Below are 144,179 nucleotides of genomic sequence, written 5' to 3' on the forward strand. Positions count from 1 at the left end.
ATTTCTATTTTAATGTTCTATTATATATTCTAACTTTCTATTTTCTTTTTTCTTTTTTTTATACTTTGTAGCACTTTGAGATTTTAACAAATGTAAAGTGCGTTACAATTGTAATTCATTATTATTATTATTATTATTATTATTATCTAGGGACATACATACAGTATACAGTACAGTATGTACATATCAGAATCAGAAATACTTTAACAATTCCATTCAAGAGCAGACAAACATCACAGGGAGACAGAACAGGATCGCTGAAGGGTCTGCCAACTTCCGGCGACCCTTAAAAAAAAGGTGAGAAACAGGTAAACGCTGGGCGGGGTTGGACTTGGTTGTGAAGAAAAAAAATAAAAAAATCAGTCTAAGCCTGGGCCCCTGGAGAGGGGGTCCAGCCCTGGAGAGGGGGTCCAGACTGAGGCCAAGTGGAAAAAAAACCCTCATAGCCATAGCACACATAGACATGTGTGTAAGAGGGAAACATCAAAGAACACAAAGGACATTAAAGACATTTAAAGAGCAGAGCTGATGCAACCAGCCACTTCTACACACAGCCACAAAAGTAAAACAACAACAAAAAAAAAAACATTTACACTGTGGTGGCCTCTGCTGTTTTCCACGCCATCGTGGGGAGTAATATCTGTACTGTCCAATATTTCCATTCTCGATGAGACCCTTACCAAACATGACGACATCAAGCAACAACTAAGGAGTAATATACAGTGGTACCTCAATTTAAAAGTGCCCCAAATCAAGAGTGTTCTGAGATTAGAACGATCTGCTAATTGTTATGTTTTAAGTTGCAAGCAAAACATTGAGTTTCAAGCATCCCCGCCACTAGTTGGCCAAGCAAATATCTCATGCAAGAAAACATCTGGTCTTACTCGTTAGCATTAGCTTAGCTTATGATTGAAATAACTTTATTTGAAAGAAGTGAGAAAAAGAAGTGGATGATATTCATTGAATTAAAGAAAGAAAGCATCACAAACATGACATAATGTGTCGGAGACTTGACGAAGCAATTGGAGCGTATCACTGCTAGCCTGTACCATACTGAAGCAGAATGAGTCAACGCCAACCAAGGCTGATAAAATGATATCTGAATGGCAGATATTTATCCATGAAAATATGGAAAAGCTGCTGAGGGTGTTTTTTGATGGAAAAGCAGCAGAAAAAAGATACCAAAGAAGTACATTTTCCAAGGGAAATACTGTACATTATTACTACATAACTTCATAAACCTACCGTTGTTTGTAGTAGTTTTTATACAATATTTCTGATTTAAAAGTGATTTTTTCTTTTTAAGACGAATGCTAACGTGTTAAAATTATGCTGCTTTGAGGCGGCCTAGAACCATTGATTTCAATTAATTTCACTGGGAGGTGTTCATTTGAGATACATGTGTTTTGAGTTAAGAGCTCCGTCACAGAATCAATTAAGCTCGTAAATTGAGGTACTACTATATATTAAAATATGTGAACACTTTGATGAATTCATTCAAATGTTTTATAGTCTGGACAAATCTTGCTTTATTGTTTTTCAAAAAATATATAATGGATTTCATCAATTAAACCTCTAACGCACATTGTATTGTGCCCCCCAGAAAAAGCGCACGGGGGAAACTGGAGGCTTACTTGTTACAAAGAGAGAAAAACAAACGCAAGCTGTGGCATGAAGAAAACAAGAGATTTGCGCCTACTAACAGGAGAGGCTGGTATAAATAAGGAGCATGATTAACTTAGAAACATTTGGGAACCCTAATCACTAACTGGAGACAGGTGTGGGGAACAGCGCTCAGGAAGCGATTATGTCACAACAGGATGACACATATACGAGGGAAGGAGAAACCAAAGTAGGAGTGCAAATGGCTGCTGATGGCAAGGGGGGCGTCCATGGACTGGCCACATTTATGACCAACAAGGAGGCAGGCCGTGAGCACCTGACAGACGCTTTCACGCCAGGCGAGCAGGCTGCTGGGCTGGAGGTCGAGCTGCAGCAGGCTGCTGGGCTGGTGGCGTCGTCGGAAGACCCACTGGAGACGGAACTGGAGGCGTCTGCGGAGCTAATGGTGTAGCTAGAAATGGGGCAGGATGAGGCGTCGTCGGACAGCCCGCTCGAGCAGAGGCAGGATGCAGCGTCTCTGGAGGACTCGCTGGAAGTGAGGCGCGAAGTGACGTCGTAGGGGGACCCGCTGGAGGCGGGGCAGGAAGCAGCGTCGTGAAAAGACCTGCTGGAGGTGATGATGGTGGCGTTGGACCCACTTGAGACAAGGATAGTGGCGTCGGACCAACTCGAGAGGCTGGTGGCGTCGGACCCACTTGAGTGGCTGGGCAGAGCTTGGCTTGCACAAGCTTGGCTTGAGCGGTCGTCAAAGCTGGAGCGGGCTTGGCTTGAGCAGGCTTTAAAGCTGTAACGGGCTTGGCTCCCGGCGGTGTCGTCACAAGAAGCTAATACTCAATTTTCCGCTCAGTTAACACCTTCCGGTACCACCTTCCGGTACCACCTTGTCATCCACGCTGCACTGTACTTTTCTGGAAGGTCCCCAGTAGATTGCAACGCTAGTGCAGAAAGTGGACCTGAAGCTTGAACCGATAGCGCCCCCCGTTGGTGAAGAGGCAGCCAGCGACCTCAGTAGAAGGCGCTGTGTTTCCCCAGATGCACCTCTACCAGCACTAGCCCACCCACAAGAAGTGGATTCCGGGTGCTGTCAGTAGATGGTGGGAGGAGCATTTGACCCACGACCTCAGCGTAAGCTGAGGACAAGGGTAGGTGGGCTTTGGGACGCCGGGCTGCTGAAAACAGGATGTGCCGGCGCCTGAGTCTCAACAAACAGGGTGGGTGAGGTGGGCGGAGCTTGAGCTGTAGGGGGCAGAGCTTAAACCTTAGGGGGCAGGGCTTGAGCTTTGGAGTGTGGAGTTGTTCTTTAACATTATAAATGTCCAAATTGTCTGCAACTAGAGATGTCCGATAATATCGGGATGCTGATATTATCGTCCGATAAATGCTTTAAAATGTAATATCGGAAATTATCGTCATCGTTTGTTTTTTTTATCGGTATCGTTTTTTTAATTTATTTTTTTGTTTAGTTTTTTTTATTAAATCAACATAAAAAACACAAGATACACTTACAATTAGTGCACCAACCCAAAATACACCCCACCCCCATTTACACTCATTCACACTCATTCACACAAAAGGGTTGTTTCTTTCTGTTATTAATATTCTGGTTCCTACATTATATATCAATATATATCAATACAGTCTGCAAGGGATACAGTCCGTAAGCACACATGATTGTGTGTGCTGCTGGTCCACTAATAGTACTAACCTTTAACAGTTAATTTGACTAATTTTCATTAATCACTAGTTTCTATGTAACTGTTTTTATATTGTTTAACTTTCTTTTTTATACAAGAAAATGTTTTTTAATTTATTTATCTTATTTAATTTTATTATTAAAAAAAAAAAGGACCTTATCTTCACCATACCCGGTTGTCCAAATTAGGCATAATAATGTGTTAATTCCACGACTGTATATTTTTTTTTTTTTTTTTTTTTTTTTTTTTTTTTTTTTTTTTTTTTTTAATGTCCTGCCCAGCTTCTCGGGCAAATCATATAGCAGATGTAGATGCCCATATCGGCTGTTCAGATTTACTTTACAAAAGAGAAGTGTAGGATACTTCTCTTGTTGCCTTACTTGTATTTTGACTTTATTAAATGTATTTATATTATCATTTGGTGCAGCCGGGCCGGAGCAGGAGGGGATAGAAAGAGAGAAAAAGGAAGACAGAGGGGGGAATTGTGGGGACAAGAGGGGGATTAGACAGAGAGACAAAAACAACAACAGCAAACACAACAACAACAACAACAGAGCAACATCAGCAAATACGACATGTACAAATATGATGGTAAAAGTAATAGCAAATAAGCAGTTAGCGAAAATTTAAAAAAAAAATAATAATACAGAAATGACAATGAGCATTATTACACTAAAAATGGAGCAATATGAATACCAATAGAAATAGTGCTATTGATAATAAACAATACCAGTACTTTACCTTTATTATCAACAATACAATTGTTCAAATGCAACAATACATATACGTAATGATAACTTGAGATACGAAAGAATGCAGAAAAATGGAGGTGAAGAAAGAGAAGCAACCTTAACCTTGTAGATTGTTATAGTAACAATAGGTTAAGCTTTGTCAGTGTGCCATGTGTTATACCCAGTTTACCCTAGGGCAACAACGTTAATATATGTTTGATGAAACGTGATTATGTGCATGAGTGTATGTGTGCATATGTACTTGTATATGTACAGTATGTGTATGTGTGTTTGTACAGTGAATGTATATGTTCAGTATGTGTATATGTGTGTACAGCGAATGTATATGTACAGTATGTGTATACAGTATGTGTGTTTGAATAGTGAATGTATATGTACAGTATGTGTAAATGTGTGTTTGTACAGTGAATGTATATGTACAGTATATGTATGTGTGTGTTTGTACAGTGAATGTATGTGTAGTATGTGTATGTGTGTTTGTACAGTGAATGTATATGTACAGTATGTGTATATGTATGTTTTTACAGTGAATGTATATGTACAGTATGTGTATACAGTATGTTTGTATAATGAATGTGCGTGTGGATGTACGAACTTTGAGTGTGTAAATATGTACTGTATTTATTTGTATATGTATGTGGGAGCGTAGGTACCTATGTATGTCTGTATGTATGTGTGTGAGTATATGTGAATTTGCATGTACAATACATTTGACTCCCAGTGTGTGCGGGAGCCAGAGTACGGCCCCAGCCTCCCCGAGAACCCACCTCACAAACAGTAGGTGTGGTGCCCAGGGAACCAGGGGCCACCGCCCCCACGCAGCCAAGACGGACAGCGACAGGAACCCCAGAGCCTGGCCCACCGTGCCGCCCACAAGGGCCAGCAGCAGGCCGCAGACAGACGCACCCGGCAGAGGACAAGGCACGAGAAAAACAGGGGGAAGCCAGACCCCAAGCCAGCGAGAGACCACACCCCACACGGACAGAAAGGCGGGACGCCCCGCCCGAGGGGCCCGGAGACCCCCCCGCAACCGGACGGGAAGACCGCCCCCGCCCCACCGGCAACAGGGCCCCCACGAGCCCCCCCCCACCCCCGGAGAGCGCGGCGAGGCCAGCCCACGGCCACCCCACCCAAGCCGGCCGCCACAGGACCACCCAGCACGGGGCCACAGGAACCACCCACCCCACCCGCAGGGACCCCAACGATGGAGATGGAACAACCAGCAACCGCCCCGCCGAGTCCCCCCCCCCGAGGTAGGGGAATAAATAAATAAAATAAATAAATACATAATACTGTATATATCGGTATCGGTTGATATCGGTATCGGTAATTAAAGAGTTGGACATTATCGGAATATCGGATATCGGCAAAAAGCCATTATCGGACATCCCTATCCGCAACCTTTGATTAAGGCCAAATCCCAATAGACCCCCACACACTACTTTTTTAGCCCTATCCCTACATTTTGCGTGTTCCCGTGAAAGAAGTGGTGTCCCAAAGACTCTTTGCATGTGGCGGTAGTGGGCATAACGAGGAGTAGGGGGTATGAATCTAGCCCTTCAAATTGAGGCATTTCAGATGCTGACTCGTTCAGGTACGGCCAGAGAAAAAAAGCACGATTCCTGCATAAGTTATTTAATACATTACATGTTAGTTTGGAACGTTAGTTTGTAATTTTAGCCAGCTAGCCACGTTAGCTAACGTTAGGATAAAATACTAAATAATAATGCTAAAATACTACAATTTTAAAGCTTGCGAATGTAAAAACATTAATGTTACATACTAGAGATGTCCGATAATGACTTTTTTGCCGATATCCGATATTCCGATATTGTCCAACTCTTAATTACAGATACCGATATCAACCGATACGATATATACAGTTGTGGAATTAACACATTATTATGCCTAATTTTGTTGTGATGCCCCGCTGGATGCATTAAACAATGTAACAAGGTTTTTCAAAATAAAAGAACAACTTCCACTCAAGTTATGGAAAAAAATGCCAACAAGGTGCTGCCATATTTATTATTTAATTCACAAAGTGCATTATTTTTTTAACATGCCTCAAAACAGCAGCTTGGAATTTGGGACATGCTCTCCCTGAGAGAGCTTCAGGAGTTTGAGGTGGGGCGGGGTTGAGGTGGGGAGTAGCGGGGGTGTATATTGTAGCATCCCGGAAGAGTTAGTGCTGCCAGGGGTTCTGGGTATTTGTTCTGTTGTGTTTATGTTGTGTTACGGTGCGGATGTTCTCCCAAAATGTGTTTGTCATTCTTGTTTGGTGTGGGTTCACAGTGTGGCGCATATTTGTAACAGTGTTCAAGTTGTTTATACGGTCACTCTCAGTGTGACCTGTATGGCTGTTGATCAAGTATGCCTTGCATTCACTTGTAAGTGTGTCAAAAGCCGTAGATATTGTGTGACTGGGCCGACACACAAAAGCAGTACCTTCAAGATTAATTGGCGCTCTGTACTTCTTCCTACGTCCGTGTACACAGCAGCGTTTTAAAAAGACATACATTTTACTTTTTGAAACCGATACCGATAATTTTGAAACCGATACCGATAAATTCCGATATTACATTTTAAAGCATTTATCGGCCGATAATATCGGCAGTCCGATGATATCGGACATCCCTATTACATACCTTAAAAAAAGTCACAAGAGACAACAGTCGTAGATGGCAACTTCTTCTCTGTGTAGTTCCTTTGTTTCATCAACCAAAGCATGATGAATGTTAAAGTTAAAGTTAAAGTACACTAGGTGTGGTGAAATTAACCTCTGCATTTGACCCATCCCCTTGTTCACCCCCTAGGAGGTGAGGGGAGCAGTGAGCAGCAGCGGTGGCCGTGCCCGGGAATCCTTTTGGTGATAAAAAAAAAAAAACGATCTCAGCTGTTAACTCCATGTATGTTGTGTAATGGTTCGACTATAGGGTTTTACAATGCACCGCTACTAATAAAGTACCGTGGTACTAATGAATTAAGAAAGGTACTACTGCCTTTGGAAAACACACAGCCACATGTGCTGCCGTGCGGCGGTGACATTGCTGAGCCGAGGCGCGGCACATTCCTGTGTCAAAACGCAAAACCTGAGCGCATACAATCATAACAATCGTCCAAAGGAATAATGACAAAATAACAGCAATTCTACCGGTTAAGAAAAAGGGTGTGTGAAAGGCAATATGAAGGTATTTGAGCCTCAGAACTATCAATAAAGATGACGCTTTAAACACGGAGGTGCCGCTCTGCAAGCTCTGCTTTCAAACACGCCTCGCCGAATGTGTCAATACAGCTTTACCACCGTTGCTTCAAATTTAGGTAAACTTTTAAATAACAAACAGTTCTGTTAAAATGAAGCCAATAATGACATTTTTTGTGGTCCCCTTTATTTTGAATGGTATCAAAAAGTATTGAAATACATAACGATATACATTTTGGTACCAAAATGTATACCCCGAAAGCGACAAGCGGTAGAAAATGGATGGATGGATGGATATTGGTGTCGGTACAACTCTACGTGGGACATATGTAACTATGTAGTCGCTTACGTGCCCGAACGTAAACTATGCAGTGACATAGCAAGTGGTGTCCCAATTCCTAGGGAAGATTACAAAGCTCTACCCCTTTTTACTTAATTCAGAGGGTGTAGTGGTAATGAGTGGTGGGGTGTATTGGGATTGGGCCTTAATGTCTTTAAGTGAGGGGCGATTGGCAGAAAGTGCTGGGAACAAATACCTCAGCCCACGCCTTAGCATGTGCGCCCCTGCACCACATTCTCATGCCGTCGGTGGTAATAATAATAATAGTAATACATTTTATTTATAAGGCGCCTTTCTGGGCACTCAAGGACACCGTACAAAATCAAAACAATACAATCAAATTGGATAAAAAACAACAACAACAAAGATAGAGAAGAAAAGATGATTACAATAAATAAGCAGTCAGGAATAGGTATGTTTTGAGTCTTGATTTGAAGAGGGATATTGAATCTAAGTTACAAAGGTCTGGTGGTAAAGAGTTCCAAAGATGTGGGGCAGAGCGGCTGAAAGCTCAGGCACCCATGGTGGACAGTTTAAATAAAGGGACAGTGAGATGGATGGATGAAGAGGATCTTAGGGAACGTGAGGGCGTGGCGACATGGAGCAGGTCAGAGAGATATGACGGAGAGAGGTTATGGATGGCTTTGAAAGTTAGGAGAATTATTTTAAAGTGGATACAATGTTTGATGGGTAGCCAGTGGAGTTGCTGCAGAACAGGGGTGATGTGCTGGATTGAAGGGGTTCTGGTGATTATCCGGGCTGCAGAGTTCTGGAGAAGCTGAAGTTTGTGAAGTGACTTGTGAGGGAGACCAAACAGGAGAGAGTTGCAGTAGTCCAGGCGAGAGGCGACCAGGCTATGGACTAGTATGGCAGCAGTATGTGGGGTAAGGGATGGGCGAAGACGATTAATGTTCCGAAGATGAAAGTAAGCAGACCGGGTAATGCTGTTTATGTGGGCTTGAAAGGAGAGTGTGCTGTCGAGGATGACACCCAGACTCTTGATTTGGGAGGAGGGTGAGACAGAGGAATTGCAGAGAGTAATGGACAAGCTGTTGGTTTTCGTGAGAATGTTTTTTGTACCGACAAGTAAGATTTCGGTTTTATTATTATTGAGTTGAAGGAAATTGGATGAGAACCATTGCTTGAGTTCATTGAGGTAGTCTGTAAGGGAGGAAGAGAGGCAGTTGGTTTGGTTGAGATGTAAAGCTGGGTGTCATCCGCATAACAGTGAAAATTGATTTTAAATTTACGGAAAATATTGCCCAGGGGAATGTAAATGATAAAAAACAGGGGACCAAGAACAGAGCCCTGGGGGACACCATAGGAAACGGGAGACGGAGGGGATTTGAATGAAGGGAGTTGAACAAACTGAGTGCGGTTAGAGAGATATGATCTAAACCAGTGAAGGGGTGTGCTTGTGATGCCAATACTGTGCAGTCTATGGAGGAGAACAGTGTGTGAAATGGTGTCAAAGGCTGCAGTGAGATCTAAGAGGATTACAATAGTGAGAAGACCAGAATCAGCTGCCAGGAGGAGATCGTTTGTGATTTTTACTAGTGCTGTTTCAGTGCTGTGCAGGGGGCGGAAACCAGACTGGAATTGTTCATATAGGTTATTTAACTGTAGGTGGGAGTGAAGTTGGGAGGAGACAGTTTTTTCAAGGATTTTTGAGATGAATGGCAGATTTGAAAGTGGACGAAGATTATTACAATTATTTGGATCTGAGCTTGGTTTTTTTCAAAATTGGAGTTATGGCTGCTGTTTTGAAAGCAGAGGGAACAATTCCAGTAGTGAGAGACCCCTTTACACCCATAAGAGAGTTTTATATATGATATTGAAGAACATACTGTACTGTTTACCTGTTGAAGTACCCTTTATTTATACCCATAAGAGAGTTACATACACTATATTGCCAAAAGTATTTGGCCACCTGCCTTAACTCACATAAGAACTTGAAGTGGCATCCCATTCCTAACCCATAGGGTTAAATATGATGTCAGTCCACCTTTTACAGCTATTACAGCTTCAACTCTTCTAAAAAGGCTGTCCACAAGGTTGCGGAGTGTGTTTATTTGAATTTTCGACCATTCTTCCAAAAGCGCATTAGTGAGGTCACACACGGATGTTGGTCGAGAAGGCCTGGCTCTCAGTCTCCGTTGTAATTCATCCCAAAGGTGTTCTACCAGGTTCAGGTCAGGACTCTGTGCAGGCCAGTCAAGTTCATCCACACCAGACTCTGTCTTACATGTCTTGATGGACCTTGCTTTGTGCACTGGTGCACAGTCATGTTGGAAGAGGAAGGGACCCGCTCCAAACTGTTCCCACAAGGTTGGGAGCATGGACTTGTCCTATATTTGTAGAAACAGTCTCCATGCCTAAGTGCTTGATTTTATACACCTGTAGCCGGGCTAAGTGATTAGGACACCTGATTCTGATCATTTGGATGGGTGGCCAAATACTTTTGGCAATATAGTGTATATGATAATAAAATACATACTGTACTGATTATGTGTTAAAGTACCCTTTAAAAAGCTGCAATCAACCCCAAACCACATCTTAATGAGTCAAAATAATATTTTGATATTGACATATGTCATCTGTATATCTTCTAAAAGTATTCTTGTAATGTATGCACAGATGAGATGTGTCTATATCAAAATATTACTTCGAATCCCTTTTAGGCAGCCAAAAATACATTGATTTATAGAATACATCCAAACACTGTAATATATATTATGTGCTTGAACAAATAACAGTTAATATTGAATGTAGCTTCTAAAAGAGAAACAAGTTTTAGCACACCAACATTGGGTCTACAACAGAAATGGCCAACTCCTTCATTTTTTTCGGCTGCGATAAAAACTTAAAGAATTTCAAACACATACACTATATTGCCAAAAGTATTTGGCCACCGATCCAAATGATCAGAATCAGGTGTCCTAATCGAAGGTGTATAAAGTCAAGCAGTTAGGCATGGAGACTGTTTCTACAAACATTTGTGAAAGAATGGGCCGCTCTCAGGAGCTCAGTGATTTCCAGCGTGGAACTGTCATAGGATGCCACCTGTGCAACAAATCCAGTCGTGAAATTTCCTCGCTCCTATCCATCCATCCATTTTCTACTCCAAAATCAACTGTCGACTTTTTATAAGAAAATGGAAGAGTTTGGGAACAACAGCAACTCAGCCACCAAGTGGTAGGCCACGTAAACTGACAGAGAGGGGTCAGTGGATGCTGAAGCGCATAGTGCAAAGAGGTCGCAGTCTTTCTGCACAGTCAGTTGCTACAGAGCTCCAAACTTCATGTGACCTTCCAACTAGCCCACGTACAGTACGCAGAGAGCTTCATGGAATGGGTTTCCATGGCCGAGCAGCTGCATCTAAGCCATACATCACCAAGTCCAATGCAAAGCATCGGATGCAGTGGTGTAAAGCATGTCGCCACTGGACTCTAGAGCAGTGGAGACGCGTTCTCTGGACTGATGAATCTCGCTTTTTCATCTGGAAATCTGATGGAGGAGTCTGGCTTTGGAGGTTGCCAGGAGAACGCTACATTTCGGACTGTATTGTGCCGAGTGTGAAATTTGGTGGAGGAGGAATTACGGTGTGAGGTTGTTTTTCAGGACTTGGGCTTGGTTCCTTAGTTCCAGTGAAATGAACTTTGAATGCTCCAGGATACCAAAACATTATCGACAATTCCATGCTCTCAACCTTGTGGAAACAGTTTGCATCAGTTTCTTCCAACATGACTGTGCACCAGTGCACAAAGCAAAGTCCATAAAGACATGGATGACAGAGTCTGTTGTGGATGAATTTGACTGGCCTGCACAGAGTCCTGACCTGAACCCGATAGAGCACCTTTGGAATGAATTAGAACGGAGACTGAGAGCCAGGCCTTCTCGACCAACATCAGTGTGTGACCTCACCAATGCGCTTTTGGAAGAATGGTGGAAAATTCCTATAAACTCACTCCGCAACCTTGTGGACAGCCTTCCCAGAAGAGTTGAAGCTGTAATAGCTGCAAAAGGTGGACCGACATCATATTTAACCCTATGGGTTAGGAATGGGATGGCACTTCAAGTTCATATGTGAGTCAAGGCAGGTGGCCAAATACTTTTGGCAATATAGTGTATCTTATACCAGATGGTGGGCATTGTTTTTGATTGTTGATGACGGATGATTCACTGAAAGTAATTTTCCATCCATCCATCCATTTTCTACAGCTTATCCCTTTTTGGGGTAGCGGGGGGTGCTGAGCCTATCTCAGCTGCATTCGAGTTACAATATATTTTTTTACACAAGCATGTTTAAAGTGTTTGCCTGCTAAGAACCAGGCACATTGATCTGTTTTGAACGTTATTTCAGTCCCACCATGTTTTGTTATTCCACTGTGATTCTAGTTCCAATCAGTCCAGGTAATTTATTTGTTGTGCGAATACTCTTAAAGGCACACTGTGTAACATTTAAAATGGTTCTGTTGCCATTGTGTGAACATGGGACACATTTAATCGGATTAAAAGCTTAACCAGAATAAAAATGCTTTATATAAACACAACATTCGGAATACTCTGGCCCGATCACACACGTTCGGATCAAAATGTAATTCCAAAAAACAGGTGGGAACACTAATCACTAATTGGGGACGGGTGTGGGGAACAGTGCTCGGAAGTGATTATGTCACGGCAGGATGACACATACACAAGGGAATGAGAAACCAATGTCGCAGTGCAAGAATCTAACCTAACAACATGGAGAGACATGATGCAACAGGCTATGACACAATGTTCTAAAAAACTCAACCATATTGTTGTTTCTGTGCAATTAAGGTGTGTTCACTTGACTTGAAGGTTTTCTTTCAAGGGGTCCTTATCTTTGTAACATTTCAAATGTATGTACATGTTTCAAATGTTGTACTCTTGTTCTACACGATACGTAGGGTTGGGTACCTTTCACATTCGAACCAATACGGTACCAGTTGTCAATGGTATTTGACATTCAATAGTACCAATTGTCAGACCTTTTGTGTGTGTGTGTGTGTGTGTGTGTGTGTGTGTGTGTGTGTGTGTGTGTGTGTGTGTGTGTGTGTGTGTGTGTGTGTGTGTGTGTGTGTGTTCATGTGGTGATAAAGGTTCATTTGTTTATTTATACATTTTAATTTTCTTTTTTACATATAACACTGAGCTGATAATAATAGCTATGTTGCCATAGTGTCAGGAAGTAGTCTCTGGCATTAAGTTGAATGTGACAGTCTTGTCCTTTGTTTATCTCTACAAATTTTTGTTTTCATTGAGGGCCACATCGCAGTTATGGCTGCCATCAGAGGGCCGCTTGTTACAGCGAATAATGTATGAGTTTGCCTCTGGATTTCATTATTAATTATAGAAATTGTTTTAAGTAGACTGTCGATTTTACAGTAAAAACTTTACATTTACAACATTTTACAGTAAAATATAGCGTTTTTTACGGTAAATGGAAAAACAGTACCAATGTTTTTTGGAGGAGGTTTTACGGAAAAAGCTGGCAGCTTAGTTGCCAGAATTGTTGTGTTAAATTTATATTGGTTTTTACTAAGGATGTCCGATAATGGCTTTTTGCCGATTTCCGATATTCCGATATTGTCCAACTCTTTAATTACCGATACCAATATCAACCGATACCGATATATACAGTCGTGGAATTAACACATTATTACGCCTAATTTGGACAACCAGGTATGGTGAAGATAAGGTCCTTTTTTTTTTTAAAATTAATAAAATAAAATAAGATAGATAAATTAAAAACATTTTCTTGGATAAAAAAGAAAGTAAAACAATATAAAAACAGTTACATAGAAACTAGTAATTCATGAAAATTAGTAAAATTAACTGTTAAAGGTTAGTACTATTAATGGACCAGCAGCACGCACAATCATGTGTGCTTACGGACTGTATCCCTTGCAGACTGTATTGATATATATTGATATATAATGTAGGAACCAGAATATTAATAACAGAAAGAAACAACCCTTTTGTGTGAATGAGTGTGAATGAGTGTAAATGGGGGAGGGTTTTTTTTTTGGGTTGGTGCACTAATTGTAAATGTATCTTGTGTTTTTTTATGTTGATTTAATAAAAACATTAAAAAAAAAAAAAAAAAACGATACAGATAATTTCCAATATTACATTTTTTTTTTAAAGCATTTATCGGCCGATAATATTGGCAGGCCGATATTATCGGACATCTCTAGTTTTTACAACATTATATTGTTAATGGAAAAACAGTACAAGTTATTTTTTTATATTCTGGCAACTGAGTTAAATACATTAGCTAATGTTGTATCTGCGTGTTTGTTTGTGGGGGCAGATATTAAAATTGGTTCCTTTTTTCTGCTCCATTTCTTCCATGATTTATTTTAATTATCAAATATTTTATTATTTTATTTAATGTTGAGTAAATAAAAAAATTAAAATGGAAAATGGAAATGGAATGCAATGGAATTTTTTAATTTTTTTTAAAACAAATTACAGAAGGAAAAAATGTTTCCTTATATTAAAGGATTAGATAATAATGATGATCATTTAAATTAAATGCACATGCACATGTAATTGTTCACTTTCACAAACAACAACACACTGTACGACTCATCTAACAACATCTTGTTTTGTGTGGCTAAAGATGTATTTATTGTGAAGGCTACACATTGTATTTATGACATTTTGTAGAAAATGGATGGATGATTTGTCATGATTATTTAATATGTTAATTATTGTTCATGTTCCATATTTTAAAAAAGTAGCAACAAAAAAAAAGCATGGTAAAACACGAATGTCCACAGGATGGCAGTAGAGACTTAAATGGCTGACCTGCCTTCACAATCACAAAATGTGTGGTATTATACTGGAACATTTTGAGGGCATTGGAATGCTTAAAAAAATAAAAACCCTTACAGGTCAAAAAGACCACATCATGGTTCCTATAAACTAACACTGACACTCAAACTCCTTCAAGTGAATTCAGTGGATAATATATATATATATATATATATATATATATATATATATATATATATATATATATATATATATATATATATATATATATATATATATATATATATATATATATATATATATATATATATATATATATATATATATATACATATACATATATATATATATATATATATATATATATATATATATATATATATATATGTATATATATATATATATATGTATATGTATATATATATATATATATATATATATATATATATATATATATATATATGCCCCTCCTCTGGCACAGTTTACACTCCGGAGTGTCTGCTAGGCCCCAGATGTGCAGGTTGGCGGGGCATGGGAGGACATCGTACACAGACTGTATGAGGAATTTTGTGCGCAGAGGTTCAGCTCTCCAGAGCTCTGCCCAGGTGAGTTTTCGAGGTTCTGCATGCTCCCACCTTGTCCACGCCCCTTGTTTGGACATGCTGACCATACCAATGTGTGGTATTATACTGGAACATTTTGAGGGCATTGGAATGCTTAAAAAAATAAAAACCCTTACAGGTCAAAAAGACCACATCATGGTTCCTATAAACTAACACTGACACTCAAACTCCTTCAAGTGAATTCAGTGGATAATATATATATATATATATATATATATATATATATATATATATATATATATATATATATATATATATATATATATATATATATATATATATATATATATATATATATATATATACATATACATATATATATATATATATATATATATATGTATATATATATATATATATATGTATATGTATATATATATATATATATATATATATATATATATATATATATATATATATATATATATATATATATATATATATATATATATATATATATATATATATATATATACACATATATATATATATATATATATATATATATATATATATATATATATATATATATATATATATATATATATATATATATATATATATATATATATATATATATATATATATATATATATATATATATATTATCCACTGAATTCACTTGAAGGAGTTTGAGTGTCAGTGTTAGTTTATAGGAACCATGATGTGGTCTTTTTGACCTGTAAGGGTTTTTATTTTTTTAAGCATTCCAATGCCCTCAAAATGTTCCAGTATAATACCACACATTGGTATGGTCAGCATGTCCAAACAAGGGGCGTGGACAAGGTGGGAGCATGCAGAACCTCGAAAACTCACCTGGGCAGAGCTCTGGAGAGCTGAACCTCTGCGCACAAAATTCCTCATACAGTCTGTGTACGATGTCCTCCCATGCCCCGCCAACCTGCACATCTGGGGCCTAGCAGACACTCCGGAGTGTAAACTGTGCCAGAGGAGGGGCACCTTGGAGCACATCCTGAGCTGTTGCCCAAAGGCACTAGGGGAGGGGCGGTATCGCTGGCGCCACGACCAAGTTTTAAAAGCCCTGGCGGATTCTATCTGCGCAGCGATACAAAACAGCAAGTCCCAGGCCGCCCCGAAGCAGTCAATCACCTTCATCAGGGCAGGACAGAAGGCAAGCCGCCAGCCCAACTTCTCAGGAGGGCTCCTGGCCACCGCTCGTGACTGGCAGCTCCATGTTGACCTGTGAAGGCAACTCAAGTTCCCGGCCAATATCGCTTCCACGTCACTCCGCCCAGACATGGTGTTAACATCGGAGTCATCCAAGCAAGTGGTGCTACTGGAGCTGACTGTTCCCTGGGAGGAGCGAATTGACGAAGCAAATGAGCGAAAGAGGGCCAAATACGCTGAGCTCACTGTAGAGTGTCGGAGTAACGGCTGGAGAGCCAGCTGTGAACCAGTCGAGATTGGGTGCAGAGGTTTTGCTGGTCACTCACTACAGCGTGTGTTCAGAATCCTTGGCATTAGAGGACTGCAGTCGAGAAAAGCCACCAAGAACATCCTAGAGGCTGCAGAAAAGGCCTCCCGGTGGCTGTGGATCCGTAGGGGGGATCCGTGGTGCGCTACTTGGACACAGGCCGGGGTCTGATCACCCCCGGCTGGGTCGCCCGGGCGAGGGTGTCTGATGATTAAAGACCCGAAACACCCTATGACCCCGGGTTTATCACTGATGACGTGTCCAAGCATCACCGTGAGGTGTATTCAAGTTCTATATATATATATATATATATATATATATATATATATATATATATACATATACATATATATATATATATATATATATATATATATATATATATATATATATATATATATATATATATATATATATATATATATATATATACACATATATATATATATATATATATATATATATATATATATATATATATATATATATATATATATATATATATATATATATATATATATATATATATATATATATATATATATACATACAGTCGCAATCAAAAGTTTACATACAGGAGAAAAGGGGAGGCCTTTATTCCCAGGAAGACCATCCCTACCATCAAACATGGTGGTGGTAGTATTATGCTCTGGGCCTGTTTTGCTGCCAATGGAACTGGTGCTTTAAATGGGACAATGAAAAATGAGGATTACCTCCAAATTCTTCAGGACAACCTAAAATCCTCAGCCCGGAGGCTGGGTCTTGGGCGCAGTTGGGTGTTCCAACAGGACAATGACCCCAAACACATGTCAAAAGCGGTAAAGGAATGGCTAAATCAGGCTAGAATTAAGATTTTAGAATGTCCTTCCCAAAGTCCTGACTCAAACGTGTAGACAATGCTGAAGAAACAAGTCCATGTCAGAAAACCCAACAAATTTAGCTGAAGTGCACCGATTTTGTCAAGAGGAGTGGTCAAAAATTCAAGCAGAAACTTGCTAGAAGCTTGTGGATGGCTACCAAAAGTGCCTTATTGCAGTGAAACTTGCCAAGGGACATGTAACCAAATATTAACATTGCTGTATGTATACTTTTGACCAAGCAGATTTGGTCACATTTTCAGTAGACCCATAATAAATTCATAATAGAACCAAACTTCATGAAATGTTTTTTGTGACCAACAAGTATGTGCTCCAATCACTCTATCACAAAAAAACAAGAGTTGTGGAAATGATTGGAAACTCAAGACAGCGATGTCATTATGTTCTTTACAAACTTTTGACCACAACTGTATACTGTATATATTCCTACCAATCACTTGCTCTCAATGATTGAGTTACTTTACACCAGGGGTCACCAACGCGGTGCCCGCGGGCACCAGGTAGCCCGTAAGGACCAGATGAGTAGCCCGCCGGCCTGTTCTAAAAATAGCTCAAATAGCAGCACTTACCAGTGAGCTGCCTCTATTTTTTAAATTGTATTTATTTACTAGCAAGCTGGTCTCGCTTTGCCCAACATTTTTAATTCTAACAGAGACAAAACTCAAATAGAATTTGAAAATCCAAGAAAATATTTTAAAGACTTGGTCTTCACTTGTTTAAATAAATTCATTATTTTTTTTACTTTGCTTCTTATAACTTTCAGAAAGACAGTTTTAGAGAAAAAATACAACCTTAAAAATTATTTTAGGATTTTTAAACACATATACATGTTTACCTTTTGAATTCCTTCCTCTTCTTTCCTGACAATTTAAATCAATGTTCAAGTAAATTTTTTTTTTTTTATTGTAAAGAATAATAAATACATTTTAATTTAATTCTTCATTTTAGCTTCTGTTTTTTCGACGAAGAATATTTGTGAAATATTTCTTCAAACTTATTATGATTAAAATTCAAAAAAATTATTCTGGCAAATCTAGAAAATCTGTAGAATCAAATTTAAATAATATTTCAAGGTCTTTTGAATTTCTTTTAAAAATGTTGTTCTGGAAAATCTAGAAGAAATAATGATTTGTCTTCGTTAGAAATATAGCTTGGTCCAATTTCTTATATATTCTAACAAAGTGTAGATTGGATTTTAACCTATTTAAAACATGTCATCAAAATTCTAAAATTAATCTTAATCAGGAAAAATTACTAATGATGTTCCATAAATTCTTTTTTTAAGTTTTTCTCTTCTTTTTTTCGGTTGAATTTTGAATTTTAAAGAGTTGAAATTGAAGATACACTTTGTTTCAAAATTTAATTGTCATTGTTTTCGTGTTTTCTCCTCTTTTAAACCGTTCAATTAAGTGTAAATATCATTAATTATTAATAATAACATAGAGTTAAATGTAAATTGAGCAAATTGGCTATTTCTGGCAATTGATTTAAGTGTGTGTCAAACTGGTAGCCCTTCGCATTAATCAGTACCCAAGAAGTAGCTCTTGGTTTCAAAAAGGTTGGTGACCCCTGCTTTACACTGTGTTCCTGTTAATGACATACATTGTCTCAAATAACTAAAGTATCAAAAGTATCAATTATTTGATTTGAGAATCGATATTAGAGCATGGCGATTTGATATCAGCGGTATCGATGGTTCAGTATCGATCCGCTTATGACAAGTAAAAATGCAAAATTCTATTATTTAAGGATTTCAATCATTTCAGTCGTACATGTTCCATCAGTGGAGACACCGGACGGGAACGCGGTGAAAGTCACAGTTACACTGAGCAGCTACCTGGCTTCAAAGGGCCTGAGCAGGAGGCGGCTGGACCGAGATGAAACAGCGAAGCGCACGTAAACAAGCAGAAAGCAGAGCGAGATGGGAGATATAGGCCTGGTCCGACAGCTGAGATTTAGCACAAGGGCCTTGGGGAGTTTCAGGGGAATTCCACTGAGGGAACTGGACATGTCTGATTTACACTAACACTTTGGCTAAACTTGCGATAAAAGTTCACAAAAGAAACATGGCCGAATGTGTCTTTATCCATCTCATACTCCATCGCTCTCTGTCGCCTTCTCTCTCTCTCTCGCTCTTTCTCTTCTTCAGTCTTTATGCGCCATAAAGCGAAGGCGCGCGAGTTAAAGAGAATATCTCCTTACGTCGCTATTGTGAAGCAGGGGGTCGTAAATCTAGCGCTAGGAAATGAAAATAAAAACATGGAGTGGGAGCTGTGCGGACGAGCAAGGACAAAGAGGGGAGAAGAGAGGAAGGAACACGAGGGGAGTGGAAAGAGTTGAGAGGCGCTGAAAGAAAACATGTTCATTTTTTATCAGCCTTTTTCACCCAATGGGGAGCCAAGGAATGCCGTGAAGAATCTGGCCACAGATAAAAAGAGAAAAGTGGTTGGTACTGTAATGTACCGTGTGTGTGTGTGTGTGTGTGTGTGTGTGTGTGTGTGTGTGTGTGTTTGCGTTCTTGTATTTCTACCCTTCTTGAGACATCAACAAGGAAAAGTACCCTCCATATGAGGACCGGTGAACAAGTTAGGACATAAATCATGGTCCCAATACGGAAAACCATTGCATCTAATAGAGAATGTCTCATTTGCACCCCTGGTGGTGAAATCTATTAAAATCAGGGTGGTCCCAAAAAGGAGGGATTTTGTCAAATTGACTGTGTGTCGCTTTTAAAAGCGCTCCCCCTCTGGTCAATATATGTAATAACAAGTGTGTGTAAGAAATTGAAAGTGCTCCCCCTCTGGCCAACATATGAAATAACAAGTGTGTGTAAGAAATTTAAAGTGCTCCACCTCTGGCCAACATATGAAATAACAAGTGTGTGTAACAAATTTAAAGTGCTCCCCCTCTGGCCAACATATGAAATAACAAGTGTGTGTAAGAAATTTAAAGTGCTCCCCCTCTGGCCAACATATGAAATAACAGGTGTGTGTAAAAAATTTAAAGTGCTCCCCCTCTGGCCAACATATGAAATAACAAGTGTGTGTAACAAATTTAAAGCGCTCCCCCTCTGGCCAACATATATAATAACAAGTGTGTGTAAGAAATTGAAATGCGCCCCCTTTGGCCAAAATTAATAAAACAAATAAAATAAATATGTATATCGAGACATACTGTAATAACTTGAAGTAAATAATGTAGGTTAAAAAACAATTATCAACAAAAAATTTAAAAAAATAAAAATAAAATAAAACCAGTATTTTCCTCACAATGTGTCAACTTTTTCTTATACAATTGGGAACAATTTCTCATATTATTTCTGCTTCTGTAATATTGCAATATTTTCTCATAAAATTATTACTTTTTTATGTCAAATTATTACTTTTTAATGCAAAATGGTGACATTTGTCCAAAATTGTTCTGACTTTTATCACAATATTGCCAATTTTTTTTGGTGTTCTTGTAAAATAGTGACATTTTTGGAGTAAAATTATGACTTTTGTCATCATTTTGCCAAGTAAAATTCAGGTGGTTGTTATTATAATATTGCCAAAATTTGTAAGTTTTCTTATAAAATTGTGACTTTTGTGGAGTAAGATTACGACTCTTTTCATAAAATTGCCAAATGTTTAAGCTTTTCTTGTAAAATTGCGACTGTTATTGAGTAAAATTCCAACTTCTATCATAACATTGCACACATGTTCAGTTTTTCCTGTCACATTCTGACTTGCGTTGAGTAAAATTACAACTGTTATTTTAATGCTGCCAATATTCAAAGTTTTTCTTGTGAAATTCCAACTATTTTTTTCACAACAAACTTTATTATGCTGGCATAATATGTATATATTATTAATGTTGTAAATACAAACCTTTATATATCTAGAAAGGTAACGAATACAAGAATGTGTGTGTGTGTGTGTGTGTGTGTGTGTGTGTGTGTGTGTGTGTGTGTGTGTGTGTGTGTGTGTGTGTGTGTGTGTGTGTGTGTGTGTGTGTGTGTGTGTGTGTGTGTGTGTGTGTGTGTGTGTGTGTGTGTGTGTGTGCGTGTGTGTGTGTGTGTGTGTGAGATAATGACAGTGTTTTAAACAGATTTTAAGATAGGCAAGCCACAGACATTAACATACTTCATGAGATACATCAGCACAATTTAATGAGAAAAAAGTTATCTGAACTCATTTTTGTAAGAATTACATATACGATGCGCGGGGTTTAATGTATTACATTTATTCAACCATATTTATTTTTATTGTGATTGTAGCTCTGCATCTTACTGAGAGCCCTTCTGTAAACGCAGGTCACGGGCTGTGCGTTGGGCCCCGAAATCCATGGGGCCCCCTGTTTTACGTTAAGAAGCGCATGTAAAATATAAATTAATGAATGACAGGGCAGTTCTCATGAAATGTTTACCAAACGTACTCCTAGAACAGGCCTGGGCAATTATTTTGACTTGGGGGGGCCAAATTTAGAGGAAAAAATGTGTCTGGGGGCCGGTATGTCTACTTTTAAAACCTCACAATAATGTCTGATTGAATGCTAAAAACGTTATGACAGACTGCCTTAAAAACGGAATGGAATTTAAATTTTTTTACTCTATGAGACACCCAGAATGTACATGAAAATAAAGAATGTGGAACGATAAAACACTGAATATTGACAACATATGAACGTCAAACTCCCTCTTCATCGACATATTTTACAATCAAGCAAAACGTAACAAAAATGCAACAAACAGCGAAATATGAACGCGAAGGGTAAAAAAACCCATCCACAATCTGATATATCTGATATATCACTAAGCTTGGGACGGCGTGGCGAAGTTGGTAGAGTGGCCGTGCCAGCAATCGGAGGGTTGCAGGTTACTGGGGTTCAATCCCCACCTTCTACCATCCTAGTCACGTCCGTTGTGTCCTTGGGCAAGACACTTCACCCTTGCTCCTGATGGCTGCTGGTTAGCGCCTTGCATGGCAGCTCCCGCCATCAGTGTGTGAATGTGTGTGTGAATGGGTGAATGTGGAAATAGTGTCAAAGCGCTTTGAGTACCTTGAAGGTAGAAAAGCACTATATAAGTATAACCCATTTATCATAACTTTGTTGTAAAAATTTCAGGCTGGCCGCTCTGGAAACATTCTGTGGAAACGCTCTCCACCCACACTGCTTGGTGCCTCGTCTGACCTGCTGTGACTTAGATTACCATAGTAACTAATTAGATTACCATAGTAACTAGTATATCATGCAAAAGTGCAGCTACAGTTTTCATCTTAAAGATCTGAAACATTTTTTTGGGAATTTCCGGCGGGCCAGATTGAAAAGATTAATTTGCCCAGGTCTGTATTAGACCCTTCCTGCTCCATCACTGATAAAAATATGATTGAAAATGTCCCCATATAGCATGAACCACTGCTCCACCGTGCTGCCTGATGTCTTAATGATGCTAAAATTGCTGTTTTACACTGAAAAATGATGAATCTCCCATTAATTTGTTTTAGTACAAAATATGAAAAATACATGGGGATGACGTGGCGCGGTTGGGGGAGTGCAAACTGAGGGTTCCTGGTTCAATCCCCACCTTCTACCGACCTCATCACGTCCATTGTGTCCTTGAGCAAGACACTTCACCCTTGCTCCTGATGGGTCGTGGTTAGCGCCTTGCATGGCAGCTCCCGCCATCAGTGTGTGAATGTGTGTGTGAATGGGTGAATGTGGAAATAGTGTCAAAGCGCGTTGAGTACTTTGAAGGTAGAAAAGCGCTATACAAGTATGACCCATTTACATTCAAGTTTGATTAAAAAAGTATAAAAATTGTTTTAAAAATTTTGAAAAAATTTGAAAAATATTCAAAACTCTGCTTGGGATCCCAATTTACAGTAGTCTAGGGCGACCCTTATTGGAGTACACTGGAAGCAAAAATAAAATATTGTTTAAAATTACAGCTCTTAAGAGTTTTGCATGTAATGAATCACAAAAAATATTGCATTATTCATGCAGATTAATCATGTGATGTGTTTTTAGTGCACATGCTGCTTTACTTTAACGGCGGATGGCTACCTGAAAGGGGTGGAGGGTTGTTATACGGTCAATGATCAGGTCAATGGATACGCAAAGATGAGTGAGGAGATGCCGACTGCTGTGCTGTCTGGCAAATTTCACTTCAAAATAAACCCTGACTGGACTTTAGATAAAACTGCTACCAAGTTTTGAACAAATAAATCAAGTAGCGTATTTTCCGGCCCATAGGGCGCACTCCCGATTAATGGTCTATTTTTGACATTTTGTCATATATTAGGCGCACCGGATTGTAGGGCACATTAAAAGGAGTCATATAAATATGTTTTTTCTCTTAAGTGAAAACACTTCCTTGTGGTCTACATAACATGTAATGGTGGTTCTTTGATCAAAATGTTGCATAGATGATGTTTTACAGATCATCTTCAAGCCGCTTTCTGACAGTCGCTGCAGGATGCGCCGTTTTGTGGGCCGTCTTATTTACGTGGCTCACCTTCGGCAGCGTCTTCTCCCTCAATGACATTCAGTTGGGAGAGTGGCCGTGCCAGCAACCTGAGGGTTCCTGGTTCAATCCCCACCTTCTACCAACTTCGTCACGTCCGTTGTGTCCTTGAGCAAGACACTTCACCCTTGCTCCTGATGGGTCGTGGTTAAGGCCTTGCATGGCAGCTCCCGCCATCAGTGTGTGAATGTGTGTGTGAATGAGTGAATGTGGAAATAGTGTCAAAGCGCTTTGAGTACCTTAAAGGTAGAAACGCGCTATACAAGTATAACCCATTTATTTACCATTTACTTAAATCAATAACAGAGCAGCATCTCCTCATCCAGAAACAACCACACCGGAAATGTGTCCCGTGAAAAACCGTACAACCGGAATTCCAATAACTAAAGTTCCCAGGGTGAATAATGTAAACTCACTACGCCGGTATGTTTTAGCGCTTTCATGGCGAGTTTACTGACAGATATAAGTAAGAACTTTACACTGCTTTATGTTAGAAATGGCAACAGCGGAGGATGAATGTCACATAACAAGAAGATAAAGAAAAAGAAGAAGCTTATCGACCACGGCACAGACAACAAAGGCGGATGCGCGCAATTTTTCCGGATTTATGCATATCCCAAAATATAGATTAGCAGGTACCAGAAGGTAAGAAAAGTTGCGTTTGCATAATATAATAATATGTCTTACCTTATACACACACCATAATAATACTCACATGTGTAATGTGCTGACAATCCATCAAGCGGTGCGGCTTCATAGCTTACCAAAGTCGTACTAAAACATTTTGATAGATTTTTGAGCGCCGTGTGAAATGTTCTATATTTTCAATGGAACATTTAAAATGTTGGTGTTGTTTACTTGAGACATATTGCTATCATAGTGGCAATACACACTTATCTCTTATGTTTGACTGCCATCTACTGGTCACAATTATCATTACACCATGTACCAAATAAAAGAGCTTTGAGGTGGGTAAGCTCAACCAAATGTATGCCTTACATTAGGCGCACCAGGTTTTTAGGCGCACTGTCGAGTTTTGAGAGAGAAAAAAGGATTTTAAGTGTGCCTTATAGTCCGGAAAAAACGGTAAATCATAAGAATTTTTTCCCCAAAGTGCCATTCGGACAATTTAATTGCATTTTGTGTCTAAATATCGGGGTCTTTTTTAAGTTAATTGAAATGCATGCAAGTCATTTACTGCGATTCATGGAGATTAATCAAATGTGATTCAACAATACATTCCAAATATATCAAAATACAACCACATGAATACAAATATCGGGATTTTTAAAATGAATGGGTTAAACCGAATTATTCTATCATCATTATTAATCTGGTTAAGAAATGTAATTCAATAATTAACCCATCTGAAGTGCAGAATGACTCCAAATTACTAAACTCATCTCTTGCAACGCATTTTAGGCAGTTTGTCCAAGAAGTACTGTTACCGTTTTCATAGTGCAGTTGATCTGGCTGCAGAAGTAAACAAGTCAATACAGAAGACGCTAAACACCACGCTGGCCCTCTCTATAGGACATATGAGTACAAAGAAACATGATAGAACAGTCCAACGACATAAAGTATTCTGCATTTACTTTTCTTGTCACCGAAGCTTTTATCTGAAAATAGCACATTAATACCAGTAGCAGCTCCACATTAATGTTGTTGGTTAGAAAACAAATGTTTTTTTGGTACAACATAAAAATGTTAAAAGTAGAGATGTCCGATAATAATATAATAATAATAAATGTAATATCGGAAATTATCGGTATCGTTTTTTTATTATCTGTATCGTTTTTTTATTATTAAATTAACATAAAAAACACAAGATACACTTACAATTAGTGTACCAACCCAAAAAAACCTCCCTCCCCCATTTACACTCATTCACACAAAAGGGTTGTTTCTTTCTGTTATTAATATTCTGGTTCCTACATTATATATCAATATATATCAATACAGTCTGCAAGGGATACAGTCCGTAAGCACACATGATTGTGTGTGCTGCTGGTCCACTAATAGTACTAACCTTTAACAGTTAATTTTACTCATTTTCATTAAATACTAGTTTCTATGTAACTGTTTTTATATTGTTTTACTTTCTTTTTTATTCAAGAAAATGTTTTTAATTTATTTATCTTATTTTATTTTATTAATTTTTTAAAAAAAGGACTTTATCTTCACCATACCTGGTTGTCCTAATTAGGCATGATAATGTGTTAATTCCACGACTGTATATATCGGTATCGGTTGATATCGGTATCGGTAATTAAATAGTTGAACAATATCGGAATATCGGATATAGGCAAAAAGCCATTATTGGACATCCCTAGTTAAAAGGTGTTAAGTGAATATACATTACCTTCTTTTTAACTTTGTCATGCAAAATGACACTTGATTACTTTAAAAACAAATGATATGTAATTGTGATGAATTGAAATAAATCCACAGCAACTCTATAATTAATCTGATTAGCAAACATGAGTCTGCGTAAATATTACTACCGTGTCAATGAAAACTAAAAGTTATTGAGCCATCTTTTAGGAGGCATACTTTTTGTCGTGTGGGTCTTCCTAATGTTGTGGTACGGTATTGTGTATTCCACTGGAAAGGACACTCTTCATAGGGCACTTTTTACACCAAAAAACAAAACAAATGAAAGATCTTTGACACATTTTGTACATTAACCAGGAAAGCCAATGTCCTCTGCATTGGACATTTGAGTTGTTTTTTTCCCCCCCGAAATCTGCAATAAATTGTCCACTGCAGATGCTAAAAGAAAAACATTACTTTTTGCATAATAGACAACAAAGCAACATTAATGTGTGAAAGATCTAATAACATCCTATTAATAATAAATTCATTGCATTTTCAACATTTTCAGGGGGTCAATACAAAGCTGAAAGTGGGTAAATGTAGAAGCAGGAGTCTGTAAGTGCACGTGACTTTATGACCATGATTTTATTAACTGCTTAGAAGGAATGACTTATAAAAAAATACCAATAATAACAATAATAAATAAGAGACCCCAGAGACGAGTGTATAAGAAAACAAACAAATGAGAAAAATATTTCCATCGTTTCGTACAAAATAATGTTTCACTGGCGTTTACTATTTACAGCTAAATTGTTATTACATGTCATGAAGTAAAAACAGCAGAGGGTCCATTCAAAGATAGTCAGAAACATCAGAGTCAAGTCACATGTTTTCCCCTCACGGACAACGCTGTGTTCCCATGGCGAAGCAGGAATATTTACATCTCCGCAATGTCGTGGTCACAGAGCCGGTGTGACCTCGCAGACATTTTTGAGAACATGCAGTGGGCGTAAAACAGAGCCAAGATGTCAATGAGCATTTACAGCACGTGCACAACACACACACAAGAGTGCTGAATAACGACTGATATTACAGGGAACGTCAAAAAAAACAGACAGCTAAAGGCATTTTTTCTTCTTTCTACAGCAAATTATAGATCTCAGTTTATTCTCTAAAAGTCAACTTTTACAGTATTGTAAAACATGTTTTAAAAAAACACACAGAAAAAAGGAAAGTGTGTATCATTGTTTCTCTCTATAGAACTCATTCCAGTGAGGCAATATCTTTCTGCGTAAAATGAAAATAAATAAGTCGTTTAACAGGAGATATTTACAACAATTTTGATGGAACTGAATATCTGATCAAGGCCTACGACCTCCCTCTAAATCGGGGGTCAGCAACCCACGGCTCTTGAGCCGCATGTGGCTATTTAGTGATGCCCTAGTGGCTCTCTGGAGCATTTTCTAAAAAGGATTGAAAATGGAAAAAGACGGGGGGGGAAATACAAACTAACGCAACAGTTTGTTTACATGTAAAATTTTCCACTCCTTCTTTGTCTAATTTTGTCCGCCAAACATTTTATGCTGTGCATGAATGCACAAAGGTGCGCTTTGTTGATGTTATTGTTATTGGACGATTTCCCTTGTGGATCAATAAAGTTTGTCTAAGTTATTGATTTGTGTGGAGTGCTAATCAGGCATGTTTGGTCAGAGCATGACTGCAAGCTAATCGATGCTAACATGCTATTTAGGCTAGCTGTATGTACATATTGCATCATTATGCCTCATTTGTAGGTATATTTGAGCTCATTTAATATCCTTTACTTGTATCCTCTTTGTATATAATTTAGATTTGCATGTCTCATGACACATTATCTGTATGTAATATTGGCTGCATTTCAGTTGTTTGTGCGCCATGTTGTTCCAGACCACAGCAAACTTTACCTAGCTTGCCAAAGATTTGTATAAATTCATTAGAAGAAGACAGCCTGCCTTTTCCTTTAACTTGGACACACCTTTGGCCCATACCTTTGGCCATTAAAAGCCAGTAATTTCCAGGAGTTATCTCACCTTCTGAGTAGCCTCAGATTTACTAATGGTTTCTAATGTTGTAAAAATGTGTAGAATAAATACTAACTTTCAACATTTCTGGCAACCAAGATTTGCGTCAGCCTGCGACACATAGTCATTTTGACAGTAGGCTATTATAGCTAATATAGACACTTACATCATGTGTTGCCTTCATTATAAGACTTATATACGGCTTTTCATTTTTTTGCGGCTCCAGACAGATTTGTTTTTTGTATTTTTGGTCCAATATGGCTCTTTCAACGTTTTGGGTTGTCGACCCCTGCTATAAACATAACAGTTGTGCTTGATGGCCTGAGAAAAGACTCACATTTATCTTCTCTTCTGGTAACCATGGTATCAAATATATTTGACCCTATTGACGCCCAAAGATACATATTATACACTTTCTTAAAGGAGTCATATTATGATTTAAATCACTTCCTTGTGGTCTACATAACATGTCATGGTAGTGCTTTGGTCTAGGGCTGCAACTAACAACTAATTTGATAATCGATTAATCTGTCGATTATTACTTTGATTAATCGATTAATAATCGGATAAAAGAGACAAACTACATTTCTATCCTTTCCAGTATTTTATTGAAAAAAAACAGCATACTGGCACCATACTTATTTTGATTATTGTTTCTCAGCTGTTTGTAAATGTTGCAGTTTATAAATAAAGGTTTATATAAAAAAAAAGATACAAAAGAAAAAAAAAAAGTTGCCTCCACGCATGCGCATAGCATAGATCCAACGAATCCATGACTAAATTAATCGCCAACTATTTTTATAATCGATTTTAATCGATTTAATCGATTAGTTGTTGCAGCCCTACTTTGGTCCACATTTTGCTCTACAGACCATCTTAAAGGGGAACTGCACTTTTTGGGGGGAATTTTGCCATTATCAAAGACAAGAACACACATTTTTTTTCAGGATTCTAAGATGCAGCTAAAATTGCATCAATAGTCACCTATGTTGCCTTCAAAGCTTTCTAAAAAAAAACCTTCAAAACCCTCCATCAACGTTTTATATACACACTTTAAGTATACATATATGTACTAACACACACATTCATAACAATATGTGATATGTACAATATTTACGGTATTTTGGTCATTTTAAGCAATACCAGGACTTCTTTCATGGGCGCATTGATTTCAGTGCTCTTAGCAACTTCCAACTTTCGTCAACAAATGTGTGTTCCTTACGTGTGTGTGTTCTAATCATGGCAAATTTGGTGATAGACAACAAAAATTACTATTTTTGGACAAATGAGGATTCACAAGCTTATCTTTTTGAACCTGAATATACAGAGGATGAACTGATTCTTATGAAAGGGGGGCCGAGAGAGTCACGATTGGCATGATTTGGTGTTCGCCAAGCTATGCCGACAGAAATAGAGTGTTTCTGCTGCATGGAGTATTATCGATGCAAAAGGCTTTTTGTATCTGGACACTGCTCAAAGTAACTGCATCACAAGGAAATTAACTGTTTGTGCTAACAAACCCTGCAGTGATAGAAACTTTATCCCGCCTACCCAAAATCAACTGGAAACCACAGACAAGTCCATCGTGGAAGTTACTATAATACTGATCATAATACACGCAACGACAAGCACTGTAAAGCTTGCTTTGTACAAACAAAACATGAAATGTGGGCTAATACTTCACAGATGCTGTCATACGATTGTTCATGTTGTTCAGTCAGTACAGATTGTTGTCTTATCGCAGTGTTGTGCATTACAAACTCAAAAGCCATTCAGCTGCTGACTCAGACGCTAACTTAAGGCTGGGGTGTTCTAGTCGGTTTACAGTTCTGCAACCCCTGAACGAGTCAAGACACACTTCGATTAAATGTTTTAGGTGGATCCTTCTGTAAGTACATTTCCCATGTGACCGAGGGAAGTTTCCGAGCCAGGCTACGTGTTTCCATGTCCGGCTGCAATTCTCGCTGGGCCCCTGCGTCTAATACTCAGAGCAGGTCCATTATCACGAAACCCAAAAGTTAAGGAGGCACTTCTTACGTCTTCATATTAAACTGGAGGTTGGTGTAGTCACCTTTGCCGGTAAATAGAGTCAATAACGGAGCAATTTAGCTTATGGTTCTCACCGTAAACATATTTTGTTTGCAGTATAAACACGCTGAAAAAATAAGAATGGTGGATTCCCACAAGCGTTAATCGGAAAATATTTACCATGTATGGAAATATTTGCAGGCAAAATTGTTTATGAATATCTGCTGAGTGCCTCCATGGTTCTTATCAACATTTTTGGCACCTATTGGGACTCCAAATACACAAAAACAGGTACCAACAGGCAAAAAAGTGGGTTTTGCATAATATGACTCCTTTAAAACAAATGTTATTTAAATGGGAACCTTTATGATAGACACTTGTTGATACTATTGTGAGTACAACTTTGGAGCATGGGAGGGAACATTGGGACTACAGCTAAATGATCTCTTGGAGGACAACTTTTTTTTGCAGTCCACATTAAATCATGTTTATAAGTCTTGGGGAGTGTGTGTGTGTGTGTGTGTGTGTGTGTGTGTGTGTGTGTGTGTGTGTGTGTGTGTGTGTGTGTGTGTGTGTGTGTGTGTGTGTGTGTGTGTGTGTGTGTGTGTGTGTGTGTGTGTGTGTGGGTGTGTGTGGGTGTGTGCGTGTGTGTGTGTGTGTGTGTGTGTGTGTGTGTGTGTGTGTGTGTGTGTGTGTGTGTGTGCGTGTGTGTGTGTGTGAAATCTGATGAATTGCTTAGGGCAGGGGTGTCCAAAGTTTTTCCACTGTATGTAAAAGTGGAAGAATGCGGGGGTCAACTATAATACATTCTGTGCATTAGAGAGGCTAAAACCAATCCAATGTGCAGTGTAGGTCAATTTATGCTAAGCTATCAGAGCAAACATATATAGCTTAACTTTGTGTTATGGGTGACAAAGCAAATTGGTGTAATGTCTAATAATATATCTCATTAATAATAGTATATATATTTTTTTAGAATAATGTATGCCGAGATTACGTTTGTGATCCCATTTCAGTTTTTAATATTACTCGTTAGGGGTTATAGGGCTGACTGGAGCCTAATGAGTATTGTAATACAGTCGTCCCTCACCACATTGCGCTCGAAGTTTGCAGCTACGTCCTACGTATGCTAGTCAACATATATGGATTGTCAAAATTAAAAAAAATATTACACATATCGTCAATTCAGCAATATCATTTTATAATTTTATAGGTGCTGGATGACTTAAGAGGCTTATCAAAACAAATTAAATGGATGTGTTTTAGCGTCTGCCAGTGTTTTTCTTTAATGGCATTTGTTTTTTCATTTAGGAAATATAATATTTCCTTTTTTGAAAAAACGTCTTGTAATATGCATTTTCTCGCATTTGGATCATTCCGGACGCATTCATTTGCTGTGGTGTTGTGATGGTCCACCGCCTCGTTGAATAGCACACTGTCAGCGTGCTCATAATAGTTTTAGAATGGCCTGACTTAAACGTGTGGACAATGCTGAAGAAACAAGTCCATGTCAGAAAACCAACAAATTTAGCTGAACTGCACTAATTTTGTCAAGAGGAGTGGTGAAAAATTCAAGCAGAAGCTTGCCAGAAGCTAGTGGATGGCTACCAAAAGTGCCTTATTGCAGTGAAACTTGCCAAGGGACATGTAACCCAATATTAACATTGCTGTATGTATACTTATGACCCAGCAGATTTGGTCACATTTTCAGTAGACCCATAATAAATTCATAAAAGAACCAAACTTCATTAATGTTTTTTGTGACCAACAAGTATGTGCTCCAATTACTCTATCACAAAAAAATAAGAGTTGTAGAAATTATTGGAAACTCAAGACAGCCACGACATTATGTTCTTTACAACTTTTGATCGCGACTGTACATGCAAAAACCTTATTTTAATAGGGCGGTCTGCACCACTTTTGCACAAAACACGGCCAGTGATAGTCCACACAATTTTATAGTTTGCACACGCTGTTTAACGTGTGGTATTTTAATCTTAGCAAATCAGGCCCTATATCTTTATGGAAATGATTTGGCTACAATATAAACTTGAATAGTACGGTGGTTTTAGAAACACAATGTCAGAATGACGGCATTTGAAGCAATGCTAAATTATCAAATATCTTTCTGGGCTTTTGAATGGACGCAGACGTGATGCTGCTAAACCAAACTAAAACTATTATGAAAGAGTTTAGCAGACACAAAGTATAATCGTATCCATGAGGTAAATCAGTCCATCAAAGGAGAACAAGCAAACACCTGCAGAGCATGTCGACAACGTTGATGATCAGCTACTGAAGAGACTGGTCGCCATAGTCGTTGTGGCCCTCAACAACTGCATATAGCATGGATACCCAAAGTGGGGCCCCCGGGCTAAATTTGGCCCGTCGTGTCATTTCATATGGCCTGCTAGAGGTTGGCTACCAAATGTAAGACATATTCATACTGACGTCCTTCAAGCTGCACAATCATTGACGGGAATGTGCGTAAGGCTACACTCTAAAAAAAAAAAAAGTCAGTAGATTTTTCTGTAAAAACCTGGCAGTTCAGTTGCCAAATATGTATAATAAAATCATCAGTGATACTATTTTTACATTTACAATGATGCACTGTTAAAACAGGGAATGTAAATTTTACGGTAAAAAAATTAGCAGCTCAGTTGCCAGATTTCTGCAGTAAACATTTTGACAGTTTTTCAATTTATAGTGATGCACTGTAAAAAAAATGGCCATAAATTTTGCGGTAAAAACTGTCAGCTGAGTCACCAGAATTTAATGTAAAAACAACAGTTTTTTTTTGTTTTTTTTTAAACAAAGATTATTTATGTATTTAATATTTGTTTACTTACTATGGTATATTATGTATTTATTATTTATTCACTGTTCTGTTACAGAGGACAAGGAAATGGGATAAAATTGCTATGATATGAAAAGTGGTAGGATTAAATAAGCTCAGCTTCTTCCTGCTCCTTTTAAGACGTGCTGTAATGAAACAACTGGAAATATGTGATGCATTACATTGTATCGTATGCATGTTCGAAATAAACTATAACTGAACTGAACAGTGGTACAGTTTTTCAATTTGCAGTAAATTGGTGTAAAAAACACCTTAAAAAAGTATGGGAAAATTCTGGTGACTGAGCTAAAAGTTTTTTGTATCGTAAAATCTATAGATCTTTTTTTTTTCTTTTTTTTTTTACAGGCTACCTATTTTTTTTATTATTTAAGAACCTCTGCTCTACGGTAAAGTTGTGACTTTTTGACACTCTATGGCAGGGGTGTCCAAACTTTTCCCGCTGAGGGCCGCACACTGAAATATCAAAGCAAGCGGGGGCCATTTTGATTTTTTTGATTTTAAAAACCAATACAATATATGTATAAAAAATATACATTTAGGCCTTCACTCAGGCTTGATCCTGGGGACCCCAAAGGGTTTAGGTACAAAAAATATTTAAAATGTGTCATTATTTAGTATTATTATTATTATCCAAGGTTTAAATCTCCAGATCAACATTAGTTGTCAAAGAAAACCCTGTTTTTTATGGAAAAAACACAAAATATGCAATATTTTCCCCCAATAATATTTTAAAGTGGAATATTTGAGATTATATAATAATTGGAGCTCATAGCATAACTCATAACAACATTGATTCATTATTATTTTTTGAGCAATGACACTTAAAAAAAAAAAAAAAAGAAAAAAAAAGGTCCCACTAATATTATTGGGGATCCAAAAGGGTCCTGCTCAGTAAAGTATTAAAAAATAAATCATTAATTTTTTTTTACTTTGAACACAATAGTCTCAAGATCAACCTCAGATCCATCCGTCAATTATAACTTTTATTGTTGTTTATGTTTTTTGTTTGTTCGTTTTAGGCCCTTGTTTTAAAAAAACAGCTTAGTTTTTTATATGGCAAACACAAAATATCTGCGATGAGGTGGCGACTTGTCCAGGGTGTACCCCGCCTTCCGCCCGATTGTAGCTGAGATAGGCTCCAGCGCCCCCCGCGACCCCGAAGGGAATAAGCGGTAGAAAATGGATGGATGGATGGAAACAGAAAATATGCAACATTTTCCCCAAAAAATGTCTTAAAGTGGAATATTTAATGTGACGTAATTGGAGCCTTGAATAGGTCAATAGTTCATAATGACATTGATTTTGATTCATTATTATTTTTTAAAGAAAGAAACAGCCTGCATGGCAGCTTTGTGTTATTAGAGTAAACATTGAAACATTTTATTGTTACATTTCACCTGTTTGCTCTTTTATACCACTTCTTATGTTTTTCATTTTTTTTAATCGTATTTTTAGAATGTGCCACGGGGCCGTTAAAATATTACCCGCGGGCCGCAAATGGCCCCCGGGCCGCAGTTTGGACACCACTGCTTTAAGGAAAACGATAATATTGGTCGTAATGCTTCGCCCACGTCATTTAATGAAAAACTTAACCCTTCAAAATTTAGCATCGTCCATATGTCTAATGTGTCTGGGCAAAAATTTAAATTGATCAGATGAAAAAATATAGGAGGAGCTGGTTACAGAACAACACCTGGAAATGGCGAAGATCTGCAGAAAATGACCTTTTGGAATGTTTTGAGGTTAAAATTGTACATAAAATATGTAGAGTTGCATGTTAACTGAATTTGGTACACAGCTGTGTGACAATCTTTACTACCTTATATTTATGTATGGCGGTATGAGGCTAAATTACTCACTCGTGGTGCTGTTGCATGGTAAAAAAAAATTATGTTTGACCCGCAAACCATTGGCACATTTACACTTTGGCCCTTGGAGGGAAAACGTTTGGGCACCCCTGGCAAAGAACGTTTATGCCAGGGAGCCAATACAAAACTTTGGACACCCCTTGCCTTAGAGTAGGACGTGTTTCAAAGTAACTAACAATTTAATCAAATAAACCTACAAAAATGCAGTACTCCTAAGGCCGAAACAATGCAATTACATGACATCTGTGTAATGGTCGAACAATATCATGGCAAATGTTGGAATCCGCTGCCCAGACTGAATAAATAAACATAACTGTAATACGTTCCCTGGGTTTGTCAAAGTGAGCGACTCAGACGGCCAGTTGCAGCTTGGTGAGGTTCCTCTGGTGCATGTTGTGGTGTCGCACCAACTCATCACTCCGGGCAAACTTCTTCTGACAATTTGGCCAGCGACAGTTAAAAGGTTTCTCACCTGAGAGGTGAATGCAAAGAAGGGGGAGGGTCGAAAAATGTGTTTTAATACTTCGCTGTTCATTCATGTTCTAGGTATGAAGTGTATTTATCAATTATATAAAATGTATATTATGTGTATTTTTTTTTAAGTAATCATGCAGATGATGTAGAAAAGAAAAATTAAAAGTTTACGCACTTGTTTTACCTGTATGAGTCCGGGTGTGTGTCTTAAGGTGGTCAGACCGAGAGAACTTTCTCTGACACGTCTCACATTCGAAGGGTTTAACACCTAAACACATGTACAGTTTGCATGCATACAGACAGAAGGTTCAAACACACACATAAGAACAATCGTTCCCATCACACGCACACACACACACACACACATTCACAGAGAGGGAGATAGAAACATAAAGTAGAGCAGAGTCTTGCAGGACAGCCAATCCAAAGCTTTTCCAACTTTGTGACGTACAAAACAACGGCAGTCATGCAACAAGCAGCTCAGAGCCACTGAAGAGAGCAAAGACAAATCAGGAAAATGTCAGGAATCAAACCTGTGTGTCTCCTCTGGTGTCTTTTGAGCTGGTCAGAGCGAGAGAAGCTCTGACCGCAGTCTGCGACCTCACAGTGGTGAGGTTTTTCACCTGGACAGACACAAAGAGAGGGCTGCATAAGATGAAGATCTCACAGACCTTTAATCAATTTGACTCTTTTCCTTTGTTTTAAAGGTTGGTTGTTGTGCCACGCATCACACAAAACATCAGTTATAGTTGTGGGAGTTGGTGTGTTTTGATCACCCTCTACCCTTTTGTGTGTTTTTTTATGAGGCCACCACTTAAGGGTAGAGTAGTGAAGGCAGATGGTAAAAGTGTAATGATAACCCCAGAACTGGAAACAGAACTACAGTGGTACCTCCGTTTTTGTTAGGAAGCCTTTCCAAAAGGTCAGACAAAAACAAGTTAGTTTATAGAAATCATGTAAGTCCAATGAATCCGTTTGAGGCACGCAAAAAATTAGGACAAAACACATTTCATAGAGAAAAAAAAATATTTTAACATGCAGAAAACAAACTGAAATACATTAAAAGAGAAGCCCCGATATACGATCTTAATTGGCTCTTAAACATGGTTAAAAAATAAAACATTTTTATATTGAAGCAAATTTCTCCATAAGAAACAATGTACATATGAAAAATGCGTTCCAGCTTCTAAAGCAGCGGTTCTTAACCTGGGTTCGATTGAACCCTAGGGGTTCGGTGAGTCGGGCTCAGGGGTTCGGCGGAGGTCAAGACAAACCCGACTCATCGTGTAAATAAAAACTTCTCCCTATCGGCGTAATACGGATACGGCAACAACAGAAGTCACACTGATTTGCAGGTGTGTAATTTGTTGTGAGTTTATGCACTGTGTTGGTTTTGTTCTTTGAACAAGGTGATGTTCACGCAAGGTTCATTTTGTGCACCAGTAAAAAAAACATGGTAACACTTTAGTATGGGGAACATATTCACCATTAATTAGTTGCTTATTAACATGCAAATTAGTAACATATTGGCTCTTAACTAGTCATTATTAAGTACTTATTAATGCCTTATTCGGCACCCTAACCCTCTAACCCTGGCCCTAACCCTCTAACCCTCTAGTTCCTTAAGGCTCTGGATGTTGTGGGGCTGTCTTGGTTGACAAGACTTTGCAGCATTGCGTGGACATCGGGGGCGGTACCTCTGGATTGGCAGACCGGGGTGGTGGTTCCTCTATTTAAAAAGGGGAACCGGAGGGTGCGTTCTAACTATCGGGGGATCACACTCCTCAGCCTTCCCGGTAAGGTCTATTCAGATGTACTGGAGAGGAGGCTACGCCGGATAGTCGAACCTCGGATTCAGGAGGAACAGTGTGGTTTTCGTCCTGGTCGTGGAACTGTGGACCAGCTCTGTACTCTCGGCATGGTCCTTGAGGGTGCATGGGAGTTTGCCCAACCAGTCTACATGTGCTTTGTAGACTTGGAGAAGGCATTCGACCGTGTCCCTCGGGAAGTCCTGTGGGGAGTGCTCAGAGAGTATGGGGTATCGGACTGTCTGATTGTGGCGGTCCGCTCCCTGTATGATCAGTGTCAGAGCTTGGTCCGCATTGCCGGCAGTAAGTCGGACATGTTTCCAGTGAGGGTTGGACTCCGCCAAGGCTGCCCTTTGTCACCGATTCTGTTCATGACTTTTATGGACAGAATTTCTAGGCGCAGTCAAGGCGTTGAGGGGATCTGGTTTGGTGGCTGCAGGATTAGGTCTCTGCTTTTTGCAGATGATGTGGTCCTGATGGCTTCATCTGGCCAGGATCTTCAGCTCTCACTGGATCGGTTCGCAGCTGAGTGTGAAGCGACTGGGATGAGAATCAGCACCTCCAAGTCCGAGTCCACGGTTCTCGCCCGGAAAAGGGTGGAGTGCCATCTCCGGGTTGGGGAGGAGATCTTGCCCCAAGTGGAGGAGTTCAAGTACCTCGGAGTCTTGTTCCCGAGTGAGGGAAGAGTGGATCGTGAGATCGACAGGCGGATCGGTGCGGCGTCTTCAGTAATGCGGACGCTGTATCGATCCGTTGTGGTGAAGAAGGAGCTGAGCCGGAAGGCAAAGCTCTCAATTTACCGGTTGATCTACGTTCCCATCCTCACCTATGGTCATGAGCTTTGGGTTATGACCGAAAGGACAAGATCACGGGTACAAGCGGCCGAAATGAGTTTCCTCCGCCGGGTGGCGGGGCTCTCCCTTAGAGATAGGGTGAGAAGCTCTGCCATCCGGTTGGGAGCTCAAAGTAAAGCCGTTGCTCCTCCACATCGAGAGGAGCCAGATGAGGTGGTTCGGGCATCTGGTTAGGATGCCACCCGAACGTCTCCCTAGGGAGGTGTTTAGGGCACGTCCGACCGGTAGGAGGCCACGGGGAAGACCCAAAACACGTTGGGAAGACTATGTCTCCCGGATGGCCTGGGAACGCCTCGGGATCCCCCGGGAGGAGCTGGACGAAGTGGCTGGGGAGAGGGAAGTCTGGGTTTCCCTGCTTAGGCTGCTGCCCCCGCGACCCGACCTCGGATAAGCGGAAGAAGATGGATGGATGGATGGATGGATGGATGGATTATTAAGGACAAGTGGTAGAAAATTAATTAATAATGTTCTTGATCATTTATTGTTAATATCTGCTTACTTTCTCTTTAACATGTTCTATCTACACTTCTGTTAAAATGTAATAATCACTTATTCTTCTGTTGTTTGGATGCTTTACATTAGTTTTGGATCATACCACAAATTTGGGTATCAATCCGATACCAAGTATTTACAGAATCATACATTGGTCATATTCAAAGTCCTCATGAGTCCAGGGACATATTTCCTGAGTTTATAAACATAGTATAAAAAAAAATTAAATAAATAAGATTTTGTGATGCCAAAACATATCGACGTAATAATAGGCGGTATAGTACTGAATATGATTCATTAGTATCGCGGTACTATACTAATACCGGTATACCGTACAACCCTACTAAGCTGTCAGTAGCAAGCCTGACATATGCATCGTTTTTGCTTGGTAAAGTTGCATTTCATGATTAAACTTTGCGTCTAAGATGTTTGTTGCTGTTGCACGCGCCGTTTAAGACAGGCGTGTTTTCCCCTTGTTTATCAAAATATAACTATAGATGTCAACATTGTGTATGCACTGCAAAAAGTCAGTGTTCAAAAACAAGGGAAAAAAATACAAAAATTAGGGGTATTTTACTTGAACTAAGCAAAATTATCTGCCAATAGAACAAGAAAATTTAGCTTGTCAAGACTTTCCAAAACAAGTAAAATTAGCTAACCTCAATGAACCCCAAAATACCTTAAAATAAGTATATTCTCACTAAAAACAAGTGCACTTTTCTTGATAGAAAAAAAGAGACCATTTTGCTCAATATGTTGAAAAATATTCTTAAATTAAGTAAACGCTAGTGCCATTATCTTGACATAATGATATGCGCTCGGCATTACATTTCTTGAAACCAGCAAACTTATACAAAAAACGAGTTTATTTTTCTTAATGGAAAGGCAACAAGGCAACCGCTTGTTACTCTCGGGGTCTCCTAGCCGCTCAGGCAAATCATATTGTCTAAAAAGGCATTTTCCCATCCATAACATGACATCATCGCGCCAAGTGTGTACTCTTTCAGTCAATTACTGCGCAAGGAATTTATATACAGTATATATATATATATATATATATATATATATATATATATATATATATATATATATATATATATATATATATATATATTTACAGCCCGGCCCCAGGCCAATTTTTTTTTAATTGTAATTTTGAAGAATTTATCTGAATGTGCATGAATTATTTCTGTTCAAAATTGTTTGAAATGTCAAATGTTTAAATATTAACTGTCAGTTTGCTGTACTGTGCCAACTGTACTACTATATGAGTACATCTTTTCTATTGTTTCATTGAAAATAAAACAGCAAAGTCCATTTGGCTGTCATCTGTTTTAATTATGAGACACAATTGTGTCAAAGTCATGATTTTTTATTTCATGCTTGAAATAAGAAATTATTACTTTGAAAAAGCAGTTTTCTACTTGTTAGTGTTGATGACACAACTTTGCAACAGCTGATATTCTAGTTTCAAGCATGTTTTACTCAATATAGGTCATACAATCTCAGCAACAAGCTGTAATATCTTACTGAGATAATTTAGGACCAAAACAATTAAAACAAGTAAAACACTCTAACATAAAATCTGCTAAGTGAGAAGAATTAACTTATCACACAGAAAATAAGCAAATATCACCCTTATTTGAGGTATTTAATTTTACTTAGATTTCAGTTTTTGCAGTGTGTGCTGAAAGATTCATTCACGTTTGTTGCCTTTGGTAAAAGTTTAACTATTTTGGCTTTTGCTCACATTTGCTTTATTTTATTTAGACACGTCGAGTTGGTGCTTTTCAAAACACTTGTAGCAAACATGTGTTTAAGAAATACAAATAATATTAACATAATACTTAAGAGGGAAAAAATAACTGTTAATACACTACAAAAACTGAAATCTAAGTAAGATTAAATATCTCAAATAAGGGTGATATTTGCTTATTTTCTGTCTGATAAGATAATTCTTCTCACTTAGCAGATTTGATGTTAGAGTGTTTTACTTGTTTTAAGGGTTTTGGTCCTAAATGATCACAGTAAGATATTACAGCTTGTTGCTGAGATTTATGACCTATATTGAGTAAAACATGCTTGAAACTAGAATATCAACTGATGCAAAGCTGTGTCATCAAAACTCACAAGTATAAAACTACTTTTTTAAAGTAATAATTTCTTATTTCAAGCATGAAAAAAAAAATCATGACTTTGACACAATTGTGTCTCATAATTAAAACGGATGACAGCCAAATGGACTTTGTTGTTCTATTTTCAATGAAACAATATAAAAGATGTACTCATACAGTAGTACAGTTGGCACAGTACAGTAAACTGACAGTTAATATTTAAACATTTAACATGTGACATTTCTAACAATTTTGAACAGAAATAGTTCATGCACATTCAGATAAATTCTTCAAAATTACAATTAAAATTTTTTTTGCCAGAGGCCGGGCTGTATATATGCGCACTAATTGACTGAAAGAGCACGCACTTGGCGCTATGATGTCATGTTATCGATGGAAAAATGCATTTTTAGACAATTTGATTTGCCTGAGCGGCTAGTAGACCCTGAGAGTAACAAGCGGTTGCCTTGTTGCCTTTCCATTAAGAACAAATACATTAGTTTTTAGTATAAGTTTGCTGGTTTCAAGAAATGTAATGCCGAGCGCATATCCGTCAGTCTACCCCAGGGCAGCTGTGGCTACGAAAGTAGCTTACCACCACCAGGTGTGAATGAATGATGGGTTTTTAACATGTAAAGCGACTTTGGGTACTTAGAAAAGCGCTATATAAATCCCAGGTATTATTATTATTATTATATCATTATGTCAAGATAATGGCACTAGCATTTACTTAATTTAAGAATATTTTTCAACATATTGAGAAAAAAGGTCTCATTTTTTTTCTACCAAGAAAAGTGCACTTGTTATTAGTGAGAATATACTTATTTTAAGGTATTTTTGGGTTCTAAGGTTAGCTAATTTTACTTGTTTTGGAAAGTCTTGACAAGCCAAATTTTCTTGTTCCTTTGGCAGATAATTTTGCTTAGTTCAAGTAAAATACCCCTAATTTTTGTATTTTTTTTCTTGTTTTTGAACACCGACTTTTTGCAGTGTAGTATATCAAACACACCTTTAACGAAGTAAACTCATGCAATTCTCAACTGGACTGGAGTGTGTGCTGATTTTCTCGTCGTCGTTTCATAAAATCTTGCACTCTTCCGCCTTTTTGATAACTTCTCGGGGAACTCTGATGAAACGTTTATCCTTTTCACGATTTCAACGGTTCGTACAGCCTAAAACAACACAAGCGTATGGCATTTTTGGCTTCTCAGGCACACACAATAAGACTTTCTTCACAGCAAAAGTTAATTTGAACTTATATATCTCAATATAATGTTCACTGAACAGTGATAGTTTGTATTTACATGCTAAAAAATTTAAAAATTCAAACTATGAACAAATTAGAGGTTGGTTCCATGGTAAGTTCTCAATGGTTCTAAATGAGGAAATGTGTTTTTTTCCCATGCATTTCACTGGATGATCTAGTTTGTTTTATCATGTATGTGTGGGAGGCAACACTGATAGCAAAAGGGGGAGAGGAAACGTTCATCTTGAGTGTTTTCACCTGAATGTTTACGGCCGTGCAATTGCAATTGCGACAGCTTGAAGTAGCGCTTGTTGCATCCTGGGTGAGGACACATGAACGGACGCTTCTCGCTGCTCTCCGACCGCACTATGGTTGGATTGATGCTAGGCACCCGCCTTACGTCCTGCACACACATGAACAGAAGAAAACGAAATGACCCATACCTGCAAAATGTAATATAGTCAATTATGGTTTCATATGATTTTGGTTTATAGATGAGCTCATGTAATTGAATCAGTGTAGTTCTCATAGGCTGATTATAATAAAACACTCATATTCTTTATTTTCATTCTATGATAATTAGTAGTAAAGTGACCCCAGTTTGACTGCATCCCAAAGGGAGCAGTTAGTCACGCCCTTTAGACAGGCATCCCCCCACCCAAAGTGCCCCGTAATAACCCCACTGCTCACTGCAGACGCCCTGTGGGGGAAAGTCACAGGAAATAACACACATAACAAAATAATAGTTATTTTTCCTCATCTGCAGCATTTCGAAGAAAAACATATCTTAGTCACTATAAACCTAAATCACATCACATGACACTGTTCATTTTTGAAAATATAAACTTGTACCCTATAAAGTCATCATATGGAGAGTGACTTTCAAACATGCACAAGGATATCTTTAACCAAAAAAAATTATTTATTAGTTTATTTAACACAGGGGTGTCCAACGTACGGCCAACGGGTCAGATCAGGCCTGCAAACAGGTTTTATCCGGCTCGCGGGATGATTTTGCTAAGTTTAATAATGAGCCGAAAATTATTAAATGAAAGAAACTGCTGTTTTAAATGTGTCCACTAGATGTCACAATAGCAATTGTTTTTATCTTTGTAGATGATGCTACATATGTAAAAAAAATAAATAAACCACATGATGTTAGTGCACCAGTCGAGGAAAATGAGCAAACTGCATAAATAACATCCTGTGATATGATTTTGATATTATTTTTTTATCTTGATAGATTGAAAATGAACACAGATGAGTTGACTGATGAACATTATCACATAATTTATTCAGAAAGTATAAATAACGACAAATAAAGATAGAATACTATTAACCGCAACATGTGAGTGTAAAAAAACCCTAACAACATTATGATTTGTACATTTTCAGAATGTGCTTGTTCTATTTTTACACAAAGAAAACAATCTGAAGTTGTCTTTATTTTTAAGTTATCGTGCCGGGAGTTTACCAGTCCGGCCCACTTGGGAGTACATTTTTCTCCATGTGGCCCCGGATCTAAAATGAGTTTGACACCCCTGAATTAACAGAAATAACTGTTACCTGTGTTTTTATACTGTACAAAATATATATTGGGTCAGATAAAGAAAGACGGACAATTGTCCCCTGCACTTTTTCAAAAGGCATTATATGAAAATAATTTTACGCTATATTAAATGTGGAAGGATCAAAGTGGGAAACTAACGCTGAAGCTTGGTTCCCCTTAGGCCGCCCCCAAGCTCATCCATTGTCTCGTTTCTTGCTTACGTGTGATTGGTCGTTCTGCCTGGGTAACACCAGCTAGAAACATTTGAATATCAAAGGTTTTATTTAGATTAATATTTGAATCTGTGTGTGTGTGTGTGCGGTAAATAGGTGTGGTAATTAATTGTGTGTGTCCCCCACCGACATTACAACTACCGTAATTTCCGGACTATAAGCCGCACCTGACTATAAGCCGCACCAGCCAAATTTAGGGGAAAATACAGATTGCTCCATATATAAGCCGCACCCGACTATAAGCCGCAGGGTTTTGATGTGTAATTACCGTAGTATATAGGGGTTCCTGCTACCACGGAGGAGATTGTCGGGACAGAGATGACTGTTTGGGAACGCAAAACGTCCCATTTATTAACAATAAATCTTTCAATCATTCAATCAAACTTTCACATCTTTGACATGGCGAACAGCATTCGTGCAGAGTACAAATAATACAACGGTGCAAAGTAATACAAAGTGCTCGCCTGTACGTTAGCAAAATAACCAGCCTACCGGTATATGAAAAGTCAGTCTTTAATCATTGTGTCATCGTCTTCCTCCTGCGTACTAAAACCACCGAAATCCTCTTCGTCTGTGTCGGAGAAGAACAGGCCGTAAATAAGCCGCACCCTTGTATAAGCCGCAAGGACCAGAACGAGGAGAAAAAGTAGCGGCTTATAGTCCGGAAATTACGGTATGTTAATTTAATAAGATCTCATACAAAAAAATCCTTCCTTTTTATACAGCTTGTCCCTCTCAGGGTCGCGGGGGTGGCTGGAGCCTATCTCAGCTGCATTCGGGCGAGGGTGGGGTACACCCTGGACAAGTCGCCACCTCATCGCAGGGCCAACACAGATAGACAGACAACATTCACACTCACATTCACACACTAGGGCCAATTTAGTGTTGCCAATCAACCTATCCCCAGGTGCATGTCTTTGGAGGTGGGAGGAAGCCAGAGTACCCGGAGGGAACCCACGCAGTCACCGTGAGAACATGCAAACTCCACACAGAAAGACCCTGAGCCCGTGGGGATCGAACCTAGGACCTTTTTAATTGTGAGGCACCAGCACTAACCCCCGTGTTCACCGTGCTGCCCAATACAAAAAATATTGCACAATAATTAATGTATGGCATATTTCATTGTAAATATTGACATATATTGAGGGTTACTTGAAAAAAAGCTTCATTTTTGGAATATGTCACATTACTACCATGTCAAATTCCTTGTGTGTTAAACATACTTGGCCAGTAAAAGTGATTCGGATTCTGTTTAGGGATGTGAATCTAACAATAAGTCATGATTAGGGGGGAATTCAGAATCAATTCTTGAGTCAAACCGATACTCGGTTTATATATTATTATTATATATCACTTTGTCTGAAAATCATAATACAACTAGGGCTGTCAAATGTAATGCATTAACTCATGCGATTAATTATAATTAATCATGCATTAATCATATATCCGCAGACATAGGCGCCGATCCCTGAGCACCCACGTGGGATTGATGGCAAATTATTTCTCACCACCAAGCAAAAATCGCACATGCTCAGAAAAGTAGCGTCAGATTTATCGCCCGTCCGAGCACCCACTGGCAGAAATGTACGCAGATTAATCACACTATTTATTTTGAGCGGAAATGATCCTTTAACTTAACCGTGGTCATGGTCAGTGATCAGGTCAATGCATACGTTAGTGCAAAGATGAGTGAGGAGCAGAGCCGTTGCTAGGAATTCTGGTTCCCCTATTAGAATATCGGTGAGGGCCCCTCAACCCTATTCATTGCCACCTGCAATTTTGTTGTTTTTTTTAGTGTTCTTGACAGTGCCTGGTGTAATACACCCTATATGTTTCTTTTTTTGCGATTGAAGACTTAACAAGTCAGAGTATTATGTAAAATGTATTATTAGTTGTCTTATTCTCATTTCATTGTTTTAAAACATGTTATTGCACCTCTGATTGCAAATACATTTTCAATTAACCACTCAACAAATAGGTATAGTGGATACATTATTGTATTTAACAATCAAGCACTAATATGCAAAAAAACAAAGTGTCCTGGATCAAGATAGTCCACAGGTAAAAATATGTAGCATTTAACTTACATGTGCTAGTAAAGAGCACATGCATACGTTGTTGACAAATATCAAAAACAAGCACTCGCCTCATCTAATCTGGATTAAAGTTGACATTAGCTTGTTTGTTCACTGTAAGTCTCATCAGAAAGCCGAATGCCGGCTTTTTTGTTAGCAAATTTGCGGATAAGGTCTTAGAAGTCCAATTGTCGGCTTATCTGACTTTCAGTTGCAAGTCTAGCAAGGCTATTTAGCCTCACTTGGCTTGTTGTGGATCTGAGATAGTTTTTAACTACTTTCAGTTTGCTAGACAACTTTTCTCTACCAGCAAAAGTCACAGGTAATGTTATGATTTGAAAGTCAGTCACTACGTTTCCGTGCACTAAATTAGTCTGATTTCTCATGCACACTCTCTAATGCAGGGATATCAAACATGCGGCCCGTGAGACAAGTTTGCTAAGTGTAAAATTTAGCTGCATTTTTACATTAAAGAAACTGCTGTTCTAAATGTGTCCACTGGATGTCGCAACAGTAATTCTGTTAGGCAAGCAAAAGTTTATTCCGGGTCGAGCAAGTTTACCAACAAGAGGTACACAGTAAAGCGGGGCTGAGACTCCTCCCCCTTCGACACAACGTAAAACAAACAGGAGTAAAATAAACAATACCCACTTAAAATGTTGTATGAGACACTGCACATTAATATAGTTCTGTGAAAATGATTGTCTTATGTGCAAATTTAAATAAACTGATTAGTGTGTGATTATTGCAATGCTGTTAGTCTTTTAAGTTTTATTTTGGGTTTGTTGAAATTGTTCACACATTGCACAGCTTTTATTTTTCTGTCAATACACAGTGATGCCTAGAAAGGCAAGAAGTAACTCAACCCTCTTGAATAGTTTCTACCTCAGTCTGTATGGTTTGTTGAGTTACCACAGGATTAATATGTGGACGTGACAAATGAGGTACTTGATACATAGGAGTTATTATTTATGCTTTATTAAAATTTTTTGTTCGAGCCTAGATGGGCTGGGACTGCCAGTTTAATTGATTTGTAGATACTGAGATTAAATCTAAGTTCATTGTATTCTTGGTGTTTTTGAAACTACACAATTTTTTCCCTCAGAATTTTCAACTAACCTCAAGTGTTTTGGCAAAATAATTATTTGTGATATGTACATTTTCATAATGTGCTTGTTCTTTTTTGGGCCAAAGTAAAACAAAGAAAACAACCTAGTTGTCGTAGTTGTATTTTTAAGTTATTATGCCATGATGACTTCGGGCGGAAGGCGGGGTACACCCTAGAGAAGTCGCCACCTCATTAGTTTCTTCAAAATAGCCACCCTTTGTTCTGAATACTGCTTTGCACATTCTTGGCATTCTCTCTCAATGAGCTTCAAGCACACCTGTTGAGTGACAACCATTTCAGGTGAATACCTCTTGAAGCTCATCCAGAGAATGCCAAGAGTGTGTGAAAAAGTAATTAGAGCATATGGTGGCTATTTTGAAGAAACTAGAAAATAAAACATGTTTTCAGTTATTTCACCTTTTTTTTGTTAAGTACATAACTCCACATGTGTTCATTCATAGTTTTGATGCCTTCAGTGACAATCTACAATGTAAATAGTCATGAAAATAAAGAAAACGCATTGAATGAGGTGTGTCCAAACTTTTGGCCTGTACTGTGTGTGTGTGTGTGTGTAGATATATATATAAATATAATTTGTTATTTTGTCATGGAGACTACTGGGGGGCTATGTGTGGGCCCTAGCTGTCTGTGGGCACTTAAAATTGTCATCACCTTTCCCCCCATACGACAGCCCTGGTGAGGAGAAACCGGACTGGTGTGCTCACTTGTAAATTTCACTTAAAAAAAAAAATGCTGACGTGACTTAAAATAAAATCGTTAAGATAGATGAATAACGTACAAACAAGTAAAACGTTTAAAAAATGACCCTGTATGACATTCTCACGATGAAATTACATTTGCGTTTTTAAGGTAATTTAAATTATGCAAGCAAGTACTAACCTCTGATTAATTAGGATTAGCCTAAATTCAGAAGAGTGAATTAATGTGATTTAAAAGATTAATCGTTAGACAAAACTGAATGCAAACATTTCAAAACCGGTTACAGGTTACAAAAGCTCCTCTTGGCTGCTGACGTATGACATATAGTGCGGAAAGTGCCGAAAAAGGGCTCTTTTAAAAATAGATTTTTAAAATTGAAAAAATATATTCTTGAAAATTATTAATCGATTTTGAATCTGACAAAATGAGATTCGCGACTCACTCCTATGTGATTTTTAAAAATCTTTTAAAAATCAAGTCGATTTTTATTTTTTTTATCCAGTGTTCCAAAGTAAAATATGTTTATAACAGCATAGATACTATGATATTTCCTCAATAATTTGGGAAAGTTGTGGAGGTAAGGAAAGTGGTCTGCAGTTTGTCTTTACTCATCCTTTGTCACTAAATTAGCTCTTTTCATTTTGTCTGTAAAAGTAACAGAAGAAATTAAAAATTAACGATGAAGGTTTATTTTTCTGAGATATTTTTTTACAACTTTTTATCATTTTCATATCAATTCCATTAGTCAGTTGATGTTTGGATTTGACTATATTTACAAACTGTTTGTAATGATTTATTCTTCTGTCTCTTCAGTGAGTAACATCAAACTGGCAGCAACACGTGTGGGCACTTATAAATATGACTAAGGGACAAGCGGTAGGAAATGGATGGATGGATGGATGGACTTTCTTTATCACCACCAGAGGGTTCTAAAATTGTGGTATAGGTTCAGAGCTCACCTACGTAGTCTTCTCTAGAGTAAAACGGCTGATTGTAAGGTGAGAGGACTTTATGACAAAATGATTGTTACCCATACAAAAGTGTGCAGGGAAAGCTATAGTTTAGATTGCTATCATGTTAGCTTGCAAGAAATTCCATTTGAAGTTGGTGGTCTCACTCTCCCATATGTATTAATTAAGAGCACACAAGTAAGTTTAAGAAGTGTGAGTGGTACCTGCAGTCCTCTGAAGACGCCGTGGGTGTGTATGCGGTACTGTGTGCTGCAGCTGTACACCATGGGTGTGCTGGGGTCGCTGTCATAGCCTCCTGCATGGCTGCAACACACAAAAGTTGGGATAAGTCATTCCTGGAGGTTTGTACAGAAATCTGATCTAATGCATAGTGTAACACCTGCAGATACACCTGAAAGGAAATATATCAATAATTCAAACAATTTCAACACAGTACATTAGACTTGGGGAAAAACATAGATGTGTGGAATTTGAAATTGTTTGAAAAATGAATCCAATTGAGCAAACCAAAATTATATAAAGGTTTTCAGTATGATTAAGTGCAGATCTACACTATTGCAAACTGTAGCTTCAATAATAAACAGTCTTCAATAAATGTTTCTCAAAATTGTCAATCAGAACCGAACATTAGTGTATTTTTACTGGAATAATTATAGATACAGCGACCAGTGGAAGCATCTATTGCAGGAGTGCCCGAACTTTTTGCGATCCAAGGGCCAATAGGTTGAGGGCCAAACACAGCAATTTTAGCCATGAGTAAATGGTAAATGGGTTGTACTTGTATAGCACTTTTCTACCTTCAAGGTACTCAAAGCGCTTTGACACTATTTCCACATTCACCCATTCACACACACACACATTCACACACTGATGGCGGGATGCAAGGCGCTAACCACGACCCATCAGGAGCAAGGGTGAAGTGTCTTGCTCAAAGACACAACGGACGTGACTAGGTTTGTAGAAGCTGGGGATCGAACGAGGAACCCTCAGGTTGCTGGCACGGCCGAGTGAGGAGTTTATCCCCCATACCGCCATAGGCAACCGGTTGGTCTTGTGCACGTGCCATCATTGACTGTGTCAGCTTGAAAGAGGTTAGGATGAATATATTTTACATTTTGTAAGCCACATTTTGGTTCATTTGGCCAGTCAAAGTGTATTTGGGCCCCACTTTTGGGCACACTTGCCCGATTGACTATACAATTGGGGAGGGAAAAAACTATTGATTTCCTGCTGATTTTGTAACTTTATAGTCCAGGTGTATGTATTTTTGGTGGGTATACTATATTTTACCATAGAGAGATGAAATATAAACAAAAATATTAAAACATTAAAAAAACAAAGAAAACAATTTAGATTGAGTGATAAACATATTAGATCCCCTGCCAACCAGCTTAAGAACCCTGCGACTAACAAAACAAAACATTGGTTATTATTTCCATCCTTTGTAACTGAGCTACTGCGTGGAACATTTTCCCTTGTGGATCAATAAAGTTTGTCTAAGTCTAAGTCTAACACTCATTGCTCTACCGGATTGTGATCCTGCGGTGCCATTTACAAATTCACAAATTCCAAAACCAAATTGATAGATAGAAAAAAAATAAATTATAAGAGATAGGCTCCAGCACCCCCCAGGACCCGAAATGGACAAGCGGTAGAAAATGGATGGATGGATGGATAATTTGCTCATTTGCTTTCACAATAACAATGTCGCTACAGCTTGGTTGTTATACAGGTTACGGAACGTAAATGAAGTATTGTTGGCAGTTTGTGAATGCATTTTTAAAGTGATTTAGAGGCAGAATTAGACTTAAACTTAGACTTCCTTTTTATTGTCATTCAAATTTGAACTTTACAGTACAGATAAGAACGAAATTTCGTTGCATTCGCTCATGGTAGTGCAGGATAAAAAAGCAATAAGGTGCAGATATAAATAAATAGATTACTGTACAGATAAATATATTGCACTTTTGCATATGCATCCAGGGTATTTAGAGGCAGAATTAGCTGCATTGCAAGCCACTTAGACCAAACCGATTTGCATATGTTAGAAAGCGAAAAAAACACAAATCTTTTGTCTTTTTGTCTCTCATAAGAATTGTGAACAATAAGCAAAATTCCAAATAATGTGCAGTTCCCCTTTTAAATACAGAATAAGCTTTCCTCATGAAGAACTTTGTAATATTGCTAAAATGAAAACAATTACGGGCTCCTTCACGGAGCTTATAGTTACATAGTCATAGTTGAGACATTTATCAAGCTGTCTCATGCCTTTTCTCCCTCGATGTTACAGAACATTTGAGGAAGTGTGACCAGCTGCCTGCTCTTCTTGAGTTAAACATAATAAGTATCCTATTTGTCAAGATATTTACACAAAGTTTGGATTTTTGACATAAATGTCTTCCCTTTGTCTTCATGTCGCGTTGTTGATTTGATTGACTCAAACTCGTAGCGCTCCTTTCATGAGCACTGCGAGCGGACCCGGTGAGGATTTTTTTTTTCCCGTGGAGAGCAAAACCTGGGTAAAAACGGGACTGGAAAGACGCCAGGAAAGAAGGGCAAAAAAAATGATTTGCCAGTAAAAACAGGATGATTGACATGTGTGGTCACCCTACACAAGAGTTCACATGAACAGGTCCTTTCGAAGTTTAACAATAAACACCTGAAGAAGCTCTCTGCGTACTGTACGTGGGCTAATTGGAAGGTCACATGAAGTTTGGAGCTCGGTAGCAACTGACTGTGCAGAAAGTCTTTGCACTATGCGCTTCAGCATCCGCTGACCCCTCTCTGTCAGTTGACGTGGCCTACCACTTGGTGGCTGAGTTGCTGTTGTTCCCAAACTCTTCCATTTTCCTAAAATAAAGCTGACAGTTGACTTTGGAATATTTAGGAGCGAGGAAATTTCACGACTGGATTTGTTGCACAGGTGGCATCCTATGACAGTTTCACGCTGGAAATCACTGAGCTCCTGAGAGCGGCCCATTCTTTTCACAAATGTTTGTCTCCATACATAAGTGCTTGATTTTTTACACCTGTGGCCAGACCAAGTGATTAGGACACCTGATTCTGATCATTTGGATGGGTGGCCAAATACTTTTGGCATAATAGTGTATTTGGAGGTAGAGACGTGTCGCACATAAGCCCAAAACCTCCATCAGTTTCTCTGCTAAGGGTACCGGAAGACTTCACCACACTGAGAGACCAATGAATGCGGCCAAATGAGAACCTCCTGCCCTCCGTCATAACACTGACGATAGATCATGGTTATGTCTTCCAGAATAAAAATGACCTAGCAGGTCACCAAATTATACTTATTTTTGGATTGGCTTCTGGTACTGTACTGTACAAACACCCCGTGTAGACCGTCTGGGGTATTACTTCCTTGAAAAACATGCCTCTTATGATACATTGTTGCAGTGGAATCCATCACAACGCAGTCTGATGTTTTGTGCACTCACACATCCACAACAAGAACATAATGTAGCTTTTGTGTGCGTGTGTTTGTGTGACCTACACACAACTGTGCTCAACTCCCCAACATTTCCTCTTCCTCCTTTGCCTCGTCCAGTTCCTCTTTATCGCCTTCTCTTCCACCCACTCCCATCTCTTCCTCCTTATCCTCACTCCCTCGCACCTGTCTTTAGTACCGTTGATTGAGCGCCGTGCATATTTGACTGCAGCCTCAAACTTTCAGTGCCTATCGGATACAAAACACACACGTCAAAACACCAAAAAATCCAAACAAATGACGTTGCAGCATCTTTTTCATACATGCACACAACTTTCTCACACACATTCATCTGCCAACTATGATGGATGCCTGCTGGTTCTAAGGCATTTGGGAGCTATGCAGGTCAGGATGACACACAGCAGTCCGGTGTGGGCGGACCTTTGAACAGTTACACTTCTTTGTAGTCGCATTTAATTTGATCGTCAACAGCAGAGACTTGCCTTTGAAGAACGGCATATTGAAAGTTTCTGATCGAGTTCATGTGTTTGTGCCTGTGTCACGGTTGACTTACAGCAGGGGTGTCAAACTCATTTTAGACCGAGGGCCACATGAAGAAAAATCTACTCCCAAGTGGGCCTGACTGGTAAAATCACGGCACGATAACTTAAAAATAAAGACAACTTCAGATTATTTTCTTGTTTAAAAATAGAACGAGCACATTGTGAAATTGTACAAATCATAATGTTGTTGTTTTTTACACTTACATGTTGCAATTATTTATTTGTTGTTATTTATATTTTCTGATCAAATTATGTTCATGAGTCAACTCATTGGTGTTGATTTTCAATCTATCAAGATAAAAAAATTATATTAAAATCAAATTAAAGTAATTTGATAATTTTTCTCGACTGATGTACTAACATCATGTGGTTTTATTTGTACATATGTAGCATCATCTACAAAGATACAAATAATTGCTATTGCGACATCCAGTGGACACATTTAGAACAGCTGTGTCTTTCATTCAAAAATTTCAGGTTAAATTTTATACTTAGCAAACTCATAAAACCTGTTCCCGGGCCTGATCCGGCCCTCGGGCCATACGTTTGACACCCCTGACTTAAAGGTACAGCATGCCAAAGAGAGCCCTCTAACATGTTCATAGTCATTATCACCGAGTGTGCAACAAACATTATCAATTGGGACAGCACAACACTTTCAAAATGTGCACTCAGGTAATACTGTATTTTCCGGACCATAGGGCGTACCGTATTATAAGGCGCACTGCCGATGAGCGGGTCTAGTCAGGTCTATTTTCATACAAAAGGCGCACCGGATTACAGGGCGCATTAAAGGGGTCATGTTATTATAATTTTTTTCTAAATGGAAAACACTTCCTTGTGGTCTACATAACATGTAATGGTGCTTCTTTGGTCAAAATGTGCATAGATTATGTTTTACAAATCATCTGTGGGCGGTCTTATTTACGCGGCTCACCTTCGGCAGCATCTTTTCCCCGTCATCTTTGTTGTAGCGGTGTGGCGTGCAAGGACGGGAGTGGAAGAAGTGTCAAAAGATGGAGCTAACTGTTTTAATGACATTCAGACTTTACTTCAATCAATAACGGAGCAGCATTTCCTCATCCATGGCTTATGAGTGCAACAACATCGCCGGATCGGAACCCTCTAATAACTAAATTTCCTTGGGTGAATAATGTTAACTCACTACACCGGTATGTTTTAGCGCTTTCATGGCGAGTTTACTGACCGATCTAAGTAAGAACTTTACACTATATTATATTAGAAATGGCAACAGCGGAGGATGAATGTCACATAACAAGAAGATAAAGAAAAAGAAGACGCTTATCGACTACGGTGTCGGCACCAACTACAAAGGCGGATGCGCACAAATTTTCAGGACTTATGCAGATCCCAAATGCATATCAGCAGGTACCAGAAGATAAGTAAAGTTGCTTTTGCATAATATTGCGAAACGAAACGCTAGATAATGTATTACCTTATACACACACCATAATAATACGGTATGTTGAAGCACAGTACAATCCTTCAAGCGGTGCGGCTTCATAGCTTACCAAAGTCATACTAAAACATTTTGATGGATTTTCGAGCGCCATGTATAATGTTCTATATTTTCAAGGAACATATAACATTTTGGTGTTGTTTACTTGAGTCATATTGCAGTCTACACGTATCTCTTATCTGTGACTGCCATCAACTGGTCACACATATAATTTCACATTGTACCAAATAAAATAGCTTTGAAGTCAGTAAGCACAAAATTATGCCGTACATTAGGTGCACCGGGTTATAAGGCGCACTGTTGAGTTTTGAGAAAATGAAAGGATTTTAATTGCGCCTTATAGTCCGGAAAATACGGTAAGTAAGGCCTGATCTAGTGCTTAATAGCGTGTGTAATCGATTAAATTGTGTGTACTATTAGTGAGCTGGTTGCAGGTGACCTACTAAAGCCTGGAATAAACTTTTGCCTCACATTGGCGTCTTGCTTCTCTACCTGCGGACCCTCCCGCAGACCTTGACCTGCACATCGGAAAAAATCGAACCACGAAACTGTGATTGGTCCGCTTGTTGCCACATCATTTACGGGGGTTTCTGCCCAGCGAAAGCAAAATAAAAACTACAATCTCCAATATAAAAACAAAGGAGAAAATCAAGGAGTGTTTAATCGATGAAATTCACAAATATGACCATTTATACAACACTTCTTCGCCTAACTGCAGTACAAAGATTGTCTCGACTCTTTCAGAGGTTGCGCAGCCCACATTCCCCGAACGTCTTCTCTTACAGTTTTGAAGCTTTGCGCACAGGTATTTAAGCTGCACCCACCAAATTTTAGAAGAAATAAATATTTGTACATATATTAGCAACACCAGACTATAAGCCACGGATATATACCGGAACAAAATATTTTGTAAATGTTTATTTACATACCTTAATTGTTCCTAAATGGTCAAACAGCAATAATAACAAAACAGAAGTAGTCGTCATGGACCCAGTAGCTGCGGAAGCTTGCTCTCCAATCAACTAAACTGTAAGTTTTAAGTCCACGGTGATGCTTTGGTGAATTTACAAAACTGACACAATACCAATTCAATGTCATTTTAAGTTTATAATTCTAACACAAGCACTTAAAAATGTGTTAGCCTATTCGCCAATGCTAACGACGCTGGCTTGATTACATTTCGATTGCATGTACAAATATGCATGACCACACTCCTACAGACATCACACATGGGAGAGTTTAGTAAGTATGAATAGTTTTAGTTGTATTGTAAAACTTATAAACCTTGCTTGGAATGATGAATAAAGAATCAATTGGAGCAGAAATACTACAGACAAATATACTTCCGGCACAAGACAGGAAGTACATTGTCAACCCGCAGCACCTGTAGTGAGCAAACTAGTCCCAAAGATGGCGCCAGAACAAAAACAGTAGCACACTTTTTCAGCGTCTCTGTCGACGTAATACGACAACTATTTGTTGAATACAAAACACTAACGGCCGCACCATTTCATATGCTGCAGGTTTCAAAGCATTGGAAAAAATAGTGGTTTAAAGTCCGAAAAATACGGTAGATTAAAAGTGACCGTTGTTTCAAAGGGATTGGTTGTAGCGCTAACATTAAAGTGGGTGTCGCTTCAGACGACATTGTTTAATACAAGTTTGCAACCACCACTACACACGGGAACAACCCTCTCTCAGGAAGATAGTCTGCAGAAGTTGTGGTTGCTCACACCGGAAAACACTGCCCTTTAGGGTTTTGAAAGAGAATTACAGTCCCCAGAGGGACACAAGCTCCGTGCGAGACTATATTCCAGCCTTAAGACTGCGTGTACTAATAACAAGTGCAAAAGTGGTCGCAGACTGCCCTATTTAAATGATCATTTTTGATGTACTACAGGCTGTCACCATGGAGACATTCATTTCCTGCACATTCAGCATCATGCTCCATCATGCTGATTTTGCTATGGTATGGGACATGTAGCTCACAACTATATCTTTATCATCTTTTCTGGGCTACATAGGAAACTCGATTTAGACAACAGAACTTATTTGGAGTTCATACTCCAACAGGCTCCTTCAACTTCCTTCCCGCACTGTGCGATTCAAGAACTCCTTCATTCCACACTCCATCCAGCTGTATAATCACTCGCCATACAGCAATAGATGACATCTGCCTATTACCTGACACCTGACATGTTAGCTACTTCTCTTTGTTTATAATGTCTATTTTCTATTTCCTGCTGGACCTACTCTCTATTTTATGCTGCTGCTGTAATATATACTGTATATACTGTAATATTGTACATGGTCATTGGTTTATATTGTACATATGTTATAGACATAATATAATATATCTGTATATAAATTACTCTGTACACATATTATGTATATATTCGTATATATGTTAGATTTTTTTTTTGGCTATATTAGTCTATTCATACCTGCATTGTCCTTTCCATCATTGTAACTGAGCTACTGTGTTGAACAATTTCCCTTGTGGATCATTAAAGTTTGTCTAAGTCTAAGTCTAAGTCTATTTATAGCATGCCTAAGGTGTACCCTGGGAGACAGAAAAACATTGGCAGTATCTACGATGGGGTACCGCAATGATCCTGATGTAAGAAAAAAGTGTTATATAACTGATATATAGAAGATATATTAATAATATTAAAAATGGATCACCATCAAAGTAAATGTGAAAATGACACATTTATGTAGGTTTTCGTCATGCGCATAGAAGACTTTCTCTCCCCATTGTTTGTCATATTGCACTGATTGCTGCCTCCTGACAGCAGCGCAGCCTGACAGACATGCAACCATTTGTGCATAACTGTGCCAGTTTGTACATACCTTCTAAATGTGCTAAATATTGACACAAAACCGTGCCCACAAAAAAATACATTATAAATCCCACTGCCAGTGCTAAATGATTATTGAATATTTGCATCTCCACATCCTTCTGTGGTGGGCGTTCTAATTATCTGCATAATATTATTTATGCAGATAAATAATATCTGCATATTTATGCAGATAAATAATATCTGCTAAATGGATTGCTCTCTCTATTTTGCTCATTTAGGAAACACAATCTAAATCGTAGTAGATCAGCTTTGCATGTGCTATCAAGTGCACATGTTTTAGTAGGTGCAATCCTTCAGTAGCCCACAGTGTACACGAGGGGTCACCAAACAGTCGATTGCGAAAATATGAGAAAAAAAATGTATTAATATGACATCAGTGACACCCCCACCCGGAGAATGACCAACATAGTGAAGTGAAGTGAAATGAAGTGATTTATATTTATATAGCGCTTTTTCTCAAGTAACTCGAAGCGCTTTTCATTGTGAAACCCAATATCTAAGTTACGTTTAAACCAGTGTGGGTGGCACTGGGAGCAGGTGGGTGAAGTGTCTTGCCCAAGGACACAACAGCGGTGACTAGGATGGCGGAAGCGGGGATCGAACCTGCAACCTTCAAGTTGCTGGCACGGCTGCTCTACCAACCGAGCTATACCGCCCCATACCTCAGATCCCATGGCTCTCGACAACGCGGCCATTTCAACCCCACCCCCCGAGTACAGCCGCCCAACCCAATGTATGTATGTATGTATGTATGTATGTATGTATGTGTGGGTTTTTGGCTGAGACCAGGGATCTTGGGCTCAAAAATGTTGGGGACCACTGGTGTACACACTAAGTATCGTATAAGAGACACAACATTTGCTTTAGAAGGGTCACATTATTTACTGGTATGGTATGGTAGGATATGGCATTGTATAGTTTGTGTGTTTCAGACATGTTTAACAAGTTACATTGATAAAAATCATGTGGTTGCACATTTCCACATGCCTGCATCGAGCTAACAAAACAACTAAGAAGATTTCCAAAAAAAAGTAAACTACTCAAAATTAGATTGATTCAAAAATAATTAATGAATTAATTTAATTACCAATCCCAATCCCCGTCCTCCATAAAATATATTCTGATTAAATTAAATTATTATTAAAGACTAAAGCCACTGTGATTGTTAGTCTTTGTACTAGCATTTCCACATGAACTTGACAAAAGTCAAGGATCTGGAGAACATTTCAATAAAGCATTGACATAACCTCTCATTGTTGTAAAAAAAAAATGTCATTATGTCAGAGATCATTAAAGTTTTCAAAGTAAAAAAAAAAAATCTTGTGATCTTATGAGTCAACGATGACAATATTCAAGCTCGGATATCGAACAAAAAGTAAGCACACCCTTTTAATTTCATCAACCCTTTTTATGACAGCATACTGTATCTTCCCAAGGGACTTGTATTTGCTTCATAATAGCAGAGGTGTGGACTCGAGTCACATGACTTGGACTCGAGTCAGACTCGAGTCATGAATTTGATGACTTTAGACTCGACTTGACAAAATGTAAAGAGACTTGCAACTCGACTTAGACTTTAACATCAATGACTTGTGACTTCACTTGGACTTGAGCCTTTTGACTTGACATGACTTGCTACTTTCCCCAAAACCCAAAGCTTAAAAAGTTATTTGGGAGCGCTCCATATCTTTCATTTTGTACGTGTCTGTCTATCAGCGTGTGTGCTGCCTGTCAGCTGGTGTGCTGTCAGTACAACAGCCAATCAAATTAGCTATACGTTGTTTTCATCACACAGCATTCATCCAATCAAATTGCAGGACAACCAATGAACAAGAGTTGTCAAACAATGCGGCAGAGAGAAACAATTATGCCAAAGTTGGTTTCGTTCGGGTATAAAAACTACGACTTGGTCAACAAAAAACGAATTGCGTATGCAAATCACGCAGTTCGAATATTACAGACGGAGACGCAACAACTTCCAACTTCGTTCGACATTTGAAGTTGCCCAAAGAAGGGTAAGTTTTGAATGTAAGATAACGTTTATTGGCTAAGTAACATGACTTTTATTTGCTGTGTAGTTAAATCAGTGAGGCTGTAAACTCACTGCTAACGTTATAACAATAGACATGTTTTAAGGGTACGCAGCATCGAGCGCTACTGCCTACTGGCGCAGACGAGACGCGGGGCCGCCATCTTGGAGTGGTGATCCGCTCCACTCAGTGCAATTCATTTGTCAGGAGCAATGAACTGTCAGCGCATTTAATTCATCTTACCTCACTGAATACCACTGATTTTCACGAGGTTTTTTGTCATACGTGTAGCTATGATAACGGACACATGTTTTGGCAAGTTTTATTATTCATAGTTTGCTTAACAGTAATATAATATTCTTATACGCTATAAGTGACCAGACGTCCGAGATCAAAACTGGGAATATAATCCCAGAGAAGGGGGAAATAACGGTAAGCTATTTTTAAATTGAAGAAACAATATGATTAGGTTGTATAAACATGCGTATATCCTACATAAACAATGTATGAATACATTAGATATCTATATATCTTAGGGACCTATAGACTGTATCTCTGTTGCTGCAGCAGCAGAGAGTTTATTCTGTCTTGACACTTTGTATTGATATTTTGTATTACATTCGTCCCTTAAATGATAATGTTTACAGTGATTGTTATATATGTATTTTTTATGTATGTCGCTTTGGATAAAAGCGTCTGCCAAATACTTAAACATATATAAACACCTGAAAGTCTTTATATCAGCTAAAACCACCAATTTGTTTCACTACATTCAGAATAAAACCAAATGCTGTTTTACCCAACAATGTTAGTATTTGAATATTGTTACTTGAAGACTTATTCCTGGTTACAATTATACTGTTAAGAAAGTATTGTCTTATATTTTGCCTAAAATGAGAATGCATCATAATCAGTGGCGGCTGGTGAATTTTGTTTTAGGTGGGGCTGAAAGTTTGTAAACCAAACCCCTGTGGGGGCGTCATCCTCCCCCAGAAGATTTATTTGTGATTTTCACATACAAATATTGAAGATCTTTGCTCCTTCTCAACTCTGTGGTAATATTATTTTCATAAAATACAACCAATAGTATGTTAATGTTTGTTTTTGCAAATGTGTTTATTCTGTAAAGGAATGAGTTAAATGTTTAAAATTGTTTAAACTATTAAAATTACTGTTAATAGTGCTTTTATGAATTGCAATGTCAGCACTATTATTTTTCCTGCAATTTCAAATGCACTTGTTTTAATAAATAAATACAGCGTTTTAAAAGCATACACAATCTGTGTAAAAATATTAGTCTGTGGTTAAAAGGACTTGAAAGGACTCGAAACTCAAAATGCAGGACTTGGGACTCGACTTGAGACTTTCCAGTCTTGACTTTGGACTTGACTCTGGACTTGCCTGTCTTGACTCGGGACTTGACTCGAGACTTGAGGGCAAAGACTTGAGACTTACTTGTGACTTGCAAAGCAATGACTTGGTCCCACCTCTGCATAATAGTCATCGTACGTCTTGTATAACAGAAGAGATTTACTAGAGACATTTGTGTCTTGCCTACAACGGTAAGGGTCTGGGACTGCATAAGTGCTGCGGGCACTGGGAAACTGTAGTTCACTCCGGTAAAGCGAAGCATCATCCACTCCCTCGGGAAACTTTCCCGAATGGCAGTTTTCCACCGTCATAACGAGCCCAAACACATCACCTTAAGAATACCTTGCAGAGGAAGATGAAGGTGATGAAGAGGCCAAGTGATATGAATTTCCATGTAAATGTCGTAGTTGCTACATAGATCACACGTTAAGGTTACACCTTGACATAGATGACAGCAAGGCTTGTTCATAGATCGTCTCACTCTTCGTACATAAGTTCCATTAATAGTTGGTCATGACCTATTCTGTTGCCCGTGTAGTATGTAAGTATCAACATTTTCATCACTTTGTGCTGTCTGCTGAATCACCACCAGCTCATAAAGCTGTCTGGTACAGTTCCTCAATATTGTAGTCTGTCCATTTATGGTGCCCATATTGGAATCCTATCACTAAAAATGTCTCCTCCAGACCTGTACCTATTTGGTTGTGGGGCATCCTCAAAGTGTTGGAGCGTGAGGTGTCTAACATCCACCTTCATATCCATATGTATCCTCATGGAGGAGTGGAAAAGGATTCAAGTAACATGTGCAGCTCTGGTAAACTCCATGCCCACGAGGGTTAATGCAGTGCTAGATAACAATGGTGCTCATTAGGGATGGGCACCAAAACCTGATTCCATAATGGTACGGCTGCAAACGTAAGCGGAAGTAACCGTTTCGAAAAAAGCAGACACTATCGGTACCTCATTTTGGTGCTAGATGAATGCAGACGCAGTAACCTGCCACAAAGTTCAGCGATGATATCGTACAAGTAACGTCTTGTAAGTAATGTAGCGTCTCAACAGAAGCACACAAAGTCTGACGCTCTTTCTAAACTTATTATTACTCAAGAACAGTTTTTTTCCCTAAAGCCATAACCCCGGTGAACTCTCATAGGCACTGATAACCAAGACAAACAGGCTAAAGAACAGCTTCTTCCCAGGGCCATAACCACCCTGAACGGACTGCCCCATTGTCCCTCATAACTGCCTTCTCTTCGGTGCAATAACCCATTCCACTAACCACCCTGTTTTTTTCATGTAGATATTATGTATATATTCATTTCACCCACTGTATAGAGTGTACATTTGTACAGAGTGTATAGAGTCACATTGTACAGAGTGTATAGAGCAGGGGTGTCAAACTCATTTTAGCTCAGGGGCCGCACGGAGGAAAATCTGTGCACACGCGGGCCGGACTATTACAACCATAGCATTAAAACAAAAAAATAACTTCAGATTGTTTTCTTTGTCTTACTTTGGCCAAAAATAGAACAAACACATTCTGAAAATATTACAATAAAATATGGAAAAAAATACAAGCAGCGGTAAAGTTTAGATCAGGGGTATCAAACTAATTTTAGATCGGGGGCCACATGGAGGAAAATCTATGCCCAAGTGGGCCAGACTGGTAAAATCACGGCACAATAACTTAAAAATAAAGAAAACTTCAGATTGTTTTCTTTGTTTAAAAATAGAACAAGCACATTCTGAAAATGTACAAATCATAATGTTGTTGGGTTTATTTACACCTACATGTTGTAGTTAATAGTATTCCATCTTTGTTTGTTGTTATTTATACTTTCTGAATAAATTATTAGATAATGTTCATTAGTCAACTCATTGGTGTTCATTTTCAATCCATCAAGATAAAAAAATAATATCAAAATCAAATTATAGGATGTTATTTATGTAGTTTGCTCATTTTCCTCGGCTGATGTACTAACATCATGTGGTTTATTTTTTGTATTGCGACATCTAGTGGAAACAGCAGTTTCTTTCATTCAAAAATTTCGGCCCATATTTATACTTACCAAACTCATCCCGCGGGCCGGTTAAAACCAGTTTGCGGGCCTGATCCGGCCCTCGGGCCGTACGTTTGACACCCCTGGTATAGAGTGTACATTTGTACAGAGTGTATAGAGTCACATTGTACAGAGTGTATAGAGCAGTGGTTCTCAAATGGGGGTACGCGTACCCCTAGGGGTACTTGAAGGTAGGCCAAGGGGTATGTGAGATTTTTAAAAAATGTCTGTCAAAAAGAACTGTGAAAAGAAATGCAACAATGCAATATTCAGTGTTGACAGCTAGATTTTTTGTGGACATGTTCCATAAATATTGATGTTAAAGATTTCTTTTTTTGTGAAGAAATGTTTAGAATTAAGTTCATGAATCCAGATGGATCTCTATTACAATCCCCAAAGAGGGCACTTTAAGTTGATGATTACTTCTATGTGTAGAAATCTTTATTTATAATTGAATCACTTGTTTATTTTTTTTAACAAGTTTTTAGTTATTTTTATATCTTTTTTTCCAAAGTTGTCAAGAAAGACCACAACAAATGAGCAATATTTTGCACTGTTATACAATTTAATAAATCAGAAACTGATGACATAGTGCTGTATTTTACTTCTTTATCTCTTTTTTTCAACCAAAAATGCTTTGCTCTGATTAGGGGGTACTTGAATTAAAAAACATTTCACAGGGGGTACATCACTGAAAAAAGGTTGAGAACCACTGGTATAGAGTGTACATTTGTACAGAGTGTATAGGGTGTACATTTGCAGTCCACACCGTTCTTTGCACTTGTATATTTTTTATATTTTTCTATATTTACACATTGTTTTCTTGCATGCACACATCACACTGTATGGAATGGCCTCAATCTCGTTACCCTGCGTAATGACAATAAAGCTGATTCTGATTCTGATTTTATGGTTTAGCACCTCTCTGTGTGCACTTTTTACTTTCCACCCACAATCGGAATGCTTCTGTATATATTGTATGTATATAGTATAATATTTATTCCTGTAAACAACACATTCTGAACATTCGTTCTCAGGACTGGACTGTGCACGTTACCTCCTTTTGCACTATTTTTCTATCTTTTCTTCCTATGTTTTGCATATTTGTAGACTGTCGCACTGACAGTGGAGTTGCTTTTAATCTCATTGTACCTGTGTATAGTGACAATAAAAAGCATGCTATTCTATGACTGCCCTTAACATGCTAACAGCAGCGCTCATAACACCGCAATGACGGCAGCACTAGGCTAGTTAGTAGTCACATCAACAACCCAGCACGTCCTTATTATGTACCAATGACCATTACAGCACGTTCTTTATGTCATGTATTGCTGCAATAATTATGATGATTTATTGTGAATTGTATTAATTATTTATGAATGTATAACTTTGTTATCAATTATTGTATATCAATGAAGTATTTAAATTGCTAGTCTGTTCAAAATGAATGTCACAAAATTCCATAAGAATCAAAAAGGGTTTTGTGTTTTGTTTCGTTTTTACAAACTGTGCATATTTTCCATTTTGTACATACTAGTGTTGTCCCAATACCAATATTTTGGTACTGGTACCGGTACCAACATTATTTCGATATTTTTTGGAACTTTTGGATACTTTTCTAAATAAAGAGGTCCACAAAAAATTGCATTATTGGCTTTATTTTAACAACAAATCTTAGAGTACATCAAACATATGTTTCTTATTGCAAGTTTGTCCTTAAATAAAATAGTGAACCTACAAGACAACTTGTCTTTTAGTAGTAAGCAAGCAAACAAAGGCTCCTAATTAGTCTGCTGATGTATGCAGTAACATATTGTGTCATTTTCCATTCTATTATTTTGTCAAAATTATTAAGGACAAGTGGTAGAAAATGAATTATTTATCTACTTGTTCATTTACTGTTAATATCTGCTTACTTTCTCTTTTAACATGTTCTGTCTACACTTCTGTTAAAATGTAATAATAATTTATTCTTCTGCTTAACATTAGTTTTGGATGATACCACAAATTTGGGTATCAATCCGATAGCAAGTCGTTACAGAATCACACATTGGTCATATTCAAAGTCCTCATGTGTCCAGGGACATATTTCCTGAGTTTATAAACATAATATACATTTAAAAAAAACGAAATAAGATGTTGTGATGCCAAAATATACCGACGTAATCACAGTAGTATCGACTAGATATACTCCTGTACTTGGTATCATTACAGTGGATGTTAGGTGTTGATCCACCAATGGCGTTTGTTTACATTTTGACGCTGGTGAGCTGTGGTGTGTAGTAAAGCATGTTTAAACCATCAATGACACGACGTGACGACGACAGGGGGGCGGGGGGTTTTGGGACCGGTACTTTTCAGAGGCGGTATAGTACCGAATATGATTCATTAGTATCGCGGTACCGTACAACCTTAATACATACTGGTTCAGGCACTGGTTCAAGTACCGATGTGGTATCAGTGCAGTAAAACCTTGACTTACGAACCCCCTACTGGAAAAACTTTTCAAATTACAAACCAGGGACCAAATAAAAACATGCTTTGGTGTACGAACCTTGTCTCTGTGTACAAACGTTTCATCCACCCATTTTGTGCCTACAGCACAGCAATTGTGGGCGAGATGATCACTCTCCATGCTTATTCAATCTGCTGTGCACTTTGTGTGCTTTTTTAGGTGTTAAAATCAATCAATCAATCAATCAATGTTTACTTATATAGCCCTAAATCACGAGTGTCTCAAAGGGCTGCACAAACCACAACGACATCCTCTGCTTAAAAGCATTGTTTGTAGTTTTGCTAGGTCAATATGAGTCCAGAGAAAGCAATGGACACGCCATGTGTAGTTTGCAACATTCAGGCAGTATCAACAGCATTGTTGACACTGCCTTCTTTCCACCCTCTCCCTTCTGCTGCAAGCAAAGAAGATTAACCAACAAGGTAAAGTTGATTGTACTTCATTTTTCTAATCATTGTACTGACCTAGCTGTCAAAGTTCAAAAGTTTTGTGATTTCAACTGTGACTGCACCACGGGGCTAGTGACTGTGTGGGTGTGTGTTGTCAAATGAGGACAGTTCAGCCAGTGGTGTCATTGCTGGTTTTACAAGCAGACGAGCATGTTCGGCAGTGCACAATCACGGAGTACTTACAAGCAGACACAGTGTGTAGACAGAAAAGGGAGAACGGACACATTTTGGCTTAAAAACTAACGGCAAAGGTGAAGTTATAGCACTGAAACGCCCACCGGAAGAGGTGCTTTAAGACATGGCTAGCTAGCTAGCGGCTAACGTCTAGACCCAGTCGGCAGTGTTTTAGCTACTTCTAAATCACTAATCCTCGCCTCCATGGCGACAAATAAAGTAAGTTTCTTACAAGTATCATCCCTGCAGGACGAGGAATAGCTAAACATGCTTCACTACACACCGTAGCTCACCGGCGTCAAAATGTAAACAAATGCCATTGGTGGATCTACACCTAACATCCACTGTAATGATACCAAGTACAGTAGCGTATCTAGTAGATACTATTATGATTACGTCGATATTTTTTGGAATCACATCTTCTTCTTTTTTAAAAAAATTTATATTATGTTTATAAACTCAGGAAATTTGTCCCTGGACACATGAGGACTTTGAATGTGACCAATGTATGATCCTGCAACGACTTGGTATCGGATTGATACCCAAATTTGTGGTCTCATCCAAAACTAATGTAAAGTGTCAAACAACAGAAAAATAAGTGATTATTACATTTTAACAGAAGTGTAGATAGAACATGTTAAAAGAGAAAATAAGCAGATATTAACAGTAAATGAACAAGTACATTAATAATTCATTTTCTACCACTTGTCCTTAATAATTTTGACAAAATAATAGAATGATAAATGACACAATATGTTACTGCATACGTCATCAGACTAAATTAGGAGCCTTAGTTTGCTTACTTACTACTAAAAGACAAGTTGTCTAGTATGTTCACTATTTTAGTTAAGGACAAACTTGCAATAAGAAACATATGTTTAATGTACTGTAAGATTGTTTGTTAAAATAATACCAATAATGCAATTTGTTGTGGTCCCCGTTATTTAGAAAAGTGCCGAAAAGTATCGAAATAATTTTGGTACCGGTACCAAGATATTGGTAACGGGACAACACTACTTTGGACACGATTTGGACATGTTCACTGTGCGGCTATTTAGACACTTATTTTCAAAGTACAGCTATACCGTTTTCCATGTTGTACACTGACTACTCCAAGTTACACTACATCCAAGATTAGACCATCAGGATTTAACACAAAAAATGGCATAACAAATATATATTTTTCGTCATAAGTAAAAAAAACAACCATCTGAATTGTGTAGCTTTCCACCATCAAGTTATTTCCCCACACGTATTTCCTTGAATTGGCGCAGGGAATATAGTATTCGCACGTCTAGAATTACTGCTGGTTTAAACACGTTTCTCAAAATAATTAACGCATGCTTGGCCTTATCGCCGGTTTATTATTGAAGCCGGATCAAATTCGTTTTGCAAAATATTAATTTTATTATCGCATGTCTATAATTTTCACCAGGTCAAACTCGTTTCGCAAAATATTTAGCATATGGCGAGAACTTCCACCGGGTCAAATTCGTTACGTCACGAGTGACGCATCTGTCCTCATTTTCAAAATGGAGGAAGCTGCTTTCAGTAGTTTACAATCGCACAAAAGAAAAAAGATAAAGAGCTATTCAGTAGGATTTAAGGTCCAAGCTATTGAATACCGGTACAGTATGCTAAAGAGAACAGTAAGCAGCTATGTTTTATTAATATACCGTAGCTGCGTGTGTAAAATACTGTATAAGTCATTAAATGACTCCCGCCTCCTGGTGGTAGAGGGCGCTGCCGCGCTAGTGATCCTTCTTGCGACTTCCGGTACTGCAGAAGAAGTGAACACACGCAGCAAGAGATTATTTTTTTCCCCCTTTTAACAAGGAGGATTACATACCGGTATCTAAAATAAAACAGTTTTCTAAACTGGACTTTCAATGGAAGCAGGAGGTAATAATTAAAGGAATATCTCCATCGAGACAGAGACTTTTAAAAAGGAAAAAAGAAAATAATGAAGACTTCTATAAAGAAGTTATCGATGCTTTTGGTCAGAAGGAGCTGCAAATGGACTCCATTTATAAGTACAGGTAAGACCATAATAACGTTTTTTTTAATTAAATGTGCTTTTCATGATGGTATGCTTACATCACACTCAAAGCGCACGCCTAAATTTTATGGATTCCTTTTGGTAAACGCCGGAGTGAGAAGAGGTTTTAAAATAATTACCGCATGCACGGCCATCCCGCCGGTTTCCGGTAACCGCAGGAGTGACAGGAGGTTTTAAATTAATTAACGCCCCTGCGGCTATTCAAGGAAATACGGTACCACTCACAGTGCATTGAGAAAATTGTTCACCATCTTGTTTTTGCTCTTTCTTTATTCTGATATTCCAGTAGATAACATCTACGTCACTGTCTGCTGCTTCTTAGTGAGAGCTATGGATAAATTCCTACCTCTTCCTGGTTGATGCCAGTGTATTGACATGGTTCCAAGCCACACACTCCAACTGAGAGGTCATTTGATATACATTTTCACCACTGTGAAAGACAGAGAACATGTAGGAGAGAACTTGTGAGCTGGACAATGGAAACCATTGTTTGACCCTTTGCCAGTGTTCTATTGCTTCATACACAGTGCAGCCAGCTGAAGTCATTCAGCAACATTCATGGCGCTCAGCCAAAAGGCATTAGTTTGACCTGCCATGCTCACACTTCTGTACGTACACTCTTGGTGGATTTACAGCCCACCTGCAGGCTACAAACCCTTTGACTAGACAGGGTACAAGCGGTGCCTGGTACGCCGCTCATTACGCAGCCACTATTTTACTGCACACACAGACAGCAGAGACTGAACACAGGATTTAGCATCATGATTGAAGACAAAAAAAAATTCCATTTTAATCACAAACAGGGCTTTTAGAGCCGGCCACATTAACTTGACAAAAGTATCTTAACATTACTTAGTAATTTGACTTCAGCATGTTTTGTCTTCATCTGACAACCTGCAGAGTAAATACAGGCCTGCTAGTACCAGGCTGCAAGATTAGAAAACTCAACTCCGACAATATGTAAGCGTGCGTGTTTTTACTCACAAGATATCAGTTATGTTTATGACAAAGAAGACCTCCAAGTTCATGTCCACCCCCATCTCTTTTTCACTGACGCACACACACACACACACACACACACACACACACACACACACACACACACACACACACACACACACACACACACACACACACACACACGCACGCATCTTGCAGAGATTGTTCTGCTGCTACACTGAAGCAAAACATTATCACGGGCATTTGCGGAATGTTTCATTTGGAAACGTAACAACGTGCAAAAGAAGAGTAAAGTGGTATTTTACGCGTCATATTGCGCTACACATTTTCAATGGGAGACAGGTCTGGACTTCAGGTGTTGCGGAGGACACAACGTGCACAGTTTCCAAAAACAATTTGAAATGTAGACTCGTCAGACCAGAGAGCACTTTTCCACTTTGCATCAGTCCATCTTAGATGAACTCGGGCCCAGAGAAGCCGGCGGCGTTTCTGGGTGTTGTTGATAAATGGCTTTTGCTTTGCATAATAGAGTTTTAACTTGCACTTACAGATGTAGCGACAAACTGTAGTTACTGACAGTGGTTTTCTGAAGTGTTCCTGAGCCCATGTGGTGATATCCTTTACACACTGATGTCACTCTTTGATGCAGTACCGCCTGAGGGATCGAAGGTCCGTAATATCCTCGCTTACGTGCAGTGATTTCTCCAGATTCTCTGAACCTTTTGATGATATTACGGACCGTAGACTAAATTCCTTGGTGGTTGAGAAATGTTGTTCTTAAACTGTTCGACAATTTGCTCACGCATTTGTTCACAGAGTGGTGACGGCTTGTTTGTGAATGACTGAGCATTTCATGGAAGCTGCTTTTATACCCAATCATGGCACCCACCTGTACCCAATTAGCCTGTTCACCTGTGGGATTTTCCAAATAACACTTTGATGAGCATTTCTCAACTTTCTCAGTCTTTTTTGCCACTTGTGCCATTTTTTTTTAAACATGTTGCAGGCATCAAATTCCAAAAGAGGTAATATTTGCAAAAATAACAAAGTTTTCCCGTTCGAATGTTAAGTATCTTGTCTTTGCAGTCTATTCAATTGAATATAGGTTGAAAAGGATTTGTAAATCATTGTATTCTGTTTTTATTTACGATTTACACAACGTGCCAACTTCACTGGTTTTGGGTTTTGTATATATGGCTATGCACTGCATATATTCACTGTCATAACTTTGTTATCTATATTTTATGTAATAATTGCATTGCTATCATTATGTCCTGTTATATCGTATTGCTATTAATTGTTGGCATGTTATATAATGCCCAGTGACCACAGTTGAAAATAAGCTCTATGGCTAACACCAGACACATTTACAAAAATGTTTATTAATGTGCGCTGTCCCTGTATTAAATACATACATTGGAATTTATTTTTGATAATAATCTTATATGGGTTTTTTTTTGGGTTTTTTTAACTGTACAAACAAACTGGGATAGGTTCCAGCCCACCTGTGAGCCAAATGAGAACAAGCAGTATAACAAATGTATGACTGGTTTTAGATGGATGATCATTTTAACAGGAAGTGCTGAGTTCAGAGGTTTTTGGTTTTTATTTAATCAATTTAAGAACATCACTAACAGCTAGCCTATGATACCAATAGTGCTTTAGAGAACATATTTTACAAATAAATGTATATATTTATCTAATTTACTCGTTACATTTTGCACATACACAAAAGTGATCTTGGAAAACCAAAATATTTAAAAAAAAAAAGATTATATCCTCGTTAGTATATTTTCCTGTGGAATTTGGTCGGACCAGGAAGAGAGCAGGATAATATTTTTGCAGCTCGTTTAAACACGAGCGCTTAAAAAAACCAAACTGAAGCTTCTGTAGGCTTCCCAGTTAAGATAGCATATACAGAAGAACCTGGATTTACTAAGACCTCACTGTACAAACCTTTCGATTTGAACCACAGACCAAATAAAAATATGCTTTGTTGTACGAACCTTGTCTCCGTGTACCAACGTTTAATGCAGCGCAGCCATTTTGTGCCCAGCAGCACATCCATTGTGAGTGAACTGATCAATCTCCGGTGCTTATTCAGTCAGTATACTGTGCAACGTTGTGTGCTCTTTAAAGTGTTTTTTTGGCATTTTTACATTTTTCTTTTAGTTTTACTAGCTCAACATTAATCCAAAGAAAGCAATGTACGTGGGGTTTGAAACATTCAGGAAGAATCCACAGCGTTGTCGACGCTACCGCCCACGCCTCCTCTCCTCCTTTGAACACCAAGGAGATTAACCGACAAGGTAAAATAGATTTTTATTTTTTATTGCTAATCATTGCAGCGACCTGGCTGTTAAAGTTCAAGAGTTTTGCGATTTCAAACTGTGAATGCACCACAGGGCTAGTGACAGTGTGTCTGTGTCGGCAGGGCGGCTGAAAAGAGGACAGTACAGGTAGTTTTTTTATGTTTTGTAAATAGAACATTGAACCATCGCCCTCTTGTTGTGTTTGTTTGACATGCAGTACTGTATAATAGTATACATTTTTCTTTTAGTTTTGCTGGCTCAACATTAATCCAAAGAAAGCAATGTACGTGTGGTTTGAAACATTCAGGAAGAATCCACAGCGTTGTCAACGCTACCGCCCACGCCTCCTCTCCTCCTTTGAACACCAAGGAGATTAACCGACAAGGTAAAATAGATTTTTATTTTTTATTGCTAATCATTGCAGCGACCTGGCTGTTAAAGTTAAGGAGTTTTGCGATTTCAAACTGGGAGTGCACCACATGGCTAGTGACAGTGTGTCTGTGTCGGCAGGGCGGCTGAAAAAGAGGACACAGTTCAGGTAGTTGTTTATGTTTTGAAAATAGAACATTGAACCATCACCCTGTTGTTTGATATACAGTACTGTATAATAGTATACATTTATATTGCATACTATTATATTATACTATATTGTGTTCAAAGTGTACAAACATTTACTAAAATATGGACTTTTGTCAGGACTGGCACCCATTATTCATGTTTACATTGTTTGTTATGGACAAATTTGCTTCTATATACAAACTTCTCTATTTACAAGTCCTGTTCAAGAACCGATTCAGTTCTTGAATCAAGGTTCCAGTGTAGACTCGTATCCCGAGGTACTACAGTATGTTATATTTTCTGGTAAAGTCAGACTTAGTAGGTCAACAAATGTTCCGCTTCCTGTCACAGCCTGCCAAAAAAAAGTGCACTGGCGCCAGAACCTCTATGGGCGTCTCAAAAACCTTCAACTTGGAAATGCTTTTCGAAAGGCTGCTCTGGTCTAAGCGTGCATACACCAGCACCAGACAAGGAAGCAGAACAACACAGGGAGGAAGCAGTTATGGCAAAGAGACCTATTCTGAAGGTAAACATCCTGTCCAAAATGCATCCTGCCACCCTTGGCTGAATGATGGATCTCTTTGCATGAAACAATCAACAATAGTTCCACAAGCTCTAATTGCTGCTCTTTCTCATGAAAATAGATTTGGCATTGAGCTTCACTATTTTGTACCCACTGTGTGCACATACACGGGGGTTGTGGTCTAAGTGTGTGTTGGAGTGTGTTACCTGTTGTACGGGTTCCTCAGCAGCAGAGCCTGGCTGCCTGCACAGCTGTCTGAAGGTGTGTGACATCCGTACATGGAAGGGGCCATCGAATACTGCTGCTCTGCTGCAAGGGTACACACACATTTACATACACTTTTGCATGAACACACAAGATACAAGATAATCATTTGTTTCTATCTGTACTGTACAAATAACGGTTTGAAAATATAGTATAATCACACCAGGGGTGTCCAAAGTGTAATTTTAGCCCACTGCTTGTATTTTACTTGGCCCTTGGCAAGTTGTAAAAAATAAAAATAATTAATAATTAATAATAAGATAAATCATCATTTGAATTTACACTATTTACTATTTTTCTTAGTCAACTACAACACAAAAGGTAACATGTTCAGTTCAGTTCAGTTTCAGTTTATTTCCAACATGCATACAATACAATGTAATGCATCACATAATTCCAGTTGTTTCATTACAGCACGTCCGAAAAGGAGTAGGAAGAAGCTGAGTTTATTTAATCCTACCCCTTTTCATATCATAGCAATTTTGTCCAATTTCCTTCTTCTCTGTAACAGAACAGTGAATAAATAAATAATAAATAAATACTATACTGTAGCGGTTGCTTTAAGGCAGTGGTTCTTAACCTTGTTGGAGGTACCACCAGTTTCATATGAGCATTCACCGAACCCTTCTTTAGTGAAAAATAAAAATAAAAATTTTTTCAATTTCAAGACAAAGTTATATGTTTTTGGTAACACTTTAGTATGGGGAACATATTCTAAGTAACAAAGACTTAATTTAGAGTTTTTCGGACACTAGGGGAACATATTCTAAGTAACAAAGACTTAATTTAGAGTTATTTGATTAGGGTTAGGGTTAGAGGGTTAGGGCCAAGGTTAGAGGGTTAGGGTTATAATAAGGCCATGCCGAATAAGGCATTAATAAGTACATAAAGGCCTACTGAAATGAAATGTTCTTATTTAAACGGGGATAGCAGATCCATTCTATGTGTCATACTTGATCATTTCGCGATATTGCCATATTTTTGCTGAAAGGATTTAGTAGGGAACATCGACGATAAAGTTTTGGTCGCTGATAAAAAAGCTTTGCCTGTACCGGAAGTAGCGTGACGTCACAGGTTGAAGGGCTCCTCACATTTGCACATTGTTTACACCAGCAGCGAGAGCAATTCGGACCGAGAAAGTGACGATTACCCCATTAATTTGAGCCAGAATGAAAGATTTGTGGATGAGGTACGAGTGAAGGATTAGAGTGCAGTGCAGGACGTATCTTTTTTCGCTCTGACCGTAACTTAGGTACAAGGGCTCATTGGATTCCACACTCTCTCCTTTTTCTATTGTGGATCACGGATTTGTATTTTAAACCACCTCGGATACTATATCCTCTTGAAAATGAGAGTCGAGAACGCGAAATGGACATTCACAGTGACTTTTATCTCCACGACAATACATCGGCGAAGCACTTTAGCTAAGGAGCTAACGTGATAGCATCATGCTTAACTGCATATAGAAACAGACTAAATAAGCCCCTGACTGGAAGGATAGACAGAAGACCAACAATACTACCAAACTCTGGAACTGTAACCACACGGTTAATGCTGTACCGCCTGGCGAAGCCTAGCAATGCTGTTGCTAATGACGCCATTGAAGCTAACTTAGCTTAGTCGGCGGCCCGGAGACGGAGGAAGTCAAGGTGAGGACAGCGGCGCGGCGGCGGGCATTGTAGCTTTGGACGACACCCCGGCCGCCATCGGAGTCGGCAAGAAACATATATTTCCCCAAAGTTACGTACGTGACATGCACATAGCGCCACGCACGGACGGGCAAGAGATCAAATGTTTGGAAGAAAGCAGCGTACTCACGGTAGTGCGTCTGCTATCCAACTCAAAGTCCTCCTGGTTGTGTTGCTGTAGCCAGCCGCTAATACACCGATCCCACCTACAACTTTCTTCTTTGCAGTCTCCATTGTTAATTGAACAAATTGCAAAAGATTCACCAACACAGATGTCCAGAATACTGTGGAATTTTGCGATGAAAACAGCTGTTTGTATTGGGATACAATGTGTCCCAATACTTCCGTTTCAACCTTTGACGTCACACGCAAACGTCATCATACCTAAACGTTTTCAGCCGGAGGTTTCCCGGGAAATTTAAAATTGCACTTTATAAGTTAACCCGGCCGTATTGGCATGTGTTGCAATGTTAAGATTTCATCATTGATATATAAACTATCAGACTGCGTGGTCGGTAGTAGTGGCTTTCAGTAGGCCTTTAATAATGACTAGTTAAGAGCCAATGTGTTACTAATTTGCATGTTAATAAGCAACTAATTAATGTTGAATATGTTCCCCATACTAAAGTGTTACCATGTTTTATTACTGGTGCACAAAATGAACCGTACATGAACATCACCTTGTTCAAAGAACAAAACCAACACAGTGCATAAACTCACAACAAATTACACACCTGCAAATCAGTGTGACTTCTGCTGTTGCCGTATCCGTAATACGCCGATAGGGAGAAGTTTGTATTTACACGATGAGTCGGGTGTTTTTTGACCTCCACCGAACCCCTGAGCCCGACTCACCAAACCCCTAGGGTTCAATCGAACCCAGGTTAAGAACCACTGCTTTAAGGACTTAAGTCACCACACCTGTTTACTTGACTTTGTCGTCATTATTCATTGTGATTGTTCGATTGTGCACATAACAATTTTGTTCTTGTTTAGCATTCATACATGCAGTTAAGAGTGAGTAATTCGGGGCGGCCCCTTCAAGTGACCGTCAGGAGATTTACCCAAAGGTGAGGGTTGGTTGTGACCGCCATTTCGAGTCGCTTGATGTTAGGAGTCATTCATTCTCGTCTTTGATCGAATAAACGGCGCACACGTTTTTGTGCGTCAAAAGATACTTCAAGTTGTCTTGCTTTCGTGTTACAAGCGCAACAATACCATAGTAAGTAAACAAATATTAAATACATAAATAATCTTTATCTCAAAAGAAAAAAAAAGGTTTCAAGATGTTTATCATAATTCTTGTTCTGTGTACTTTGTGAACACTTGTAGTTTGAACAGTCTCTTAAACTGAATCATATTGGTGCTTTGTTTGATTTCTTTGGTTAATCCGTTCCATAATTGAATTCCACATACTGATATGCTAAAGGTTTTAAGTGTTGTACGAGCATATGTGGATGTTTTGTTCAGATAGCTTATAGAGTACCTTGGCTTAAGAGTGTTCCAGCCCATAAGCTGTCTTTCAGTTCATTTTTATGTTTTAGGTTGTGAGCAAAAATTTGGTTAAGGAGCCTCGCCACCGCTACCTGGCGTAGGGAATGTCACAGTGAACCCCCTAAGGTCTGACCAAAACATCCGGTGTCTCACTCCCTAGCATTGGCTAATTTAGCTAGCTATTAAACGGAAAGTTAGAAAGACACAACTTTTTTCCCCCATCCATTGGAAGGAAGAAAGTGAGTATGAAGGGGAATGATGGGAAAAAGAAGTGGATAATCTTCACTGAATTAAAGCAGCGCCTCTCAATTGTTTATTTTCTGTTACACCCCACCCACCACCCAAAGAAGAAGAAAATGCCGTGACTATAAACAGTATCATTTGTCTATAAAATTGTTAGAAGTACACCTCAGTATACTGTAACATTGCATCCTTATTAACATTGAAGACAACAGTAACACAGTAACAGTAAATAGTCACACCATAGTCACAGTGAAGCCCAGCATGTGGTCATATTTTAGTAGGGCAAACAAGCATGTTTGAGGCTATTTGAGAAGGACTGAATATGTGAATGTTGTCTGTCTATCTGTGTCGGCCCTGCAATGAGGTGGCGACTTGTCCAGGGTGTACCCCGCCTTCCGCCCGATTGTAGCTGAGATAGGCTCCAGCGCCCCCCGCGACTCCGAAGGGAATAAGCGGTAGAAAATGGATGGATGGATGAATTAAAGGAACAAATCATGGAAAACATGACCCAATCTCAAACTCAATGTGTGTATCTCAAGTCAATGTCTCCCACTGAAATTAATTAAAGTCAATTTAATTGATGCTTGGGCCCCCAAAACGGCACAGTTTTAACATGCCTTTTAAAAAGAAAAACTAGAATAGAAGAGAATAGAACGCTTTTTTTATCGTCAAACACGAGAGAATGACGAAAACACAGATGGCTACTCTGTTAGGTGCGGCTGAAATACAATATAAACAATAAATAACGTGCTAAAAATTAATACCAGTACACTAAGTAAGTACCGTATTTTTCGGACTATAAGTCGCTTTTTTTTTTAATAGTTTGGCCGGGGGTGCGACTTATACTCAGGAGCGACTTATGTGTGAAATGATTAACACATTACCGTAAAATATCAAATAATATTATTTAGCTCATTAACGTAAGAGACTAGATGTATAAGATTTCATGGGATTTAGCGATTAGGAGTGACAGATTTTTTGGTAAACGTATAGCATGTTCTATATGTTATAGTTATATGAATGACTCTTACCATAATATGTTACGTTAACATACCAGGCACGTTCTCAGTTGGTTATTTATGCCTCATATAACGTACACTTATTCAGCCTGTTGTTCACTATTCTTTATTTTAAATTGCCTTTCAAATGTCTATTCTTGGTGTTGGCTTTTATCAAATACATTTCCCCCAAAAAATGCGACTTATACTCCAGTGCGACTTATATATGTTTTTTTCCTTCTTTATTATGCATTTTCGGTAGGTGCGACTTATACTCCAGTGCGACTTATACTCCGAAAAATACGGTACGTAAGTAAATTTTATTTATAAAGTGCTTTTCACAGATAAAATCACAGAGCGCTCTACAAAACATAGGTGAAGTAAAACAACAGGGGCAACATCATAAAAAGGATACGATGTGGATTACATTTGATAGTTAAAAGCTTTACTAAAAAGAGAAGTTTTCAAATGTTCCTTAAAAGTGTCAACACGGTCAAGATCACGGAGGGACTGGTGCAAATTGTTCCAGAGTCTGGTAGCTATGGCCTGGAATGCCAGGTCTCCACGGGTTTTAAAGCTTTTGGTACAGATTCAATAGCTTAATGGTGCACAGGTAAAACTGTTTTTAACTATGTTTGTCCTGCTCTTGTGTGACTGCAATCTCTACCCTGGTGGCAGCAGGTTGAACAAGTGCTGAGCAGGGTGAGAGCTGTCTGCCGTGGCGTTCTTTGCTCTGCCGAGGCAGTAAGGGCAAGCAATAGAGATGGCAGCCGATTATCTTCTCCGTTGTCCTGCTCACCCTCTGCAGGGCCTCACAGTTACGCAGTACATCAGCACTCTATGGTGGCCCCATAAAAAGATACTTGCAGTTTCTCCTCAGGTTGGTTCCTCCACAGCACATGACGGAAGTGGAGTCTCTGCCGTGCCTTTATGACCAGTGATGTTGAAAGTCCATGTGAGGTCCTCCAAGATGTATGTTCCCAGGAACTTTAAGGAGGCTTTACTACAAGTGGATCATGTTTCCCTCTCTGTCTCCTAAAATCAACGACCATCTCCTTTGTAAAGACCAAGGGAAGTCAGATTCTCCAGCAGCATGTCAGGGATGATGGCATGTAGTCCACAAACAGCCTGCTGACATGTAGGCATGTGGGAGTTACGGATGTTCCACAGTTGAGAGGAGAGCAGTGGTGTCAGCGTTCTCTTTGATTACTAACTCTTAGATAAGAAATTGCTTTTCAAAAATAGAATTAAAATAGAATGTACCACTAACAACAACTACAGTATTTTTATGAAGTTGTGCAATAATAATGTACATCATTTAATTTATAGTGCGTAATTCTACCGTATCTCCTTCATGCTGCTTTTCCCTTGTGTAGCAATAGGAATGTTTTTTGTTGTTTATGTTGCACACGGACTTCTTAAATAAAAAGACTCCATACCGGTACCAAAATGTATTTCGATACTTGTCGGTCCTTTTCTAAATAAAGGGGACCACAAAAAATGGCAGTATTGGCTTTATTTTAACAAAATATCTTAGGGTACATTAAACATATGTTTCTTATTGCAAGTTTGTCCTTAAAAAAAAAAGTGAACATACTAGACAACTTGTCTTTTAGTAGTGAGTAAGCAAACAAAGGCTCCTAATTAGTCTGCTGACATATGCAGTAACATATTAATGTTATTTTCCATTCTATTATATTATCAACATTATTAAGGACAAGTGGTAGAAAATTGATTATTAATCTACTTGTTCATTTACTGTTAATATCTGCTTACTTTCTCTTTTAAAATGTTCCATCTACACTTCTGTTAAAATGCAATAATCACTTATTCTTCTGTTGTTTGATACTTTACATTAGTTTTGGATGATACCACAAGTTTGGGTATCAATCCGATACCAAGTAGTTACAGGATCATAAATTGGTCATATTCCAAAGTCCTCATGTGTCCAGGGACATATTTCCTGAGTTTCTAAACATAATATACATTTTTAAAAAACGAAAGAATATTTTGTGATGCAAAAAAATATTGATGTAATCATAGTAGTATCGATTATACGCTCCTGTACTTTGTATTATTGCAGTGAATGTCAGGTGTAGATCCACCAATGGCGTTTGTTTACATTGTGACGCCGGTGAGCTACAGTGTGTAGTGAAGCATGTTTAGATATTCCTCGTCCTGCAGGGATGGTACTTGTAAGAAACTTACTTTATTTGTCGCCATGGAGGCGAGGATTAGTGATTTAGATTGTTAAGCCAAAATGTGTCCGTTCTCCCTTTTCTGTCTACACACTGTGCCTGCTTGTAAGTACGCCGTGATTGTGCGCTGCCGAACATGCTCCTCTGGTCATAAACCAGCAATGACGCGACGTGACGACAACAGGGGGGCGGGGGGTTGCTGAACGGTACTTATTAGAGGCGGTATAGTACCGAATATGATTCATTAGTATCACGGTACTATACTAATACCGGTATACCGTACAACCCTATGCTCGACCGTCCAGTTTATAGTTTCAGGAGAAAAGAACAAACATAAACATATCAGGCACATCATTGGCAGCTTCTCCATATTTTCATAGATAAATGTTTTTGTGGTTTGGCGTCCTTATGTGGCACATAGGCTGGCTTCCTCGCCAGGTTAGCTACATGCTCGATTATGTTTTTAATTGTTGGTATGTCTAATTGTGAGGGTATCGTCTGCTTCTTCTTCTCAGCGCTCTCCCCTTCGAATTGGCTTTCTTTGATCCCGTGGTTGGCGGGCAGTATCGTGTGGATCTCTGGCTGCGGGTTATTGCTGGCGAGTAGGATCGGATGTTTAGCGGCGGATCTTACAGGATTTATTCTGACAATCGCTACAACCAACAAGCAATAGAGATGCTCGTAACTCAAATGAATGTTTGCAACTTAAAAAACTCCTCAAAACACTTCTAAGTTGGGGTACTCGTAAGCAATGTTCCCTCTAATTTTTCATGTGTGTGAGCAAACGCAAAACCTCCCTGAGCATTGAGCGGAGCAACATCAGACGTGCACACTGTGGCTACACCAGCAGCACACCTGTATCAAACCTGACTAAATAACAAGTTAAATCTCCATCCATCCATCCATTTTCTACCTGTCCCAAACCTGACTAAATAACAAGTTAAATCTCCATCCATCCATCCATTTTCTACCGCTTGTCCCTTTCGGGGTCGCGAGGGGTGCTGGAGCCTATCTCAGCTGCATTCGAGCGGAAGGCGGGGTACACCCTGGACAAGTCCCCACCTCATCGCAGGGCCAACACAGATAGACAGACAACATTCTCTTATTATTATAATCAAATGACAGCAGTCATTTCCATGAGATGATTTTCTAATATAAGTGTTTAGGCCCACTTACAATGACAATAACAAAAAATATTGTTTTTCATAAACTGTGTACTTGTATTGTTTGTCTGGGTGGAGGTCCTGCTTTGGAAATAGTTTGTACCCCTTTCAGACATTGCATTTAGTTCCCATTAAAACATTCACATGTTGCACAATGAGATGTAAGCAGGGGATCATGTGTACATTCCTGCAACTTCCTGTTTGTAAAAAATATACTTTTATTAGTATTTATTTAATATACTAACAGCATTTCATGATTAATATTTATAAATTAAGATTCCTAATAAATGACACTAGAATAAGCACACATTTGATTGGTAAATCATAGTGTAACGGCCTGGAATGACACTTTATGCGTGGTGTTGGAGTTGTCCGACTTTTTGTGTGGCTGTAAACGCATCACTGGCTAAATGCCATATGTGCATGTGTTGGCGCAAGTGAGAAAGAGCGAGCGGCTGCTGTTGATATAACAAAGTTGCTTTTGGTCTGGTTTGTACTGCAGAAAATGACCACTTTTGCTAGATATCATTTTTTTTACTAATGTTTTGGTGATGTGTTTATGGCCGACAATAAAGAGTTTTGCTCAGTAAAGTGATGGATGGAATTCATGTCCTCAAAGCGTCTCGACAGACGTTACAATATTTGGACAATGATGACGAAAACTGTTTTCTCTGTCGTGTCCGTGTGTCGAAAATTGTTACGCGCTTCTTTTTTTATTTGATTTTGTGCGTGGCATAGATTTGCCGTGCGCAGAGGACGCTTGAGCAGTGCGCAATTGCACAGGAGCGCACCTTAGAGGGAACGTTGCTCGTAAGTTGAAGTACCACTTGTACATTTGAATGGTTTTAACATCTTTAACGTACAAAAAAACATGATCATAGCCCTCCCACAACCTTGAATTTTTTCTGGAAGGAGTTTGGACACTCCTGTCATTTGCAGTGAAACCTCTTGAGTTGAACAAATGTATAATTCAGAACTCGGCCTAAATGTTGCAGAATAGTACGCCTCTAAATTCACACACGTTTCATATCACAAACAGTATGACTTATGAAAGCCCAATACAGCAAGCATCAGAGGTTTAACTCTGCAGGAGTGCCTTGCTTTTTCTTTGGCTTTTGGTAGGTTATTTGCCACACTCATTCCAAAAGTAGGAGAAATGTGAGGAATAAAGAAAAAAAAAAGTGAACTCCCATGCAAAGCAGTCAAAATCCATTTCAGATGGGAACTGCACTTTTTTGGGGAATTTTGCCTATAATTCACAATCCTTATTAGTGACAAAAACACACTTGTAAACACACGTCAATAAACATCTGCTTTCAATGGAGCTAATGGCGTCATTGCATGTATTGCGTTTATTCTAACCATGAACCCTAATTAATAACCATCTAAAAAGCGCCAACAATACTCCATTTACATTTTGTGAGCTGGACATTAATCAAGTATTAGCGATATTGTTGTCATTGTCGCCTGTATTTAGCGATGCATTGATCACGTCCTTACGCTGCTGTATTGACTTCATCAGCTGGTGAGCTGCTTTCTCGCCTCTGAGCTTGTGAAAGTTTATTCTAAAGAAAAAATCTTACTTCACACCTTGATAGTAAAATGATGTGGACATAAACTGGGAAGTTGATACACTTTGGCAGCCAATTCAGACCCGGGGATGGTGAGAAAGACACCCTAAAGATGCTGCTTTGTACCCACCTTTTTTTTAACCCTTCGCAAGGACTAGAAGTTATTCTTCATGTAAACAGGAATATATCAACATCCTGACAGTCGGCATCCTAATATCAGCAGACATTGTACAGTGTGTGATGTTTTATTATGTTTGTTGACTATCATAAAGTCGGCAGTGAGTAGTAATCTGTGATGTTGTCAAAGGAAAACGTGAACACTGCTATGAATCTGTGAGATTAATGCGCTGCGGATGCTTAAAATGAACAAAATACGTAAATATTACAGAAATGTACCTGTTACTACATTAAAGGCCTACTGACCGACCACGCAGTCTGATAGTTTATATATAAATGATGAAATCTTAACATTGCAACACATGCCAATACGGCCGGGTTCACTTATAAAGTGCAACTTTAAATTTCCAGCTAAACTTCCGGTTGAAAACGTCTATGTACGATGACGTATGCGCGTGACGTCAATCGTTGAAACGGAAGTATTCGTACACCATTGTATCACAATACAAAAAGCTCTGTTTTCATCTCAAAATTCCACAGTATTCTGGACATCTGTGTTGGTGAATATTTTGCAATTTGTTTAATGAACAATGAAGACTGCAAAGAAGAAAGCTGTAGGTGGGATCAGTGTGTTAGCGGCTGGCTGTAGCAACACGACCAGGAGGACTTTGACTTGGAGAGCAGACGCACTATCCGACGCTATCCGCCGACCGCATCGATGATCGGGTGAAGTCCTTCGTCGGTCCGTCGATCGCTGGAACGCAGGTGAGCACGGGTGTTGATGAGCAGATGAGGGCTGGCTGGCGTAGGTGGATAGATAATGTTTTTAGCATAGCTCTGTGAGGTCCCGTAGCTAAGTTAGCTTCAATAGCGTCGTTAGCGACAGCATTGTTAAACTTCGCCAGGCTGGAAAGCATTAACCGTATAGTTACAGGTCCATGGTTTAATAGTATTGTTGATTTTCTGTCTATCCTTCCAGTCAGGGATTTATTTCTTTTGTTTCTATGTGCAGTTAAGCCCGATGCTATCACGTTAGCTCTGTAGCTAAAGTGCTTCGCTGATGTATTGTCGTGGAGATAAAAGTCACTGTGAATGTCCAAGAGGATATAGTATCCGAGGTGGTTTAAAATACAAATCCGTGATCCACAATAGAAAAAGGAGAAAGTGTGGAATCCAATGAGCCCTTGTACCTAAGTTACGGTCAGAGTGAAAAAAGATACGCCCTGCACTGCACTCTAGTCCTTCACTCTCACGTTCCTCATCTACGAATCTTTCATCCTCGCTCAAATTAATGGGATAATCGTCACTTTCTCGGTCAGAATTGCTCTCGCTGCTGGTGTAAACAATGGGGAAATGTGAGGAGCCTTTCAACCTGCGACGTCACGTTACTTCCGGTACAGGCAAGGCTTTTTTTTTATCAGCGATCCAAAGTTGCAAACTTTATCGTCGATGTTCTTTACTAAATCCTTTCAGCAAAAATATGGCAATATCGCGAAATGATCAATTATGACACATAGAATGGATCTGCTATCCCCGTTCAAATAAATAAAAATGTAATTTCAGTAGGCCTTTAAATATATATATATATATATATATATATATATATATATATATATATATATATATATATATATATATATATATATATATATATATATATATATATAGACAGCATGTATATAAAACGCTGATGGAGGTTTTTGTTTAAGCGTTTTGTAGGCAGAATAGAGTGACTCCTATTGATTTAATTGTAAGCAAACTTTAGCTCGCAGTTATTTGATATTAATAATGCATAAAAAAAGAAAAACATATGTGTGCTTGTCTTACATGAGGATTGTGAATGATGGCGCAAAATTCCGTTCAAAAAAGTGCAGTTCCCCTTCAGGCATAAAAGCGTCACTTATATCAAAGTCAGGTTTATTGTGTAACACTGGTTACCTTCTTCTTACACTTCAAAGTTAAGACATACAGTAAAACTTTGTTGTATTCATGGTAAACTTATTTGTATACTTGTAGGTCTCTCCGGTTACTCTAGGCCAAAATACGGCCCGCACGCCACATGCGGCCCATTAAGATTTTCAAGAATTTTTTTAGACCTTCAACATCAAAACTGTAGCCACCATTATGATGTGCAGTGCTGTTTTTAAATGACCGTAAGTCTTGAACTATAGAAAGTATTTCAATGGTTGCAATCTGCGCTTTTGAGTGTTGTACGAGTTATTACGGTAATCTACGTCACAGCAGCTCAGACGAGGAACAAAGCAGAGTGGGCGGGGTTTGTTTTCAGAGCAGCCAGCCCCAAACGCATGTGTCAGGGACAGATGCGGAAGCACATTTTTACAACAAATTTCTGCATAAAAGTGATAATATATCATATTGTAGGTGTTTATTACCCTATGCATTCATATTTTGCTGTTTGTTACATTGTTGTTGTGTTTTGCCTGATTGTAAAATATATCTATGGAGGAGCTGGTCTGAGAAGTAAAAGAGGAGCGACGTTCATATGTTGTTAATATTCAGTGTTTTATTGTTCATAGTTAATATTGAAAATCATACTTTCTTTATTTTCATGTACATTTTGTGTAAAAAACTATACAATTCCAATCTGTTTTAACTTTTGTAGAATTCTATCGCACATTGTGACTTTTGGTATTCGTGTTCCTGAAAAAAAGGGACCCAAACTCACATATTGTGCAGCTTTTACAGCTAAATGTGTATATGTAATTTATACACACATACACATTGGCCCCCCCAGACACATTTTTTCTCTCATCGTGGCCTCCGAGTTAAAATACTTGCCCAGCTCTACTCTAGGCTGTTACTGTGTGTCTTTTTTTCTAGGGCTGTCAAGCTTAACGAGTTAACTCATGTGATTATCCCAAAAACACTGCCACCTGCTCAGTGGCCTTGTGGTTAGAGTGTCCGCCCTGAGATCGATGGGTCGTGAGTTCATACCCAGAGACTATAAAAATGGGACTCATTACCCATTACTCAGCACCAAGGGTTGGAATTGGGGGTTAAAGGCCTACTGAAACCCACTACTACCGACCACGCAGTCTGATAGTTTATATATCAATGATGAAATCTTAACATTATAACACATGCCAATACGGCCGGGTTAACTTATAAAGTGACATTTTAAATTTGCCGCTAAACTTCCGGTTCGAAACGCCTCTGAGGATGACGTATGTGCGTGACGTAGACCGGCGAACACGGGTATGCCTTCCACATTGAAGCCAATACGAAAAAGCTCTGTTTTCATTTCATAATTCCACAGTATTCTGGACATCTGTGTTCGTGAATCTGTTGCAATCATGTTCATTGCATTATGGAGAAGGAAGCCAAGCAAGCAAAGAAGAAAGTTGTCGGTGCGAAATGGACGTATTTTTCGAACGTAGTCAGCAACAACAGTACACAGCCGGCGCTTCTTTGTTTACATTCCCGAAAGATGCAGTCAAGATGGAAGAACTCGGATAACAGAGACTCTAACCAGGAGGACTTTTGACTTGGATACACAGACGCCTGTAGAGAACTGGGACAACACAGACTCTTACCAGGATTACTTTGATTAGGATGACAAAGACGCAGACGTGCTACTGTGAGTATGCAGCTTTGGCTTTTTTTTGCGTATGTACGTAACTTTTTTTAAATATATAAGCTTTATGAACCTTGGGTTAGGTGAACGGTCTTTTGGGCTGAGTGATTGTGTGTGTTGATCAGGTGTTTGAATTGTATTGGCGTGTTCTATGGAGCTAGGAGCTAGCAGAGGAGCTAGGAGCTAGCATAACAAACACGCAGGTGTTTTTATGCAGGATTAATTTGTGGCATATTAAATATAAGCCTGGTTGTGTTGTGGCTAATAGAGTTTATATATGTCTTGTGTTTATTTACTGTTGTAGTCATTCCCAGCTGAATATCAGGTCACCCCCGGCTCTCACAGCATCTTCCCTATCTGAATAGCTTCAACTCCCCACTAGTCCTTCACTTGCACTTTACTCATCCACAAATCTTTCATCCTCGCTCAAATTAATGGGGAAATTGTCGCTTTCTCGGTCCGAATCTCTCTCACTTCATGCGGCCATCATTGTAAACAATAGGGAACTTTGCGTATATGTTCAACTGACTACGTCACGCTACTTCCGGTAGGGGCAAGCCTTTTTTTATCAGATACCAAAAGTTGCAATCTTTATCGTCGTTGTTCTATACTAAATCCTTTCAGCAAAAATATGGCAATATCGCGAAATGATCAAGTATGACACATAGAATAGATCTGCTATCCCCGTTTAAATTTAAAAAATTCATTTCAGTAGGCCTTTAAATCACCAAAATGATTCCCGAGTGCAGCCACCGCTGCTGCTCACTGCTCCCCTCACCTCCCAGGGGGTGGAACAAGGGGATGAGTCAAATGCAGAGGGTAATTTCACCACACCTAGTGTGTGTGTGATTATCAGTGGTACTTTAACTATTTCCATCTTGCCTGCAAAAGATTACTTGAAAGGCGACATGGGATGCTTTGTCAAAGGTGAGTGAGGAGGCAAATTTCGCTTCAAATTCTTATAAATGTTTATGTTTAGTCCGTCTTAGATACATCCATCCATCCATTTTCTACCGCTTGTCCAATTTGGGGTCGCAGTGGTGCTGCAGCCTAACCCAGCTGCATTCGGGCAGAAGGCGGGGCACACCCTGGACAAGTCGCCACCTCATCGCAGGGCCAACACAGATAGACAGACAACATTCACACTCACATTCACACACGAGGGCCAGTTTAGTGTTGCCAATCAACCTATCCCCAGGTGCATGTCTTTGGAAGTGGGAGGAAGCCGGAGGGAACCCACTCAGTCACGGTGAGAACATGCAAACTCCGCACAGAAAGATCCCGAGCGCAGGATCGAACCCAGGACCTTTGTATTGTGAGGCAGACGCACTAACCCCTTTCTTCCACCGTGCTGCCGTCTTAGATACAAGCAAGTTAATATGCAAAAAAATGCAGCGATTAATTCTCGTAATCCCAGAACAAAAAGGCTATAATATTATCTAAAAGCAAAACATCATTTGGAGGCAGCCGCTTGCAAAAACAAAGCAGTGGAAGATAAACAACGCCGGTAAAGTTCACCCGTGGCAACGTTGTCAACAAAAGTAACAACTGTGATTCATTCAAATTCAAAAGTGTGATTATTCCGATTAAAAACGTTTATTTTTTGACAGCACCTGCTTTTTCATGTCCTATTGACATGGCAATATGTTTCCATGCATGTTTTAGTTGCGTGTATTGTATTTACAGTGGAGCTGTAAATTCATGTCACTGTCACGTTATGAAGAATAGCTAACACTGTGTGGATGCCAACAAACTAGATTATGTAATGTTACACCACTTTAACATTTGTATCTTTATATGGCCTACTTGTTTTTCATATGTAAGACCCTTTGATTTTCCCCGCGTCTGCCAAGAATTAATTGCTCCCTTGACACTTCTCTGCGATCCAATTTTCATTTAAAAAAAATGCTTATTTTTGCTGCATTGAAGTTCCAAAATGTTCATAAAGCACACTTTTCAGTATTTACTAATAACGAGCAGAGGGAGCGTATAAGGCGGGGGTCGGCAACCCGCGGCTCTAGAGCCGCATGCGGCTCTTTAGCGCCGCCCTAGTGGCTCTCTGGAGATTTTTCAAAAATGTATGAAGAATGGAAAAAGATGAGGGGAAAAAATGTATTTTTTTGTTTTAGTATGGTTTCTGTAGGAGGACAAACATGACACAAACCTCCCTAATTGTTATAAATCACACTGTTTTTATTAAATATGCTTCACTCATTCGAGTATTTGGCGAGCGCCGTTTTTTCCTACTTATTTTGGCGGTCCTTGAACTCACCGTATAGTTTGTTTACATGTATAACTTTCTCCGACTTTCTAGGACGTGTTTTATGCCACTTCTTTTTCTGTCTCATTTTGTCCACCACACTTTTAACGTTGTGCGTGAGTGCACAAAGGTGAGTTTTGTTGATGTTATTGACTTGTGTGGAGTGCTAATCAGACATATTTAGTCACTGCATGACTGCAAGCTAATCGATGCTAACATGCTATTTAGGCTAGCGATATGTACATATTGCATCATTATGCCTCATTTGTAGCTATATTTGAGGTCATTTAGTTTCCTTTAAGTCCTCTTAATTAAATTTATATCTCATGACACATGTAATATGGCTTTTAATTTTTTGCGGCTCCAGACAGATTTTTTTTTTGTATTTTTGGTCCAATATGGCTCTTTCAACATTTTGGGTTGCCGACCCCTGGTATAAGGGGACAAAGTGGGCGGATGAAAGCGTGGATGAGAGAAGCAGCAAAGGGAGTGTGTGGGTCAGGATGTGGCTGATTTACTCCTGTGGCAGGCCAGGTCACCGTGGAGACATCAGAAGACGTCCCCACGGTGAGGCCTGCGGATGCGCTTGCATGTTCATAAATATGCAGTCGGCTTTTTTTTTTAAAACGTTGATTCTTTTACAACTTTCAAACATACCGATGGCGTTCTGATGACTTAAAGAGTCTTCGTGTTTGAAGGAGTGGTTGGAGAACTGCGAGCTGTGGTGAGTTGGAGTGTGACCGTAATTACTGGCTCCATCGAACGCCACCGCACTGTAACCTGCAACACACACGGGATTTTTGTTTAAATGGATATTGTCATATTTATCATTCTGTGATGAGTCAATCATCACAAAAGAAGTTAGTTTAACCTCAACTCTAGTAAACCACAATATCACATTTTTACATCAAGGACCACATACTGAAAATCAAAAGACACAGGTGACATTTTGATATCTTCCATCCATCTATCCATTTTCTACCGCTTGTCCCTCTCGAGGTCGCGGAGGGTGATGGAGCCTATCCCAGCTGCACTCAGGCAGAAGGCGGGGTACACCCTGGACAAATGTCCACCTCATTGCAGGGCCAACGCAGAAAGACAACATTCACACACACCCCTTTTTTCTTTTTTTTACAAGTATTTTAACTTTCTTTTTATATTTTTTCTTTAGTGATATTATGATTTTAATCCTATAATAATTGGACTTTTTTCTTGTAATATACTTTTTCACCCAACTAATTTATCTAAATCTTTATTCTTTGTTGTGCGTTTAATATTACAACTTTAAAAAAAGTATTTTTAAGTTTAAGTTTCTTTTTTGATATTCCAAAGTTATTCTTTTAAAATCAAATGATAGTTCCTCATAATAGTCTTTAAATTCTAACTTTTCCTTGTGAAAAATGGTTTCCCTTTTAATATGATGTAATAAAGATGTTTCCCCAACCTAATTTCATAAAAAAAATATTTCTTTCTTTAATATTACAACTTAAAAAATAATTGTGTTTCCCCTCAATGTTATGCTTCTAAAATCAAACAATAGTTCCTCATAATATTCTGCTTTTATTGTGTTAGAATTATAACCTTTTCTTGTGAAATTTAGAAGTTTTAATATGATGATTTCATTCTTGTCATATTAAAACTTCACAACTTAATTTTATTTTAAAAAAAATGTTGTTTTGTTTGTTTAATATTACAACTTTAAAAAATAATGTATGTACCCAAAGTCAGGCTTTTAATATCAAATAATAGTTCCTCATAATAGTCTTTAAATTCTAACTTTTCCTTGTGAAAAATGGTTTTCATTTTATTATGATTATAATTTCATTTAAAAAAATATTTGTTTAATACTACAACTTCAGAAATAATTTATTTTCTCCTCAATATTATGCAAATAATAGTTCTTCATAGTATTCAGTTTTTATTGTCTTAGAATTATAACTTTTTCTTGTGAAATTAAAATGTTTTCCTTTTACTATGCTGATTTCATTCTTGTCATACTAAAACTTCTTTGCAACTTAATTTTATCAAAATTTAAAAATGTTTCTGTTTTGTTTGTTTAATATTACAACTTTGAAAATAGTGTACGTGCCCAATGTTATGCTTCTAAAATCATATAATAATCGTTCTTCATGTTGACTGTATTGTCTTTTTCTTGGGAAATTATTTTGTTACCTTTTAATATGATTCCATTCTTGTAATACTAAAAGTTTCACCCAACCTATTTTATAATCCAAATAAAAATAATCTTTGTTTTATTTGTTTTTCATCATATTACCACTTTCTACAACAAAACAACTCCTTTACATGTATAACTATTTTTTCCTAATTTCCCTACTGTATTAACAAGAGATTTAAAATATATATATATATTGTAAAACTATTGCTCTTTATTTTTATTTTTGCTGGGGTTTTTTGTAATTGTATTGTGTTTTTGGTATGTGCTGAGGAGGGACACTAAAAAAAACAGCCTCAGGTTCAATTGGTGCTTGTGCCGCATTTTGGAGACCCTGCAATAAGTCAAACTCCCACATAAACACACACGTACACAAATGGCAGTCAATAATTAAAATGCTTTCACTGGTTTAATTTTGGAGAACGGAAACTTATTTAGCATTTCCGTGTGTGTGTGTGTGTGTGTGTTTCTGTGGGGGGGGGGGGGGGGGGGGGGGGGCTAGGATGGGTGCTCTTACTGCTGAACAAATGAAATATAATACTTCCATTTGATATATAAAAATAAAAATAAATAACGTCATGCATATTTGAAATATTGCCACCTTGGATTCACAATCAATGTACAAAAGTGCAGCTTGAAACAAAGAATGATGACAGACTAGTCGTCATATTCTTATGAGCTGCTGGGAGGTAAGCAGTGATGCGGTGGTCCCTGAGTGACCCTTCTTTGCTATCAGCTCTACTGTGTGACCCCAGTCCTGCTGTTGCTTTGTTTGTATGTGCTCGTCCAACCACAGCAGGGAGCAGATAAAACAGGTTAGGGGTCACCTCATTACTTTGATTATAATGTTGTTCCTAAATTATCTGCTTAATAAGCATGTTATTACTAATGAATCTGCTGGGCATGCACACACCCATTATTTGCCCTGCGTTGAAGGATCCCGGGAATAAACAAATTATATTTTTGACGTCACATTTAAGTGAGTCATTATAGTTTGGTTGCTAGGGATTTGATAATATGAGATTAATTGAATTTAAAAAGAAGCTACAAATCGTAACGTTGACATATTTCAAAATGAAGTGTCTCGAATAAAATGTGATGAATTATGTGTGCTTGTAGAAGAGCAAATTAAGACCGCATATGTGGTGGATTGATTTTATTGGAAAAAAAAATGTGTTAACACATGCATATTGTATTTTTTATTCGATATAAAGATTTACACAGTATATTATTTTTAGTTTCCAATTATGTTTTTTGAATAGATGCCTCATATTTTACATCAGCGTTGGTTGTAGGTAAATATACAGGATGTTTATAAAAAATAATAATCGTATCACAATTAACGTGCTTTTTAGTAATACTTACGTTTCTTGAACATATGCATTTTTTTTCTGTGTCCACCATGTACACTTATCATTTTATTTTTTATTATATCGTATATGTATTGTATGCTTTTTGAATTTTCCTCTCTTTTTTTCTTTGAAATTGTAATTGTATGGCCTTTTTTTTTTTTTTACATCACGGCCAGGGGACTACAGATGAAAACTAGCCTTCTGGCTAATTCTGGCTCTTTTAACCATGTGTAGTCATATGTTTTATGAAATTGCATTGTCCCCTTTGAAATAAACTAATCTTAATCTTAAAATATTGTTAGTTATTGCATCTCTTTTGAAGCTTCCTAAATATATTCGAAATTCCTCAGTGACTCATTTGAAGTAGAAGTGAGCGGCCGTATAAACAATACCAGAGCTTCAAGTTCTACTCAGTTATGAATTTGTTTATGGGGAGATATTGGGGTGCAGGGCAGCCCGCTGTTAAATATTATAAATGTCACACCTGCAATCTTTTCGTGATAAGATCAGTCAAGAACATTTGTATATAGGAATACTATTTACAATAGGAATAGGAAAATATGCTTTACAAAATGCATTGAATTGATGTGTAGTATTTACGTAAATAAAGAGAATAACAACATTAAGAGACAATTATGCTGACGAGCGTAATATGACCACGTTATGATTAGCTGCACAATCTAATCAATGCAAAACGAGAAATGCATCAAATATGTTGCATTTGCAAAGAGAGGCACTATTTATTTAACAAAATGTATACTTGAGGGTATACAGTTTGCAGAATTTAGCAAAAGTATGAAAAACTACAACCACAATTACACAGTAATGGTGTTGTTATTACTGAGTCTATTCAAATGTGTTGGATTATTATTTTTTCCCCCGACATAACTTTTATATCGTGCATGGGCCTAATATGCATCGCTCAATTCATTCTGCCTTGTCACAAATCAGTAAAGGATTATAATCTATACCTAAGATGTGTTATGATACTGCTTTTATATGAATAAGCAAAAAGACACATTTTAGGTTATGAAGTCAGACCAGTAACGATGAAAGAAAAATAATATTAGTGCTTCTATTTTATTGCACCAACTGATAAAGTGATACGTGAGTGTTTCCAAAGTGTGTATTATTTGCAGTAATGGTCAGTAATATGATGGAATATAAACATTGATGTCAGTGAAGTGGGAGACTAAGGTGACTGAGGCCTGATATAAGTTACACAAACGTGATGCTACATGTAAACACAATGTGTGTGAAATGAAGTGTCAGTATATCTATACACGGATACTGTGACACACACACACACACACACACATATTTACCTGTCTGGTTGCGTACTGCAGGTTGTGTGTCCATGCAGTTGGTCAAGTACGACGGGTTGCTGAACATCCTGCTGGGGGTCTGATGGTGATGCGGGGCCCCGACGGGAGGCGGCTGGCTGGAGGCCGGCGGCGCGGAAGGGGGCGCCCCGAAAGCGGCCCCGTACCGACAAGCCCCCGTGCCCGTGAACTGCCCTGAAAAGTGGACGGTGAAGGCGCTGAGGCCGCAGTGAGGATCCGACTCGAGGAGGTGGGGGTCACCTGTGCTCCCCCAGCTGGGCTCCTGCTTGATGAAGGAGTGCGGCCCCAGGGACGTGTGAGGAGCTCCCAGAGACGAGTAAGGGGAGGCAGCCGTGTGGAAGTCCAGGACGGGAGCCCACTGCGGGGCCGGGCAGCTCGGACTGGGCCCCGTTGGGACCGGAGGTAGCAGAGAGTTCAGGTCGCGTAGATCTGAACCCATTTTGGCTCAGGAGGGAAAAGGATAAAAGATGGACGTTGTTATCTTGCGACGCTCTCAGCCTCTCAATCAAGACGCCCCGACTGACCTTTTGCCCTGGGCTCAAAGATCCAGCGTCCTGCTATGAGAGTCAAGTCTCTCCAAAGTCGATGCCCCTCAGTTGTGTGACACCAGCGTAAAAACTCTGTGGACGCTCCTTCAGCTCATGGTGACCACTTGAGTCGGGCAGAATTTCAGAAAGAAACGAGAAGGAAGATCACCACCTTCAGTTTGGTCCATTCAAGGAGCAGAAAGCTTCTCTTCTTCACTCACTGCTTTTTCTGTGAATGGACGAAGAGGAGGAGTAACCCTCTTTACCCTCCATGCTGTGTGTAGGAGGCGGAGTCAGGAGGTGACCCTATATTTATGGATGATTGTCATTTATTTCATACATCAATTTAGACACAAAACTATAAGCGTGACTTCATTTCAGTCATCTTAAAAAAACACGTACGCATTAAAGGCAGATGAATGTAACGATTAAACATATTATATTTGTATATACGCTACGGGGCTGCAGCTTTGATTATTTTAGTAATCGAGTATTGATCAGTTTGTCCGGTTAATCGAGTATTTGGATAAAACGCACTTTATATCCTCAAAGCGTGTTTATAGTTTAAATATTCTCCTGCTTGCCATCCCCTTTATGTTTTGTCTAATAAATGCACACAATTGCACTTCTAACACGTTAATAAAAATAAAAGTATCTATGTGGCGACAACAATCACACCACCGCTCTCATGTTCGCTGTATTGAAGTGGCCCTGCTGAAACTACGTCCTCATATTTAAAGTTCCGGGCACTCCATGAGTCAATGCAGTCCAGATATTATTTTTTTATTATTGAACGATTAATCGAAGCACCACATTATAAATCAAAACTTTTTTCTAATTGAAGTAATCAATCATTACTGCCCTAATGCTGGACATGTGTGTCTGTGTCTACGTGTTTACTTTTACAATTGTATTGTTTTACATGCTTGATCATCTGGATTCAAATTCAAAAGAGTCCATTTATTAATCAATTCAGTCATGTTAATAAAATAAATAGAATATCCCATATTAGACAAAATATATCATGCAAGATAATTGTGAATCATGGAAAAATATATTTTTTGTTAACTTGAAAATGAACAGTAAACAATTATTAATCTGTCCTGTTTCCGCTTAAATAAATGATTAACTTCTAATTGCATATTCTTAATCCTTATAGCATGAAATTAAAATACATCTGCGAATATAAAAAAGAAAATAAACCAAAACACACGCCTTTGTGAAATATTTTAATCGGATTGTACACAAACTAAATACAGTATATTTTACAATAGTACATTACAATAGAATACATTACAATACATTTTAACACAAATACACTATTAAAAACAACTGCATATTTTATGTTTTAACTACAATGAACAAAATATGTATGTGTTTATGAAAAAAACAAAATGTTTGAATAAAATTAGATATCCCACTGTGTCCACTCTGTTGCTGAAGGTTTCACTTTTGGATTAAATTCATTCATTGTCATTGCATGTGTTTGGAATTATATATATATATATATATATATATATATATATATATATATATATATATATATATATATATATATATATATATATATATATATATATATATATATATATATATATATATACAGTATTTATATATATATATATATGTATATATATATATATATATATATATATATATATATATATATATATATATATATATACAGTATTTATATATATAAATAAATAAGACAGAGAGATAGGGAGAGAGAGAGGGAGAGAGAGAGAGAGAGAGAGAGAGAGCGAGAGAGAGAAAGAGAGAGAGAGACTAATAATACAGATGATATGAAATATATATATATATAAATATATATAACTAAGCGAGAGAGAGAGAGAGAGAGAGATACTAATAATACAGACATTATGAAATGTTGAATGAAAAACAATATGCACTTTTTACTTTTTGGACAAAAAAAAGACAGAAGTGGGATCGACTGAGATTGAGTGCAGGGGTGTCCAAACTTTTTCCACTGAGGTCTGCACACTGAAAAATTAAAACATGTGGGGGCCATTTTGATATTTTCAATGATCAAAACCTATACAATATATAGACTTTTTTTTTAACCTTTAGCGCTCCGCTCAAGTTTTTTTAAAATAAGTTTTTTTTTGTTATTCAACTTCAGGTCTACCTGTTGAAAAAGAAAAGGTAGGAAACAAAAAAGAAAAAACAGCATATTTCATCCGTTTACTGTTTTCTTCCCCTTTTTTTTGTTTATTCTTCTTCTTCTTTTTATAGTGTTTTTAGAATGTATAGAGGGCCGTTAAAAAAAAAAAAAATAGCTGTGGGCCGCAAATGGCCCCCGGGCCACACTTTGGACACCCCTGATCTATTGTATGTCAAACAAGCACATCAGCAAATTAAAAATGACACAAGGCAAGAAAAAATATTGTGCTTGTATACGATGGGGACAGATTAAATGAATCGGTAGACAAACTTTCAAATATCCATTATTCAAATCCATCCATCCATCCATCTTCAACCGCTTATCCGGAATCGGGTCGCGGGGACAGCAGCTCCAGCAGAGACCCCCAGACTTCCCTCTCCAGAGCAACATTTGCGACTTCCTCCTGGGGAATCCCGAAGCGTTCCCAGGCCAGAGAGGAGATGTAATCCCCCCATCTGGTCCTTGGCCTGCCGCGGGGCCTCCTCCCAGTGGGACGTGCAACGAGGACCTCCCTAGGGAGACGCTCGTGAGGCATCCGCACGAGATGCCCGAACCACCTAAGCTGGCTCCTTTCCAAGCGAAGGAGCAGCGGCTCTACTCCGAGTCTCTCTCGGGTGACTGCACTTCTCACCCTATCTCTAAGGGAGATGCCAGCCACCCTTCTGAGGAAACTCATTTCGGCCGCTTGTATCCGCGATCTTATTCTTTCGGTCATTACCCACACTTCATGACCATAGGTGAGAGTAGGAATGTAGATAGCTCGGTAGACCGAGAGCTTTGCCTTCTGGCTCAGCTCCCGTTTCGTCACAACAGTGCGGCAGAGAGACTGCAATACTGCCCCAGCTGCTCCGATTCTCCGGCTGATTTCCTTCTCCATCTTTCCCTCACTCGTGAACAAGACCCCGAGATACTTAAACTACTCCACCTGGGACAGAGTCCTGTCCCCTACCCGGACTGTACAAACCATCGGTTTCCTGCTGAGAACCATGGCCTCAGATTTGGAGATGCTGATCCTCATTCCAGCCGCTGAACACTCGGCTGCGAACCGATCCAGTGAGAGCTGAAGGTCACGAACCGAAGGTGCCATCAGGACCACATCATCTGCAAACAGCAGTGACGCAACCTTTATCCCCCCGAGACGTATACCCTCTCCGCCATGGCCACGACTCCGCCTAGAAATCCTGTCCATGAAAATCACAAACAGGATAGGTGACAGAGCGCAGCCCTGGCGGAGACCAACCCCCACTGGAAACGGATCCGACTTACATCCAAGCACCCGGACACAACTCTCGCTTTGGTTGTACAGAGATTGGATGGCCCTCAACAGGGTTCCCCTCACTCCGTACTCCCTCAGCACCTCCCACAAGATCTCCCGAGGGACGCGGTCATACGCCTTCTCCAAATCCACAAAACACATGTAGACTGGATAGGCATACTCCCAGGCCCTCTCCAGGATTCCCGCAAGCGTAAAGAGTTGGTCAGTTGTTCCACGACCAGGACGGAATCCACATTGCTCCTCTTGAATCTGAGGTTCGACTATCGGCCGGACCCTCCTTTCCAGTACCTTGGCGTAAACTTTCCCAGGGAGGCTGAGTAGTGTGATACCCCTGTAATTAGCACACACCCTCCGGTCCCCCTTTTTGAAAAGGGGAACCACCACCCCAGTCTGCCACTCCCTCGGCACTGTCCCAGACTTCCACGCAATGTTGAAAAGGCGTATCAACCAAGACAGCCCATCAACACCCAGAGCCTTCAGCATTTCTGGACGGATCTCGTCAACCCCCGGAGCTTTGCCACTGTGGAGTTGTCTAACTACCTCAGTGACTTCACTCCGAGAGATCGACGTCGATCCCCCATCATCCTCAGGCCCTGCTCCTATCAGGGAGGGTGTGTCTGATGTATTTGGGTTCAGGAGTTCCTCAAAGTGCTCTTTCCAACGCCCCACGACTTCCTCACTTGAAGTCAGCAAAGTCCCATCCTTGCCGTACACAGCTTGGATGGTTCCCTGCTTCCCCCTCCTGAGGTGCCGTATGGTCTTCCAGAACAGCTTTGGTGCCGCCCGATAGTCCTTCTCCATGGATTCCCCGAACTGCTCCCACACCCTCTGCTTAGCCTCGTCCACAGCCACGGCCGCTGCCCTTCGGGCCCGTCGGTACCTTGCCACTGCCTCCGGAGTCCCCTGGGATAACATACCCCGGTAGGACTCCTTCTTCAGTCGGACGGCTTCCCTGACCACCACTGTCCACCAGGGTGTTCGAGGGTTACCCCCCCTTGAGGCACCTAAGACCTTCTGGCCACAGCTCGCATCTGCAGCTTTAGCAATAGAGGCTTTGAACATTGCCCATTCCTGTTCAATGTCCCCAACCTCCACAGGGATGGCAGAGAAGTCCCGCCGGAGGTGGGAGTTGAAGTCCTTCCGGACAGAGGACTCCTCCAAACGTTCCCAGTTCACCCGCACTACACGCTTGGGTTTGCCAGGTCTGTCCAGAGGTTTCCCCCGCCATCTAACCCAACTCACCACCAGATGGTGATCAGTTGACAGTTCAGCCCCTCTCTTCACCCGAGTGTCCAAAACATACGGCCTCAGATCAGCTGATACGATTACAAAATCGATCATTGATCTTTGGCCTAGGGTGCTCTGGTACCAGGTACACCTATGAGCATCCTTATGCTTGAACATGGTGTTTGTTATCGCAAGTCCGTGACTAGCACAGAAGTCCAATAACAATCCACCACTCAGGTTCAGATCAGGGAGACCGTTCCTCCCAATCACGCCAGTCCAAGTATCACTGTCATTGCCCACGTGCGCGTTGAAGTCCCCCAGCAAGACTATGGAATCCCCTGCCGGCGCCCCATACAGGACCCCATGCAAGGTATCCAAGAAGGCTGAATACTCTGAACTCCTGTTTGGTGCGTATGCACAAACAACAGTCAGAGTTTTCCCCCCTCCAACCCTAAGGCGAAGGGAGGCGACCCTCTTGTCCACTGGGGTGAACTCCAACGTACAGGCACTCAGCCGGGGACTCGTGAGTATCCCCACACCCGCCTGTGCCCTCACACCCTGAGCAACTCCAGAAGTGAACAAGGTCCATCCCTTGTCCAGGAGTGTGGTTTCAGAGCCCTTGCTATGCGTAGAGGTAAGCCCCACCAGATCCAACCGGTAGCGCTCCACCTCTCGCACCAGCTCAGGCTCCTTCCCCACCAGCGTAGAGACGTTCCACGTCCCGAAAGTCAGCCTCTGCTGCCCCGAATTGGTCCGTCCGGAGCCTCCACTTTCACCGCCATCCACTTGGCAGCGCACCCGACCCCACTGGTTCCGACCGCGGGTGGTGGGCCCACGTGGCAGAGAAGATGGTGTGTCCACGTAGCTTCTTCGGGCTGTGCCCGGCCGGGCTCCGTGGCAAGCCCGGCCACCAGGCGCTCGCTGACGAGCCCTACCTCCGGGCCTAGCTCCGGAGGAGGGCCCCGGGCTTCCTCCGGGCCGGGTAACGCATCCTCTTTTAGGGTAGTTCATGGGGGGTATCGTAACCCTGATGGGGGGGGCATTCGGGTGCTACACCTTGCCCAAGGGTGACCCGGAACTATGTAAGGCAGGGGCGTTCAACTCCCTGAGGCTTAATACAAGCCCACATACCTTCAAATGTGTTAGATAAAGTAATACAGACTGTTCTAAAATGTGGAAGCAGCAAGTCGATGAGTTAGTCAGGAGAGAGAATAATATTCACACTGTGCGACAACACTGTAAGTCATATTATCCGAGACAATTAGAAAGCCTTAGAATGTACTTTTTTGCAGTGGCGGGCCGTGCGTTTCTCACCTAGGCCTTCAGTGATGTCCTAATTAGTCTGACTTCACCTCTCAAAATACCGTAATTGATGTCACCACATGGACATACTATACAGAAACACACATGTACACTACTGCACATTGAACCCCCTCAACAGTGTACAAAAAGGGTGTATTTTTCCGGCGCATTTAACATTAAAGAAACCCGCTTCAGCAATTAAAACATATCTTAAGTCAGGGGTGTCCAAACTTTTTCCACTGAGGCCCGCACACGGAAAAATTAAAGCATGTGGGGGCCATTTTGATATTTTTCATTTTCAAACCATAACAAAATATATGCATTTTTTATTTATTTTACCTTTAGGGGTCCCGGGGACCATAAAGGGTCTCAGTCATTAAAATGTTAAAAATAAGTCAGATTATTATTTTTTTTAAATTATTTAACGCTTACAGTAAATCTCTATATCAACTTCAAGTTGATATAAAGTAATACAAATTAAAAAAAATGTTTTATGGCTTTTCTGTCAAAAACAACTTAGTTTTTTTATAGTAAAACTGAAATATGCAGTATTTAGTAATTAGAGCCCTAAAAGATCAATAATGCAGGACACCATTGATTTTAATTATTTCATATTTTTGAGTAATCACAGTGAAAAGATAAATAAAAAATCACTAAATATATTTGGGATCCAAAATGTGCCGCACTCATAAAGTGATACATTTTTATTAGGTGTATCTTTTACTTTCAACACTTAAGTTACGAGATCAACTTCAGATATATTTGTCGATTTTATGCTGGAACTATTATTTTGTTTGTTTTATGCGCTTTTGTCAAAGAAAACTTTGATGTTTTTATATGGCTACTACACAATATATGCAATATTTACCACATAAAACATTTTAAAGTAAAATATTTGAAGTAATTGGAGCCCTGAAAATAATTCATTATAACATGGATTTTTTGTCATTATTTTTTTTTTTTGAGCAATGGCAAAAAAAGAAAAATGAAGAAAGACAAAAAAAGAAAAAACAGCCTGCATGGCAGCTTTTGTGTCAACATTGCAACTTTTTCTCGTTAGATTCCACCTCATTCCACTTTTTTTAATGTTCTTTTTTATTTTTACAATAGTATTTCCAGAATGTGTGGCGGGCCGGTAAACAATTAGCTGAGGGCCGCAAATGGCCCCCGGGCCGCACTTAGGACGCCCCTGTCTTAAGTGGTACTGTCAGAATTAAAAGAATTGTATAATACAAATGAAACATGAAAAATTTAAGAAATAAAATATTTGAACTCACAATTTGTAGAACCCATTCGAAGCCGTATAAGCCAGTGGTACCGCTCGTAGTCGGTAATTGACATAGCTTCCGGTATCGGCCGTCCTCGTCTCACAAGATGTAGTTTCTCCTAAGTATCCTTCTGGAAAATGGCCTTGCAAATATATATCTGCCACCTAATCAACATTTTCCTGTCCTTCTTTGTGGGTTAAAGTGAGTACCGGTGAGTTTTCTGTGGCTTTCTATGGCTCGTATGGCTGCGGTGCCACTTCCTGTTTTCGCAACTTGTGATTGGATACTCACTTGGGACTCCCAAGTGAGTATCCAATCACAGGACGCGTAAATGTCACGTTCAACGTGAGGCCAGCTAGAAGGCCTTACTGACAACAACTCATGATCTGATTGGCTATCACAATCATCTATCAACTGTATGTCCCCGTTCACTTACAGTGCACAGACGCCCGCATTGTTGATTCTGAAGGCCTCTGGCAGATTTGGTACAGCATGGCAACATAAGCTAGCTGAATTCTGATTGGATAAAAACTAAAACTAAAAACAACAGCACTGGAAGGAGCATAATATGACATGAAGATAATATGAATACTTTTAGATATTTAGGGAAAAGTAAATAAAAAAATACCTTTATCTTTAATTATGATCATGATTTCTAGTTATGTTAGGCCAGCAGAGAAGGCCTTGCTGGCCCACCACTGCTTTCTTTCTTGTTGATGTGGCCATAGCAACACACACACACACACACACACACACACAAATGTCACAATTGGGTTGTGTAACCACCATACACAGTTTAAGCCACAGGTGTCAAACTCAAGGCCCGGGGGCCAACTGGCCCACCACATCATTCTATGTGGCCCGCAAAAGCCTGGAAAAAATGGTATTCAATAAAATACTTACCATATTTTTCGGAGTATAAGTCGCACCGGAGTATACGTCGCACCTGCCGGAAATGCATAATAAAGAAGGAAAAAAACATATATAAATCGCACTGGAGTATAAGTCGCATTTTTTGGGGAAATTTATTTGATAAAACCCAACACCAAGAATAGACTTTTGAAAGGCAATTCAAAATAAATAAAGAATAACAGGCTGAATAAGTGTACGTTATATGACGCATAAATAACCAACTGAGAACGTGCCTGGTATGTTAACGTAACATATTATGGTAAGAGTCATTCAAATAACTATAACATAAAGAACATGCTATACGTTTACCAAACAATCTGTCACTCCTAATCGCTAAATCCGATAAAATCTTATACGTCTAGTCTCTTACGTGAATTAGCTAAATAATATTGTTTAATATTTTACAGTAATGTGTTAATAATTTCACACATAAGTCGCTCCTGAGTATAAGTCGCACCCCCGGCCAAACTATGGTCCGAAAAATACGGTATCTATTTTTTACTAAATGCGTGAGTTCTTTCAATTTTGACAGAATAAAATGCATATTTTAAACTTGAATATTATCTGATCATGCCAATTATATTATTACAGTCCATACTGTATTGCAAAACTATTTTTGTAAGATACAAATAAACGGTAACACTTTAGTATGGGGTACACATATTCACCATTAATTAGTTGCTTATTAACATGCAAATTAGTAACATATTGTCTCTTAATTAGTCCTTATTAAGTACTTATTAATGCCTTATTCTGCATGGCCTTATTATACAACAAACAACTAAGAGTCTTCCCTCAATAACCTCAGAATTAAGCTTATTAGTAACCCTAACCCTAACCCTTATATGTTCCCCTAGTGTCCAAATAACTCTAAATTAAGTATTTGTTACTTTAATAAGCAATTAATTAATGGTGAATATGATCCCCATATTAAAGTGTTACCAAACAAACAATTAAATATCTGCTTGTCATCTTTATTTATGATTTTAAAGCAATTTATACATAAAAAAATGCAATCAAATGCATATGCATTTCGATTAATCATAAGTTATTACCCGCATGCATAATGAAAGCCGCCATTACTGCGATGTGGCCCTCAATGAAAATGAGATTGACACCCCTGGTTTAAGCCACGTCCATCCATCCATTTCTCTTTTTGAACCAAAGAGAAGGTCATTGGTACGATGAGTGATGTGAGAGAGGAGGAACAATAAGGTCCCTAGGTTGCACATGAAAAATAATAAATCCTTCTTTGATGATGATGAGTATGTTTGTACACAAAACAGTGCAAGTAAATTCTCATTTTAAGTTTTCTTCACTCTCACTGTCTGCACTGGCCATCAATCTTAAACAATGGCGGTTGAGCAGTCGGATGCATGAGTGCTCTTCTGGGATGCATGGGCAGCCACGTTAATACAGAGGATGAACCAGTGTGCCATCGTCGCTCTTGTGTGTGTTTATGTTGCTGAGGGAGAAATAAGAGCATGCAGAGAGAAACACGACCAGGACGGGAGTCTTAAAGTTCATTCAACATGTCTGCTGCTGGCTTGTTTCTTAGCCTGAGACCTATCACAGATCTGAAGGCTTATCATGATGGATCAGTGTACATTTATCAGCCAAACACAGAGCAAAAGAGACAAACACGCCTTTGTGTCTAAATGACACCTCTGTTGGAAGTAAACTACGTTAAATACAGGCCAATGACAATGCTTATATGTGTGTGTGTGTGTGTGTGTTCTTGTATTTCTACCATTCTTGAGACATCAACACAGAAAAGTACCTTCCATATGAAGTTAGGACCGAAATCATGGTCCCAATACGGAAAACCATTGCATCTAATAGAGAGCCAAATACTAGAGTCCGTGAACATTGCTCCAAAGTCAGGATTTTTTGTTGATTTAATGTGCATACAAAAGTAAACATTGACAAGTGCCAAGGCAGCAATATGTGATAAAACAAGACGGCAGCTAAAGGACTTCCCTATTCATCCCCAAAATAACCCGCCAGGTGAACAGCTGATTTTAACGACTTCCGGTGCTGACATAAGACAACCCGCGTCCCATATGTGACCATATGATGAACAAATACACTACGGTACTAAGACTATAGTGGCCATTAACAGTTAGGTTCTACAGCTTGGTTGCCCAAAGTGCAACACATCTGTGGTCCGTGACTCGTTTGTCATCGGCCTTAAGCACATTACAAAAACAAAAAATAGAGATCTCATTTGCACCCCGGGTGGTGAAATGAGGGTGGTCCCAAAAAGGAGGGATTTTTCAAATTGACAGTGTGTCGGTATTAAAAGTGCTCTCCCTCTGGTCAGCATATGAAATAACAAGTGTGTGTCCATCCATCCATTTTCTACCGCTTGTCCCTTTCGGGGTTGCGTAAGAATTTGAATTAATTAATTTTGTATTAATTAAACAATACATATACACACTACCGTTCAAAAGTTTGGGGTCACCCAAAAAATTTTGTGGAATAGCCTTCATTTTTAAGAACAAGAATAGACTGTCGAGTTTCAGATGAAAGTTCTCTTTTTCTGGCCATTTTGAGCGTTTAATTGACCCCACAAATGTGATGCTCCAGAAACTCAATCTGCTCAAAGGAAGGTCAGTTTTGTAGCTTCTGTAACGAGCTAAACTGTTTTCAGATGTGTGAACATGATTGCACAAGGGTTTTCTAATCATCAATTAGCCTTCTGAGCCAATGAGCAAACACATTGTACCATTAGAACACTGGAGTGATAGTTGCTGGAAATGGGCCTCTATACACCTATGTAGATATTGCACCAAAAACCAGACATTTGCAGCTAAAATAGTCATTTACCACATTAGCAATGTATAGAGTGTATTTCTTTAAAGTTAAGACTAGTTTAAAGTTATCTTCATTGAAAAGTACAGTGCTTTTTCTTTCAAAAATAAGGACATTTCAATGTGACCCCAAACTTTTGAACAGTAGTGTATATATGTTTATAAAGACATACTGTAATAACTTGAAGTAAATAAAAATTAAAAACCAATTAGAAACAAAAAATTCCACCCTCCCAAAAAAATTAACTAAAAGCAGTCTTTTTCTCACAATGTGTCAACTTTTTTCTTATAAAATTGGGAACAATTTGTCATATTCTTTCTGTTTCTGTAATATTGCAATATTTTATCGTAAAAGTATTCCTTTTTTATGTTTAATTATTATTTTTTAATGCAAAATGGTGACATTTGTCATATAAAATTCTGACTTTCATCACAATATTTCTGTCATGATCCGTGGTCCGGATCATGTTTTGTTTAGTTATGCTGTTAGTTTTGGACTTCCTTACTTCCTGGTTTCATTTCCTGGTTGTGTTTTGTTTCCATGGTTACCCATTAGTTTCACCTGTTCCACGTTTGGACTCACACACACCTGTCACCAATCATGTCACTGTTATTTAAGCCTACCTTTGTTCATCACTCGTCCTGCCTGCATTGTCTTTATGTTTCTTTCGGACCAAGTAAGTTTCCTAGTCCATGCCATAGCTTCTGCTAATTAGCAGCTTCACTTGTGTTTTAGGCACGCTTGCCTTTTTTTTTTGTATTGTTTGTGTTTGTGGTAGTGAGTTATTTGTGTTAAATAAATCCAAGCCTACCTTCACGCTGTCGTCCGGAGCCGTCTTTGCACTGGAAGAACAACTGCGCAGTGAGCTGCGACCCCCCATGTGACAATTGCCAATTTTTTTGGTAGTTCTTTTAAAACAGTGAAAATTTTTTTGAGTAAAATTATGACTTTGGTCATAAAATTCTCATTATTACTATAATATTGCCAACATTTTAAAGTTTTCTTATAAAATTGTGACTTTTGTTGAGTAAAATTACGACTCTTTTCATACAATTGCCAACATCTTAAGCTTTTCTTTTAAAATTGCGACTGTTATTGAGTAAAATTCCAACTTTTGTCATATTGCACAAATGTTCAGTTTTTCTTGTAAAATTTTTACTTGCGTTGAGTAAAATGACAACTTTTATTATAACACTGCCAGAATTCTAAGTTTTTCTTGTGAAATTCCAGCTCATTTTTCACAATATTTTTTTTTAAATATTTGCATAGTATGTATGTATTATTAATGTTGTAAATATAAATCTTTGTATATCTAGAAAGGGTGGTCCTAAAGAGGTAGGCATTTTTCTTAGGTCTCAAGGTCACAAATACAAGAAATGTGTGTGTGTGTTAATTTTTTTACAAACTCAGGAGGGCTTTGGGGGCAAACAGCCAAAGGATTTGAAAGAGAGCCAATAGGAGTTGTTGCTTTTCTTTACCTATTTTGCACAATTGATTTAATTATCCTTAGACAATAATCTGACATAATCCTACAAAAGGGAATCATTGTAATATTTATGTTGATATTGTCTTTTATTGTATACATATTAGGGCAATAATTTACTGCTTTAACTCATGCGATTAATGACAAAGCTTTATTACGTTAACACGCGAAGTCCCAGAGAAGGGTCAATTGACACTTTTACCTAGAAAACACACAAGAGGGTCATTTGACCCCTAGTCCCCCCTGTGGACACTCCTTTTGTTATGAAAATGTGGCTGTTAGTGGCACACGGCAGGGGGCCACTTGAGCCTGTGTGGGGGAGGGGACCTTACAGCTCAAGCTTTAGTTCTGAGGTAGGTTGTGTGTGTTTTTGCAAGGATCAACAGAATGAAGGGATCAACACTCTGACATTTATTGTTAAAAAAAATACAAAACAAAACATATTTACAAAGAATGAAAAAGCAACTGTTTTCCCAGTTTTGGTGTGGAGGGTTGTTGCAGAAGCAATTGTTATTTTTGTGTGCCAAAAATAGTTTTAAAAAAAAAATTTACAAAGAAAAAAGCATATTTACAAAGAATGAAAAACCATGTCCATGTAAACGTGACTGACATACATTTGAGCAGTCACTCACAATCCTGGCACTGCCATTGCTCCTTTCGGCATTTCCCACATGTATAATTTTTCTGTCTACCTAGACAAACTGCCCCTAACAGCCTCATTACCATAACAAAATGAGTGATTAGTGTATTCGGGAAAAGCGTCGGGCCAAATGACCCCTCTCTGGGTCTTCTAGGTAGACAGAAAAATGCTGGGACTTCTAGTGTTAATCATGTAAAAAAGCAGGTTAATCGCACAATTTACTCCCTTCCTTAACTGCGGATGGTTACCTGAAGCAGGTTGCAGTGATCATCAGGTCAGTGAGGAGACTCCCATTGGTTTGCTAGCTGGAAATGTACCCCTCAAACTACACACCGACTGGACTTCAGATAAAACTGTTAGCACTATTTGAACAAATGCATGGAGAGCATTAAAAAAAAACATGTACAAAAAATAAAAGTTGAAAAATAAACAAATGTCAGTTGACTCCTGCAAACATTAGACACATCTTCTGGTCCTGTCTCTGTCTGAAAGCCTACTGGATTAATATTTTTAAACATCTTGCAGAGGCACTAAATTTAAAATTTTAAGTTGACGCCTCGTGCAGAATTGGCTATTTTTGGAATTCCACCAAACGATCCAAAAATTAAGCAGACTTTTAGGGATAGTATCGCCTTTGTATCAATAATAGCTCGTAGAATGATTTTATTGGAGTGAAAATCACAGTTTGGGGGTAGACACAAAAAAGTGTCTGCTTTCTCAGTACCTGTATAATGATTTCCCTATCAAATTAATAAATAAATATTAAAAAATAATAAATAAACGTTTTTGTACCCAAATTTCCCAGAGAGGGCCGACTTTAATTATGCTGTCTGTCACCAGCTGATCAACTGCTCATGGGCGCATGTACAATGGGAACATTACTTGGACAAGCACAAATTGCAATGCCAGAGATGTTTCAGGGATTTTGAGTCATTCTGCAATGCATTTGGGTTAATTAGGAAAACATTTTTAATAATATTAATGATGATTAATTAATCCGTAGCCACGCGTCCATCTGAACAGCTATAGTTTTTAAGCAATCCTGCTGAAGTTTATCCTCCAAGACTATTAATTTGTGATTAACTAAATAAATGAACAGATCAATGCTTTAAAAAATACAATAAAGCTGTAAAAAACAATGACAAAAATGATTTGGGTTCTTCATACCTAATATTTACCTCAGTGATATGAGCTGTATTAACCGTAAGTGTAACCAACACATGTTTCATGTATTTTTTATTTTGTCAACCATTCATGTTACACCACACCATTCCCAGCCAGGCTCTAAACCAGACCTGGGCAAAATACGGCCCGTTAAGATTTTCAATCGGGCCCGCCGGACGTTCTACATAATTTTTTTAGACCTTTAACATCAAAACAGTCGTCGCCGTTAGGATGTGCAGTTCTGTTTTTAAATTACCGCAAGTCTTGAACTATAGAAAGTATAATGGTATGGGGTGTTACACGAGTTATTACGGTAATCTACGTCACAGCAGCTCAGATGAGGAACAAACCAGAGTGGGCGGGGTTTGTTTTCAGAGCAGCCACCCTGAAACTGGTGTTTCAGAAACAGATGCGGAAGCAGATTTTTACATGATAATATACAGTATCATATTGTAAGTGTTTATTACACTTTGCATTCATATTTTGTCGTTTTTTGCATTTTTGTTGCATATATTGTTAATATTCAGTGTTTTATTATCCATAGTTAATATTGTAAATCCCACTTTCTTTATTTTAATGTACATTTTGGGTGTCCCATTCAGTAAAAAACTGTAAAATTCCATTCCGTTTTTTTGAGGTGGTCTGTCATAACGTTTTTAGAACTCAATCATTCTTTATCATTGTGACTTTTGGCATGAGTGTTCCTGAAAAAAAGGGACCCAAACAAACATACTGTACAGCAGATTTTTACAACTAAATGTGTACATATACTTTATACACACATACACCTCGGCCCACCCAGACGCATTTATTTCTCTCAATGTGGCCCCCGAGTCAAAATATTTGCCCAGCTCTGCTCTATAGGATATAATAGACTAAAATTAGCTATCAAACTGTGTCAGGTATGTGTCAGGAACTCGCATGATCTGTGGTAGTTGTGATCCCAAGATGCAGGAAACAGGAGGACTTTTAATTATATTAAACACCAAAGGTGCAGCCGGGAAGTGCACAAAATTATAGCACTGAGTCAGTAACAATTCAACACGAGAGGCGCAGTCATGCATGCAGCAAAAAGTCCTTAACATAATCAATCCTGGAGCCCTGACGATGTCACGACGTGGACTATGATGACGCAAATTACTGCCTGGATTGTTTTCCCGTGGTGCAAATCGACAGGACCGGACACGGCATGAAGGTAAATGCATGTTTTAATTATACTATAAAAGTGCAAACAAAAGGCGCGCACAAGGCGGAGACACAAACTTGGCTAGGAACAAAAAACTACCACAAAGGCGTAAACTATGGGCATGAAACAAATAAACGCTTACTGTGACATGGATAAACAAAAACTTACTTGGTCAAGCTTGGAACTATGGCATGGAACGCGTAATCATAGGAGTAACAGGGGTAATGTCACCAGGCTGACTTCTTGGCAACTATCGGCTTAAATAATAGTGACATCATTAACACAGGTGCGTGAGTCTCATGAGGACAGGTGAAAACTAATGGGTCGCCATGGTGACAAAACAAGGGAGTGAAAAAACAGGAACTATGGAGTTTTAACCAAACAGAACATAACTAAACAAAACATGATCACAAGACATGACGGACGAAAGGGCAAAGCAGGCATAAATAGCAGCCTGATTGGCAACTGCAACCAGGTGTGCCAGGCTGCCAATCAGGGACAGGTGAGGGAAACGAGTGTCCAGGGAGACATGCAGGAAGTGGAACAAAAACTGGAAAATTCCAGCGAAAATTTTGATGGGCCTGCTATCTGTGCCCTGGACCACTGGACGGGGGTCGCTGTAAGCCGCCATACTTAGAAGATGGTGCAGAGGGTCTGAATGCGTGAGTTTTAGGTGTAACTGTACACAATGAGCCACAGAGCTAGCCTAAAACAGTAGCATGTTCACATAGAAAAGCTAACACTTAGCATGTGTGCTAACGATATCATGATAACAGTCAGCATGTTTCATATACCAACTTATATGACTCAAGGGTGTATGGCTGCAGAAATAGGAAAAAAAAAAGTGTAAAATTAGATGAAAAAGTTAGCTTTCTAGCATGCTATCGTTAGCATACCAAGTTATATGACTCTGGTGTAAACGGTTGCAAAACTAGCTCAAAAAGTTAGCACGCTAACAGTTAGCTTGTGTCACATACCAAGTCATATGACTCTAAGTGGGACGGTATAGCTCGGTTGGTAGAGTGGCCATGCCAGCAACTTGAGGGTTGCAGGTTCGAGCCCTGCTTCCGCCATCCTAGTCACTGCCGTTGTGTCCTTGGGCAAGACACTTTACCCACCTGCTCCCAGTGCCACCCACACTGGTTTAAATGTAACTTACATATTGGGTTTCACTATGTAAAGCGCTTTGAGTCACTAGAGAAAAAAGCGCTATATAAATATAATTCACTTCACTTCACTTAAGATGTATGGCTGGGGAATTAAAGTAAAAAGTGTAAAATTAGCTAAAAAAAAAAAGTTAGCATTTTAATGTTAGAATGCTAACATTAGCATGCAAACAGTTAACAAGTGCCACATACCAAGTTATATGACTGTAGGGTAAACGGTTGCAAAATCAGCTCAAAAAGCTAGCACATTAATGTTAGCATGCTAGCATGCTAAGGTAAACAATGCATATAGTTAGCATGTTTTAAATACCAAGTCATATGACTGGTGTATGGCTTCGTATTTAGAAAAATAAAACGTAAAATTTGCAAAAAAGTTAGCACTTTATTGTTAGCATGCTAGCATGCTAACATAAAGATGCATACAGTTAGCATGTTTTAAATACCAAGTTATATGACTGCAAGGTGTATGGCTGCGTAATTAGACAAAAAAAGTGTAAAATTTGCTAAAAAAGTTAGCACTTTATTGCTAGCATGCTAACGTAAAGATGCATACAATTTGCATGTTTAAAATACCAAGTTATATGACTGCAAGGTGTATGGCTGCATAATTAGACAAAAAAAAAAGCGTAAAATTTGCTAAAAAAAGTTAGCACTTTATTGTTAGCATGCTAACGTAAAGATGCATACAATTAGCATGTTTAAAATACCAAGTTATATGACTGCAAGGTGTATGGCTGCGTAATTAGACAAAAAAAAAGCGTAACATTTGCTTAAAATGTTAGCACTTTATTGTTAGCATGCTAGCATGCTAACGTAAAGATGCATACAATTAGCATGTTTAAAATACCAAGTTATATGACTGCAAGGTGTATGGCTGCATAATTAGACAAAAAAAAGTGTAAAATTTTCTAAAAAAGTTAGCACTTTATTGTTGGCGTAGTTTTAATGGCCACAGTGGCTGAAGGAACTTCTCCGGTGAAAGCAGTGATGCCTGTCAACTTGCTTCAAAACGAGGCTACAACACTTGGCCAAGGACATTCAAGAAAACATGGGTGTTGTATACGTAAACCCAAATATTTTTGAAAGCACATTATTGCATATTGCTGTACCATGAGACAATAATATGCTGAGTGACACGGTAAAAGTAACCTGACTTTCTTCACTCATCATTCTAGAAGTTGTATGCATTCAAATGAATAAAATCTAAAAAAATTGCATAATAAATTGCAATTTTTGGCATGAAAACTGCAATTAGTTTTTTGTTTTTTTTCTCAAAATCGTGCAGCCCTGCATAAAACTATTTAAGGCTGGAGCTGATAGCTCAATGTAGCCAGTAAGACATAGCTTCTTCTCCTCCTGACAAGCACTTTTAGTACTGTGCTCCTCCTCCTCCTCTCTTCCTCCCCAAGTTGAATCATAGGTCAGTAGTTCTTTACAGAGACAGAGAGCAAGACTAGATTTCCAGATGGTTAAGTCATCATTTATCTCTGCTCATCTATGTAGCAAACTACTGATGTGCGCTCTCACACTGCTGGAATGACCAATGAAAGATCGACACACAATCATCACCAGGATCCATACCTTTCCTCAATTGAGTCCAAAGCAAATTGAGACCCGCATGCTGAAATTACTTCTAGAGCAGTGGTTCTTAACCTTGTTGGAGGTACCGAACCCCACTAGTTTCATATGCGCATTCACCGAACCCTTCTTTAGTGAAAAATAAAATGATGGGGGTTTTTTCAAATTGAAGACAAAGTTATATGTTTTTGGTAACACTTTAGAATGGGGAACATATTCAAGTAACAAAGACTTAATTTAGAGTTATTTGGTTACGGTTAGGGTTAGGGCCAGGGTTAGAGGGTTAGGGTTATAATAAGGCCTTGCTGAATAAGGCATCAATAAGTACTTAATAATGACTAGTTAAGAACCAATATGTTACTAATTTGCATGTTAATAAGCAACTAATTAATGGTGAATATGTTCCCCATACTAAAGTGTTACCATGAACATCACCTTGTTCAAACAACAAAACCAACACAGTGCATCAACTCACAACAAATTACACACCTACAAAGCAGTGTGACTTCTGCTGTTGTCGTATCCGCAATACACCGATAGGGAGAAGTTTTTACGATGAGACGGGTGTGTCTTGACCTCCGCCGAACCCATGAGCAACGTTCCCTCTAAGGTGCGCGCCTGTGCAATTGCGCACTGCTCTAGCGTCCTCTGCGCACGGCAAATCTATGCCACGCACAAAATCAAATAAAAAAATAAGCGCATAACAATTTTCGACACACGGACACGACAGAGAAAACAGTTTTCGTCATCATTGTTCAAATATTGTAACGTCTGTCGAGACGCTTTGAGGACATGAATTCCATCCATCACTTTACTGAGCAAAACTCTTTATTGTCGGCCATAAACACATCACCAAAACATTAGTAAAAAAAATGATATCTAGCAAAAGTGGTCATTTTCTGCAGTACAAATCAGACCAAAAGCAACTTTGTTATATCAACAGCAGCCACTCGCTCTTTCTCACTTGCACCAACACATGCACATATGGCACTTAGCCAGTGATGCGTTTACAGCCACACAAAAAGTCGGACAACTCCAACACCACACATACAAGTGTCATTCCAGGTCGTTACACTATGATTTACCAATCAAATGTGTGCTTATTCTAGTGTCATTTATTAGGAATCTTAATTTATAAATATTAATCATGAAATGCTGTTAGTATATTAAATACTCATAAAAATATATTTTTTACAAACAGGAAGTTGCAGGAATGTACACATGATCCCCTGCTTACATCTCATTGTGTTAGGAGTTGGTGATGTGGATCCCAAGGATGCAGAGACGAATTTGGGGTTTACAATTGTTCTTACTTTTTATTAGGCGGAAGCACAAGGTAGCAAAAAAAACAAAAGGCGATGGTGGAAAACACACAACACACCATGTAAAAAACTACTGAGAGAAAACAAACACACAAAACTCAAAGCGCTAGACGAGGCTAGGAAAAATATATACTTCATGAGAGAAGTAATAAGACTGGGTACAAAAATAAAACGCTAGACAAGGCTAGGATTAATACGGCCAACCTGAGGTGAAAGGTACACGAACTAGTGAGTCCTCTTGGCACGACCAACCGTATGGAAGCAATGGCAAAGTTCCGGCGCTCACCGGTTGTCAGCAGCCTGGTTAAATAGGCTGTTTCAAATTACAGTCAGGTGTGTGCTGCTGCCTTGCGTCAGCTGCACTCCATACTGTGAACGAGAGAGAGAGTGAACATGGAGTGCAGACAACAGAAATAGGCAAGGACATTACAGATTACCACAGTACCCCCCCCCCACCAACGGACGCCTCCTGGCGGCCTACCTGGCTTGTCTGGGAATCGAACGTAAAAGTCCTTGATCAAGTCCTTGTCAATTATAAGCGATCTAGAAATCCATGACCGTTCCTCTGGGCCGTACCCCTCCCAGTCCACCAGGTATTGGAAACCCCTTCCCCTTCTTCTCACATCCAAGATGGTGTTTACAGTAAATGCTGGGTGACCATCAACCAGCCTGGGTGGAGGAGGCGGTACCTCAGGAGGACTGAGCGGGCTGGATGAGACAGGCTTGATGCGGGACACGTGAAAAACAGGATGGCACTTGAGAGATCTAGGGAGATGGAGCTTGACTGCAACACGATTGATGATCTTGGCAATGGGGAATGGTCCAATGAACCTGGGAGCCAGTTTCCTAGATTCGGTGGCCAATGGTAGGTCCCGAGACAATAACCAGACCTTCTGTCCCAACAGGTAGTGTGGGGCTGGTGTGCGATGGCGGTTGGCTAGGAGTTGATTCCTGGCCGATGTTCTTCTTAACGCCGCCCTGGTGTTGCGCCAAGCCTGGTGAGCCCGATGTAGGTGTGCAGTAACAGATGGGACGTCGGCACTGGGTTGGGTAGAAGGAAAAACTGGTGGTTGGAACCCATAGGCGACGTGAAATGGAGACAGGCCGGTGGCGGAGCTAATGAGGGAATTGTGAGCGTATTCGATCCATGGGAGATTCTCAGACCAGGTCGAAGGTTGCTGATGACACGTGCACCGGATGGCTGCCTCCAGGTCTTGGTTGGTCCGCTCGGTCTGTCCATTGCTCTGAGGGTGGTAGCCGGAGGACAGGCTAGGGGAGGCCCCCAGAGATTTGCAAAATGCCCTCCAGACGGCCGAGGAAAACTGTGGTCCTCTGTCGGATACCACATCAGTGGGGATGCCGTGCAGCCGGAAAACGTGGAACACTAAAAATTGGGCAGTTTCAAGAGCTGACGGCAGCTTGGGGAGGGCCACGAAGTGGGCCATCTTCGAGAACCGGTCCACAATGGTCAAGACAGTGTCATTACCCTCGGAGGGGGGTAGTCCTGTGACAAAGTCCACAGCTATGTGTGACCACGGGCGGGAGGGGATGGGTAATGGGTGTAACAGTCCTGCTGGAGCCTGGTGGGATGCCTTGTTCCAGGCGCAGATCCGACATGCTGCCACAAACGCCTTCGTATCTGCCAGAATGGATGGCCACCAAAAACGCTGGGAGAGGACAAAACTGGTGCGACGAATACCTGGATGGCAAGCGATCTTCGACCCATGTGCCCAATCCAGAACGCTGGAGCGGAGCCGAGGAACCACAAACAACCGGCCTGGTGGGCAGCCCCGAGGAGATGTGTCCGACTTCAGGGCCTCCAAGACTTGCCGCTCGATGTCCCACTGGAGTCCCCCAATGACGTGGGTATGGGGAACAATTGGTTCATGTGAAGAATTCTCAAAGGATGAAGAGTAGACACGGGACAGGGCATCGGGCTTCCCATTCTGAGAACCAGGTCGGAAAGTGATGATAAAGTTAAAACGGGTCAGAAATAGTTGCCACCTGGCCTGGCGGGGGTTCAGTCTCTGTGCGGTCCTTAAGTAGGACAGGTTCTTGTGGTCTGTGTAGATGATGAATGGTTGCTCCGCCCCTTCCAACCAATGTCTCCACTCCTGAAGGGCCAAAATGACCGCCAGAAGCTCCCTGTTGCCAATGTCATAATTTCTCTCAGCAGGGGATAGGCGACGAGAGAAGAAAGCACAGGGGTGCAACTTCTGGTCGGTGGTAGATTTCTGGGAGAGTACGGCCCCTACACCTGAATCAGAAGCGTCCACCTCAACAAAAAATTGGAGAGAACGGTCAGGGTAACACAGAACAGGGGCAGAAGTAAACAACCTTTTCAGCCTCAAGAACGCGGAATTGGCTTCGGGTGCCCATTCAAACGGAACCTTAGTAGAGGTTAGCCTCGTAAGTGGCTCAGCGACGCGACTAAAATTACGAATAAATCGCCTATAAAAATTAGAGAAGCCCAAGAATCTCTGAAGGTGCTTCTTGGAAACCGGAGTGGGCCAATCTACTACTGCTTTTACCTTAGCGGGATCCGGTCTGAGTCTACCCTCCTCAATGATAAAACCTAAGAATGGAATGGAGGATGAGTGAAACTCGCATTTTTCCGCCTTGACGAACAGTTTGTTCTCGAGCAATCGTTGAAGGACTAACCGAACCTGCTGCACATGTTCGTCAAATGTTGATGAATAAATTAATATATCGTCCAAGTAAACAAAGAGAAAACGACCTGTCATGTCCCGAAAAATGTCATTAATGAAACCCTGAAAAACACCAGGTGCATTAGTAAGTCCAAAAGGCATGACAAGATACTCAAAATGTCCGAGAGGAGTGTTGAATGCGGTCTTCCATTCATTCCCCTCTCGGATGCGAACAAGATGGTAAGCGTTACGTAGATCGAGTTTAGTAAAAAACCTCGCTGATTGTAATGGAGTAAAAGCTGAATCAAGGAGTGGTAGAGGATACTTATTCTTGATAGTAATCTGATTAAGAGTGCGGTAGTCTATACAAGGCCGTAGGGACTTGTCCTTCTTTTCGACAAAAAAAAATCCAGCGGCTACAGGTGCGGTCGAAGGGCGAATGAGGCCGGCAGCTATAGATGTGTTTATGTATTCTTCTAGTGCTTTGAGTTCGGTGTTAGACACCTTGTACATACGGGTCGATGGTAACGCCGCCCCGGCTAGCAAATCAATGCCACAATCGTAGGGTCGGTGGGGGGGAAGTGAGAGTGCTCTATCCTTGCTAAACACCGCCCTTAAGTCATGGTAGTGCTTGGGCACGTTTGTCAAGTCTATGTTCTCTATAACAGCGGTAGGTGGCGGTGTATGAGATCCTGCTGCGGAACGAAGACAATGTGTGTGGCAGGTAACACTCCAATTAATAATGGCCGAACGAGGCCAGTCTATGTGCGGGTTATGCTTATGTAACCAGGTTAACCCTAGAATGACGGGCGCGGACCGTGATGGCACAACAAGAAAAATTATTTTCTCACAATGATTTCCAGACAAGCGCAGGTTGAGTGGGAGTGTCTGGTGGGTTATGCTGGCTAATAGGCGCCCATCAAGAGAATACACCCTCTTGGGCACAAATAGTTTGACAACAGGAATCTTATGGAGTCTCATGAACTCAAAATCCAAAAAGTTATCATCTGCTCCTGAGTCAATGAGAGCGCAAATGTCTATTTGTTGGTTAGACCAAGAAAGAGTACCTTTTAGCTGCATTCTGCCTTCGGCCAACGAAGGAGAACGGCGACCTCTGGTGGACGTGTCCTCTGGTGAGTGAGGGCGCACTCGTGGCCGTGCGGCGGGGCGCGGCAGTTCCTTGCAGCGGGAGATGAGATGATCAGCGGCCCCACAGTATAGGCAGAGTTGGAGGCGAACGCGACGTTCCCTCTCGGCGGCGGTGAGTCGGCGGCCTCCCAGTTGCATCGGCTCATCTATCTGCCATGAAAGGGGGTTGTCTTCGAGTTGCTCCGTCTTGCAGATGGCAGGTCTAGCTGGCGCAGATTGGCTGCAAGGTGGGGCTTGTCTTCCTCGTCGATCCCTCCTCTCCTCCAATAGGCGGAAGTCGATTTGCACCGCCAGCTCGATGAGATCATCCAGATTCGTCGGGAGTGACAGCGGGATCATCATGTGACGAATCTCGTCCGCGAGACCCGGGAAGAAAGCGTCCAATAGTGCTGAGGGACCCCAGTCACAATCGGCCGCCATGGTGCGGAACTCGATCGCGTAATCCGCGACCCGTCGTGAACCCTGTTGCAGCCGGAAAAGGGATCTCGCTGCCTCTCTACCTGGGAGTCGTCGTTGGAAGATTTGCTTCAAGGATTTGGAAAAGTTCGCGTATGTGGAGCTGGAGGTGGTCTGACGGTTCCATTCTGCAGTCGCCCAGGTGCCAGCACGGCCAGACAGGTGAGAGATCACAAACGCTACCTTAGCCCGCTCAGAGGTGAAAGCGGAAGCGTTTAGCTCAAAATGAAGTTCACACTGCGTCAGGAATTGTCTTACGTCTTCCTTTTCCCCGGAAAAACGTTCGGGTCGGGACAGCCGTATGTTGCTAGTACTAGCGGGTTGTGTAGGCTGGGTGGATGCCTGGGCAGGCACGGTGGTCGAGGTGGGTACGACGGTGGCTAACAGCATGTTGATTCGCTCCAACATGGCGTCTTGACGCTCCGACATCCCCTGTAGACCTCGGCTCAGGTGGTCAAGCTGGTCCCCCTGCTGGTTGATCCTTTGAGCCTGGCCTTGCAATGCTCTTTTCCAGGAGTCTGTCTCTGCGGGTTCCATAGTTTGGCCGGAACTTTTTGTTAAGAGTTGGTGATGTGGATCCCAAGGATGCAGAGACGAATTTGGGGTTTACAATTGTTCTTACTTTTTATTAGGCGGAAGCACAAGGTAGCAAAAAAAACAAAAGGCGATGGTGGAAAACACACAACACACCATGTAAAAAACTACTGAGAGAAAACAAACACACAAAACTCAAAGCGCTAGACGAGGCTAGGAAAAATATACACTTCATGAGAGAAGTAATAAGACTGGGTACAAAAATAAAACGCTAGACAAGGCTAGGATTAATACGGCCAACCTGAGGTGAAAGGTACACGAACTAGTGAGTCCTCTTGGCACGACCAACCGTATGGAAGCAATGGCAAAGTTCCGGCGCTCACCGGTTGTCAGCAGCCTGGTTAAATAGGCTGTTTCAAATTACAGTCAGGTGTGTGCTGCTGCCTTGCGTCAGCTGCACTCCATACTGTGAACGAGAGAGAGAGTGAACATGGAGTGCAGACAACAGAAATAGGCAAGGACATTACAGATTACCACACATTGTGCAACATGTGAATGTTTTAATGGGAACTAAATGCAATGTCTGAAAGGGGTACAAACTATTTCCAAAGCAGGACCTCCACCCAGACAAACAATACAAGTACACAGTTTATGAAAAACAATATTTTTTGTTATTGTCATTGTAAGTGGGCCTAAACACTTATATTAGAAAATCATCTCATGGAAATGACTGCTGTCATTTGATTATAACAATAAGAGAATGTTGTCTGTCTATCTGTGTTGGCCCTGCGATGAGGTGGGGACTTGTCCAGGGTGTACCCCGCCTTCCGCTCGAATGCAGCTGAGATAGGCTCCAGCACCCCCCGCGACCCCGAAAGGGACAAGCGGTAGAAAATGGATGGATGGACGGAGATTGAACTTGTTATTTAGTCAGGTTTGGGACAGGTGTGCTGCTTGTGTAGCCACGGTATGCACGTCTGATGTTGCTCACATGGGCTCCACTGAATGCTCAGGGAGTTTTTGAGTTTGCTCACACACATGAAAAATTAGAGGGAACATTGCCCCTGAGCCCGACTCAGTGAACCTTTAGGGTTCGATCGAACCCAGGTTAAGAACTACTGTTCTAGAGGAACAAAAAGAATGCTGGAGTGGACATTTCCGTTGAGAACGAGAAACCCAATTTTACCGTGACACTTCAAGGTTGTGTCTCCTGTTTCCATTTTGCATCAGATGCAATAATAATACATCAAAACAAAAGTTAGGCAATAGTTATTAATAATTGTACAAAACCCAAAACCAGTGAAGTTGGCACGTTGTGTAATTCATAAATAAAAACAGCATACAATGATTTGCAAATCCTTTTCAACGTACCGTATTTTCCGCACCATAAGCCGCCCCGTGTTATAAGCCGCACCTTCAATGAATGGCATATTTCAAAACTTTGTTTACCTATAAGCCGCCCCGTGTTATTAGCCGCACCTACGCTGCGCTAAAGGGAATGTCAAAAAAACAGTCAGATAGGTCAGTCAAACTTTAATAGTATATTACAAACCAGCGTTCTAACAACTCTGTTCACTCCCAAAATGTGCAAATGTGCAATCACAAAAATAGTAACACTCAAAATAGTGCAGCACAATAGCAACATCAATAACTCAACGTTGCTCGAACGTTAATGTCACACAACACACAAAATAAACATTTAAAGCTCACTTTCCGAAGTTATTACTCATCCACAAATCCCTCGAATTCTTCTTCTTCGGTGTGCTTCACTTGTTTTTTGACACCATCTGTGATGTGGGCACGCATGGAGTCGTAGATCAACAGGGACGGAGCTGCGTGAAAAAAGTCACCCGGTCTCTTCGCGTAAACGTCTATCAACCACTCGCTCATCTTTTCTTCATCCATCCATCCCTTCGAGTTAGCTTTTATGATGACGCCGGCTGGAAAGTTCTCTTTTGGCAAGGTCTTCCTTTTGAATATCACCATGGGTGGAAGTTTATGGCCGTTAGCATGGCAAGCTAGAACCACAGTGAAGGACGATTTCTCATTCCCTGTGGTGCGAATATTCACCGTACGTGCTCCCGTTGTATCCACAGTGCGGTTCACAGGAATATCAAAAGTCAGTGGAACCTCGTACGCGTGTCTCTTAGTAGGAGCCATTTTGTGGTCTTTACAGAAACACACAAATGAAATGAAACGTAATATCCGCACGCTTCTTCTTCTACGGGGGCGGGTGCTCACCTTGGCGGTTGCTTACAGTAGAAGAAGAAGCGCTTCCTCTTCTATGGGGGCGGTTGCTTACCGTAGAAGAAGAAGCACTTCCTCTTTTACGGGGAAAAAAGATGGCGGCTGTTTACCGTAGTTGCGAGACCTAACTTTATGAAAATAAATATTAATATTAATCCATATATAAGGCGCACCGGGTTATAAGCCGCACTGTCAGCTTTTGAGAAAATTTGTGGGTTTTAGGTGCGGCTTATGGTGCGGAAAATACGGTATATTCAATTGAAGAGACTGCAAAGACAAGATACTTAATGTTCGAACCGAGAAACTTTTTTTTTTTTTTGCAAATAATCATTAACTTACAATTTAATGGCAGCAACAAATTAGAAAAAAGTTGACACAGGGTCATTTTTACCACTGTGTTACATGGCCTTTCCTTTTAACATCTCTCAGTAAACGTTTGGGAACTGAGGAGACCAATTTTTTAAGCTTTTTAGGTGGAATTATTTCCCATTCTTGCTTGATGTACAGCTTAAGTTGTTAAACATTCTGGGGTCTCCTTTGTGGTATTTTAGGCTTCATAATGCACCACACATTTTCAATGGGAGACAGGTCTGGACTACAGGCAGGCCAGTCTAGTACCTGCACTCTTGTACTATGAAGCCACGCTGTTGTAACACGTGGCTTGGCATTGTCTTGCTGAAATAAGCAGGGGCGTCCATGATAACGTTGCTTGGATGGCAACATATGTTGCTCCAAAATCTGTATGTACCTTTCAGCATTAATGGTGCCTTCACAGATGTGTAAGTTACCCATGCCTTGGGCACTAATACACCCCCATAGTATCACAGATGCTGGCTTTTGAACTTTGCGCCTAGAACAATACGGATGGTTATTTTCCTCTTTGTTCCGGAGGGCACCACGTCCACAGTTTCCAAAAACAATTTGAAATGTGGACTCGTTAGACCACAGAACCCTTTTACACTTTGGATCAGTCCATCTTAGATGAGCTCGGGCCCAACGAAGCCGGCGGCGTTTCTGGGTGTTGTTGATAAATGGCTTTCGCTTTGCATAATAGAGTTCTAACTTGCATTTACAGATGTAGCGACAAACTGTAGTTACTGACAGTGGTTTTCTGAAGTGTTCCTGAGCCCATGTGGTGATATCCACTGGTTTTGGTGTTTGTACATGATTGTAATCGGTTTACCTTAAACCTGAAAATAAGTAAAATATGTAAAAGCAAATCGATCAATTTTATCGATACAAATCATTTATAAATAAATCGATAATTTTATCGATACTAGAAAAATTAAAACATTAGATTTAAGAACGGCAAACTTTAAATGCAGTTTAACCCTTTTAATGACAAGGATGTTAAACGTTATTTAAGTCTGTCTTCCCATCTGTGGCGTCATCACCATTTGAAGGCAAAACAAAAATGGGGGATAACTATGGTGGCTGAGAAAGGTCACAGCAAATGCAAACGTGAAGACAATATCATAAATTACAACTTTCAGAACGAAAGTCAAAATTGGAAAAAACGGAAGTGGCAGCGGAGCAAGTTACGGCGACATACCAACTTCCTGAACATTATATACTAATATTACTGAAAAAGTAAAAAAAAAGTTATGCATAACTGAAAAAATGGTCACACTTCACTTACTATTCCAACTTCGTTCATTACTCCGTTTTCAACTTTCAGTCTCAGGAAGTCAGTGAGTTACCGAAACTTGTCCTCTGTCAATTTTTTTTCTAAATTTAAAACACTTCCTTGTGGTCTACATAACATGTAATGGTGGTTCTTTGGTCAAAATAGATAATGTTTTACAGATCATCTTCAAGCCGCTTTCTGACAGTCGCTTCGGGACTTATACAGATCCCAAATACAGATCAGCAGGTACCAGAAGGTTAGAAAAGTTGCTTTTGCATAATATTGCGAAACAACACGCCAGATAATATGTCTTATTTTATACACACACCATAATAATACTCGTATGTTGAAGTACAGTACAATCCATCAAGCGGTGCGGCTTCAGAGCTTACCAAAGTCGTACTAAAACATTTTGATGGATTTTTGAGCGCCGTGTATAATGTTCTATTTTTTCAACGGGAACATATACAATTTTAGTGTTGTTTATTTGAGTCATATTGGAGTCTTCACATATCTCTTATGTGTGACTGCCATCTACTGGTCACACTTATCATTTCACCATTTATCAAATAAAAGAGCTTCAAGGTCGGTAAGCACAACCAAAACTATAAGGCGCACTGTCGAATTTTGAGACAATGAAAGGATTTTAAGTGCGCCTTATAGTCCAAAAAATACGGTACTTGCTTGTTTGTATCCATAATTCATGTAAACCTAATTCCCCTACAAGAAATAACAGGAATGTAGGATACTTCATCTGCAGTATCTAGTATTTAGTTCACGTTCACATGATTTTATTTATTTTTTGCTAAAAAGTTACTGAATTGATTTTAACTCGCTGAATCTTTCAGATCGTATTGTTCGAAAAAATATTTATATATTTTCCCCGAATCTTATCAAATCTGTCACAACGTGGTCGCATGGTTATGCGTGGATCATTCTCCCAGGATGCAGACGGAAAACTCCGGAGGCAAGGTAAAGGTAAGAAAATGATTTCATGGCCATAAATTATTCAAAATACTAAAATAAAGCATGCCGATAGCACGGGAAGCTAATGGAATAGTTAACAAGAAAACAAATGGCAAATGCCAAAGGTAAATCAACGACGTAACTTGTTGCATAAAAGCAAATAAGAAAGCCAGACTTAGTGTGGCGAAAAACGGGAATAAGGAGCTCTCTGATTAGTGCCTGGCAGGAGGTGAGCGTCCCGAACACTAATCAGAGGCAGGTGAAACTAGTCAGCACCCATAGTAACCAAAAACACACAAACTCAAGGGGAAACAGAACTGAGGGACTCAAAAACTAAACTAAACATGAGCCGGGCAACGGATCATGACAGAATCTTTGTTAAAATGAATCCTGATATTCCTAATATCAGGATTCATACCAAAAAATTCCACTTCTATAACAAACCGTAATATCAAAAATAATAAAAGGACATGAAACGTTAAAACTTAACACTCTTAGGGTCTGTCAGGCCTCAGCGATCTAACAGACATCAGTCTTCATCTTGTCCTTGTCGCCGGTTCATAATAAGTGTGAGTCAGTCATCCCAACAGCAAGAGTGAAGTAGCTAAGAGGGAGTATGACGACCGTGTTGGCAAGAACACTGAGAGCACGTATCAGACAGAGGAAGGATAGCATGTGAGAGTGTCGAGTTCAATAGCAGGTCAATTGAATGTGTGTCAAAAAAAAAGAACATTCTTCACTTGTCCTCACGTAATAAAAGACTTTCACGGAGTGAAAGATTCCATCACATAAACCACTGGCTTTAAACCTGTCCACGTTTTTACCCCCACCTCCATTGAGTTTTCTAAAAAGATATAAAGAATGTGGCGTCTCAATAGTCGTTTCTCTGTAAGCATTCTTGTCTGTTCTTGTGTTTTCATGGACTCATCAAAAGTTAGCATACGGTAAGTGGACCAATTCCTTAACTAATTCAGTGAAATTGCTGAAAACGATGGCAAGAACACCGAAACAAACAGCTTGGCTGTTACTGCACCTGTTGTGGAGTAACTATTGGTGACACCATCTTTTTGGTGGGTTTTATTTTGTTTTGTTTTTTTTTCTCCACGATGGCGCCGCTGTAGTGGCTGCTGTTGGCAGGAGCTCTGTGCTCTTGTGTCATCCTTTTGTGTTCCTGATTTTTCCCTCTTGTTCTCATGTGTTTGTTTGTTTTTTTGTTTTGCCTTTTGGTTCAGGACCCTTTGGGACTGTGTGACAAGGGGTGGCACTTTCGTGACTTCTGCAGTGCTTTTTTGTGAACTTCTGGATCTGCCTCCCGGAAGCCTTTTGGCCATGTAGACCAGCTGCTGGGTCTCTGCCACACCAGAGTCCGTTTGGAGAGACTGGATGAGATGTGGATGAAGAGACAGACAAGCTTCACAATTTATTGGCTAAATGAGCAGGCATCGGACACCTCTGTCTCCTTGGACATATCCTCACTCATCCATGCAGACTGGACACTGGCCGAGAGTTGGTGGGTGGCCGAGGGTGGATTCGGCTCTCTTGGTTGCTTTGTTGGGTCTGCTCCTGTCTCTGGCCATGCTCCCCCCACCCCAGCAGACGATGGCGTGGAACACCGCAGAGGCCACCACAGTGTATATGTTTTTGTTGTTGTTGTTTTACTTTTGTGGCTGTGTGTAGAAGTGGCTGGTTGCATCCGCTCTGCTCTTTTAATGTCTTTAATGTCCTTTGATGTTTCCCTCTTACACAAATATTTATGTGTGACATGTCTATGAGGTTTTTTTTCCCTTGGCCTCAGTCTGGACCCCCTCTCCAGGGGCCCAGGCTTAGAATTGATTTATTTTTTTTCAAGATGGCTGCTGTGCAGCAAGCAGCGCGCAAACTATCTGAGTACACAAGAGGCTTGAATCTTCCTGCAAAAAGCAGATACGAGCAAAAAAATCTAACTATAGATCCTTATACTTTACCAAAAATTATTTCTTGAGTATTATCAAGGATTATACGTCAGTCGCGCTCCCAGACATATCGAACTATTGTGCTCCAGACTTCATTCTACACGAAAGAATAGATGGAAACTTGGACAAGCATGGAGGTCTACAACTTTTTTGTGTGTGACTGGGTCAAGGAAATTGGCAGCTGTATCGTTTTTGCTTAAGTACGGTTGCATTGCATGATTTGTTGCTGTTGCATGCGCCGTTTACGATAAGCGTGTTTTTCCCCGTCTTTATCAAAATATAACTATAGATGTCAACATTGTCTATGTGCTGAAAGATTCATTTACGATTGCTGCCTTTGGTAAAAACGTAACTCTGCTAGGTTTTGCTCACATTTTCTTTCTTTTACTTACACACGCCAAGCTGGTGCTTTTCAGTGTAATAAGAAATACAAATAATATTAAGATAATACTTCAATGGGAAATAATAAACGTTAAAAATATATCAAACAAACCTTTAACGAAGTTATCACTGCAAACTCATGCATTATTCTACTCTGCATGCTTTTCTCGTTTTTTCGTAAAATCTTGCACTCTTCCGCACTTTTGGATAACCTTTCAAGGAACTCTGAAGAAACGTTTATCCTTTTTCGCGATTTGAACGGTTTGTACAGCCAAAAACAACACAAGCATAGGGGCATTTTTTTCTTCGAGAAAGGCTGAATGGCGCCTAGTACCGATTGAGAATAGAACTAGCTTGACCACCAGTATTTAATGAGCAGAATGTGAGCTGGAAGTGACATAAGTAAAATTCAAGCAATAGAGTTCTTCGCAGCAACAACACTTCCTCGTTAAGCACCAATCAAGCGCCGTGTGTACGGGCAAGGTACGTTCATGAACCCCAGAATTCTGAAGATCAATATTAAAACACATTTAAAGTACAAGTAGAGTGGAAAAACAAGTTGACTTTATATGCTTATTTGTGTTTCAGCGTATCAATTAAACCATATCCAATTGTATTTACAATCCGCTAAGTATGTGAAAATATCGTCTAAATGTCACAAAATGCCAAAAATTCAGTCGGCCATTTGGAATATTTTGCTCAGAACACCTTCAATAATTTCCATAAATTCTACGCCACTGGAGTAACGTTTCTTCTGCATTCTGACTATATTATCAGATCAGTCATTCTGGAAATACGGAAACATTGGAAAGAGATGTGCTGTCTATTATTCACAATCTTAATGTAAGACAAGAAAACAAATGCTAGCCTTTTTTATGCATTCAAAATCGTAAACAAATAGCTAACAATTGAGTCAACAGATGGAGGGCCCTCTGTGGTGCCCATTACACCCTCTAAACATTGAGAAACCACCAACAATACTCCATTTACTGTGGGATATTGTTATTACAAGTGCCGTCGCAGACAGACTACAGCAGGCGCATTGATAGCAGTGAGCTAATGCTAGCTTACGCTGCTATTGTTGACACACTAAGCCGGCGGCTTCTTCTGCTTCCTCTCAAACTTGCTAAAAGTAAGATAAAAAAAGTTAAAGTTAAAGTACCAATGATTGTCACACACACACTAGGTGTGGTGAAATTTGTCCTCTGCATTTGACCCATCCCCTTGATCACCCCCTGGGAGGTGAGGGGAGCAGTGGGCATCAGCGGTGCCGCGCCCGGGAATCATTTTTGGTGATTTAACCCCCAATTCCAACCCTTGATGCTGAGTGCCAAGCAGGGAGGTAATGGGTCCCATTTTTATAGTCTTTGGTATGACTCGGCCGGGGTTTGAACTCACAACCAACCGACACTCTAACCACTAGGCCACTGAGTAGGTCACTTAGTAACTTCTAGATTATAATTTATGCATCTCTCACCTGGTAGTAGACAAATGTGGCTGGTTGATTTTGACATCCGCCGAGGTGGCGAAAAGGACCCAAAAAGACACCTTTTGCAGCAACTTTTTTTTAACCCTTTGTGAGGATTGTGATTGATTCTTCATCTAAACGGCATTATGTGAGCGTCCCGTCGGTCGGCATCTAGGCGAGAGTGGTAAAATTACAGTAATTGTTTGTTTTATTATGGTTTAATATGGTTACTTTGTATGTTTAGCACCTAGCAAAGCTGCGGATGCTAGTGTCACAATAAAGTTGCATCCGGGTCGGCTTTCTAAAAAGTATTGCTTATCATCGTTCTGTTCGGGCTAAAAAATATAAGGTCCTGGATCATAATTTTTCCCAAAGTAATTGTTGTTGGCCCTCACAAAGTCTGCTTGATTAGCATTGTTGTTGATAGGGAAGGGATCCGTGGTTCCCAGCGCGGAGTCGCGCAATCACGTGACTGGTTTGCTCATTATCTCTCAAAATGGCTCAGGAATCTCTGTGAGATTGATACTATTTTGATCATAACTATTTATCTGCAAACTTTGTTGGTCTTTCGGTGTCAAACATTAGATATATGATAATAATAGCTTCAAAATAGAGGCAATCTGTTTTTCCACCCCACTGGTACTTTAAAGGCCTACTGAAACCCACTACTACCGACCATGCAGTCTGATAGTTTATATATCAATGATGAAATCTTAACATTGCAACACATGCCAATACGGCCGGGTTAACTTATAAAGTGACATTTAAAACTTCCCGGGAAATATCCGGCTGAAACGTCGCGGTATGATGACGTATGCGCGTGACGAAGTCAGAGTAACGGAAGTTATGGTACCCCGTAGAATCCTATACAAAAAGCTCTGTTTTCATTTCATAATTCCACAGTATTCTGGACATCTTTTGCAATTTGTTTAATGAACAATGAAGGCTGCAAAGAAGACAGTTGTAGGTGGGATTGGTGTATTAGCAGCGGACTACAGCAACCCAACCAGGAGGACTTTGTTGGAGCGCTAGCCGCGCTAGCCGCCGACCTCACCTTGACTTCCTACGTCTCCGGGCCGCCAAACGCATCGGGTGAAGTCCTTCGTCCTTCTGCCGATCGCTGGAACGCAGGTGAGCACGGGTGTTGATGAGTAGATGAGGGCTGGCTGTATAGCTCTGTGAGGTCCCGTTGCTAAGTTGCTAAGTTAGCTTCAATGGCGTCGTTAGCACAGCATTGTTAACCTTCGCCAGCCTGGAAAGCATTAACCGTGTATTTACATGTCCACGGTTTAATAGTATTGTTGATTTTCTATCTATCCTTCCAGTCAGGGGTTTATTTTTTTGTTTCTATATGCAGTTAAAGCACGATGCTATCACGTTAGCTCGTAGCTAAAGCATTTCGCCAATGTATTGTCGTGGAGATAAAAGGCACTGAAAGTCCATTTCGCGTTCTCGACTCTCATTTTCAAGAGGATATAGTATCCGAGGTGGTTTAAAATACAAATCCGTGATCCACAATAAAAAAAGGAGAGTGTGGAATCCAATGAGCCAGCTTGTACCTAAGTTACGGTCAGAGCGAAAAAAGATACGTCCATCACTGCCTCTCAAGTCCTTCACTGTAACGTTCCTCATCTACGAATCTTTCATCCTCGCTCAAATGAATGGGGTAATCATCACTTTCTCGGTCCGAATCTCTCTCGCTCCATTGTAAACAATGGGGAATTGTGAGGAATACTAGCTCCTGTGACGTCACGCTACTTCCGGTACAGGCAAGGCTTTTTTTTTTATCAGCGAGCAAAAGTTGCGAACTTTATCGTCGATTTTCTCTACTAAATCCTTTCAGCAAAAATATGGCAATATCGCGAAATGATCAAGTATGACACATAGAATGGATCTGCTATTCCCGTTTCAATAAAAAATAATAATTTCAGTAGGCCTTTAAAGTAATTTTTGTGTATTGCTGCTAGTTTTGCGGAGATAGTTATGACAAGTTGTTAAATTTTTGTTACTTAATTCTCATTTTATTTTCAACTTGGATGTCACAGAATTCCCGAAAAAAAAAAAACAAGTGTAAATGTTTTCCTTTTTATATAGTATCTGTTAAAGTAATTTAATTTAAGCAGATTGGCACCAGTACCAGTTTGGCACCGATATGGATGAAAAGTAAACCAGTGGTGTCCCACACGTTTTTATTGAGGGACACATCGCGGTTAAGGCATCTTGTAACAGTGATGACATTTATGAATATTAATGTATAATCACCTCATGATATCATTATACATTCGCCTATGCTTTTGATTATTTATTTTTTTTGTAAATCCAAATTGATGGATAACTTGTTTTCGTACGTCAGGGTGACAAGTAGATATAAAAGCATTTACTTTTATTCTAAATTTTAAAAAAATGCATGCTTAAGTGAGGCTCTGAGCAGGATTTTATTTGAAGCCCCTTTTTATTAATGCAAAATGATTTGTATACTTTTTAAATCAAACAAATCAAAACACGGATTTAATTTCAAGCATGTTTTGTACTAAAACAAATTCATGGGAAATACATTTGTCAATAACACCTATTTTAGTACAAAAAAACTATTTTAACATCATTAAAACATACATTTATAAACATTCCAAAACCAACTTTTGCCAGGATTGGAACCCAATAACTCTGCCATACAAAACAAGCACTAGTGCTTGGTGCCACAAGAACAATTGTGACTTCATGGAGAATGTTGCTATTGCATTTCTGTTAGTGACGGAAGCAGCTAGGAATATGTTTGCGGTAAAATCACATACAAAGTCATCCATTAATTGACATTTCATATACGCTTCTTCACACAAAACGAGAGTCCCCACTGATCGTGGGACCCTACGCACAGCAAGTGTTCTGCCTATAGGGCGGTGTGGCCCTCAATATATGATAATATGATATTGTTTGTTTCATGATCAGATAATATTAAAGATTAAAAGACCTACAATGTCTTGCAGTGCTTGCACATTTTTTGTCAAAATTTAAAGAACAAATACATTTAGTAAGAAAGATGAGGTACATATTATTTCCATCTTTTACGGGCCACACAGGTTTGGCCCCCAGACCTTGAGTTTGACGATAGCCATCCCTAGCAACGGTACTAGAAAAACTGCTGCATTGATCTCTATGGTCTCAAAAATGTGTGATTATCTGTGTGATGACAAATTAAACCAGAAGTAGTATTTTAGCTTTTCCTTTGCGTTTAGCATGTTTTTAGCATAATGGTAACGGTCTGTGTACATTCATTCTATTTCGAATTCTTAAATGCAAATCCAAAAACAAATTTTGGGCCATTTTTTCTATTTTCATTTCTGAAACAAAAGTTGTACAACTATTTAATGACACTTTTTTAAAACGACAATATGACTCCTGTTTACAAAGATGTTACCATTATGCTAAAAACATGCTAAACATGAAGGAAAAGCTAAAATACTGCTTCCGGTTCAATTTGTTATCACACAGATAACCACGCATTTTTGCATTTTGGATGGACGTATATTCGATTTTTGTGTTTATCTGGAAAAAAAGAAATCCATAAAACGGAAAACAGCACAAAATCCAATTTTATGGCAATATTTTAATGAAAATTCACCCTTTTTTGTTTTTTTAAAATCTACCATATATAATAAAAATTGAAAAACGGCCCTAATTTAATTTTTTGATTCGAATTTCAGAATTGGAAATAGAATGAGGGCAGCACGGTGGCAGAGGGGTTAGTGCGTCTGCCTCACAATACGAAGGTCCTGAGTAGTCGTGAGTTCAATCCCGGCCTCGGGATCTTTCTGTGTGGAGTTTGCATGTCCTCCCCGTGACTGCGTGGGTTCCCTCCGGGTACTCCGGCTTTCTCCCACCTCCAAAGACAAGCACCTGGGGATAGGTTGATTGGCAACACTAAATTGGCCCTAGTGTGTGAATGTGAGTGGGAATGTTGTCTGTCTATCTGTGTTGGCCCTGCGATGAGGTGGCGACTTGTCCAGGGTGTACCCCGCCTTCCGCCCGATTGTAGCTGAGATAGGCTCCCGCAACTCCGAATGGAATAAGCGGTAGAAAATGGATGGATGGATGGATAGAATGAACGGAAGGTAAACGGACCTTTTTAGCTTTTGTTTCGCGTTTAGCATGTTTTTAGCATAACGGTAACATACAATTATCGTTCTAAAAAAGTGTCATTAAATAGTTGTCCAACTTTTGTTTCATAAAAAAAACAATAAAAAATTTAGTTTTTTGATTTGCATTTAAGAATTCGAAGTAGAATGGACGGAAGTTACACGGACTAGTGACTCTTATTTGGCTTTTTTTTTTTTAACCATATTAGAACAGAAAAAGTCTCACTGACCAACTTTATACCTCACATTGTTGTGATAAATATAGAACATTGTCATCATATTCCTTCTCAGTTTGCTGCCAGTTAGAAGTGTCAGTAAACTTCTACCATTATCTGTTTAATGCAATCTGTTGCGTAACTATTCCACCTGAGAAAGAGAATGGTTGAAATGAATCATAAAGAGCTAAAAATGTATATAAAGACATTAATTCCCATGATATTGTGTATCTGTTGAACGTTGCGATGCGTGTCCCTCTGCTCCGCATGATAAAGTACCAGACACATTCCAGCACTTTAATAACAAATGGACTGACATGGAATAATGATGGCAGGTTGTAGGTTCAGTCGCTGCATTGTGCAAAAGCATCACATACCTCTGACGAGCGTTTGATGAATTCATTGTGCCATATTTTGGTGAAACTGCAGAGTCACCTTTTTGCTAGACGAGTAATGTCTTGTATAGTCTTTATAGTCCAGCTGCAGATTTTCTATTTTCTGTGAACTTCCTCTCCTGACTTAACTTTCTATTTCTAGGTCTGCCTGTTGCTTTTGGAGGGCGGCCCTTCTTCATTTCCGACATGAAGAAGAAGACAAAAAAACAAACAGTGTGAGACAGAAACATAGAAATAGAGAGATGACCACAGTGGCAGTGGCCTAAATCTGATGACCTCTGACCCCATTTTTTCTGCCATCTGACAGGTCATTAAAGGCTGGACTGAACACCATCAATCAGCAGCTAACAGATTACCATCAACTCACACGTTGTCAGCCTCTCAATAGCTATTGGCAAGTAAAAGCACTCATTATTGTATTAATTAGATGATTCTGCAGCTAGCAACGTAATTCTTTTTTTCATTTTCAATGGAGTAATGCATCATACAGATTTTTCGGGTATTTTGAACAAACAAACTGCAACACGAAGAAATATGTTCATTTCAGTGCTGAGAAAATGTTTATTCTAAAAAGTAGGGCGTGAACTCGGTTGTTACCAAAAACCTACAGACAAGTACGTGTCTGTGTCGAAAAATTCAATGCTGTTTTGTTCAGAACTTTAAATTGTTTTCTGACACTACGTGATGGAGGAGTAAGAAAAAAGTTGGTTTAACCTGTGTGGGGAGTTTAGTGTAGAACCCCCCCCCCCCCCCCCCCCCCCGCCTCCTTCTCTTGCTAAACATGCAGTACTCTGTAGGCTGATATGCAACCATAACAACTCCCAGTATGAGACTGTGGGCAAACTACTCAAAAGCAATGAAATAATGAAAAATGAATTTAGGCGTAATGAGAATTGAGGTCAAGCCCACTTTAAGACTTGGGTCGGATTCAGGCTGAGAAATGTGGCTCAACTAGTGTTCATTATCTGAAAATTAAGATCGGCTAAAAAAAAAGAAATGCTATAGTCCACATCGAATGCTGTAATAAACGTAAAATATTCATAAGCATCTCCTTAAAGTAATTAAAAATTAATGTATTTACTGTATTTTCCGGACTATAAGGCGCACCTAAAATCCTTTCATTTTCTCAAAAATCGACAGTGCGCCTTATAACCCTGTGCGCCTAATGTACGGCATAATTCTGGTTCTACTTTCTGACCTCGAAGCAATTTTATTTAGTACATGGAGTAATGATAAGTGTGACCAGTAGATGGCCGTCATACATAAGAGATACGTGTAGACTGCAATATGATGGCTGTAAACAAAACCAAAACTTTAAATGTTCCATTGAGAATATATTACCTTACACACGGCGCTCCAAAATCTGTCAAATTTTTTTTAGTACGACTTCGGTAAGCTATGAAGCCGCACCGCTTGATGAATTGTGCATTGCGCATTAAACTTATGAGTATTATTATGGTGTGTCTATAAGGACTGCAAAATGGCACCTATTAGCAGACATATTACCTGGCGTTTTGTTTGGCAATATTATGCAAAACCAACATTTCTTACCTTCTGGTACCTGCTGTTGTGTATTTGGGATCTGCATAAGTCCTGAAAATGTGCGCGCTTCCGCCATTGTAGTCCGTACCGACACCGTAGTTACAGTATAAGTGAAGTGAAGTGAAGTGAATTATATTTATATAGCGCTTTTCTCTAGTGACTCAAAGCGCTTTACATAGTGAAACCCAATATCTAAGTTTATTTAAACCAGAGTGGGTGGCACTGGGAGCAGGTGCCACATAAGCTTCTTATGTGGCAATCATCTTCCGCTGTTGCATTTCTAATATAGAGTAGCGTAAAGTTCTTACTTATATCTGTCAGTAAACTAGCTATCAAAGCGCTAAAAACTGTAGTGGGTTTACATAAATCACCCACGGAAGTTTAGATATTAGAGGGTTCAGGTTGGACGGTTTTTCACGGTAGACATTTTCGGCGTTGTTATTGCACTAGTGAGCCACGGATGAGGAGATGCTGCTTCGTTATTGATTTAAGTAAAGTCTGAGTGGCATTAAAAAAGTTAGCGCCATCTTTTGACACTTCTTCCAGCAGATTATAGTTTGCTTTGTACATAACTTTAGTTGTTTGCAAATGCACCAAGTCGTTGAATTTCAATATTTTTGATTCTATACATAAAGGGTTTGTATATTCTCTATATCCAACATTATGTATTATTCTAATTTATCTTTTTTGTAACACCGTTAGTGAATGAAGTGCACATTTGTAGTTGTTTCCCCATATTTTCTACACACTAACTCAGATATGGTAACACTAGCGAGCAGTAGAGAATATGAAGTGATTTTTGGTCCAGAACATATTTTGCTTTATTCATTATTGATGTGTTTCTTCAATCAATCAATCAATCAATCAATCAATCAAACTTTATTTATAAAGCGCTTTTCATAGTTAAAAACAATACCCCAGTGACCCATATCCCCCATTATCACATACGTACGCACGGATACAGATACCAAACACAAACACAAACACACAACATACACACATATGCAACTGTATGGACAAATGAATGCATGTCTGAGTACAGAGGAGACATGTGAGTGAACACTATCACAGAAGCCATCTGCACCAGTAGGTCATCAGACCATGGCGACCAGGACGCTGACACAAAAGAGCCCCCACAAGCACGGCCGATAACCCCTGAGGCAGATGGCTCATCTGAGGAATGTTGGAAAATGAAAATAATAAAACTTGTAAAGTAGTAAGAACCATGAGTAGAGATAAAGAATAAAATAGAAGCAAGACGTATGACGATTATTGGAAAAAATTAAATTAATATACAGTAAATAAATAAATAGAACTAAATACAATCTTGCATATCTAATAAGATAAATAGTAAAATACAAATTACTTCAATAAAATAATTAATATCAGGTAAAAGCCAAATCAAAAAGGTGGGTCTTAAGCCTGCTCTTAAAAACATGAACGTTCTCCGTTCTTCTTCTTGCCAGCTTGTGTTGTATGATTTTTATATGGTACCTCCAGTTCCTTTTCTCATGCATTATTACACCCCAAAATGTGTTTTATTTTACTTTGTCGATGTCTACTCCCGTCTATTTGTATTTGTGTTTGACTTTCTCTTGCACTGTTACCTAATTGCATTATTTTTGTTTTACTGAGATCTAAGATTCAAATATATTCTGTTTTTGTCAAAACATCTCTTTAATTTGTTAATTTCTTCTGTTATTATTTATATTGGTTTCTGTGTGTTCTGTCCTGAACAAAACGCAGTCGTGTCATCTGCAAACAGAACTAACTTTGACTACGTTTACACTGCAGGCCAAATTGACCCAAAATCAGATTTTTTTTTAAATGTGATTTTTTTTTTTTTTATCAGACTCCAGTGTGAACGCGCTCAGGCTCCAATGTGGCCCCAATGTGGCCTCGACGTCATCAGCATGTGCACTTTGATCAAAGGAAGTTGACCGGGAGGAAGTGGCTATTACTACAAAATAAAATATAAGTCGCAACAACTTAAACATTTTTGGTTTTTTACGTGAAAAACAAATTAAAGTAATATATTGTATGAATGGATATATATAGTGTAATATACAGTACAGGCCAAAAAATTGGACACACCTTCTCATTCAATGGTTTTCTTTATTTTCATGACTATTTACATTGTATATTGTCCCTGAAGGCATCAAAACTATGAATGAACACATGTGGAGTTATGTACTTAACAAAACAAGGTGAAATAACTGAAAACATGTTTTATATTCTAGTTTCTTCAAAATAGCCACACTTTGCTCTGATTACTGCTTTGCACACTCTTGGCATTCTCTCGATGAGCTTCAAGAGGTAGTCACCTGAAATGATTTTCACTTCACAGGTGTCATAGTTTTGATTCCTTCAGTGACAATCTACTATGTAAATTCCGGAGAATAAAGAAAACACATTGAGATGAGAAGGTGTTTCCAAAACTTTTGGCCTGTAATATATTTTGGAGGGTCCTAATTCTTTAATGGCTGTTAATAGAGACACGGTCATCAGTGTGGATCAGAGGCCCTTATGCAAGTTTTTTTCACCTTGCTTCTCCTGCATTTTTTCGGTCCTGGAGATGTGGAAACTTCCCACACCCTCATAAGTCACATCGATTGCATAAAACAGCACTGTTCCACCGCTTTGATTTTTAACAAAAGTGATAAGACTGACCCTTAAAAGAAATTTATTTTTACATCTTGCTTTGGCGGAACATTTCTGGTCCGAGAGGTGGGGGGGACTTTTTTCCCCTTTGTCTAGACTTGGCTTGTGTTGCTGACGAGTTGTAAATTTGTTTTGTTTTGTTTTGTTTTGTTTTGTTTTGTAGAGACTACATAGTGTCTGACTGTGGTCTCTTTGATGTGTTATTTTTAACTCTATTGTTTTTTTAATGGCTAACTGTTTGGCGGTGCGCTTGGACGCAGAGACAACTTGGGAAATATGCGCCAGAGCAGGGGTGTCAAACGTACGGCCCGAGGGCCGGATCAGGCCTGCGAACAGGTTTTATCTGGCCCGCGTGATGAGTTTGCCAAGTATAAAAATTAGCTGCTTTTTTTTTTTCAACCAAAGAAACTCCTGTTCTAATTGTGTCCACTGGATGTCACAATAGCAATTCTGTTAGGCAAGCAAACGGTTTATACCGAGGCCAAGCAGGAGGTACACAGTAAAGGGTGACTGTGGCTCCTCCTCCTCGACCCACATGAAACTTAAAACATGCTGTTTTATGTCTTTCGCTTCAAACACATTGTTATTTGGCACTCTTTATTTCCCCAAAATGTTTCTGTCAAATGCGAGAAAAGTGAACTTAACCCTTTTGAATAGTTTTTACCTCCATTTCTTACGGGTTTTTGAGTAAGCACTGGATTGATACGTGCACATCACAAAGGAGGTATTTGATACCTCGAAGAGTTTACATGTGTTTTTTGTTCAATTCCAGAAAGACTGTGACTTCAAGTCAATAATGAATAAAGCAAAACATGTTCTAGACCAAAAATCACTCCATATTCTCTACTGCTTGCTAGGGTTACCATATCTGAGTTATTGTGTAGAAATATGGGGAAATAACTACAAAAGTACACTTCATTCATTAACTGTGTTACAAAAAAGATCAGTTAGAATATTACATAATGTTGGATATACAGAACATACAAACCCTTTATTCATTGAATCGAAAATACTGAAATTCCACATAATAGTGAATTTGCAAACAGCTAAAATTATGCACAAAGCAAACTATAATCTGCTACCCAAGAATATACAACAATTCGTATCAACAAAAGAGGAGAAATATAATCTTAGAGAAAAATCTCATTCAAAACTATTGTACGCACGTACAACACTTAAGATCTTCAGTATATCAGTATGTGAAATTAAATTATGGAATGGATTAAGCAAAGAAATCAAACAATGTACTAATATAATTAACTTCAAGAAACTCTTCAAACGTAAAGTGTTTACAAAGTACAAAGAAGAAGAACCATGATAAACATTCTGAATTTATTTCATCCACCCATTCATTTTCAAGATAATCTTACTCATCTCACCATATGAAATATAACTTACTTCACCAATTATTATTTATTTATTTTTATAGTTATTACTTATGGAGTATATTGTGAATAAATTGAGAACAGGAAGTGAACAAAAGTTTTGGCAACTGCTATGTAAAGGAAAAGGGGTAGGATTAAATAAGCTCTTCTTCTTCCTACTCCTTTTCGAACATGTTGAATAGGTGTCCAGCTCCACTAATGGACATTGGAGTGTTACTTTCAATACAGCTCCACTAATGGGCATTGGAGTGTTACTATCAAAGGCAAAATTAAAGTATTGCTAGAAACGTAATTTTATATGGGACTTTATTGTATTATATGTATAGTACATGTTCCAAAAAGAAAAAAGCATAAAACACCACCAGAATTACAGATATTACAAGTCAAAGTGATGAAGCTTAGTGTTACGCTCATGACTTGGTGTAACTAAACATTACCCTATAAAATGAAGGCAATTGCATTTTATTGATATTTGAAATGTATTCAATGTTTATAAATGAATATCTAAATATACTAAATGTAAAAAAGGGAATAAATATTCAAAATAACATCATTAAATGAAATCTAGTTTGGTTACACCATCATGAGCGCAACACAAGGTTGTAAAAGTTTCAACTACAATTCTAAATAAGATGTCAAAAGCAAACTGAAATCAAATACAGACAGCGAAGATTGATCAATACCTATTTAAATTTAGTAATACATAAATATGATGATTTATCAAAATATAAAAGAAATACACCTGAACAGAACGCTCATGATGGTTACACCAAAAAGTAACGCTATGAATCGCGTTTTTCCAAGTTTTTGGGGCATTTTTATGCTATTTCCAAGCATCTTTTTTTATTATCGTTGATTTTAAATGGTCAAACTAATGCATATTATATATGCATGCCCTAGTAAACAAAAAAAAAGTCATATTTATTTTGATTGTTATATTTTGAAGTACATTTGTGCAGGTGGGTGCGAATGTACCCATTATCAGAGCTGTACACATAGAGAAACTAGAAATTGTGATGTATCATGTTGTATGCATGCATGTTCGAACTAAACTCATACTCAACTCAACTCAAGTTCAATCCTGGCTTTGTAGATACACGGAGACAAAGTCTAAGCTCATTGTGTTTTTGAAACTGCACCAATTTCATCAGAATTTTCAACAAACTTGAAGTGTTTTTGTCCAGAGGATTATTTGTGATTTGTACGTTTTCAGAATGTGCTTGTTCTATTTTTGGCCAAAGTAAAACAAAGAAAACAACCTGGAGTTGTCTTTATTTTTAAGTTATCATGCCATGATTTTACTTTTACGGCCCACTTGGGAATAGACTTTCCTCCATGCGGCCCCTGAACTAAAATGAGTTTGACATTCCTGCTCCGGAGTATAGCGAGAGAGAAAACGGTGTCTCGATTCTTCCTTACGTCTTGCATGCATGGAGGAATTGACAATAAAGAGTCTTTGAAGTCTTTTCATGTTAAACTGTATGGAATAAAACATTAAAATGATACATTTTCAACCTGCTATTCAACCTAAAACACAATGTGGAACGTGTAAAAGGAGGTCATAAAATTTGTATCCAGCTTTCTAATCCCTCCCAAAATAACAGGGGTCATCCAACATGTCCTCCTGCCTGGAATGTCCTCCTTGGGTACAGAGGCCGCACTATGAAAACAAACACCTGAGATGTCTTTTAGTGTTTAATGGGCCAGGCCCTTGGATTCCTAGAGCATTAATAAAAAGTGATGTATTTGTTTTCAATCAATCAACCAAAGTGTATACCTATTGGTGTTGTCCCGATACCAAAATTTTCTTGATACTTTTCTCAATAAAGGGGACCACAAAAAATTGCATTATTGGTTTTATTTTAACAAAAAATCTTAGGGTACATTAAACATATGTTTCTTATTGCAAGTTTGTACTTAAATAAAATAGTGAACATACTTGTCTTTTATTAGTATGTAAGTAAACAAAGGCTCCTAATTTAGTCTGTTGACATATGCAATAACATATTGTGTCATTTATCATTCTATTTTTTTGTTAAAATTATTAAGGACAAGTGGTAGAAAATGAATTATTAATCTACTTGTTCATTTACTGTTAATATCTGCTTACTTTCTCTTTTAACATGTTCTATCTACACTTCTGTTAAAATGTAATACTTACTTATTCTTCTGTTGTTTTATACTTTACATTAGTTTTCGATGATACCACGTATTTGGGTATCAATCCGATACCAAGTAGTTACAGTACTTTACTTGGTATCATTACAGTGGATGTTAGGTGTAGATCCACCAATGGCGTTTGTTTACATTTTGGGTGGCGGACCGGTACTTTTCACAGGCGGTATAGTACCGAAAATGATTCATTATTATCGCGGTACTATACTAATACCGGTATACCATACAACCCTAATACCTTTTGCTTATGTATTGTTTTTCGATGAACAACAGTTATTTGTTCACGCAGAAAAAACCTTTGGTGGTAATTCATAGTCAAATAAATTGTGTTTTGGCTCATTCACAATCCATTGCATTAGAATATGTCATTTTTATTACCTTACAGTCGACACTGTGAAAGTCAACTAAACTGGTCACTTTGCCCTCACCGGAAGCTGTTATCTACTAGTTCCACCACTTTTGTGGTTCCCATTTGAAACAGTGTGAGCAATAAAGTGTTATCTGTAAGTTCAAAGCTGTGACTCAAGCTTCAGTAAAAGATGATAAATGTGTTGCAACTAAAAGGTATCAAGTTTGATACATTTCAAGGGCAATACCTAATTACTTTTTATAGCAGTTCAGAGTTTGATGTCTTGTTCTGACTGTGTCAGTGATGGAGGAAGTGAAAAGTATAAGGTCCTGATCTCTGTGGATTTTTTTTCTTTTTTTGAGAAAGAGACAGTGATCATGGATCAACAGGTTAATAGACTCCCTTGGATGAAAGAGCTCTTTATCATGCTAACTACGTTTGTAGAAGCACACACTGTGCTATGGACTTGTGGATTGAAACTTCTCCTGGATGTCTTTCATTGTGTGCGTGTGTTTGTGTGTGTGTGCGTGTGTGTGTGTGTGTGTGTGTGTGTGTGAGAGTGTGTGTGTGTGTGTGTGTGGGTGTTCTACCCTTCTTGAGACAACAAGGAAAAGTACCTGCCATATGAGGACCGGTGAACAAGTTAGGACACAAATCATGGTCCCAATACGGAAAACCATTGCATCTAATAGAGAGCCAAATACTAGAGTCCGTGAACATTGCTCCAAAGTCAAGATTTTTTGTTGATTTAATGTGCATACAAAAGTAAACATTGACAGGTGCCAAGGCAGCAATATATGATAAAACAAGACGGAAGCTAAAGAAGGACTTCCCTATTCATCCCCGAAATAACCCGCCAGGTGAACCGCTGATTTTACAACTACCGGTGCTCACGTAAGACAACCCGCTGTCATGACTGGGTCTATGGCGTGGTTTGTTCTCCCAGAAGGCAACGGAAAATTGGCGCGTGCAAGACGTGAATTTAAATACATGTTTAATTTTAACAATAAAAAAAGGAATAAACAAAAAGCGCTCACGGCGGAGGCAAAAACTAGACTATGAAAACAAAACTTGCACAAAGGCAGAAACTATGAACAATAAAACAAAAACACAAACTCTGGCATTAATAAACAAAAACTTACTTGGCAAAGAACTGTGAACATGACATGAAGTAGAGGGATGAAAAAGTGCGAGGTCGCCAGCACGAACAACAGAAACAATGGACTTAAATAACAGACATGATGAGGTGCGTGACTCAAAACGTGAAACAGGTCCGTGACATGACAGGTGAAAACTAATGGGTGACCATGGAAACCAAACAAAACAAGGAAGTGCAACCAGGAACTAAAAAGAGTCCAAAAAACAAACACATGACCAAAACATGATAAACAGACATGACAGAACCCCCCCCCTTACGGACAGATCCCAGATGTCCAAAAACAAAAAACAGGATCAAGAGTCACGGGAGGGCGGGACGGGGACATGGCAGTGGGTCGCCAGGCCAAGTGGCCCCGAATCCACCGAGGCATAGTCATGTGGCGGCGGCGAGTGGAACGCCGCCGCCACAGGCGAGGTGGGCAACCCGGGAAGGGCCACATGCGTGGCCGACGATCAGGTGGGCGCACTTGGCGTGGCGGACGACCAGGTAGTGGCCACAACCGTGGCAGACGAGGAGACAGGCGCGTCGTCGTCATTGCAGGCGTGGAAGCCGCCGATGACGCAGGTGCGGGTGCAGCAGATGAAGCAGGCAGCGAAGCAGGTAGCGAAGCTCGGCGTGGTGCGTCGGGCGGCAAAGCTTGGCGTGGCGCTTCGGGCGGCAAAGCTTGGCGTAGCGAAGCTTGGCGTGGCCATGGTTGGTCTTGGCATGGTTGGTCTTGGACTTGGTCTTGGTGTTGACCTGGTTGGTCTTGGACTTGGTCTTGGTGTTGGCATGGTTGGTCTTGGACTTGGTCTTGGACTTGGTCTTGGACTTGGTCTTGGCATGGTTGGTCTTGGACTTGGTCTTGGCATGGTTGGTCTTGGACTTGGTCTTGGTCTTGGACTTGGTCTTGGTCTTGGCGTGGGGGGTCTTGGTCTTGGCTTGGGGGGTCTTGGTCTTGGCGGCGTGGAGCTGCGACTGGCAGCGCTTGGCGTCGTGGAGCTGCGACTGGCGGCGCTTGGCGTCGTGGAGCTGCGACTGGCGGCGCTTGGCGTCGTGGAGCTGCGACTGGTGGCGCTTGGCGTGGAGCTGCGACTGGCGGCGCTTGGCGTGGAGCTGCGACTGGCGGCGCTTGGCGTGGAGCTGCGACTGGCGGCGCTTGGCGTGGAGCTGCGACTGGCGGCGCTTGGCGTGGAGCTGCGACTGGCGGCGCTTGGCGTGGCGCTGCGACTGGCGGCGCTTGGCGTGGCGCTGCGACTGGCGCCGCTTGGCGTGGAGCTGCGACTGGCGCCGCTTGGCGTGGAGCTGCGACTGGCGCCGCTTGGCGTGGAGCTGGTGGTGGTGGCCGGACCGGGGTTTGCGGCTTAGCAGGCCGAAAGACAGGTGGTGGCGGCCGTGCTGGTGGCTGTGGCTTGGCGTGACGAAAGACAGGTGGTGGTGGCCGAGCTGGAGGCTGTGGCTTGGCATGGCGATGCTGACCCACCCCACCTGAACAATTCCCAGCCCTAGCCCCCCCCCCCTCAAGGAGCGGATCCCAGACGCGCTCCCCGCGGTCTGGAACCGTCTTTTGGGGTGGGTGGAGGGAGGTCAGGAGGGGGGCAGAATCCTCCCCTCTAAATTGTCCAAAATGTCCTTTTTTTTCTACAAGTGATTGAGTGGGTGAAAAAAAAGAAACATGTTGTGACGTGGGCGTGGCTTGAGTCTTGGGGGGCGTGGCATGAAATTTGGGTGGCTTGGCTTGACAGGATCTGATTTCTAAAAACATGTCCTGGTAATGTCTTATCATGTTTTTAGAGTCTTTGGTTGGAGGCGGATGATCAAAAGAAAAAGAATTCAGAAAAAAAAAATCCTGGTCTGTGATGTCATCCTGGGGAAGCCTGGCTGCCTGTGGCTTGCTTCCGCCCGGAGGGGAAGGGGCTTGTGGGAGCGGCGTGTCCTGCCGGCTCGCGGAAGTCTTTCGTCTTGGGCGACGCTTCCGCGGCTGGGGCGACGTGCCAACGTCGTCCTCGGACCAAATGGAGCACAATGGCACCAGTCTTCCATCTGGCCCCGACATCATGTCTCTGTGCTCCATGGAGGAGTAGCGCAGCGTTTCCTCCTCCATCGCGCGCAGGACCGCCCAAGAAGCCTCGTCGAAAGCGTCCAATTTTCGTGCGGGAGAATTTTTATGCTGGCGACCTACTGTCATGACTGGGTCTATGGCGTGGTTTGTTCTCCCAGAAGGCAACGGAAAATTGGCGCGTGCAAGACGTGAATTTAAATACATGTTTAATTTTAACAATAAAAAAAGGAATAAACAAAGCGCTCACGGCGGAGGTAAAAACTTGACTATGAAAACAAAACTTGCACAAAGGCAGAAACTATGAACAATAAAACAAAAACACAAACTGTGGCATTAATAAACAAAAACTTACTTGGCAAAGAACTGTGAACATGACATGAAGTACAGGGATGAAAAAGTGCGAGGTCGCCGACACGAACAACAGAAACAATGGACTTAAATAACAGACATGATTAACAACAGGTGCGTGACTCAAAACGTGAAACAGGTGCGTGACATGACAGGTGAAAACTAATGGGTGACCATGGAAACCAAACAAAACAAGGAAGTGCAACCAGGAACTAAAAAGAGTCCAAAAAACAAACACATGGCCATAACAAAACATGATAAACAGACATGACACCCGCGTCCCATATGTGACCATAGAATGAACAAATACACTACGGTACTTAGACTATAGTGGCCATTAACAGTTAGCTTCTACAGCCGGGTTGCCCAAACTGCGGCACAGGGGCCATCTGTGGTCCGTGACTCGTTTGTCATCGGCCTTAAGCACATTTCAAAAAACAAAAAATAGAGATCTCATTTGCACCCCTGGTGGTGAAATCTATCTAAATGAGGGTGGTCCCAAAAAGGAGGGATTTTTTAAATTGACTGTGTGTCGGTTTTAAAAGTGCTCCCCCTCTGGTCGACATATGAAATAACAAGCATGTGTAAAAATTGTAATTGCTCTCCTTCGGTCAACATATGAAATAACAAGTGTGTGTAAAAAATTGAAATGCACCCCCTTTGGCCAAAATGTATTTTAAACAAAATAAATAAATATGTATATAGATACATACTGTAATAACTTGAAGTAAATAATGAAGATTAAAAACCAATTACAAATAAAAAAAATTAAAATAAAATTAACTAAAAGCAGTCTTTTTCTCACAATGTGTCAATTTTTTTCTTATAAAATTTGGAACAATTGCTCATATTCTTTTTGTTTCTGTAATATTGCAGTATTTTCTCGTAAAATTATTACATTTTTATGTAAAATTATTACTTTATGCAAAATGGTGACATTTGTCATATAACATTCTGACTTTTATCACAATATTGCCAATGTTTTTGTTGTTCTTGTTTTTTGGGTAAAATTATGACTTTTGTCAGAATTTTGCCAAGTAAAATTCCGATTATTGTTATAATATTGCCAACATTTAAAAGTTTTCTTATAAAATTGTGAGTTTTGTCAAGTAAAATTACGACTCTTTTCATAAAATTGTCAACATTTTAAGCTTTTCTTATAAAATTGCGACCGTTATTGAGTAAAATTCCAACTTTCAATGCTTCAACATTCAAGCCAAAATGTTTACCGGGAATTCCCAGGAATTCCCACTTTTTAATTGCAGTATGCCCAACCTTTTATATTTCGACTACTCCCCCATTTTTCATCCGATTTCAACCGTTCCACCAATAAAACATTCGTCTTCGTCAAGACATTGAAGCTATTAATTAAAAAACATACAGGAACATTCCCCATTGAAAATGAATGGGCAAACCACATTTCTCAACAGACGGAAATGCTCCCTGTTCCTGTTACCCAAGTGCTGGCTAGGGATGATGTTTGATAAGAAATTATCGAGTTCGAGTCTATTATGGAATCCTCTTATCGAACCGATTCCTTATTGATTCTCTTATCGAGTCCAGATAGGTTGTTGTATATGGAAAAAAAAAAAAACAATATTTGGTTTAACAAAAGTTCACTTTTATTATGTAAGAAAAAAAATAATCTAATAAATAAATAAATATTGACTGTTACCCCCCTAAAAAAATAAAATAAAATAAACAAATATTGACTGTTGTTACCCAAAGTATATTAAGTGGGATTTTTCAGAAAAACAAATATATACAGTAACACAAAAACAACCTGTCTCTGTGATCACTATATGTGTATAAATAATAATATAGTGTTAAATAAAATCAGTCCC

At 39.4% G+C, this 144,179-nt stretch overlaps 1 protein-coding gene across 5 annotated transcripts; it reads right to left on the reverse strand.

The window, feature by feature from the left end:
* Positions 1–26,793: 26,793 nt before the first annotated feature.
* Positions 26,794–93,201, reverse strand: wt1a (WT1 transcription factor a). 5 transcript variants are annotated; one of them, XM_062035931.1, is made up of 9 exons: positions 92,979–93,201; positions 92,437–92,898; positions 88,244–88,366; positions 72,202–72,304; positions 48,836–48,935; positions 42,235–42,379; positions 35,996–36,085; positions 35,638–35,730; positions 26,794–35,460 (listed from the first exon to the last, which is right to left on the reverse strand). In XM_062035931.1, the coding sequence occupies exons 2-9, from the start codon at positions 92,891–92,893 to the stop codon at positions 35,339–35,341; spliced, it is 1,233 nt and encodes a 410-aa protein (XP_061891915.1). In that variant the 5' UTR covers positions 92,894–92,898; positions 92,979–93,201; the 3' UTR covers positions 26,794–35,338. The 5 variants fall into 5 exon arrangements, with proteins under 5 accessions (XP_061891915.1, XP_061891918.1, XP_061891920.1 ...); XM_062035934.1 differs by having other exon boundaries at positions 92,437–92,628; positions 92,695–93,201; XM_062035936.1 differs by adding an exon at positions 67,989–68,072 and having other exon boundaries at positions 35,647–35,730; positions 92,437–93,201.
* Positions 93,202–144,179: the final 50,978 nt, after the last annotated feature.

The sequence above is a fragment of the Entelurus aequoreus genome, linkage group LG24 (genome assembly GCF_033978785.1).
Source record: "Entelurus aequoreus isolate RoL-2023_Sb linkage group LG24, RoL_Eaeq_v1.1, whole genome shotgun sequence".
Lineage (NCBI taxonomy): Eukaryota > Metazoa > Chordata > Actinopteri > Syngnathiformes > Syngnathidae > Entelurus > Entelurus aequoreus.

Excerpts from the sequence above, each read along its gene's own strand:
- wt1a (XM_062035935.1), bottom strand. The coding sequence starts at position 92,893 with ATGGGTTCAGATCTACGCGACCTGAACTCTCTGCTACCTCCGGTCCCA. Across the intron at positions 88,367-92,436 it reads TGCAGTACGCAACCAGACAG|GTTACAGTGCGGTGGCGTTC; the intron begins GTAAATATGTGT and ends TGTGTGTTGCAG. Across the intron at positions 36,086-42,234 it reads GCACGGCCGTAAACATTCAG|GTGAAAAACCTCACCACTGT; the intron begins GTGAAAACACTC and ends GTGTCTGTCCAG.